The sequence below is a fragment of the Muscardinus avellanarius genome (genome assembly GCF_963383645.1).
Source record: "Muscardinus avellanarius genome assembly, chromosome: 3".
NCBI lineage: Eukaryota > Metazoa > Chordata > Mammalia > Rodentia > Gliridae > Muscardinus > Muscardinus avellanarius.
The window spans coordinates 110,431,748-110,573,769 of NC_137788.1; the positions used below are offsets into that span (position 1 = coordinate 110,431,748).

The 142,022-nt window shown below is 50.1% G+C and overlaps 3 protein-coding genes across 3 annotated transcripts; all 3 read left to right on the forward strand.

Moving 5' to 3' along the window:
• Positions 1 to 1,242: 1,242 nt before the first annotated feature.
• CD244 (CD244 molecule) lies at positions 1,243 to 14,214 on the forward strand (the record flags this gene model as incomplete). Its single annotated transcript, XM_080691534.1, has 9 exons — positions 1,243 to 1,321; positions 5,379 to 5,714; positions 5,787 to 6,071; positions 7,652 to 7,756; positions 8,211 to 8,278; positions 10,263 to 10,316; positions 11,352 to 11,417; positions 13,200 to 13,256; positions 14,134 to 14,214. The coding sequence occupies 9 exons, from the start codon at positions 1,243 to 1,245 to the stop codon at positions 14,212 to 14,214; spliced, it is 1,131 nt and encodes a 376-aa protein (XP_080547660.1).
• A 37,836-nt stretch (positions 14,215 to 52,050) lies between these two features.
• CD48 (CD48 molecule) lies at positions 52,051 to 87,714 on the forward strand (the record flags this gene model as incomplete). Its single annotated transcript, XM_080691535.1, has 5 exons — positions 52,051 to 52,117; positions 63,771 to 64,082; positions 66,368 to 66,640; positions 74,650 to 74,767; positions 87,558 to 87,714. The coding sequence occupies 5 exons, from the start codon at positions 52,051 to 52,053 to the stop codon at positions 87,712 to 87,714; spliced, it is 927 nt and encodes a 308-aa protein (XP_080547661.1).
• Positions 87,715 to 90,559: 2,845 nt separating this feature from the next.
• SLAMF1 (signaling lymphocytic activation molecule family member 1) lies at positions 90,560 to 119,762 on the forward strand (the record flags this gene model as incomplete). The annotated part of the gene is made up of 7 exons (XM_080691536.1): positions 90,560 to 90,635; positions 100,370 to 100,693; positions 101,273 to 101,557; positions 114,458 to 114,565; positions 116,505 to 116,683; positions 117,820 to 117,903; positions 119,712 to 119,762. 7 exons carry the CDS (start codon positions 90,560 to 90,562, stop codon positions 119,760 to 119,762), a joined length of 1,107 nt encoding a protein of 368 aa, XP_080547662.1.
• Between the last annotated feature and the right edge of the window lie 22,260 nt (positions 119,763 to 142,022).

The window sequence follows — 142,022 nt, forward strand, 5'->3', positions numbered from 1 at the left end:
TAATTCTTTATTTGGAAACAAGGTCTCACTGAGTTGCAGAGGACCTCACTAAGTAGTAACTGAGGCTGTCTGCGAACCATGATCCTCCTGTCTCAGCCTCCAAAATGCTGGAATTACAAGCATACACCACTATGCCCAGCTTCTTTTTAAAAATTTTAGACACATTATTATTATTATTATTATTATTATTATTAATTATTTTGGTGGTAGTGGGGGTGGAACCCAGGGGCTTTTCTACCTCCGGGCTATATTTCCAGACCTACTTTATACTTTATTTGGAAACAGGGTCGCACTAAGTTGCTGAGAGCCTCACTAAGTAGCTGAGGCTGGCTTTGAACCTGTGCGATCCTCCTGTCTCAGCCTCCCAAGAGCTGGGATAACAAGCGTGTGCCACCACGCCCGGCTTAAATTCTTGTTGCAAACAACATAATTGGCTGGTGCTCGGGCAGAGAGGTGAACCGCGGTGCATCCTCCTGCAGTGCGGCCGGGGGCCCTGCTGCCGTGGGACGTTTCCTGGCCTCAGTCCTCGCGGCTGGACCCGGCCCCGCGGCCACGCCTCCGCAGCCCGGAGGAAACTGTGGTGCGACAGCCCGGCAGGGCAGCCGGGGCTGCTGGAGCCAGTGAGCGCAGAGAGAGGGGCCTCTGACCCTGGGGGATGCTGGGCTGCGCCATCCTCTGGCTCCTCCTGCTCTGGAGCCCAAGCCGGGGCCAAGGTAAGGATCCCCGTCTTGCTGGGTGGAGGCTGTGCCTCTCGGGAGGTCAGAGCCAGAGCGCTAACAATCTCGCCCTGCCCTGGGGTTACAGGTGTGCAGAAATGCGCCCAGGACTTGGGAGGCAGAGACAGGAGGACTGAAGGTTCGAGGCCAGCCTCAGACGCTTGGTGAGCCTCTCAGCAACTTAGCGAGAGCCAGTATAAAAATAAATAAATAAAAAGAAAAAGAAATAAAGGCAGGCGTGGTGGTGCACGCTTGTAATCCCAGCATTCGGGAGGCTGAGACTGGAGGCACAGCCAGCCTCAACTACTTAGTGAGGCCCCTTGCAACTCAGTGAGACTTTGTTTCAAAATAAAAAAATAAACAAATAAACAGGGCTGGGGTGTAGCCAGAGTTTTCCAGGCCACTTCTCTGGGGAGCCGACTCTGCTGGCCACGCGCTGGGGACCCGGCCGGGCTCTCCATGGGGTGGGGTCGTCCACACTTGCCTCTTCCTCTCTTCCTCCTGCGTCTTCTGTCAAACAGTAGAGATGGCGAGGCCTGGAGAGAGATGGAACCCGGAGCGAATCAGCCCCAGAAATCCCTGCTACACGTACTCTTTTCACGAAAGTGGGGCAGGGAGAGAAAAGTGCACAGAACTATAGATGTGTCTTTCAGTGAGTTATTTATTATTTTTTTGTGGGTCTGGGGATGGAACCCAGGGGCAATCTAACTCTGAGCTACACCCCTGCCCTATTTTTTCTTCTTTATTTTGAAACCGGGTCTCACTGAGTTGCAAAGGGCTTCACTAAGTAGCTGAGGATGTCCACAAACCGCAATCCTCCAGTCTCAGCCTCTCAAATGCTGGGATTCAAGCATGTGTACCATGCCGGCTTTGCTTTTTATTTTGAAACAAAGTCTCACTAAATTGCTGAGGCTGGCCTTGAACCTGGGATCCTCCTGTGTCAGCCTGTCAGGTACTGGGATGAAAGTCATGTGCCACCGCGCCTGGCTCAGTGACTTATTTAAATGAACACACCCTCCTTGGAAGTACCACAAGTTTTCTCCCTTTTTTTTTTTTTGCCACTTCCTCTTTTTTAAATATAACCACTATTCCGACTTTTACCATCACAGGTTAGTTTGGCCTGGACCCAAATGGCGTCATAGGGTATGTTCTGTGTCTGACTCCTGACTCTCAGTAATTGAGGATTATCTAGGTTTTACTTGTAGCTGATCATCTTCAAGGCTGTGTAGTATTTTGTCGTGTGACCATCCCATAATTTACTCACTTCATTACTGTTGAACATTTGGGTTCGAGCCTTTTTTTTTTTTTACAGGCATCTGTTGGACGTCTTCCTGGGGTAGGACCATGGGCTCTGAGCATATGTGAGCCTGTAGCCAATGCTGTCAAACTATATTCTAAGAAATCAGGCGTGGTGGCGCACGCTTGTAATCCCAGCATTTGGGAGGCTGAGACGGGAGGATCGTGGTTCGAGGACAGCCTCAGCTATTTAGTGAGGCCCTTTGCAACTCAGTGAGACCCGGTTTCAAAAAAAAGAGTAAAATATCGGGCTGGGGGTGGAGCTCGAAGGTGGAAGGCCTCTGGGTTCCATCCCCAGACCCGCAACAAAAGCAACAAAACAAAACAAAATAAAACAACAAACAAACAAACTATATTCTAAGAGGTTGAGTCAGGCGGTACGTGGGAGTTCCGAGTTACTTGAGGGCCCCTGGCTTTTTGGTCTGAGAACCTGGAAATGGGAAATGATATCGCAAGGTGCAGAGCCTGTAAGGGAAGAAGCCAAAAGCAAGACGACCTCTTCTTTGGAGTTCCTCTGGTATTTTACATTAGAGTCAATTTTTGGAACTTAAACGAGAGACATTGTGTGTTGATTAGCTAAACAGACTTGTTAAGCCCCTCAAACATTCCCAGGGCTGTGCAAGGGTTTGTGGGGGCCTGGAAATAAGACAGAGGCTGATTCTATCATAAAAATCCTTTAGAGCTGGGTGCAGTGGCTCACGCCCTGGGAGTTGGGAGACTGAGACGGGAAGATCGCAGATTTGAGGCCAGCCTCAGAAACTTGATAAGAGTCACTGCAACTTAGCGAGACCGTATTTCAAAATAAAAAAATAAAAAGGGTTGGGGTGCAGCTCAGAGGCAGAATGCCCCTTGGGTCCATCCCCAGAACCAAAATAAACAGAGACAGGAATCTTTTAGTTAGAGCTAATTAGGCATGTAGAATAGGCACAGGGAAATTGCTGTGTTACCTACAGGCAAGAACATTGAGAGTGAAAAGGGAACCACGAGGGGCCGACTCCTCCCGGGCCTGGAGTAGAGGCCAGGAAAACCGTGGCTCTAAAGCACGGAGGCCAGGCGCTGTGGCCAGGCCTCCGGAGGCCGGGGCAGAAGGCCCGCGGGTTCCACCAGCCTCAGCAACTTAGTGAGACCCTGTTTCAAGATAAAGAATAAAAAATTGGGTTGGGGGTGGAGCTCAGAGGTAGAATGCTCCTGGGTTCTATTCCCAGTACTGCAAAAAGTAAAATAAAATACTAAATAAAAACTTGGGCTGGGGGTGAAGTTTGGAGGCAGAATGCCCCTGGGTTCCATCCCTGGTACCGCAAAAAAAAAAAAAAAAAAAAAAAAAAAAAAAAAAAAAAAGGTGTAGCTTGAAAGTAGAATACCTTTGGGTTCAATCCCTGGGTACCAAAACAACAACAACAAAAAAACAACCCACAACAAAACCACCGCCACCACCAACAGCAAGGGCAGCTCAGGGTTTGAGTTGGAAGCCTGCTATGAAATGTGATCGCCATCTTGGCACCTGAGAAGGTCATTTCTTAAGGGACCCTAGGGGGCACCTGTAGAGGGAAGGGGGTCCTGTGTAAAAAGGCGAGCGTGAGGAGTTGACAGTCAGAAGCAGTGGGGGGCGCCCTTTCTCACTGTGAGTTTGCTGGGATTTGGGCTGCTCTGCCTGGGTGGACCGTGCTGCTTGGTGGCTCCGGCCAGTGGGCTCCCGACACCTAGGGATGGCAGCATCTTCTCTACCTCTTCCTGTCCTAACCACCGGAAAAGGCCCCTAAGGCTGCAGAGCGGCAGCTCAGAGGCCGCCGTGACCACCGGAACCCGCGCAGGACTCTCCCTCCTGACAGCGGACACCCGCGCAGCCCGCTCAGTTTTTAGGCGGCCAATTCTCTTCTCACTGAAGTTTTCTGTCTCCTCCTGTATTCTGGACGCCCTGAGGAAGGAGGAACTGTTTGGTGTGTGTGTGTGTGTGTGTGTGTGTGTGTGTGTGTGTGTGTGTGTTACTGGAAATGGAACCCAGGGGCATTCTACCTCTAAGCGACACCCCCAGCATGATTAAAAAAAATTTTTTTTGGTGTTACTGGGGTTCCTGGAAGCTCTTCTACCTCCGGGTTACACTCCCAGACCTATTTTTATACTTTTTTATTTGGAAACAGGGTCTCTTAAGCCAGTGAGGCTGGCTTCGAACCTGCGCGATCCTCCTGTCTCCGCCTCCCAAGCGCGGGGATTACAAGCGTGCTCCACCGCGCCTGGCCCCAGCCTGATTTTTTATTCTTTATTTTGAAACAGAATCCCACTGGGTTGCAGGGGGCCTCACTAAGTGGCTGAGGCTGACCCTCCTGTCTCAGCCTCCCGAATGCTGGGATGACAAGCGCGCGCCGCCACGCCCAGCTCTGGACTGGGGTCGCAAAGGAGTCGTAGCACCCGCCTCCTGCAGGATCTGCCCTGTAACCAGGCCCTGCACCCTGTCAGCCCATCCTGAAGCTGGCTTCAGCCAACCTTCACCTTCCTACACTGCACAGTTGAAAAATACAACAAAGAAAACAGATGCAGATTCACAGCCTCCAGCCCCAGCGGGGTCCCAAGGCCCTGGGGTCCTTCTTTTGGTACTGAGGATCAGGGACACTGTACCACTGAACTACATTCCTGGCCCTTTTATTTTTCCAAAAAAATATTTTGGTACTGAGAATTAAACCCAGAGGTGTCCTGCCCTTGAGGTACACCCCCAGCCAGGGCCTCCGTTGCTGAGGACCTCGCTGAGTTGCTGAGTTTGGCGGGGTACCAGCGAGCTTCCTGTCTCTGCGCGCATGCCTAGCAGGGTCCTGGAATTCTTGTTTCTGGTCTGTGGCTTCTTCCGTCCCTCAGGGGTGACTCCAAAGCTGTTCCATCTGCTCAGAGCCCTGTTTGGCCATCACAGCCCAGTGCAGTCAGCAGCCCGCTTCTGGCTTCTGAGTATAGCCCAGAGATAGAAAGCCCCCTGGGTTCCACTCCCAGTACCACCAATAAATAAGTAAACAAATAAAAAAAAATAAGGAAGGAAAAAGGGCTGGGTTTGTAGCTCAGAGGTAAAATGCGCCTGGGTTCAATCCCCAGTACCAAACTAAACCCCAAACAATACAAGGCGTCCTTACGCTAGGACAGTTAAGATGTGCAGAGTACCCAAAGCTTCCCCGGCCTACAGCAGGCACTGGGGAGATTGCAGTGGTTATGATTGGTCCGTGGGCTCCGCAAACCAGAGAACAGGGGCTGGGGAGGCCAGGCAAGAGGGTGGTCCAGTGGTGGCTCTCCCTGCGGGGATCCTCATGCTCGCCCTCCCGTAGTTTCGGGGAGCCACAGCCGTCTGCCCACACGCCCAGGCATCTTGCTCCTCCCGTCTCCTCCTAGGCTGCCTGGATTCCATGGACTCCATGTTGGTCCTCTCGGGAGAGCCTGTCTCTCTGCGGCCGCCTAACACACACACGGAGGTCTTCGGCGCCGAGTGGAAGATGCGGCTGTCCTCACGGTCAGAAACATTCGTGATTCTGACTTGGAAGAAGACTTCCGGTCTGAAATACACTCCTTTGGCACGGAAACATTTCAACCACACTCTTGATTTCAAGGGTGCGGACTTGACCCTGGTCATCAAGGTAGCGAAGCCACAGGACAGCGGTCTCTACTGGCTGGAGGTGACCAAGGAATCTGGGGAGGTGTGCAAAGCCGAATTCAACGTCTCCATACTTGGTGAGTGTCCGTGCCGCCCATCCTGCCACCTGGTCCCCGTGGGGCGGGTGCTCCCGGCGTCTTTCTGACCAGAGCCTCTGCTCCCAGGCCATGTCGGGAAGCCGCATCTGCAGGGGCAGGGGCAGGCCCTGGACGGAGGGCTATGCCAAGTGGCCCTGTCCTGCTCGGTCTCTGGGGACGGCCACGTGAGCTACGCTTGGTACAGAGGGCGTGCGCTGATCCAGACAGCAAGGAACCACACCTACCAGGAGGTGCAGGCTGGCGGCCCGCACGTGTACACCTGTCAAGTCAGCAACCCGGTCAGCGGGGCGAACCACACCCTCAACCTCACTGACGAATGTCGACCTGCCACCTTGAGTAAGTGTGGCCCTTGGGCGGCCACAGGCTGAGGGTGCTGGCCCTGCACCAGGCTCGGGTGTGGGACAGACCTGACAGCCCCAGGCTTCCTTCTCCAGGGCCTCAAAGGCTCTCCGTAGCAGGGACCGGCCCAGAGGCACATGGTTCTTTATTTTTTATTTATTTTATTTATTTATTTTTGTGGTACTGGAGGTGGAACCCAGGGGCTTTCTACCTCCGGGCTATACTCCCAGACCTATTTTATACTTTATTTGGAAACAGGGTCTCACTATTGCTGAGAGCCTCACTCAGTAGCTGAGGCTGGCTTTGAACCTGTGCAATCCTCCTGTCTCAGCCTCCCAAGCACTGGGAGTACAAGCATGTGCCACCACGCCCGGCTGGCACATGGTTCTTGTAGAGAATGGCCTGTGTTATTCTGGGAAGGCTAGTCTGCCGGTCTCCTGGGTGTGCTGGGTTGCCCTGCAAGGAGGGATCACAGGTTTCTGTGCTGGGCCCTGCGCTGGCTCCTGACCCTCTGACCCTCTGACCATGATTTTCTTCCTCTGGGAGGCTGATGGAGACCTGCTTCTGCTCCCGAGTGATGATGTCCCCAAGTCCTCAGGTCCTCAGGAGGCATTATTCAATATTCTATATGTTTCAACATTGAATATTCAGGCCAGCCAGGCGTGGTGGTGCACTCTTGTAATCCCAGCATTTGGGAGGCTGAGACAGGAGGTCTGCAGGTTCAAGGCCAGCCTCAGCAACTGAGCAAGAGATTGTCTCCAAATACAAAATTAAAAGATGCTATTTGTAAAGAGTTCATGGGCCACCACCTGGCACACTGAATTCCTTTGCTTTCTCTTTTTGTGGGCTGAATGTATCAGACAGGAAGAGTGACACAGGCAGGAGCAGCAGGAAGGGAGCCAGGGTGTGTGTGCCTTGCATATAGTGGGTGTGAACTGACCCCAACATAACAGGTGGAGGGACCATGTGCTGCCATCTGCCGGCCCATCCATCCATCCATCCACCCACCCACCCATCCACCCATCCACTCACCCATCTATCCACACATCCATCCATCCATCATCCATCCATCCATCCATCCATCATCTATTCATCCATCCATCCACCCATCATCCATCCATCCATCCATCCATCATCCATCCATCCATTCATCCATCATCTATTCATCCATCCATTCACCCATCATTCGTCTATCCATCTATCCATCCATCCATCCTCCATCCATCCATCCATCCATCCATCCATCATCTATTCATCCATCCATCCATCCATCCACCCATCATCCATCCATCCATCGGTTCATGAGTTGACTCTTTAGGTACACTGTGTTGGATCCTTTTAGGGAGGAGGAGGCGGGCTCAGGATCTGCAAGGTAGCACAGAGCTTGCTGGGTCAGAATCTGGGCCAGTCTGCCAGATGGGAAAGTCCACGCCTTGACCTGGCTCAGGGGACGTCTTCGAGCGGAAGGCGAGGCGATCTGGGCATGTGCTCATTGCCGCTCCAGAGAGAAGCGTGGGCTTTTCAGTGGTCCCTTCAGCGACAGGCAGAAACTCAGTCCGGGTGCCCCTGCTCTGCAGGCTCCAGGTCCCTGCCCTTTCTGGTGGCCATCACCATCCTAGTCCTGCTGTTCTTCAGCACCCTCACTTTCTTCTGTGTGTGGAAGAGGAAGAGGCTGCAGATTGGTAAGTAGAGGGTTACCGGGGGCAGGTCCTGCAGCCATCAGGCAGTGGCTTTGTCTGTGTTCAGGGGATGTTCCTGGGTGCACAGCAGCTCCTGGTCCTCCCAGAGTGTCCGCACATGTGTGTGTATGGGGGCAGCAGTTCACACCTTTCCCCACTTCACCTCTTGTGGAAGCTGCCAGTTATTTACAGTCTGGACTGTATTTACAGTGTGGACTGCCCCGTTTGATATAGGAGGCATATCAGGTGGTACAGCTGGGAAGAGCCCCTCTGAGCTACACCCCCAGCCCTATTTTTTATTCTTTATTTGGGAGCAGGGTCTCACTGAGTTGCAGAGGGCCTCGCTAAGTAGCTGAGGCTGGCCGTGAACCACAATCCTCCCGTCTCAGCCTCCCGAATGCTGGGATGACAAGCGTGTTTTTGAAGTTCTCTGATCTTGGCTTCCTTCCTCCCGCAGAGACCAGCCCTAAGGATTTTCTGACAATTTATGAAGACATCAAAGACCTACGCAGCAGGAGGGATGAGGTACGGGCTTCTCTGGGCTGGGTCTCTCTCCACCAGCCTGGAGATTCTCTTTAGAGGACGGCCATCCAGACAGAAAGACCGGAGAAACTGGAGGATCATCCTTTCCAAGTGACCCTCAGCCCTCCTCATCTCCCCTGCCCACTTGTTTCTTAGCCCTGGCCATAGAGGAGAAGAGGAAATTTAAGGAGCAGAGAAAATAAAAGTGTGGCTTCATGCGCAGCGGTCCCCAGCAGAGGGCGGAGGCCCCTCTCAGGACAGCCGGCTGAGCATCACCTTCCAGCATCGATGCATCTAACCACAAACCCTCGTTTCCCTAGCAATTAAGTGCGTTCTTTTGTGGGTACCTTCATCGTTCCCCAGCAGAGAGACCACTGCCAGTTTTGTGGCTGGTATTCACAGCCCTTGGGGAAGAAGGGGCCCAAGTCTGGCTGAGGTCCTAGAGAGCAGCCAGCTGGGTGCAGAGGCCAGGTGTCTCCCCGGGAGCCCTGCTCACCTGCTCTCCGCCTAAACCCCAAATTTCATGTAGTCTCACTTTCTGGAGACAATTTCCATGGATCTGCGCAAAAGAGAAAAGTGGTGAATTCCATTGTCATGGCGAGGGCGCGCTTTTCAAAACAATTTCTCAGACAAAGAGTAGAGTCATAGACAGGCTTATTTAGGGGATCAAGAAGGGTGTATTAAACCCAGCTGGGCGTGGGTTGGACCTGTGATCCTCTTGTCTCAGCCTCCCGAGGACTGAGATCACAAGCGTATGCCACATGCCCAGCTCCTATTTTAAAAAAAAATTTTCCTATCCTACTTCTTCCCCATCCTCCTTCCTTCCTTCCTTCCCTCCCTCCTCTCTCTTTCTCTGTCTTTGTCTCTCTCTGTCTTTCTTTCTTTGCAATAGCTATTGAACCCAGGGATATTCTGCCTCTGAGCTATATCACAAGTCCTACTTTATTTATTTATTTATTGATTGATTGATTGATACTGGGGATGGAACCCAGGGGCCTTCTACCTCTGGGCTACACTCTAAAACCTATTTTGTATTTTTTATTTGGAAACAGGGTCTCTTAAGCCAGTGGAGGCTGCCTTTGAACCTGCGCGATCCTCCTGTCTCCGCCTCCCAAGTGCGGGGATTACAAGTGTGCACCACCACGCCTGGCTTATTTTTTATTTTGGAACAAATTCTCTTTATTGCTGAATGACAGAGGCTGGCCTTTAACCTACATTTTTCTCCCCTCTGGACACGTGGTGCTGGGGATGGAACCCAGGGGCATTCTACCTCCGAGCTATACCTCCAGCCCTATTTTTTATTCTTTTTTTGGTGGTACTGGGGTTCCTGGGAACCCTTCTACCTCCGGGCTACACTCTCAGACCTATTTTTTTACATTTTTATTTGGAAACAGGGTCTCTTAAGCCAGCGAGGCTGGCTTTGAACCTATGCGATCCTCCTGTCTTCACCTCCCAAGCGCGGGGATTACATGCGTGCGCCGCCACGTCCGGCCTTATTCTTTATTTTGAAACAGGGTCTCGCTAAGTTGTGGAGGGCCTCACTAAGCAGCTGAGGCTAACTGCAAAGCTGTGGTCTTCCGGTCTCGGCTTCTCCAATGCTGGGATTACAAGCGTGCGCCGCCATACCAGGTTCTGTCTTTAAAAGGCGTAAACCCTCTGAATTGCAGAGACCTGAGGCAAGGCCCAGATCCAGCCCTGCTTAGGGCTCTGCCCATCACCAGATACGCGGCACAAAGCTAAGGAGTGATTCCCAAGGAATCGGCATGGGGAAGGGCAGGCCCCACCGGGTGGACTGTTTGAATCCCGCACACCTGGGGGCTCCTTGCCCCTCTGCCAACCGCTCTTCCCGTCTTGGAAGACGAGGCTCCTCACGGTCCTGCTACTGCACCCCAGGATCCGGGGACCCTGTCCTTGTGGTCATCCAGGCCTGGACAGACCCAGACCCGCCGCCTTGTGTTACCCAACGTCTGCTTCTTCTCTTGTGCAGGATCAGAAACTCACTGGACAAGAAAGGACCGTCTACTCCATGATCCCGCTTCAGGTACCGTGCTGGTTTTTCTGGACACTTCATTCCTACCACGGGCTTCCTGAAGCCCGGCCCCAGCTCCGAGTCTGGAAGGGCTGAGCCAGAGCTATGAACTCCTGGGTCCAGCAACCAGGGTGGCTTCAAGTACATTGTGCTGTTTGAAAAGATCGGTGTGGTTTTGTTTTGGAGGCTTTTTTTTTTTTTTTACCCCCCTCTGGTATTGGGGATTGAGCCCAGGATGTTCTACCTCCAAGCTATACCACCAGCCCTTAGTTTTTATTTTAAAACAGGATCTGGCTAAGTTGCTGAGGCTGGCCTCAAACCGGCAGTCCTCCTGCCTCAGCCTCTCAAGTAGTGGGATTGTGGAGTGTCTTTGCATTGGAAAGACCAATGCAAACATACCTCCTTTTTTTTTTTTTTTGTGGTACGGGGGATAGAGCCCAGGGGCATTCTCCTTCTAAGCTCCGCCCCCAGTCTGATATTTTTTTCTTTATTTTGAAACAGGGTCTCACTAAGTTGCGGAGGGCCTCACAAGTTGCTGAGGCTGGCTGTGAACCTGCGACCCTCCTGTCCCAAGTACTAGGATTAAAAGCGTGCGCCATCGTGCCCGGCAGGAGAACACATTTATAAGAAAGTGCTCAGCAAGCAGCAGCGGCCATTAATTACAGAGCAGGACCAGCAGTCAGGTTGACTGCACTCCCAGCAAGCCCGGGGCTCTTTCTACAAACCCTGAAAGCTTCTGTCTAGACAGGGTGCAGACCTTGAACTAGGCTGAGTCTTTGATTCTTTTTTTTTTTTTTTTTTTTTTTGTAGTACCAGGGATGGAACCAGGGGCATTCTACCTTCAAGCTACAACTCCAGTCCTCTTTTTTATTTTTTATTTTGAAATAGGGTCTCACTGAGTTGCAAAGGGCCTCACTAAGTAGCTGAGGCTGTCCGTGAACCCTGATCCTCCTGTCTCAGCCTCCCAGATGCTGGGATGACAAGCGTGCCCACCACGGCCGGCTAGGGTGTGAGCTTCTGAAATGCTTTTCTTTCTCTTCTCCTCAGTCTCCTGATTCCGCATCACGAGAAGTTGCAAATACCTTATACTCTTCCATACAGCCATCCCGGAAGGTGAGCCTTGCAGGCTGTGGGTGCTGATGGGGCACATGTGTATTCCGCACGCGGGTACACAGGCCTGTGGGCGGGCACGTGTTTGCGGAGTGGCATGTGCATCCTTTGAAGTGTGTGCCTGAGTAGATTTGGTGAAATGAATGTATTTTAAATGGTGTGTGTAGCCAGGTGTGGTGGCGCACGCTTGTAATCCCAGTGTTTAGGAGGCTGAGACAGGAGGATCGAGGTTTGCGGACAGCCTCAGCACTTAGTGAGGCCCTTTGCAACTCAGTGAGACCCTGTTTCAAAATAGAGAATAAAAATCAGGGATGGGGGTGTAACTCAGAGGTAGAATACCCCTGGGTTCAATCCCCAGTACCGCAAAAAAGAAAAAAAAAATGGTGTGTGTGTGTGTGTGTGTTGGGAAATGAACCCAGGGGCATTTTACCTCTGAGATACACAACCAGCCATTTATTATTTATTTATTTATTTATATTTATTTATTTATTTATTTATTTACGGGTCTGGAGATGGAACCCAGAGGCATTTTACCTTCGAGCTACACCCCCTGCCCTATTTTTTATTCTTTATTTTGAAACAGGGTCTCACTGAGTTGCAGAGGGCCTCACTGAGTAGCTGAGGCTGTCCACGAACTGCGATCCTCCAGTCTCAGCCTCCCGAGTGCTGGGATGACAAGTGTGCCCACCACGCCTGGCTTATTTATTTATTTTGAAACAGGATCTTGCTTCATTGCTGAGGGTCATGCTCAGTTGCTGAGGCTGGCCTCGAACCTGCGATCCTCCTGTGTCAGTCTCCTAATGATGGTATTACAGGTGTACCACCACGCCCAGCTTTCCATTTGACTATGAAAGAACCGATAAGGAGAAATACCTTTCGGGTTTTGTCTGGAGAAAAAGAGCAGGTCTGAGATGCAAAGCTCAGTGGATAATGGGGTCACCTAAGCTTTCTAAGGGGAGGGTGGAGGGGAGGTGCTTGTGCAGAGGACTGCAGGGTCTCCAGCCAGCCAGGCTGCAGAGAGACGCCACCATGCAGGCTGCAGAGCCCCGGAGAGAGGCTTGCAAGGTGGCGCTATTGCCTGGAGCTGGGCTGGAGGAGACACCAGGCTGACTTGGGGACCAGACAAGGCTGTGGCTGGTCACTTGCTATGGGCCCCCCACGTGGAGGCCTCCATAACGAGCCACTCAGTCCTGCCCCACTCAGCCCCTCGCTCTCCTGCGTACCAGACGCTTACTGCTGTGTCCATTTCAGCTGGTGAGGGAGGTGGGCAGTATTTGTGTTTGCATGGCCTGGGAGATACGTGTGCAGCAATGTGTGCTGGTGTGGATTTTAGACTACGTCGGTGTGGGGCACAGAACCCTGACTTTGGTTCAGAAATGTCAATCAAGCCAGAGGTGTTGGCGCACGCCTATAATCTCAGTACTTGGGAGGCTGAGACGGAGGATCGCAGGTTCAAGGTCAGCTGCAGCAGCTTGGCCAAACCCTCAGCAACTTAGCAAGACTATGCTTCAAAATAAAAAATAAATAGGGCTGAGAGTATCGCTCAGAGCCCAGAACAGAAGGAAAAAGAGATACCATTTAGAAATGTCACATCCTAGGCAACTGTGTAACGTGCTTTCCGGGACCACAAACCCTGTTGTTTGCACCTGTGGAAGGCTGTTTCCACTTTCTGGCTGAGGACACCTGTGGGGTCTTGTGAGGCCGAGTCTCTCCTGAGGCCTCTCGGTGAGGACCAGGACTTCTCTGGGCTTGACTTTCAGCCTTTTTTACCCTCTGCGCTTCTAGTCTGGCTCCAAGAAGAGGAACCACAACTCTCCTCTTGTGTGCACCATCTACAAAGAGGTAAGGCCCTGGAACTCCTTCCCACAGCCTACTCTGAGCCCACCCTAAACAGGTGAGCCAAGTAATCTCAGAGTTGTTGGGCCTTCAAACCCCCGTCTTCCTGTTAGAGAAGACATCGCGGCCCGAGGAGAGGGAGGGCTCCATCCGTGTCCCATCGGGCGTTCAGTTTGGCTTTACTGAGCAGCCTGGACTCAAGGGCCGTCCTCGGCATTTGCGACTATGGATTACAAAGTGGGCATCTCCCTTTAAAGTGTGTGTGTGCCGGGCGTGGTGGCGCACATTTGTAATCCCAGCGCTTGGGAGGCTGAGACGGGAGGATCGCAGGTTCAAAGCCAGCCTCAGCTACTTAGTGAAGCCCTTTACAACTCAGGGAGACCCTGTTTTAAAATAAAGAATAAGCCGGGCGTGGTGGCGCACGCTTGTAATCCCTGCACTTGGGAGGCTGAGATAGGAGGATTGCATGGGTTCAAAGCCAGCCTCAGCTACTGAGTGAGGCTTTCAGTAACTTAGTGAGACCTGTTTCCAAATAAAATATAAAATAGGTCTGGGAGTATAGCCTGAAGGTAGAAATCCCCTGGATTCCACCCCCAGTACCATCAAAACAAACAAACAAACAAATAAATATAAAAATAAAAAAATAAAACAGGGTCTCACTGAGTTGCAAAGAGCCCCACTAAGTAGCTGAGGCTGTCTGCGAACTGTGATCCTCCTGTCTCAGCTTCCTGAATGCTGGGATTACAAGCGTGCACCACCACGTCCAGTTTCCCCAAGCTTCATTTTCTTAATTTATAAAATGGGGATAATAATCCCTGCCCCCTAGGACCACAATACAGATGTTCCAGTGGGAACTTCTGAGGTTTCTCTTTTTCTTTGGCAGGTTGGAAAGAAGCAATATAAAGCCCATAACCCAGCCCGACTGAGCCACAGGGAGCTGGAGACATTTGATGTTTATTCGTAGCTGTCGTACCGTCCTCATCTCTGGACCCCATCAGCATCTGCCTTGGGAACTGGCACCATGGATGATGTCACCTGAGTCTTTCTGGAACAGCTCCTGGTCTGGGAAGGAGACAGATGTTTATTCATGGCCTGTATTTTTTTTTCCCAGTACTGGGGATGGAACCCAGGAGCATTCAACCTCCGAGTGACATCCCCAGCCCTATTTTTTATTCTTTATTTTGAAACAGGGCCTCACTGAGTTGCAAAGGGCCTCACTAAGTAGTGAGGCTACCCGTGAACTGCGATCCTCCTGTCTCAGCCTCCCAGTTGCTGGGATGACAAGTGTGCCCACTGCGCCTGGCTCCTCTGTATTTTCTTGAAAACGGCTTCTCACCACCCTGATAAGAGCAGGATTGTTGAATAATATTTCCCAAGCACGAATGGTTGGGGCCGTTGGGCCGCCCACATTCCGAGTGTACACAATCTGTAAAGGGCAATGCGCCCAGCGGGCAGAGATCGCCTTTCCCCTCCTCACTGCTCAGGGCTGCTCTCCTCGACCAGCTGCGGTTCTAGACCCTCGGCTCTGCCAGGTCCACCGTCCAGAGCAAGAGTGAGAGGCGCAGAGGGAGAGGGGCTACCTGAGCCCAGGCGCCCACCTGGCGGCGAGTGTCTGCAGGATGGTGCGAGGCCAGCCCGGCTCCGAATAGAAAAACGCTCAGACCGCCTGCTGTCCTGCTGACCGGGCGGGGAGGCCCGCTCTGTCCATGGTACACAGCTTGATTTGTAAAGACATATCATTAGAAATTGATTTTGACTCTCAGAAGAGGTCTGCCTCTCAGAAGCCGCCTTCTATTTAAGTTCTGAATCCGTCTGAGGGTGCTGCCTACCCTGGACAGTGGGCCGAGACCCTTGGGTGTGCAAAGCCAGGCACCCGGGACCAGGCGCTGCTTTGGGCTGGCCCTCAGCAGGTGCTGGGGGGCTGAGACCCTCGCGGAGCCCAGGAAAGGCAGAGGGTGCCCTGGGAGGGGACTTAGACGCCCTAACAGGAGGCACGGCTCGGAGCCTGGCTCTTCTATGTGCTTGGTGTGTATACATTTTTTGTTGTGGTGGTGGTACTGGGGATGAAACCCAGGGGCGTTCTACCTTGGAGCTACATCCTCAGCCCTATTTTTTTTTCTTTATTTTGAAACAGGGCCTCACTGAGTTGCAAAGGGCCTCACTAAGTAGCTGAGGCTGGCTGCAAACTGTGATCCTCCTGTCTCAGACTCTCAAATGCTGGGATTACGAGCGTGTGCCCGGCTTAGTGTATTAATTTAATTAAAGGCTCTGGTGTTACACAAAGGCAGTGTAAATTCTTTGCCTGAATAAGCTTCATGTATCTCCTCCATACTCTCAATAGCAAAGGGCACGTGTGGGCCATCTATAAACACATGTCTAGCCAGGGTGCAGTGGCACATGTCTATAATCCCAGTATTTGAGAGTCTGAGATAGAAGGATCGCAGGTTTGAGGACAGCCTCCACAAGTAGTGAGACTCTCATTAACTTTGCAAAACCTCGTTTTGAAATTTAAAAAAAAGAAATAAAATAGGGCTGGGCGTGTAGCTCTGAACGTAATGCCCCCTAGGTTTCACACCCAGCACTGCAAAAAAAAAAAAGGAAAAAAAAAAGTTGGTGGTTGGGTGTATAGCTCAGAAATAAAATGCCTTTGGGTTCAATAGCCAGAAGGGGGCAGGAGTGAGCTAAGGCAGGCTCAGTGCGTTAGCTCACTCCTGCCCCCTTCTGGCCTTGTGTCGTTTTGGCTTTATTTTTTCATTCTCAGATGTAAGCAATCCTTACCCGGAGGGTTGATCCCCCCCCCCCCCGGGGGGGGCATTCTATCTCGCAGCTACACCCCAGCCCTTTTTGTTTATTTATTTATTTTTGAAGCAGAGTCTCGCTGGGTCGCTGGAACTGGCCTCAAGCCTGCCATCCTCCCGTCTTAGCCTCCCAAGTACTGGGATCACCTGCAGAGCTGTACTGGAGACTTTGTTTCCTTATCGAAACTTGGGAGTCTCCGTCTTTCTTAGAGAATAGCCAATCACGCAGAGTTGTGAGCCTGAGGCCTCACCAACCAGGGCAAAGGGCAGGGCTGCCCACTGGGAGGCGTGCCTGCTCCCCAGACGTTTTGTCTGGTGCACACCCTTCTGCAGAAATAAATTGCCTTGCCAAGTTACTTCCAATTGCATGAGTTTTTATTTACAGCTTTCCTGGAATTCATTTCCTTCCTTCCTTCCTTCCTTCTTCCCTCCCTCCCTCCCTCCTTTCTTTCTTTCTTTCTTTCTTTCTTTCTTTCTTTCTTTCTTTCTTTCTTTCTTTCTTTACTTTCTTTCCGTACTGGGGATGGAACCTGGGGGCATTCTACCTCTGAGCTCCACCCCCAGCCCTATTTTTTATTCTTTATTTTGGAACAGGGTCTCCCTGAGTTGCAGAGGGCCTCACTTAGTAGCTGAGGCTGCCGCGAACCGCGATCCTCCTGCCTCAGCCTCCCGAGTGCTGGGGTGACAAGCGTGTGCCACCGCACCTGGCTTTTAATCCACTTCTAACATATAGATAAGGGTGGTGAGGATGAAATCTGCAGGGAGGCAGGCCGGCGCTGACCCTGAGGCAATGGAGACGTCCAGCGACCAGGTGAAGCAGAAGCCAGGTGGGAGTCTCCGGGATGGAGATGCCTCCCTTTTCAGACGAGTCCAAATACATAGGTAGTAGCACCCTGAACACGAAGTAGCTTTCGCTGACTAAGACTGGCCAACACTGTTGAGGCCTTCATGTGTGAGATTACCTTCAGCACCTAATCTCCTGAGAGCCTTAAGGGGTAGAAACCATTTCCCACCCTTTTATTGGAGAGGAAATTGAGGTTCAGAGGAGCAAGCACTGGGGTAGTGATGTGGCTTAGTGGGACAGCCCTTGATTAGCATGCACAAAGCCCTGGGTTTGATTCCCAGCACATAAAAAACCAGTCTGTCTGTCTGTCTATCTATCTATCCATCTATCTATCTATCATCTATCTATCATCTATTTATCTATCTCTATCTATCTCTATCTATCTTTCTATATCTTTCTATCATCTTTTTATCTATCTATATCTATCTATCATCTATATCTATCTATCTATCTAGTCTATCTATCTATCTCTATCGCATTAGGAGGAGATAGTTGCTACCCAGAGTTGGCTCTCTCTCTCTCTCTCTTTCTCTTTCTCTCTCTCTCTCTCTCTCTCTCTCTCTCTCTCTCTCTCTCTCTCTCTCTCTCAAAAAAAAAATTAAATTGTGAGCCGGGCGTCGTGGAGCAGCTTGTAATCCCAGCATTTGGGAGGCTGAGACCTGGAGGATCGCGGTTTGCGGACAGCCTCAGCTACTTAGTGATGAGGCCTCTGCAACTCAGTGAGCCCCTGTTTCAAAATAAAGAATAAAAAATAGGGCAGGGGGTGTAGCTCGGAGGTTGAATGCCCCTGGGTTTCATCCCCAGACCGGTAAATAAATAAACAAACAAATAAGATTACCCATCACCAGGGAGAGTGGGAGGCGTTGAATCTGTTGAGGGACAAATAAATGAAAAGGACAGGGAGGAGGAAGTCTGTCTCTGCTTAGCTGGGACGTCGATCCTCTGCTGCCCCAGACACTGGCACACCTGGCTCTCGGGCTTTTGGACTCAGACCGTGGCTGACACCACTGGCCCCATTTCTGAGGCTTTCAGACCTAGACAATTATACCACCGCCTTTCCTGGTTCTCCAGGGTGCTGAAAGAAGAAAAGGAACTTCTTGGCTTCTTTAACGACAGGATCCAATCCCTAAAATAAATCTCTTACAGCTTTCTCAACATAGATCTTTATTAAGTATCACATAAAGGACTCAAGAGCTTCTAGGGGCCTGGGGGAGAGTCTTATCTCCTGTAAGCACAGGGTGAAATTGCCAAAAATCAAACAGAACCTCATCCTGAAATAACTGAATCCAACTCCCACCTCGCAGAATGAGTCGGGGTGGGAGGTGTGAGCAGAGCCCGTGAGGCTTGGACATGAGCCCGCAAGCCCATACCTTCCTTCTTTCCTTCTTTCTCTCTTTCTCTCTTTCTTTCTTTCTTTCCCTCCCTTCCTTCTTTTCTTCCTTCCTTCCTTATCTCCATATCTTTCTCTTTATGTTCTTTTTATTTTCCCTTCCTCCCTCCCTCCCTCCCTCCGTCCCTCCCTCCCTCCCTTCTTTCCTCTGACTTCTCTGTATGGAGGGCTAAAGTCAGGTACATCATTATTGGGCTACGTCTTTGACCTTCTCTTTTCTTTTTACCGCTGAGCTACACACTCAGCCCGCTTTTTTATTCTTTATATTTTTTTGGTGGTACTGGATTTCTGGAAACCCTCTATCTCCAGGCTACACTCCCAGACCTTTTTTTTTTTTTTTTTTTTTTTAAACAGGGTCTCTTAAGTCAGCGAGGCCTGCTTCGAACCTGTGTGATCCTCCTGTCTCCACCTCCCAAGTGCGGGGATTACAAGTGTGCACCACCACGCCCGGCTTTATTCTTTATTTTGAAACAGGGTCTCACTGGGTTGCAAAGGGCCTCACTAAGTAGCTGAGGCTTTCTGTGAACCACCATCCTCCAGTCTCAGCTTCTCCAATGCTGGGATTACAAGCATGTGCCACCATGCCCAGCTCCTTTTTATTTTATTTTATTTTATTTTATTTTATTTTATTTTATTTTGAGACAGAGGCTCATTAAGCTGCCAGGTTGGCCTCAAACCTGCAATCCTCCTGCCTCAGCCTCCTGAGTCCCTGGGATTGATTACAGTCATGTGCCACTGTGCCAGGCTGAGCTCCTAATTCTAATGGGTCTCTGTTGCAGTGGAAGAGGACTGCCCACCCAAGATGAGCAGCTCTGCCACCTCTGGTGGCACTGGTTGTCCCGACCTCAGGAGAGGCGGCCCCGTACCCCGTGACGACCCCCAGACCCTCCCTCCCACAGCGGTGTAGGTCTCTTCTGCTGGAGGTGTTTTACACCACGTCACCAAAGGAGACAGGACTGCTTCTCCTGAAGCTGTGGCCCTGCAGGACGTGCCGATGGGCCTTAGGACCGGAGCTGGTCGCGAGTCCCGGGAGAAGAGCCCCAGGACCCGGCCCACTCTCCCAAGAGCTGCGGGGTAGGGTGGCTGTCCCTCTCTGCGGCTTCCTCTGGCGCCTGCTCAGCCTGACAACTCAGTGCCATCTTAGTGCTTTGGAGATTCCCACCCTCCCGACCCTAGACACACCGGTGCAGGGCCTGGCAGCCCCAGCCTCCCCAGAGCGGCCTCCCTCCCGCTGCAAGGCCGCTGCAGGGTGGTCTGCCCGCCTTGGGCGCCGAGCGTCCTGGGGCACAGAGCTCTCTTGGGGGAGAGAAACACTTTGTGTCTCTGATGTCCTTCATAGTTCTGGGATTTACTGGCGGTGATTCATCGGACCCACTTAGTACTACGGAAAGAATGAATGAATGAAGGAAGGAGGGAGGGAATGCATGAGCAAGCCCCTCCTAAACACTCCTCACCTCTCCCCACCCGGGTTCTCACACCTCAGAAGCCGCTGCTCCCTCCAGGCCGAGCCCACGCTCTGAGGGCGGCTGTGGTGAGCGGTGGGCTGGGTGGCAGGTGGGCTGCGACTTCTCACCCGCCAGTGGCTTCCTCTGCCTGCCTCTGCTTGCCGAGCAGACTCCAGGGAGTCCTTTCTACAGCAGAGCTGGGAGAGCTCACGTGAAGTTTCTGGATTCCAGCTCCATGGGGCTCCTCTGCCCCCACCCCATTTACTCGCTGGGGTAAAATAGGGGTGGGGGAATGATTAGTCATTATTATTATTATTATTGTTTGTATGGTGCTGGGGATTGAACTCAGGGGACATTTTGCCTTTGAGCAGCACAGCTACACCCCTAGCCCTATTTTTTATTATATTATATTATATTATTATTATTGTTGTTGTTGTTGTTGTTGTTATTTTACAGTACTGGAGATTGAACCCAGGGACATTCTACCTCCAAGCTATACCTACAACCCTATTTTTTATTCCTTATTTTATTATTATTATTATTATTTTTGGTGGTACTGGGGTTCCTGGAAGCCCTTCTACCTCTGGGCTACACTCCCAGACCTATTTTATATTTTTGAAACAGGGTCTCCTAAGCCAGCGCGCGCAGCTGGCTTCGAACCTGCGCGATCCTCCTGTCTCTGCCTCCCAAGCGCGGGGATTACCGGCTTTATTCTTTATTTTGAAACAAGGTCTCTTCCTTCCTCCCTCCCTCCCTCCCTCCCTTCTTTCTTCCTTTCTTTCTTTCTTTCTTTCTTTCTTTCTTTCTTTCTTTCTTTCTTTCTTTCTTTCTTTCTTTCTTACTTTCCTTCTTTCTTGCAGTACTGGGGATGGAGCCTAGGGCATTCTACCTCTGAGCTACAACCCCAGGCCTATTTTTTATTCTTTATTTTGTTTCTTTATCTGTGTGTGTGTGTGTGTGTGTGTGTGTGTGATACTGGGGGTGGAAGCCAGGGGCCTTTCTACCTCCGGGCTATACTCCCAGACCTATTTTATACTTTATTTGGAAACAGGGTCTCACTGAGTTGCTGAGAGCCTCACTAAGTAGCTGAGGCTGGCTTCGAACCTGTGCGATCCTCCTGTCTCAGCCTCCCAAGCGCTGGGATTGCATGTGCCACCAAGCCCTGCTTTATTTTGAAACAGGGTCTCACTGAGTTGCAAAGGGCCTCACTAAGTAGCTGAGGCTGGCCGCAAACCACGATCCTCCTGTGTCAGCCTCCCAAAGGTCAGCCTCCGGGGCGCCACCACGCCCAGTCTTATTGGTTTTATTATTTTGAAACAGGTTCTCAGGAGGTTGCTGAGAGTCTTGCTAATTGCTGAGGCTGGCCTCAAACCTGCGGTCCTCCTGTCACAGCCTCTCAAGTACTGGAATTAGAGGCATGTGCTACCACGCCCTGTGTAATCTTAATTATTTACCATTTGAGTTGGCTCCCAGGAGGCAGAGGATGTGGGCAGCAGGCTTCTGGGGCTCAGCATCCCGGCTCTCCCTCCCCACCTCAGACACCGAGGGGCCCGCAGCCTCAGCGGCCTCCGGACTGTCAGCCTTCCCTCTCTGGTCCCCCATCCTCGCTGGGGGACGCTTTCCACCGTCTGTCTTTAGCACACTTTCAGCTCGACAGTTTCAGACTTTCCCCTCAGCCCCTCACATGAGTAACAGTCTCCTTTTTATCACTGAACATCTATTTCAAACATTGTGTGTAAAACGTACTTTTTCATTAAAGAGTATTTGGAAAATACACACTAACAGAGAAGCCAAGTTCCTAAGCTTTCCCCGCCTCGACCGCCAGTCTGAATATTTGGGTGTGTTTTCTTCTAGATTTTTTCCACGCTTCGGTGTTTTTACCCCGAAGCACAGTGTATTTTCTTTCTGCTTCTATTTTTACTTGGGATGGCTGAACACTTTCTCGCTTTATAACTTGTAATTTTTTCCCCTGGTGCTGAGGATTGAACTCAGGGGACATTTTACCACCACCTACACCACCAGCTTGCCTATCCATCCATCTATCATCCATCTTCTTTCTATCTATCTATCTATCTATCTATCTATCTATCTATCATCTACTGGAGATTGAACCCAGGGGCATTCTACCTCTGAGATCCACCCCCAGTCGATTATTTATATCTTTTATTTTGTAACAGGGTCTCACTGAGTTGCAGAGGGCCTCACTAAGTAGCTGAGGCTGGCCGCGAACCGCAACCCTCCTGTCTCAGCCTCCCAAATTCTGGGATTACAAGTGTGCGTTACCACGCCTGGTCCCTTTTTATTTTTATTTTTTTTTATATTGAAATAGGGTCTCACTAAATTGCTGAGGCTGTTTCAAAACTAAAAAAATAGCCGGGCGTGGTGGCACACGCTTGTAATCCCCGCGCTTGGGAGGCAGAGACAGGAGGATCGCGCAGGTTCGAAGCCAGCCGTGCGTGCTGGCTTAGGAGACCCTGTTTCCAAATAAAAAAAATGTAAAAATAGGTCTGGGAGTGTAGCCCGGAGGTAGAAGGGCTTCCAGGAACCCCAGTACCACCAAAAAAAAAAAAAAAAAAAAAAAACTAAAAAATAAAATAAAATAGGGCCAGAGGTATAGCTTGGAGGGAGAATGCCCCTGAATTCAATCCTCAGTACTACACACACACACACACACACACACACACACACACACACACACACACAAGCACAAGCACATACACACACACAGAGGAAATAATAAAAGAAGACACTTTGTTTTCTAAAAATCAAAGTAATAAATATGGGTATTTATAACATCTGTTGTGCTGTACTGTGGGCAGGGCACACCTGCCTGATTCAGAGTAGGGACCAGCCCAGCCCTTCTAGGAGGTACAGGTGGGAATACCCGGGGGGTAGGAGCTGCATCCTATTTTTATTTTTTGCGATGCTGGGGATTGAACCCAGGGGCATACACTCTCTGAGCTACACTCCCAGACCTATTTTAAAATCATTTTTATTTTGAAACAAGATCTCTCTAGGTCAGTGAGAATCTTACTACTTGTTGAGGCTGGTCTTGAATCTGCAATCCTCCTGTCTCAGCCTCCTAAGTACTGGAATTACAGGCGTGCACCACCTCCCCTGGCTAGCAACTTATTATTATTATTAATTTACAGTACTGGGGATAGAACCCAGGAGCATTCTACCTCTGAGCTATACCCCAGCCCTATTTTGAAGCAGGGTCTCACTGAGTTGCAGAGGGCCTCACTAAGTAGCTGAGGCTGTCCTCAACCGCGATTTTCCTGTCTCAGCCTCCCGAATGCTGGGATGACAAGTGCCCACCACACCAGCTTGCAGCCTATTTTTAACTTTCAGTTCCTGTCAAATCAGCCTCAGACTGTTCTCTTGGTTTCCTTTCCTTGGTTGCCTTTTGCACGTTTATTTTCTTTTATCTTGCTAATCTGTTATGTGAAGGCTATTTCCTAGTAGACGTGCTCTTTTATTATTTATTTATTTATTTATTGGTGATACTGGGGGTGGAAACTAGGGGCTTTCTACCTCCGGGATATACTCCCACTCCTATTTTATACTTTATTTGGAAACAGGGTCTCACTAAGTTGCTGAGAGCCTCACTCAGTAGCTGAGGCTGGCTTCGAACCCGTGCGATCCTCCTGTCTGTCTCCCAAGCACGGGGATTACAAGCGTGCGCCGCCACGCCTGACTCTTCTTTCCACCAATTTAAACACACCTGAGTTTATACCTCCAGCCCTGGGACTCCAGCTCCCTTCCCAGTTAATCTCCCTTCCCATACCCTTCTGCATTCAAGGTACGCCCCAGGGAACACAGCAGTGCGCCCTCCCTCTACCCTACCTCAGGTCTCTTTCACGCCACCAAAAAGGGGAGGCTAACTCTGTAGGGGTGGACATCGCGTCTGGTTTATTTGCTAGACTGAACTAGCAGAGGTTCTCAATAAATAGATACAGAGTTAGTTTAATGCTTTTAAAGATTTCCAAGTAGCCGGGCGTGGTGGCGCACGCTTGTAATCCCCGCGCTTGGGAGGCGGAGACAGGAGGATCGCGCAGGTTCGAAGCCAGCCGTGCTGGCGTAAGAGACCCTGTTTCAAAAATATAAAATAGGTCTGGGAGTGTAGCCCGGAGGAAGGAGGGCTTCCAGGAACCCCAGTACCACCAAAAAAAAAAAAAAAAAAAAAGATTTCCAAGTAGAGCTGGGCGTGGTGGCGCGCACCTGTAAGCCCAGTACTTGGGGAGGCGGAGACAGGAGGAGCGCAGGTTCAAAGCCAGCCTCAGCAACTGAGACTTTCAGCAACTTAGCAAGACCCTGCTTCCAAAGGAAAACTAAAATAGGTCTGGGGGTGTAGCTCAGAGGTAAGATACCCCTGGATTCAACCCCCAATACATAAAAAAATTTCCAAGGATTCAACACATAGGACTTCATCTAATTCTCTATCTTTTTTTTTCCTTCTCCTCCTTCCTCCTCTTCTCTCTCTTCTTTTCTTCCCTTCCTACTCAGGGTTGATTGAACCCAGGGGCATTCTATCTCTGAGCTACACTTTATTTCTTTTAACTTTTGAAGCAGGGGCTCATTAAGTTGCCAGGGCTGCCTAAATCCTGTGATCCTCCTGTCTCACCTTCTCAAGCTCTGGGGTTACAGGTCTCTTAGACTAGACCCACCTCGTTTCTGCAGGCCCCGGGCTCCTGGGCAGAGCTTATGGCCTAGATGTTAGCGGGCAGCAGAGGGTGTGATTGAAGGCAGGGCGGGGTGGGCATGGAGGGCTGGTCCTCAGCCGTGCGCACTGCGGGCACTGTAGGGACGTCCGGCCCAGGCACACAGGCGTCTGCCTGGTTTTTCTGTCCTTGTCCGCCTTGGCCCTCAAGAATTGTGTAGCCACACTGGGCTTCTGGAGTCTGCTGCCATGTCAGCTCTACCGGCCAGCAAATGTTCACGCAGGGGTGAGATTGGGGTAGTCAGCGGGCTCAGGGCGGTGGGTGTAGCAGGACTTGGGTTTTGGAAGCCATACCTGCTTCTGCCGACCCATCTCCCTGTTCTGGCTTTCTTGGCCTGCTGATAAGAGCACACTGGGCATATCCAGTTCACCAAACCCAGGAGGGAATAGGACTCCAGCCCATCGGGGCAGCAGACGATGGAATTGATGTGCATCTACCCATCATGGAGACACTTCTTAGCCTCATCTTGGGACTGGTTGTCAGAGTCCCAGTCCCAGTTCTGGGAAGGGATACAGATTCCGGGCTTGAGGGGAGCCCTCATCTGTGTGTAGCATAATGGACGCTCAAAGAAGTATCCGGATGGGTTGTTCTGGAATGAGGTCGACGTTCCTTAGTCCTGGATGATGCTTCCGGTTAAAGCACCATATTATTATTATTATTATTATTATTATTATTATTATTATTATTATTTTTTGAGTTCTGCTGGGGAGACAGTTGAGGTCGCAGGCTGCTGTCTAAATGTTCTTGTAGGTGAGCTGCCTGGGAGTGCCTGGCGTCCTGGGAGGTGAGCAGGGATTCTCCACCTGCCCAGGTGAGGAAGCAGAAGGTCACGGGTGAGCAGAGCTTGGGCTCCTCCACGGCTGCCTGCAGCCCGGACTCCTCATTTCTCAGACTACCCAGCCCATGCCCCCAGTACACTCACTCCCAGTGCCTTCCAGTTTAGAGAAACAATTCTCTAAGCCAATAAACCCATCTTTATCTGGCCAAATGCTTAATGAACGGAACACTCCACTTGGCAGTTCATCAGAAGCAGCTGCTGTCACTAAGCAAGGTGCTTTCAAGATCCCATCTTTTGGGGGAGGAGGGGTGGGAGGCAGGAAGGTACCATAAGCTTAGCGCTTAGCTCATTCAAGGTTCGACTAGGGGAGGGTGCAAACCAGGTGCCGCGCAGCTAAGCATGATGGCTATAGTCCCCTGCTCAACCTCAGGGAATCGTCTTCCTCCCAGGCATAGGCTAAGCCATGATCCTTCTCTTAATCCATGTCTGCAGACACAAATCTCTGGTTTTCTCTATCTCTCCCCTACTAATTTGCTCCAGATTGCCCTACTTGAACTCTTAAACCCGTTCTCTTCTATCCCTCAGAGTCTTGGGTCAGCCTAAGTAAACAGAACAAAGGACCACCGTGGGCGCCTTCTAATGCCAGAGAGTGCGCGATTCCTGGGGACGGGACGCAGGTATGAGTCAGGGGAAAGGGTGGACAGTCAAGACGAAGATCACCACAGAAGCTTCTTACCTTTCTTGGCAGCTGCACAGTGGAATAAAGTGTCCCCGACAGATCGTTCTCTGACTTAGTTCTCTATTAAGAAATAAATGAGAAACAAAAGAAATCACCGCCTACTCCCTGAGTCACACAGAAAGACCAGAGAGATGCTCGGAATCCAGCCCAGGAATGGAAGAGCAGAAGAGAGGGGCGGGGAGCAAGTTCTGGGCCAGGCTTGGGGCCGTAAAGAGTGTGCTCCTTGGTGACTGCTAGTATACTAACGATGAACAACCTTTTATTTTATTTTTATTTATTTTATTGGTCCTGGGAATTGAACCCAGGGGCATTCTACTTATGAGCTACACCCTTTGATTTATTTCATTTTTTTATTTTGAAATAGGGTCTTGTTAAGTTTCTGAGGCTGGCATCAAACTTGCAGTCCTCCTGCCTCAGCCTCCCAATCACTGGCATTACAGGCATGTGCCTGGCACCAAAGTGCTTTTTTATTGCTTCATGAAATGGGCCAGTTGTAAAAGAGTTCTGTATCCTCAAAAGAGCTGGCCCATCATAGGCTGCGGTGATTGGTCCTGGGAGCTTTTTTTTTTTTTTTTTTCTTTTTCTAATATTTGTTTCTTTTGTGGTAGTAGGAATTCAACCTATGAACATCTTACTCCTGAGCCCCTCAAGTACTAGGATTACAGGTGTGCACCAGGACACTCAGCCCTGGGAGAGCTTCCTGAAGTTGTCTACTTATTTTATGTTTCCAAATTGTCTCTTGTAACTTAGATTTCTTTAAATGTTATTCATGTGAGCCGGGCGTGGCGGCGCACACTTGTAATCCCATCATTCGGGAGGTTGAGACAGGAGGGTTGCGGTTCACGGACAGCCTCAGCTACTTAGTGAGGCCCTCTGCAACTCAGTGAGACCCTGTTTCATAATAAAGAATAAAAAAAATAGGGCTGGGGGTGTAGCTTGAAGGTAGAATGCCACTGGGTTTCATCCCCAGTACCGCAAAAAAGAAAAAATGTTATTCTTGGGATTTATTTTTGGTTTTCTTTGTATTGTACTGTGTTACTGGAGGGGTGAGAAACAGGGGCTTCCAAGGCCACCAACATCGGCACAAAAGTGAATCCACGGAGATTTGGGGAGACCTAGGTGCGCTGGGTTTTGTTGTGGCTCGAGTTAGGAATATCTGCTCCCAGAACCTCATGTGTTAGAAGCAGTCCCCGGCACAGCCATATTCAGAGTGAAATAATGAAGGGGCTCTGATCTCATCCGTGATAAGGCCACTGGGGGGTTAACGATTTGAGTAGATTTACTGGGTAGTAACTGAAGCGGGTGGGCGTGGCTGAGGGAGGGATGGCGGTCACTGGGGCGTGGCCTTGGGGACGCTGTGTGCCTGGTCGTCTCCTGTCTCTGTCCCAGGCTGTGCCTCCATGATGTCTGTCTTGTGGCTGGCTAGCTGTGACTGCACCTCTGAAATCATGAGCCCGCATAAGTCTTTCCTCCCCTACCCCGTTGCCCCACAGGTATTGTGATCACGTTGAGGGAAGAGTGGACTAAAACAAGTGTTCAGGACCACGCGTTCTAATCCCCGCTCCTCATTCCCATGTTATCCCAAGCCCTGGGGTGGGGGAAGCTCAAGTAAAACAAGGTAAGCCCAAAGAAACGCTCAGGTCCCAGAAAGAAGGCGAAGGACGTACGGCAATGCGGGGAACCGAGTCGTACTCCACAGTCTCTCCAGAACGGGCGCAGACATAAGGAATTTCCTGGCGGACGTTCATCTTTTTGCCATCAATGGGCTCTGAAACCAAGTGGAGACACAATCAAAGTCTGCTTCTCCTACCGCGCCGCACTTCTCCTGGCCACCTGCCCCCTCTGTGGCCCACCTCAGGGGACCAGTCATCCAGGAGCCTTTAAAAATCTCAGGCAATCAGGATGGGCCAAATGTGGGGCGCACGCTTGCAATCCCAGCGTTCGGGAGGCTGAGACAGGAGGATCCGTTTAGGCCAGTCTCAGCTACTTAGGCCCTTTGGAACTCAGTGAGACCCTGTTTCAAAATAAAGAATAAGCCGGGCGTGGTGGCGCACGCGAGGATCACAGTTCAAGGACAGACTCAGCTATTGAGTGAGGCCCTTTGTAACACAGTGAGACCCTGTTTCAAAATAAAGAATTAAAAAACAAAATAGGGCTGAGGTGTAGTTGGAGGTAGAATGCCCCTGGGTTTCACCCCCAGTACCTCCAAAAAATAAAAATAAAAAATAAATAAAAAATAAGGCTGGGGGTGGAGCTCCAAGGTAGAATGCCCCTGGGTTCCACCCCCAGATCAAAAAAACAAAACAAAACAAAAAATCAGGATGAATTAGTCATGCACTTAACTTGATAAAAGAAGTCTAGAGAAAGACATTGTCCAAAGCCCAAGCACCATCCATCAACCATCCAGCGTCAGCCTGCAGAGGCTTCTGAGAAGAACCTGAGAGCCATTCCTGCCTTGCCCCATGAGGGGAGGCTGGAGCTCACTGTTCACAAAGCCTCCTAGGAAATGGGCCCAAGCTCCCCAAAGCGCCTCTCTGTCCTCTGTGCGCCGCCTCTCTGCCTTGCCCGGCTCGGTCTCCCCGAGGAGACAGCCGGCATCCTCTCTCTAATGCGAAGTCCTCAGTCCCCTAAATAAACCTGCTGTGGCTCTACTCCTTGGGAGCAGCATGGCGTCACCTGGAGGGAGCCAGAGATGGCTTCTCTGGGAGGACCGTCTGGCAGGTGCAGGGTTGATCCAAGGGGGAAACTGGGGCTGGGTTGGGGGCCCTGATGACGTCGAGCGTAGCTAGGCAGGCAGGCTGCCTGGAGGGTGTCGGCTGGTGGAAGCCAGGTCAGGACTCTAGCCTGGTCTGCTGCAGGACTGACTCTGTACTTCCTGAGTAGGGACGACGGCCTCTTCATCTCTGCATCGTCCACACCAAGCCCCACAGGAGAACGGACAAGGGAGCAGACCCTCGCACGAGGACAAGTCGCGGTGTGCTACCTTTCCCCCTCTCCATCCGCACGAGCCAGAGAACCATCGCCAGGACGAGGAGGCAGAGCAGCACAGGTACCAGCAGCGCACACAGGAAGATTGTGCTGGAGCTTGGGTCACCACCGGCATCTTTAAAGAGACAACAGCAGAGGCGTGAGGAGGAGGACCCAGCTTCCGCCCAGCCTGGAAGCCTGTTCCCATGGAGATGAGAGTTGCTCAGACTGGCGGCTCCTGGGAAGGGGACCATCACCTCGGCAGAGCTTCCAAGCCAGGACGGGGCTTGAGGAGTTGCTGCTGATGGGGTTGCTGGCCGTGCACACGAAGGTGGTGCCTTCGTCGCCCAGTCTCCAGGAGACGGGGAGGGTGGAGCCATGTTGAGACTCATTGCCCGCCTGTCTCAAGACCTGCCAGCTGTAAGTCACCTCCTCTCCTCTCTGCTCCACGGAACATGTCAGATTGGTGATGCAAGTGCCGTTCTGATTGCTCTGCAGGCCCATGGTGACTTTGGGCCTCGAGAGGTGCTCTGTGAAAGAGAAAGCATAATATTAGTGTGGAAATTCCAAGCCAGGCATGGTGGCGCACACTTGTAATCCCAGCATTGGGGAGGCTGAGACAGGAGGATCATGGTTCATGGCCAGCCTCAGCTACTTAGTGAGGCCCTTTGCAACTCAGTGAGACCCTGTTTCAAAATAAAGAATAAAAACTAGGGCTGGGGGTGTAGCTCAGAGGTAGAATGCCCTTGGGTTCCATCCTCAGTAACTGCTTAAAAAAAAAAGTTGCACCTATGGCCAGTGTTTGTCTGAATTCTTCTGGGGTGGCTTGGGCCGTTTTCTCCAGGGGGCTCCAGAAAGAGTGGAGGAAGAAGTCTGGAGCAGAACTGTCCTTGTCATCTGGGAAGGGGCACTGTCGTGTGGGCTGCCTGCCCACATCAATAACAAGGGTCGGAGAAGAAATGATGGGCCTACAGCTTCGAAGGCAGCTCACCGGCAGGCCTGAAGCTTCCTCAAGCTTCCTGAAGAGTCTTTCTTTCTTTCTTTCTTTCTTTCTTTCTTTCTTTCTTTCTTTCTTTCTTTCTTTCTTTCTTTCTTTCTTCTCCTTCCTTCCTTCCTTCCTTCCTTCCTTCTTTCCTTCTTTCTTTTTTCCTTTTTTTTTTTCGAACTAAGGATTGAACCCAGGTGCATTCTACCTGCTATCTACATTCCCAGCCCTATTTTATTTCATTTTTTAAAATTCTGAAACAGGGTCTTGCTAGGTTGTTGAGGACCTCAAGAAGTTGCTGACACTGGCCTGGAACCTGCCATCCTCCTGTCTCAGCCTCCCAGTACTGGGGCGACTTCCGCCTTTCTGCCAGGAGAGGGGTGCTGGCGTGACAGTCCTTCGAGCCTGCTCTCGGAGGAGCAGTGGCTCTACTGGCAAGATGGTGCACGTCTGCTGGCCGGGGTCTCTCCTCTGCCTGTGCCCGAGTCGGCACAGGTTGCTGTTCAGCGCAGCTTGCCCTTTCTTACCCGCCCAGGCTGCTCTCCTGCAGAACGTGCATCAACCATGTCTCTGTGGAAGACACACCTGGGTCTGTACGTGACCCCCGGGAGCCTCCAGGTCCATCTCCTGGTTCCCCGACATCACAGCGCAAGCAGTGAGCCGGCCAGTCATCCTGTAGCTAGCAGAGTAATTTTTTTTTTTTTTTTTTTTTTTTTTTTTGTGGTACTGAGGTTGGAACCCAGGGGCATTCTATCCTTGAGCTGCATCCCCAGCCCTATTTTTTAGTCTTTATTTGGAAACAGGGTCTCACTGAGTTCCAAAGGGCCTCACTAAGTAGCTGAGGCTGGCCACGGACCACGATCCTCCTGTCTCAGCCTCCCAAACGCTGGGATGACAAGCCTGCACCACCATTTTTTTGTTTTTTTAAAACAGGATCTCTCTAGGATGCTGAGAGGCTCACTAAGTTACTGAGTCTGGTCTTGAACCTGTGATCTTCTTGTCTCAGCCTCCTGATGACTGGGAATACAGCATGTACCACTATGTTTGGTGGGACAGGGTTGTGAATGTTGTCCAGGTTGGCCTCTAACCCCTGGACTCAAGAGATCCTCCTGCCTCAGCCTCCGGAGTAACCAGAACTACAGGCTGACAGGGTCACACCCGGGCTGTCTCTTCTTTTTGAGTCTTGAGTCTGTTTCACAATTACTTAGACTCTGGCCAGATGTGGTGGCACACACTTGTAATCCCAGCATTCGGGAGACTGAGACTGGAGGATCGCGGTTCGCAGACAGCCTCAGCTCCTTACCGAGGCCCTTTGCAACTCATGAGACCCTGTTTCAAAAAATAAAAAAGACTAACTAATAGGGCAGGGGGTGTAGCTTGGAGGTAGGATGCCCCTGGGTTCCATCCTCAGTACTGAAAAAAAAAAAAATTACTCAGAATCTAGGGGCAGTGGGGTGGGATTGATGCTTCTACCCAGGAATCTTCCTAAGGCAGGTCCCACATTCTTCCCAGCTCCAGATGTGGAGACCAAGCTGTGAAGAAGAGGGCGGCGTGCCTGGTGAGGAGAGGGCCCAGGACTCGGAGGGTGGGCTTTCCATCCTGCGGCTACCTGCTACAACACATGGCCCCTTCCATCGCTGGGTGAGGAGGGACTGTGGGGCCAGCCACGTCCTGCCAAGTTTATCTGAGCTGCTTGACTATTCCCGCGCCGGGGAGCTCCCACCCACCAGGACAGCGGCCCACAGCGAGGGCCGGCTCGCTCACCGTACACACGCAGCCTGTACTCCCACGTGAGGGGCCGCGGGGAGGACGAGCTGTGTATCTCCACGCGGTAGACCCCCGAGTCGTCCTTCCTCAGCTTGGCGAGCCTCAGGGAGTAGCTGGCATTCAGGAAGCTCACCCTGTCCTTGTTGCGGTGCTGGGTCACGAGGACAGTGGCTGGCTTGCTTTCCGCGGCCGGCTGGATGGAGACAAGGCCGGTCGTGTTGAACGTCCAGACAATGCTGTCCACCTGCTGGACTGTGACGTTCAGAGGGAAGGTCACCGAGCCGCCGATGGCCCCAACCTGTTCCTCCAGGGCTCCCGAGGCTGCTGAGGCTGCAGGTGCAGAAAATCACCAGTTATTCACCACGCACTTTGGGTCCCAAGAAAGTCCTAGCAACCCTCCCCATCTCTCCATCCAACACGGCGGCCCGGGACGCCCTCCTGAACCACTCCACAGCGTCGTGATGGGCCTCAGCCTGCGAGGGTGACCGTGGTGACCCCACCCTGCTTCCAGATCTCGGACTCAAAAGCCCAGCTCTGTCCTCACAGTTCCCTGGGAGGAGATGAGGGGCAGGGTGCTGTCCAAGTGTCCCGGACAACTGTCCCTCTGCCCCAGGGACAGCTGAGCGCTGCTGGCGAAGAGGTTTGCCAGACTGGGGCAGGGGTCGAAAGCATAGCCTGGGATGGCGGGAGGTGAGCTGTCTGTTTCTAATGACAGGGTGGAAGTGGTGTTTTGTGGTGCTGGGGACTGAACCCGGGGACAGTCTACTTTCAAGCTTTTTTAAAAAAAAAATTATTATTTTGAAATACAGTGTGCTAAGTTGCTGAGGTTGGCTCCAAAGCTGAGCTCCTCCCTGTCTCAGTTCATTCTCCCAAATCCTGGGAATGCCCCATGAGACCCTAGGGCTTGTGTGTGTGTGTGTGTGTGTGTGTGTGTGTGTGGTACTAGGGATGGAACCCAGGGACATTCTACCTCTGAGCTACACCCCCGGCCCTACTTCTTATTCTTTATTTTTTGAAACAGGGTCTCACTAAGCTGCAAAGGGCCTAAGTAGCTGAGGCTGTCCGCAAACCACGATCCCCCTGTCTCAGCCTCCGGAATGCTGGGATTACAAACGTGTGCCACCACACCCGGCTTCTTTTTTTGAAACAGGATCTTGCTAGGTTTTTGAGAGTCTTGCTAAGTCTTGCTAAATTCTGAGGCTGGTCTTGAACCTGTAATCCTCCCATCTCAGGATCCTGAGATCTGAGATTACAAGGGTCACTGCGCCCAGTTTCAGAACAGGTAAGACTTCTGAAGACAAAGACTGGGGATCCCTTGTCCTCAGAGGGTGTACTTCCTGGACTCAGGCAACTTTCAAATAACTTTATTCTGCATTAGGTTTCAGGAAGGTCTTAAGGGGCACACGACTCCATCTTCTGTTGGAATAACAAAAGATGTAAGGCTGGACCTTTCATAAAGAAAAGAGGTGTATTTAGCTCAGTGTCAGAGGCTGAAGGTCCGTGATGGAGTAGCCTGCTTGGTCAGGCCTCTGGCAAGGTTGGTTGGCCCGTAACAGGGCGGAGAAATGGCAGAGAAACCAACACTGTGCAAAAGAGCCCAGGGCAGGCTGGCCTGCCTTTGTGACAATCTGCTCCCGAGAGAGCTAACTCCCCTGGGTCTCCTCCCTAGTGCTGCAATTAATTAATTAATCAATTAAATAATAAAATAGGGGAGCTGGGTTTGGTGGCGCACATTTGTAATCCTAGCATTTGGGAGGCTGACACAGGAGGATCGCAGGTTCAGGGCGAGACTCAGCTACTTAGTGAGGTCCTTTGCAACTCAGTGAGACCTTGTTTCAAAATAAAGAATAAAAAATAGGGCTGGGGGTGACGCTCAGAGGTAGAATGCCCCTGAGTTCTATTCCTAGTACTGCAATAAATAAATAAATAAATAACTAAAGAAAGAAAGAAAGAAAGAAAGAAAGAAAGAAAGAAAGAAAGAAAGAAAAATAAAGATGGGACTGTAATTTGAATGTGGAATGCCCCTGGGTTCAATCCCAATACCACGGGAGGGGGGAAGGCACACCTGCCTTAGGCAGTAACCTGGAGGAGACCAAGTGAGACTGTGGATCTGAGAGGCCCCAAGAGCTGACCACAGGTGGGGAAGTAGGGGGACTGTCCTGACGGGGCCTGGGAACACTTCCCAGGTTGTGGTTTCTCTTCTGCACCAGAGGTTTTTTTTTTTTTTTTTTTTTTTTTTTGCGGTACTGGGGATTGAACCCAGGGGCATTCTACCTCCGAGTTACACCCATAGCCCTATTTTTTATTCTTTATTTTGAAACAGTCTCACTGAGTTGCCAAGAGCCTCACTAAGTAGCTGAAGCTGGCCGTGAACTTGATCCTCCTGTCTCAGCCTCCCAAATGCTGGGATTACAAGTGTGTGCTGCCACGCCCGGCTCGCACCAGTGGCCAGGAGTGAGAAAACGGAGATTTTCCACAACATCTTTGCCTGGCGTCTCGGCAAAGTGGGTCCAGAAGATTCGACAGTGGAGACTGCACAGATGACTGTCCCCAGAGGTGGACAGTGCTGGGTGAGGGAGCGCTCGGCTTGATGCCTTTGGCATCAGGCGCCTCTGCTCTGAGATGCCCCCAAGACAGGGAGAGACAGCTCCTTCCTTTTGCCACCTCCCTTTCCTGGGGTGTCATCTCCCCCCTTTCATGTTCCCCCAAAGAGCTGATTGGAGGGGAGAGGCGATTCCCAAAGGAGGCTCCTAGGGGTGGTGGTCCGGAGAAGACTCCAGGGACAGGAGCGTGAAGCCGCCCTGCCTGCCTGCTGGTCTCCAGCACCCCTCCGAGTGCCCTGCCCCTTCAGAATGTTAGGAGTAACCCCACATTCCCGCAGCAGGGAAGTCAAGGGCCAGGAAGAATCTCACAGGCCGCCAGGTCCAACTCAGTTACAGGGGAGTTCAGAGGCTGGTGCTCAGGGTCCCAGTGATGCACCCCAAGTCAACAGAAGGCCAGGAGCCCAGGCCGTGCCCTGCCCCTTGGGGTGTGAGGGCCTCGGGGCTTCTGGGAAGCTTAGGGTCAGAGGGCAGATGGCGGCCTCAACTCGCACCTACGTTCATGTACATGTTTGTTTCTGTCTCAGGTTTTACTTTTTTTTTTTTTTTTTTGGTGGTCCTGGGGGTGGAACCAGGGGCTTTCTACCTCCAGGCTATACTCCCAGACCTATTTTATATTTCATTTGGAAACAGTCTCACTAAGTTGCAGAGAGCCTCACTCAGTAACTGAGGCTGGCTTTGAACTTGTGCGATCCTCCTGTCTCAGCCTCCCAAGTGCTGGGATCTGTCTCAGGTTTTATTTCATAAGGAAAAGCCGCCAGCCCGGCATGGTGGCGCACACCTGTAATCATCCCTACACTTGGGAGACAGGAGGATTGCAGCCTCGAGGCCAGCCTTGAGATTTAGTGAGGTGCCCCGGCAACTTAGAGAGACCCTGCTTCAAAACACAACAAATAAAAATAATGAAAAAGAGCCAGAGAGGTAGAATGTCCCTGGGTTCCATCCGCAGTAACACCCGCCCCACACACATACCCACCCACACATCCACACACACGCCCACAGAAAGAGGAAACTATTGCTTAAAAAGCAAAACAAAATGGTTTGGAATCTACTGCTCTTTCACCAACTTCTCCTTTACTAATGCTCCTGAAAGCCCACGTAACACACACCCAGAACAGAAACCCATGAGTCCCCAGCTGCCCGTGAGCCTTGCGCCCTTCCTCCCGTGATCGCCCCACCTCTTCTGGCTCTTTGAACCCAACCCCAAGAGCCTTCGCTGCCTTTTTTTTTATTTATTAATTATCTCCTAAAAACAAGTACATCACTTAATCATCATAAAATATGCAAGGGAGCCAGGCATGGTGGCGCACGCATGTAATCTCAGCATTTGGGAGGCTGAGACAGGAGGATCGCGGTTCACAGACAGTTTCAGCTACTTAGGCTCTTTGCAACTCAGTGAGATCCTGTTTCAAAATAAAGAATAAAAAATAGGGCTGGGGGTGGAGCTCAGAGATAGAATGCCCCTGGGTTCCACCCCCAATACCGGAAAAAAAAAAAAAAAAGCAAGGAACAGATTCTTGTGTCCATATTTCAGATGGTAATACCGTGCTGCGGGAGCCCCTCTGCGCCCTGAACCTGTTGGCGCAGCCCTTAACACAGGCCTCCTTGTGCTCCTCGGACCCTCCAGTCCCTGCCTCGAGCCTTTGTGCCTGCACAGAGAAGAAATCCCCCCAGCTTTCTCTGCAGGAAGAGTTGGCTCAAACACCCATATATTGAGCACCTCTCAATAAACGTGCCAAGCACAGTGCCAGGCGGCTTGGTAAAGAGACAGAGAGGAGAGTGCCGCCCTTGGAAAACGTCCCTGCTGCCTCTTAACAGCCGCTTGATCTTGCCCACGAAACTTGACCTCTCTGAGCTGTCTTTCATGAACACAGAGGGGAGTCTGGCAGAGCAGAGGCAGGGGCCAGGGGCGGGAGGAGGGGAGGCGAGAGGGGCCCGGTGAGATCACCAGGCGCATTCCGCTTCTGTGTGTAATTACAATGCGGCCACGGGAACGCAAAATCTCTACCTGTCACGCAGACTCCTGAGAGGCAGCCGATGTCACAGAAGATTAAGAGGGCCTGGGGCCCAGGTATTCCGCGTTGCACGCCTCCTTTACAACGTTACTGTAATTCTGCGGTTGAGATTTCCTATCTGCTACGCGCAGGAGAAGAACGAGGCTCAGGGGACGAGCCACTTGGCGACCCCAGGATGCTGCTGTCCCCTGCACTGCCCACTGGAGGGACCTGGACAGCCCGCCATCCTCCGGACCTGCCTGCAGCTCCCTGGGCGGCCAGAGGCCCACAGCAGGCTCTGGCTCCCGCACCCGTGGCGCAGCTCAGGTTTCAGGTGGGCACCTGGGGCTTTAGAAGCCTGGCGAGCTCTCCTCCACCTTGCCCTCTTCGAGTTCCAGTCTGGCAACTCTCTCCATTCAGGGAGTGATATACACTGGGGACCGAGCCCAGCACCAATCTACCTGGGCTTTATGGCCCCAGCCCAATGTTATTTATTGATTTTTAATTTTTTTTTTTGAGGTAGTGGGCGTGGAACCCAGGGGCATTCTACCTCTGAGCTATACCCCGAGTCCTATTTTTTATTATTTTGAAACAGGGTCTCACTAAATTGCAAAGGCCCTACTAAGTTGCTGAGGCTGGCTGTGAATGGTGATCCTCCTGTCTCAGCCTCCTGAATGCTGGGATTACAAGCGTGCACCACCACGCCTGGCTTAACACTGATTTGTGTGTGTGTGTGTGTGTGTGTGTGTGTGTGTGTGCGTGCGAGGTACTGGGTATTGAACCCAAGTGCATTCTATTTTGGAGCTATACTCCACCCCAATTTTATTTTTTAAAAAACTTTGAAATAGTGTCTCACTAAGTTGAAGAGGATGTTTCTAAGTCTTTGAGGCTGGCCTCGAACTTGTGATTTTCCTGTCTCAGCCTCCCAACTACTGTTAATACAGGTATGTGCCACCACTCCCAACAATGAGAAGCATTTAAATAAAATATATTTAGAAACAGGCACACACACACACACACACATACACACAAACACACACACTTGTATAACATTGTTTTCAAATTATACAGAGGAGTTGGGTGTGGTGACAAGCGCTTACAATCCCAGTACTTGGGAGGCTGAGACAGGAGGATCGCAGATTCAAGAATAGCCTCAGGCTGGGCGTGGTGGCGCATGTTTGTAATCCCAGCATCTGGGAGGCTGAGACCGGAGAATTGCAGTTCACCGACAGTCTCAGCTACTAGTGAGGCACTCGTAACTTAGTGAGACCCTGTTTCAATAAATAAGGAATAAAAATAGGGCAGGGGCTGTTGGAGGTCAGATGCTCCTGGATTCCATCCTCAGACCCGCAAGAAGAAAAGAAAAGCTTCAGCAAATAGTGTGATGCTTGTCAACCTAGTGAGACCCTGTTTCAAAAAAAAAAAAAATAGGTCTGGGGGTGAAGCTCATAGGTAGAATGCACCTGGCCCAGTCCTGAGTACCCCTCCCCACATACACATACGATTATACAGAGGGGGAAGGACTGGAAGATGAAGACTTTATGAAGACTGAGTCCCGGGGAGGCCCTGACACCACTGTCTAATTCCTGCAAACCCCGCAGGCTTTCTGGTGCTCCGGGATGTTTCTCTCCAGCATCCTTTACTGGACCAGTTGGAAGCAGTGTCGGTCCCAGGAGCCGTCCCTTCTCACCCTCCAATCTCCTTCTGCCCAGGGACCAGAGGTCGGTGGAACACAATACCAAATGGGGAGGAACCGCCTTCTGTGTTGGCCACAGGTCCAGAGTGGCCCAGGAGCTGCACTTGAGAACGAGGAGGACAGGAGGAGCCAGAGGATCTGAGCACACTCACCTGCGAGCTGGCACAGGCAGACCAGGACGAGGTGCGCGAGGGGACCAGCCATGGTGCTCTCCGGAGTCTGTCACTCAAAGGAAACCACTTCTTTCTAATCTAGGGGGACTTGCATCTTTTTTTAAGTAGGTGGGAGGAGCCATAGAGGAGAAGGCTGCGCGGGGTGAGTCACACGTGGCCCAGGCCCTGCCTGACTTCTCAGTGGTGAGTAAAGACACAGTAACGCTCCAGCAAGACTGTTTCCCAGGAAAGGGGAAAAGAGCGAATTGACCCCCAAAGGTGGTGGGACTCGATTCTCTACTACAGATAAAGACACATCGCAGACTCGGGGATTGATCACGGCCACGTGGTCTGTCTTTTCTGCTATGACACGCCTTCTCAGAGACTCAGAAACAGGGGAAATAGGGGTTAGGTGGGGGCAAGGGTGGCACTAGAGAGAATAATAAATTTTATTTAACCCTCAAAATGACCCTACAAGTGAAATGCTACTGTAGACCCCGTTTCACAGGAGGAAAAGCAAAGGCTAAGAGTCCAGTATAGCAAAATGAAAAAAGTTCTCCCTCTCTTTCTTACTTTCTCCCTCAGGGGTTGAACCCAGCTATACACCCAGCCCTATTTTATTTTTATTTGGAACAGGTGTAGGACCAAAGTGGGGCCTGGCTAAATTTTATTTTATTTTTTGTCCCTGGTTCCTGGTACGGTGTTCTTGAAGCCCTCGTGGTTCCCTGGGGAAGAGGAGCACCTCTTATCCTAATGACATAGCTCTTGGGAGGGTTTCAGGTTGGGGCTGGTAATCAGAAAGACTAGCCCATGATTAGATGCCCCATCTCCCATCCTCTGGGAGGGGTAGAAAGGCTGGAGATTGAATTAATAATTGATCACGCCATGGTGACAGGTCCCCATAAAAATCCATAAAATGTGGGGTTCTGTGAGCGGCTGGATTGGTGAGCATGTGCGTGAGCCAGGAAACTGAGGGGGTGGACTTCAAATCCAGAGATACTGCCATTATGATAGAGCTTCCGCTGTTTGTATCATCCTAGTGCAAAGGGCAAAGCTGGGCATGGCAGACACTGCAGCTTTACCAGGTGATACTGATTACTGAAATTCTTGGCAAGCAAAATAAATTCTGTAGAAGCTGGCCTAGGGGGAACAGTTTGGGGCAGTTGTTTTGTTCTTATTTGAATAATCTCAGGTTTTCAACAAAATATATTTACATCGATGCATTGTGAGATTCAAAATAACCTCACTCTTCTGCCTCATACCAGGGCCTCCTTTCTTTCTGAAAATGACTGAGGTTTCTGGGGAGAGATGGAGAAAAATTGTCAAGAGACGGGAAGGGCCCTAGACGGACTGGAATGAGATCAGTAAAAATCCTGGGGTTATCCCATCCGGGAACGTCTAAGGAGAAACTGAAAAGGAAAGTCTGTGCTGGCCTTTGAAGAAGGAAAACTCACTATCAGCTTTGGTCGTTAATCATCTCAGCCCTCTGGAGATGCTTTGGTCCCCGAGACACAGTCTCCTCTCCTCTGTTTCTCATTCTCTTCTGCTTGCTGCTGCAAATCTCTGGAGCCCCAAATACTGAAGTGTCTCTGGGGTTGCTTACACATAAGGGTGTCTTTATCCCAGTTCCTTTTTTTTTTTTTTTGCCCTTGGCCACATCAAAATGGTGGCCAAGGACCATCAGTAGGGTCTTGGAGACCTTGGGAAGAGAGGGACAGGAGGGAACATAAAGATGGTGGCCAAGGACCATCAGGTAGGGTCTTGGAGATCCTGGGAAGAGGATTTGACCTCTGAGCTATACCCCCTGCCCTATTTTTTATTCTTTATTTTGAAACAGGGTCTCACTAAGTTGCTGAGAGCCTCACTAAATAGCTGAGGCTGTCCGCAAACCGTGATCTTCCAGTCTCAGCCTCCCGAATGCTGGGATTACAAGCGTGCGCCAACACGCCCGGCTTCGGTCTCTTAGGCATCTCGTGCAGTCTCTTGGCTTGGCACGTTCCATTTTATTTTCCACTCTGATGGCCTCTTTCCTGAATTCAAGGCTGCCCATCCATCCACCTACTGGGCGTCTCTATTTGGATAAATGTTCCTCCCTCCTCTCCACCGCCTCTCCTCTCCCGTCTTCTTTGTCTCAGTTTCCTGAAGTCCTAATCGATCGGTTTTTCAGGCCAGAAAATTGTACCTATTCGTGACTCCCTCTCTCATGCCCCAGATCCACTTGGCAGCAAATTCTGTTTGCCCTGCGCTATGTTGTGAATGTGGAGAGTGTCCCCCAGAGATCCACGTGTTAGAGGCGCGGTCCCCAGATTGGCACAGCTGGGAGGTGCTGGTGAGCCTTCAGGAGGCTAGGTCTTATGGCAGAACCTTAAGTCGTTGGGTCTGCGTCCTCGATGGGGATTGTGGGACCCTGGTGTTCCCAGCTCTCTCTTCTTCCTGGCTCACGACGTGAGCAGTTTGGTCCAGCAGACACCCCTTGCCATTGCTACCTTGCCCACCAGAGGCCTGAAGCAATGGCGCCACCCAACCTTGGAGCGGACTCTCAAGAACCACATGAAACCTTTTGTCTTTATATTGCTTGGATGTTTCGTTATAGTAACACAAAGCTGACGTATACACTCTGCCTTGGCAAAACTGCCCAGGACCCAATCACTTCTCATCATTAATGTCACTCCCGCCCCTCATCTGCACCACTGTAGCAGTTACCTACCGCCTACCCTTGCTTCATCTGTCATTTGTCCTTCACAGGCTACTGCCATGATGGCTTTGAACATATCAAATCATGTTCCCATCCCCCCTTTTGGCCACTTGTTTCCTTTATCATTTAGAATAAAATGCAAAGTCCTTCCCAGGGTCTCCAAGACCCTACATAATGGTCCTTGGCCACCATTTTGATGTTCACTCCTGTCCCTTTCTTCCCAGGGTCTCCAAGACCCTACATGATGGTCCTTGACCACCATTTTGATGTTACTTTCTCTTCCCAGGATCTCCAAGAACCTACAAGATGGTCCTTGGCCACTGTTTTGATGTTTCTCTCCTGTCCCTCTCTTCCCAGGGTCTCCAAGATCCTTCACGATGGTCCTTGGCCACCATTTTTATGTTCCCTCCTGTCCCTCTCTTCCCAGGATCTCCAAGACCCTACCTGATGGTCCTTGGCCACCATTTCGATGTTCCCTCCTGTCCTCTCCACCAAGGTCTGTCTCACGCCTGTCAGCAGCCACCCCAAGCATCCTTTGGCTCAGGGCTTTTGTACTTGAGTAGAGCCCTCCCCAGATACCCACGTGGCTCTCTTCCTAAAGATCTACCCAGCATCCCCTATCTGATGGCACTTCTTCACCCCTTCTATGAAGCATTGCTCCCTGATTTTTTGCTGTCTCCTTCCCCTGCTTTAATTATTTTCCCCCATACGATTTACTATAACAAAACCTAAGAGGCACCAGGAGGGGCTTTTCCTGCTTTGCTGATTGCCTGGTACCCAGTGGCGCTCACGTCAAATACATCAGTGGCTGAATGAACGAATGAGTGCCCCGAGCAACAAAAACCAAGCCATGAATGAATGGCGCCCTGCGTTATTTTCTTCTTCCTATTTGGAGAAGAAACCTGGGCGTATACAAGGGTGGGTTTTTTTTTTTTTTCAGTACTGGGGATTGAACCCAGGGGCATTCTACCTCCAAGCTACACCCTCCAGCCCTACTTTTAATTATTTTTATTTTATTTTATTTTTATTTTTATTTTTTTATTTTTGTGGTACCGGGGTTCCTGGAAGCCCTTCTACCTCTGGGCTACACTCCCAGACCTATTTTATATTTTTTTAATTTGGAAACAGGGTCTCTTAAGCCAGCGAGGCTGGCTCCGAACCAGCGTGATCCTCCTGTCTCCGCCTCCCAAGCGCGGGGATTACAAGCGTGTGCCACCAAGCCCGGCTAATTCTTTTTATTTTGAAACAAGGTCTCACTAAGTTGTGGAGAGCCTCACTAAGTAGCCGAGCCTGGCCATGAACCTGCGATCCTCCTGCCTCAGCCTCCCAAGTACTGGGATTACACACGTGCGCCACCACGCCTGGCTACAAGGGTGGGGTTTCTTAGGACCTCTATCTTCTGTGAGATTGGGATGTTGGTGGGGGTATTTAGAAACTCCAAAGGCATGAGAGAAATGTAGACTAGAATACTTGTACATCCCAGGTGTGTGTGGAGGGGGTGGGACCCAATTAGTATCACTTCAACACGAGAAAATGTTGTTGCTTATTTTAAACCAGGACAGTATCGTTTCAACTGATTTAAGTTTAAAAATATCACGTCAAGGGTCAGTTGTTTTCCAGAACATTTAAAATGAGAGTATAATTGTAGTCCACTTTTTGTGTGGCTGGAACAGAAGACATGAAACAGAGTTATTTATAAATAACAGGCGCTTGTTTCTTACAGGTCTAGAAGCTGGAAAGTCCAGGGTTGTGGGACTGTGTCTGGGGAGAGAAAATTTCTTGTTGTGTCACCCCATGGGGAAATGAGAGAGAGGAGAGAAATAAACTCATTCTTTGATTAGGAATTTACATTCATGAAACTGCCTTAATCCATTCACAGACCGTCCCTTTTGGGGGAGCGGAGGGGGGCATTCTACCTCTGAGCCACACCCCCAGCCCTTTTTATTTATTTTGAAACAGGGTCTCAATAAGTTGCCGAGGGTCTTGCTAAGTTGCTCAAGGTCACCTCGAACTCACAAGCCTCCTGTCTCGCCTCCTAAGTGCTAAGATCGTAGATGTGGCCTCCAGGCTGGCTCACCACCCAAAGGTCCCATCTCTCAACACAGTTGCAGGAAGGGTTTAATTTCCAACACAGACCTCGGGAGACATGTCCAAGCCACAGCAGTAAGTTATCAGAGAGCGCCCCTTCTTCTGATGTGGATGTTATTTTCCATTCAGTTATCACGTGGACGCCGGGTACAGTGGTGCACAACTGTGATCCCAGTACTCGGGAGGCTGAGGCAGGAGGATCACAGGTTCAAGACTGCCTCAGCAACTCAGTGAGGCTCTCGACACCCTAGGGCAGATCCTGTTTCAAAACAAGAAATAAAAAGAACTGGGGTGTAGCTCGGAGGTAGTGTTCCTCCAGTGAGACCCGGTTTTATTTATTTATTTATTTATTTATTTTTAGTGGGACTGGGGGTGGAACCCAGAGGCTTTCTACCTCCGGGCTATACTCCCAGACCTATTTTTTTTTTTATATTTTATTAGAAACAGGGTCTCACTAAGTTGCTGAGAGCCTCACTAAGTAGCTGAGGCTGGCTTCGAACCTGTGCGATCCTCCTGTCTCAGCCTCCCAAGTGCGGGGATTACAAGCGTGCGCCACCACGCCTGGCTGAGACCCTGTTTCAAAATAAAGAATAAATCCAGGCGTGGTGGCGCACGCTAGTAATGCCAGTACTTGGGAGGCTGAGACAGGAGGATCGGGCAGGTTGGAAGCCAGCCTCAGCTACTGAGTGAGGCTCTCAGCAATGTTGTGAGACCTTGTTTCCAAATAAAATATAAAATAGGTCTGAGGGTATAGCCCGGAGGTAGAAAGCCTCTGGGTTCCACCCCCAGTACCACACACACACACACACACACACACACACACACGAATAAAAAATAGTGTAGCTTGGAGGCTGAATGCCCCTGGGTTCTATCCCCAGACCTGCAAAACCAACCAACCAACCAAACAAACAAGCAAACAAATAAATAAAAATAAGCAAGCATGACATTAAAGCCCAAAATGGAGAACTTTACATTTCAAGCTAAAAAAAATTTACAGGAATATCTGAATATCATACTAATCTATTTTAATATATATTTAGCCACTAATCCAATTTTTGGACATCTTGGATAGAATGCTGCCGCTTCTTCTAACGCACTCTGAAACGTGTCTATATCAAGTGTGGAAACACCCCGGGGAACGCAGGTAACTTTAACACTTGGCTCCTGGGGTCATGACAGGCGCCGGCTGCAGATCCATGCAGCTATTTTCTGGTGGCTGTGGCTTCCTGTCCCACTGCTCTGCAGCCCAGGCTCCTGCAAGGGCCAGTGGCCCCAGCCTGCAGCGCAGGCAGGTGCAGGAGCATCCCTCCCACGGTGGGCCTCCGTCCCCGCCTCAAACCTGCAGGCTGGCCCACTGGCCGCGGAGACCTGTCCGGCTGGTGGCTGTGCCTTCCTGAACCGGCCCCCAGGTTCTGCAAGTTGCTCCTGAGTGGGCAGAGGTGAGATTTGCTGTAGTTCTCACCTCTGGGCGCCTTTTGGCCGCCACGCCCCCTCGCGCTCCCATACCTTGGGAGAAGAAAGTTACCCAGGACAGCACCCCGTGTGCAGACCTCAAGCACTCAAAGGGCTGAAACTCGACCTCAAAATTTAAAGGGTTGTTGGTTGAATTCACAGGCGTCTGAAATGTCAAACACGTTTCCCTTCCCTCTCCCCATCTTTGATAGACTGGAGCTCTGATGGCAAAGAGCTGAAGGGCTTTCTCCCTGGGGTTACAGATGCATATCAGCATCAGGACTCAGGAGGTAGAGACTGGAGGGCCACTGCATCAAGACCAGCCTCAGAAATTTAGCGAGGCCCCCAGCAACTCAGTGAGACCTTGTTTCAAAATAAAAAATAAAATAGGGCTGGGGGTGGAGCTTGGAGGTGCCCCTGGGTTCAGTTCTTAGTACCACAAACAAGTTCCTGATTATGATCTGTGAAATTCAACAGGACAGAGAGGAACTCTGCTGCAGAAATGGACCTGGCTTTGAAGCGGGCGATTTCTTCTTGTTAAATACATTTCTCAGCTTCATATGGCAGTGGCCTTTTTTCTTTCTGGGAGAGACTTTTTCAGTTTCTCCCCAGATGTTCCTGGATGGGGCAACCCCAGGATTTTCGCTGACCTCATTCCACCCCTCCTGGGCCCCTTCTGGTCTCATGGCAGTTTCTCTCTGTATCTTCCCAGAAATCTCGGCTGTTTTCAAGAAGGAAGGCCCTGGCGTGAAGGCAGCCTGGGGTCTAGGTGAGGGTCCAGTGTCTGCCCCAGGCTGCTTCTAGACCAGCTCTACAGAAGAGCTCTCCTCCATCCGCATTCTACAGCCAAGAATGACAGGAATGAAAGCTATAGAGCCCACCTTGCAGGGCCAGGAGGGCCCGCCTGAGCCCTGGTACATCCCTTGGCATTGAGGAGGTAGAAAGGAAATAGGCAGATAGGGAAAAGGCCTTGGTAGAAAAAAGTTAATTTCCTGAGTTTCCTGAGGGGCGACAAATGCCTGAAATTCCAAAGGCTCAGGAGATAAGAAGGCCAGAGCTTCACAAAGCCATCCTGAGTTTCCTAATCAACAAACCCACCGAACAAGTCTGGCATTCCTGAAAGGAGACCCTTCAAAGAACTTGGCCCTGAGAAAAGGCAGAGTGCATCTGAGGGAACGTGGCTCGGGCAACTAGTGACCTGAAGGCCTCTGCTGGACATCATGGCTGACCAGGCCCCTAGGGGTGACCTGTACCTCTTTTCTGGCAGATCGCGTGGCTCGGGCGACACTCGGGTAGTGACCCTGACTCGGGTAGTGACCCTGAAGGCAGCTACTGGACCCCGGAGTTCTGACCGCCCCTATGGGGTGTTCGGCCACTCTTCTCTATTCCCTTCTGGCAGATCGTGCGGACTCCGGAAGAAAGCAGCCTGCACCTGAAGGCAATTGGCTTGGGCTACTCTCAAGTATTGTCCTGAAGGCAGCTGCTGGACCCAGAGTTCCAGCCCCTTTGGGGGTGTTCAGTCACCCTTGCCCCATTCCCTGCTGCTTCCAATAAACCTTTTACTCCCCTTCCTGAGGTCTGCGGGTGTCATTCTTCGCTCTCCGTCATTCTTCGCTCTCCGTAGACAAGAACTCGCCGGGGTTCAGCATCAGCAACCCCGGCTCCTCCAACTCCCTGCTCCTGCGTGTGTGTGTGTGTGTGTGTGTGTGTGTGTGTGTGTGTGTGTGTTACTGGGGATAGAACCCAGGGGCATTCTACCTCCGAGCTACATCCCAGCCTTATTTTTTATTCTTTATTTTGAAACAGGGTCTCACTGAGTTGCAAAGGGTCTCACTAAGCAGCTGAGGCTGGTCACAAACCGCGATCTTCCTGTCTCAGCCTCCCAAATGCTGGGATGACAAGCGTGCACCACCACGGGTGGCTTACCCCCAATTTTGAAAGACATGTGTCTGCCCGCCCAAACCCCACTCTCTGCATGGGAGACCCAAGCACCGCGCCATGCAGGATGCAGAGGGCGGCAAGGTCACGGAGAACTTCCAACGCTGTCTGCGGCCACAAGTCAACTTTTTTCATCCATGAAATTGGAAGCAAAGTATCTCCTCTCCCTCCTCCCACTCCTCCTCCTCCCCCTCCTCTTCCCCACCCCTCCCCGTCCTCCTCTTCTTCCTCCTCTGCCTTCTTCCCCCTCCTCCTTCCCCTCCTCCTCTTCTCACCTCATAGGGTGCTGTGGGTGCAGAACCACAGTAGAAGTGAAAGCACTTTGCAACTCCGGGTACAGGGGCCACCTAGAGGGGGACAGTCCCTGCTGGGCCCCCAATGACTCTGCAGCTTTGGGATCAACCTAGAAGACTAGATAGAGGTCAGAGCTGGTCCACCACTTTTTTTTTTTTCGATACTGGGGATTGAACTAGGAGCGTTCTACCTCTGAGTTACACTCCCAGCCCTGTGTTTTATTCTTTATTTGAAAATAGGGTCTCACTAAGTTGCAGAGGACCTCACTAAGTAGCTGAGGCTGTCCTCGAACCTGCGATCTCCTGTCTCAGCCTCCCAAGTACCAGGATCACAAGTGTGTGCCATCATGCCTGGGTTAGGAGGGCCCGCCTGAGCCCTGGGTCCGTTCCTTGGCATCAGCAACCCCGGCTTCTCTAACTCCCTCCTCCCACTTTTTTTTTTTTTCAACTCCCGAATCGCAGAGCATAGTTCTTCTCTGGGTCTACCCCTCATCTCTCCTGCTCTGACATATGACCATGTCTCACTTGATAGGAGGAAAACACACTTGCAAGCTTCCTCTGAAGTCTCTTCAATGGAGTTCCCCAACAGGCCTAAGTCAGGTGCAGTGGATGGACTGTCCAGGGTGCTGGTCATCAGCCTCTATGACTGGGACTCTCTGTTCTCTCCCTCCGTACTCAGCACAGCCAGCCGTGCCCCCTCGGCCCTCCGGCCCTGACCTGGAGGCGGCCTCCCTACCCTCTGCCTCCCTCTGACTTCCTCCTGGGTTCTGTCCCTTGCTTCCTGCTCGGCCTGGGGCAAGTTGACTTTGTTGTTCTGTGGGGATAACTGTAGTTCCTAATTCCCAAGGTCTTAAGTAATAAGTGGGATAATCCATCTGTTAGAAATGAATTCCAAGGAAGCCACAAATAAAAACTCATGAAACTGGAAAGCCGGGCGTGGTGGCGCACGCTTGTAATCCCAGCATTTGGGAGGCTGAGACAGGAGGGCCACGTGTCTTCAGTTGAAAGCTGCTTTCTCCCAAAGTCCACGCGATCTGCCAGAAAAGAAGTGCAGGTCACCCCTAGGGGCCCTGGTCGGCCTTGATGTCCAGCAGAGGCCTTCAGGTCACTACCCGAGTGTAACCCGGGTCAAGTGCCTTCAATTGCACTCCACCTTCTCTCAAGGCTAACGCGACCTGCGAGAGAGAGAAGCTCCCCAACGGGGAGGGGTTCCCAGAGTGGGTAACCATCCTGGTGACTGCGCTAGGGGTTTATATATGTCTGCATGTCCTCTGTTGGTTGGAGTTTGGGATTCTGGGAGCAGCTCTCAGAATTTGCATAGGGTATTTGCATGTCCTTTGAGGGGTCTCCTTTCAGTAGGAGTGTCAGACTTGCTCCAGTGATGTCTCCTGGGTGTTGATTAGTAAACAGATGGTTTTATGAAGCTTTGGTGGTTCTTATCTCTGAGCCTTGGAAGAGCTGATATTTGTCGCTCCTTCCTTCCTTCCTTCCTTCCTTCCTTCCTTCCTTCCTTCCTTCCTTCCTTCCTGTGGTACTGGGGATTTAACCCAGAGGAATTCTATCTCTGAGCTACACTTCCAGCCCTAATTTATTTTTATTTTGAAACAGGGTCTCACTAGGTTGAAAGTCTCACTACTTGCTGAGGCCATCCTCGAAACCTACGATCCTCCTGTCTCAGCCTCCCAAGTACGGGGATGACGGGTGTACCAGTATTGGGAACATCCTAGGAAGATTTGAGAAAGCTCTGATTATTAATAAATATATTTCAAAAATTGGCTGAGGGGCAGATCTGTGAAAGGACTTGGTTTCTGCCAAGAAGCAGGCAACTATTCCAATGTAAATTAACCTAGCTAAAGGTAATTAGCAAGTGGATAGGAGAGGGGAGCTAGGACTTCCTCATCCTCATTCTAAAGGCAGGTTTACAGGATAAGTGATTTGAGGTAAGAGGATGGGAGGAGGGGGGACCTTTGGGAAAGGAGAAACCTGGCCGTAAACTAAGAGTTCGGCGGGAAAAGTAGGGGGAGGAGCTTTACAAAGACTTTACCTATGTCATAGTTATGTAGAAAAAAGCAAGATGGAGGATGTCTATAAAAAGCTATTCCGTGTCTTGCATTTCAGCGATTTCATGAGTCTGTAACTATCTTCTGTATTCCTATCTTTTTAATAAACTCCTTTACATCTTCAGCAAGAGTCCGGGCTATTGTATATCCATCCTTAGCTCAGGGCAAGATCCTGTGGTTTTTGTTGGGGGGAAATTGCTTCCATGGGGCTATGGAGGTCCCTGGGAACATTCATCTCTCACACACCTCCATCTTTTTACTGTAACATCTTATTTTAACTGTAACAACAGGCGTGCACCACCACGCCAGGCTTTCTTCCTTTTCAAACCCGTCTTTGCCAGCCTATTTGCATGTGCCTCTTGCTTGACCAGCACGTCAACGTGCGGGTCATCAGGAGTTCCCCCATTACTCCTTCCTCTTCCCCTGTGCAGAGTGAGGCCCTTCACGCCCATACACAAGACATTAGTGGCCATTTGTGTGCTGACCAGTCATACAGCTGGGGTATAGCTCAGACCTCTCTCTTGAGCCCCAGATACACACTTCCACCTGAATCTTAGACGTGTGTGTGTGTGTGTGTGTGTGTGTGTGTGTGTAAGATGGAGAGAGAGATGGAGAGAGAGATGAAGTGTGTGTGTGTGTGTAAGAGAGAAAAAGAGAGAAAGAGAGATGTTGGTGATTGAACCCAAGGATATTCTACGTCCAAGCTTCACCCTATTTTGCTTTTTATTTTAACATAGGGTCTTGATAGCTGGGCGTGGTGGTGCACGCTGTCATGCCAGTACTTGGGAGGCTGAGACAGGAGGATCGCAGGTTTGCAGGCAGCTTCAGCTACTTAGTGAGGCCTCTGCAACTTAGTGAGACACTGTTTCAAAATAAAGAATGAAAAATAGGGCTGGGGGTGTAACACACACACACACACACACACACACACACACACACACACACGGCCTCACTAAGTAGCTGAGGCTGGCTTTCAACCTGAGATCCTCCTGTCTCAGCCTCCCAAATGCTGGGATTACAAGCGTGTCCACCACGCCCGGCTGTTTCTGTATCTTGCAGCTGCCTCGAGGTCTCATACAGTTGGCACCGGGAGCCCTTTCTGGGTGGCCCCAGCCGTCCCCAACCCCATTTCCCAATCGCAACCCCGTTTCTGTCATGAGACTGAGAGTTGCTGACGAGCAGCAGGGGCTGACTGTGGCTTTTATTTCTACAGCCCCAAATGTAGCTCAGTATCTTGTAGTGTGAGAGCAGAGAAACTGGGCGGGGGTGGGGGGAAAGAGGGAAGAAGAACAGAGAATTTCCTTTCTGCCTCTGTGGGAACGGCTCTCAGGTTCAGTGACCAATGACCACACAGTTGGACATACTTCTGCTAATCTGGGTTCAGTTTTGAAATCCTCTCCCTTTTTTTTTTTTTGCCCTGCTGGGGATGGAACCCAGGGGCATCCTGCCTCCGAGAGACACCCCAGCCCTATTTTTATTCTTTATTTTGATACAGTGTCTCACTGAGTTGCAAAGGGCCTCCCTAAGTAGCTGAGGCTGACCACAAACCTGAGATCCTCCTGTCTCAGCCTCCCAAGTACTGGGATTACAAGCGTGCGCCGCCACGCCTAACTCCAATTTTTTATTCTTTATTTTATAACAGAATCTCACTGAATTGCAAGGGGCCTCACTAAGTAGCTGAGGCTGTCCACAAACCACGATCCTCTTGCCTCAGCCTCCCAAGTACTGGGATTACAAGTGTGTGCCACCACACCTGGCTTCTCTGCCTTGTTTTTTTTGAGACACTGATTTCTCTCAGACCCCTTTCTGTCTACCCAATGGATCTTTCTCATTTTTCTTCCTTGGGATTTCTTTCTTATAATCTCATAAACATGAGGCTTACCCCAGGACACCATCCAGGGTTCCCCTGTCCTCCAAACTGGCACAGACTCAGGAACCCACAGTGTTGTACTGCCCCCCACTGGACAAAGAGAAGCTTTAGTGGTCCTGGACTGAACCAGGTTGGAGGTCAATTTTGTTATTTGCTTACTAAAGCCTCAAATACTTCAGCAAGACACTGCGTGGCAGCCCTTGGGAAGACTCCACACAGAAAGCTGCCTTCTTCTTCCTGGGTTCTTTTCCTTTTCTTCTTGTGGTACCAGGAATTCAACCCAGGCGGGGGCAATCTATCGCCGAGCTATACTCCCAGGCCTTTTTTATCTTGTGTTTAGAAACAGGGTCTCACTAGGTTGCTAATGCTGCCCTCGAACCTGCAATCCTCCCATCTCAGCCTCCCAAGTGCTGGGATCACGGGCTTCCGCCTCCAGGGCTCTTCACCCTCCAGTTTTCTTTTCTTTCTTTCTTTTTTTTTTTTTTTTTTTTTTGGTACTGGGGATGGAACCCAGGGGCATTCTACCTCCGAGCTACACCCCGAGTCCTATTTTTTATTCTTTATTTTAAAATAGGGTCTCACTGAGCTTCAAAGAGCCTCACTAAATAGCCGAGGCTGTCTGTGCACCACGATCTGGCTATTGTTTTTTTTTTTTTTTTTTTTTTTGAAACAAAGTCTTCATAGGTTGCTGAGGGTCCCACTGAGTTGCCCAGACTTGGCCATGAGCTGGTGTGCGCCACCATGCCCAGCTTGTGTACTTTTTAAAACCAGAAACCTTTTTACAATGTCCTCACCTTGTCTAGCAGCTGACAGCATCCCTAAGAACTGCGATAAGAACCATAAGTGATAAGAGGGACCAGGAGCCAGGGAGCAAGGGGGGAGATCCTAGAAGGATCTCTAGAGGAGATAAAGCCGAGCTCCTGAAGAAGGCAGGCTGGCCAGCAGAGAAGACAAGAAGCCCTGCAGGCAAGGACAAGAGCAAGCAGAGTGAGGAGATAAGAGCCAGAGGGCGCTGGGGGCGCATTGTGCACACCTGTCATCTCAGGACTCCGGAGGCTGAGACAGGAGGATCGCAGTTCACAGCCAGCCTCAACTACTTAGTGAGGCCCTTCGCAATTCAGTGAGACCCTGTTTTAAACTAAAGAGTAAAAACTAGGGCTGGGGGTTTAGCTGGAAGGTAGAATGCCCCTGGGTTCCATCCCCAGCACCACCAATAAATAAATAAAAATAAAAATAATTAAAAAAAAGAACAGGTCTTCCTAAGTTGCTGGGGATGGTCTTGAACCTGCGTCTCAGTCTCCTAAGTACTAGGACTCCAGGCCTGGGCCACCAGGCTCTGCTCCAACTACATCCACTGAGGAGGAAGGAGACGACCTTAACCCTTGCTTTCTGCTTCACGCTTAGCTCAGATTCGTGGATTGGCCAAGCTGGGGGGCAGGGGTAGGTGTGGGAGCTGAAGATAGGCCGTGGTTGGGGGAACTTCCTGCCCAGATGGTCGGGGCAGGAAGTCAGAGGACAGCCGGGGGCCATGGCGAAGGCCGGCCTGGACATGGACCTGTCCCACCCTGCAGGCCCTCGCTCAGACAGGCTGGCCTGTGGGTGGCTCTGGGTGATTACTCAGTTGATGGCCGTCCTCTTCCTGTCTGCTTTTGAGAGGGGAGGGAGGCTGCACTCTGGGCCTCGCTGGGCAGGGGGAGGCCGGAGGGAGGGAGGCCCCGGCTCATTTCCTCCACCTGCTCCCTTTTATGGTCTGCTTTGAAATCCTCCAGATTCAACCTCGCTGGCTCCTCCCATCACTTCTAGTCAGAACATCCTCCATCACCCACACCGGGGGAAAGGCGGAAGGAAGCCCTTCCCCACGTGCAGGTGGGGAGGCCCGGCCTGCCCCTCGCGGGCTCAGGGAGCCAGGGCGGGGGCGCCCCAGCTTCCCCCTGCGGACCTTTTGAGGGTCGGTTGCTCCCCCACAGACTAAAGAGAGCAGCCATTTTCTTGGTCACCACCATGTTGGAAATCAGAATGCCCCTGCTTCTGAAATCATTTCTAATACGCCCTGTCAAGGACTGTGGCTTGCCTGACAGGTCCCTTGAAGTAGCCTAGGTGGGCAAATTATTAATTTAGCATCAGTGGAGCCGGAGGTAGTGGCATAGGCCTGTAATGCCAGAACTTTGGAAGCTAAGACAGGAGGAGGGCAAGTTCGAGGCCAGTCTCAGCAACTTAGTGAGGCCTTGTTTCAAAATACAAAAGTTAAAAGGGCTGGGCATGTACCTAAGAGGTAGAATGCTCCTGGGTTCAATCCCCAAGACCACCACACCACACACACACACACACACACACACACACACACACAGCCAACAGGTTGAAATGAGGAATGGGATTAAAATTTCATAGACTATAAGCGTGGGGACACATTCTTCTTTATCAAGTAATATTCTTCTGGTGCTAAGCACATACCCTGATGCAGAGGCTCTTGCAGTGAATTTATCCTCAGGGATGAAAGTCGGAATGGACAATACAGAACCAGGCCCTATGGACCTGATTCCCTGGACTTTCCAGTCTCCATGAGGCCTAGCTGTGCTTAGAAGGGCCCCTGCTTTAGCCGGGCGTGGTGGCGCACGCTTGTCATCCCAGCACTTGGAAAGCTGAGACAGGAGGATCGCACAGGTTGGAAGCCAGCCTCAGCTACTGAGTGAGGCTCTCAGCAACTTACTGAGATCCTGTTTCCAAATAAAATATAAAATAGGTCTGGGTGTTGCGGGAGATGTTGGGTGGGGGGGATGTGCGTGTTGTGTGTGTGGAGAAGTAATCCCCCCTACCACCACCACCACACTGACAAACAGAAAACTGTGGATTCTTGTCCTAAGCTAAGAATAAGTATTCATCGCTTGGACAGCTGCTGAAGATTTAAAGGAGTTTATTAAAAAGATAGAAATATAGAGATAGTTACAGCCCTGTGCCGCAGAGGGGCACAGGGGGGCAATTCGAATGAAAATGCCAAAGAACTCCAGTTTACTGAGTTTTTATCCTGTCTAAGTCCAGCAGGTCCCTCTGATTTTTGGAGATCATGTTACTCCTTATCTCCAACCCCGGCTCTGCTTCTGTTATCTCTCCAGCGAATTTATGGCCTAAAGGGGGAGACATCTCTGTCTCCAGACACAGGCTTTTACCTTTCGTCTTCTCCCCCAAAATGTGTTAAATTGTTCTTAGGAATGCAAGGACATGTTAGCTAACCCTGGCTTTCTTAGTAAAGAAGATATATTTTAAAATTGGACATCTTTCCCAGTATTGACACATTAATACATTTTAAACCCTCTTCCCAATACCAGTACATGGGGGTATAACCCGGAGGTAGAAAATCCCCTGGCTTCCACCCCCAGTACTGAAAAAAAGAAAAAAAAGGGCCCTGCTTTGCCTTGGCCCTGAAGTAGCCATGGAGATTCCTTCCCCAGAAACCTCCATCTTCCCTGGGAATTCGTGGAAGCTATGACTCTTCCTCACCCCCCACCAAAGAGTGTGTGTGTGTGTGTGTGTGTGTGTGTGTGTGTGTGTGTGTTTTGGAGATTGAACCCAGCCCTATTTTATTTTTTATTTTGAAAACTTTCTCATTCAGTTGCAGAGTTTCACTAAGTTACCGCAGTGGCTGGCCTTGAACCTGAGCTCCTCCCGCCCCAGCCTCTGGAGTACTGGGATTACAGGCATGCTCCACTTTGGCGGCTCCCATAGGTATATCTTTTTAAATTTGTTCTGTTGCAGTAGTGACCTCAGATGGAAACCCCAGAGACTTCCTGTTTCTCGATTCTGCCCCCGCGGGCCTGGGTGCGGGGTCAGGTTCTAGTGTGCTGGCCTCCATCCTGGCTCTCTGAGCGCCTTCCTCCCTGCGGTCCCTCCTTCCAGAGACGCTCTCGACCTCTCCAGAGCTCCAGCCTTCCCTGTGTGCAGAGCGGCATGCGCCCCCCAAGACTAGGACAGGAGTGGGACCGGGTTCTGGGGCTGCTCCTCCTGCCGTTCCTGGTGGCCAGCATGCAAGGTACTTCCTCCAGCCAAGGGTCGGTGGGGGGGGGGCAGGCTCAACGCTGTCTCTGGGCGGTAGGGCGCCCATCCTGTTGAAGTGCAGGAAGCTTCCTTGGCCTGGGGAACAATGGCTCCATCTCTTTTCCCAAGGCGGTAGGCAAAAAATGTGCTTTGGGCAGGGCGTGGTGGTACATGCTTGTAATCTGAGCATTCGGGAGGCCCAGACAGGAGGATCACGGTCGTGGCCAGCCTCAGCTGCTTAGTGAGGCCCTTTGCAACTCAGTGAGACCCTGTTTCAAAATAAAGAATAAAAAATAGGGCTGGGTGTGTCGCTCAGAGGTAAAATGCCCCTGGGTTTCATCTCTAGTACTTAAAAAGTGCCCTGGGGAGAAGGGGAGGTGGCGCTATGCCCGTCCTGTGGCCGTGGACCCGTGGTGCTGGAGGGCACGCTTGTGTTTTAACTAGGAGGGAGCGCCACACTCATCCGTGTGTTGTTGGGGTTTTGTTTTTGTTTGTTTGGTCCTTGGAATTAAACCCAAGGCATTCTATCTTCAACCTACACCCCCTATTTTTATTCCTTATTTTGAAACAGGGTCTCACTGAGTTGCAAAGGGCCTCACTAAGCAGCTGAGGCTGGCTGCGAACCACAATCCTCCTGTCTCAGCCTCCCAAATGCTGGGATTACAAGAGTGCACCACCACGCCTGGCTTAAATTTTTAAAAATTTGAAACAGGATCTTGCTGAGTTGCTGAGGGTCTTGCTATGTGGCCGAGGCTAGCCTCGAACCTACTCTTCTCCTGTTTCAGCCTCCCAGGCACTGGGATGGCAGGCCTGCGCCACTGTGCCAGGCTCGGGAGTCACCAGCCGGTATACTGTCGCTTTAAACAGTCTTTGAGACCTTGACAGCCGCCATGAGCCCCAGCGTCAAGTTCCACGACACGGTCATTGTCTAGAGACAGGTCAAAAGAGTAGGAAAGAAAAGTTAAACAGGATCGCTCTATGGAGAACAAGGGAGGCGGGTGCCTCGGTATCAGCGAAACCCCAACCCGTGATGTTCGGCAGAAGTTGTGCCCATGGCAGGGGCACTGTCCCCCGCTGAGCCCGGCTTCTCCAGCTCGGCTCCGTTTCCTGGCTCCGGCTCCATTTCCTGGCTCCGTTTCCTTTTCCTGTTCCAGCAGGGGGACCGTCGTGCTTCGAAAGCTCGAGGAGCCTGCCCCATCACTTGGGGCTTCTCAGGGGCATCCTCCGGGCCCTCTCTGGTTGGTGACCGCGTCAGTCACGAAACCTGGAGTGTTCCAGGGCCCTCTGGTGCCAGGCTCGGTCCCAGCAGTGCTCAGGACGGTGATGCGATGGGAGAATGCTCTTGAGACTTTATTTCTGGTTTGGGAGAGGGGAGAAGGCATGAGAGCCAGCCTCAGCTACTTAGTGAGGCCCTCACAACTTAGTGAGACCCTGTTTCCAAATAAAGAATAAAAAATAGGGCTGGGGGTGGAGCTTGGAGGTCAAATGCCCCTGGGTTCAATACCAGCATGACAAAAAATAAATTAAAAAGCCTGTGGGACAATGATCCTTAGCTCCAGAGATTAAGAAATTCTTCCCAGGGATACGCAGACCTGACTTCCAAACTGTGTGCGTATGATTGTGCCGTCCTGCTAAGCACAGGGGATCTTGAGAAAGGTCACCATGTCCAAATCCTTCTGTGCACCGATCACATCTACAGATGGTGATCTAATCCCTCATCTGTGGCTGCCGGGTCAGCCGCATCTTGTTGACCTGATCCCTGCTGCTGGACGTCACGGGCATCCCTTCCCCTAGGCCTGTGTCTATGTGCCTCCTTCATTCTACCCATAATTCCCTGCTCCCTCCGCCCTCCCTACCTCTCCTTTGGCTATTTATTTATTTATTATTTATTTTGGTACTGGAGATTGAACCCAGAGGAACTCTATCTCCAAGTCATAACCCAAGCTTGGTTTTATTTCTTATTTGGAAAAGGATCTCGCTAAGTTGAGTGTGTGGGGGGGGTGCTCGCTAAGTTGCCGAGGCTGGCTTTGAACCTGCGGTCCTCCTGTCTCAGCCTCCCAAGTCCTGGGATTGCAACTGTGCACCACCACACTTTCTGATTTCAATGGAGGATTCAGGGTGCCCACACTCCTAGGTATTTCTCTGTCTCCCCATAGTACTGAGTTGGGTACAGTGGAAATGGTTTTGTCCCAGGAACCAGAAGAGCTATGTTCTAGCTGCGTCTCACGCCCTGAGGTTTTTCTATAAATCACAAAAGCTTCTGAGGCTTAGGTTCCTCAACACTAATTTGGGTATAATAACATGCCTTCCATTTGTTTGAAGATTGAGGTCTACGGATTGCAACTCACTGAGATCCTGTTTCGAAATACAGAACAAAAAACAGGGCCAGGGGGTGTAGCTCGGAGGTAGACTGCCCCTGAGTTCCAGCCCCAGACCTGCCAAAAAAAAATTATTTATTTATTTGGTGGTACTGAGGTTTATTTACTTATTTGGTGGTACTACCTCCAGGCTACACTCCCAGACCTATTTTTATATTTTTATTTGGAAATAGGGTCTCTTAAACCAGTGTGGCTGGCTTCAAACCTGCGCGATCCTCCTGTCTCCGCCTCCCAAGCAGGGATTTTATTTATTTATTTATTTTTTTATTTTTTGGTGGTACTGGGGTTCTTGGAAGCCCTTCTACCTCCGGGCTACACTCCCAGACCTATTTTATACTTTTTTATTTTTGGAAACAGGGTCTCTTAAGCCAGCACGGCTGGCTTTGAACCTGCGCGATCCTCCTGTCTCCGCCTCCCAAGCGCGGGGATTACAAGCGTGCGCCACCATGCCTGGCTTTATTCTTTATTTTGAAACAAGGTCTCCCTAAGTTGTGGAGGGCTTCACTAAGTAGCTGAAGCTGGCTGCGAACCTGTGATTTGCCTTCTCTGCCTCCCAAGGATTGGGATTATGTGTGCCTCCATGCCCAACTATTCATTTTTATATGGCACTGGAAATTGAACCCAGGGGCATTCTACCTCTGAGCCACATCCTCAACCCAATTTTATTTTATTTTATTTTTATTTTTTTTGTTTTTGTTTTTAAACAGGATCTCGCTAGGTTGCTGAGAATCTCACTGCAACGCAGAGGGTTTTCCTTGAACCTGCGATCCTCCTCTCAGCCTCCCAAGTACTGGGATTACAGGTGTGCACCTTCATGCCCTGCTTACATAAGACCTTTTTAAATGTTTGGTCTCAACAGAGAGCGCCTGGTAAGTCCACAACAGTAGCTCTAAGATTCACCTCCTTTACTCTGTGTGTGTGCATGTGTGTGTACACGCGTGTGTGTGCATGTGTGTGTGTACACGCGTGTGTGTGTACACGTGCGTTTTAGTCGCATATCATAACGTCACTCAGAGTGATAGCTTTACTGGACACAGGTGGCTTGTTCCTAGAAGAATAAAAAGTTCCCTAGTGCCTTTCTCTTTCCCAACTGTGTGGTTCTGGCTTCCTCTGATGTGAAGTTTTCCTCTTACAGTTCTGCTTTTTCATCAGAAACATGGCCGGGCTGGGCCGGGTCTTCTTCTGTTCTTTCTCTAAGTTCCAGGAAGACTCTGTTACGTTAGCCTTGGCATTCAGACCCCTTGCCACCTGCCTGTCAGAATTACATGGAAACAGTCGGATCTTTCCCTTTTAAGGTGTTTTCTTTTACTTTCTAAAAGATGCCTTTGGGTAGCCAGGAGTGGTGGTGCACACCTGGAAACCCAGTCCTTGGGAGGCTGAGACAGGAGAACGGCAGGTTTGAGACCAGCCTCACAACCTAGTGAGACCTTGTTTCTAAATAAAAAATAAAAATAGGGCTGGGGAAGCCACTTGCTTGTAATCCCAGCGCAGGGAGGCTGAGACAGGAGGATCGCACAGGTTCAGCTACTTAGTAAGGCTCTCAGCAGCTTGGTGAGACCCTGTTTCCAAAAGTAAAGTTCCTGGGTTCCATCCCCAGTAACACACACACACACACTCACACACACACATACACACACACACACACACACACACACACAGTTTTTTAAAAAAGCAAGAAAATATTTTATCAGTAATTACCACTTCCTTTTTTATCAGTAAGAAGTCACAGCTAACCACCAGGCCAGCCTTGTTAGACCGGCCACACCCAGAAGGGTAGGCGGAGGGAGCAGACCTGCCCTGGGCTCTGCACTGCCCAGAGCCGCTGAACATCTTTGTGCCTCCTGTTAGACCACGAATGGTCCCGTCTCCTACGTGTGAATCTGAGACTCTGAGACTGAGCCAAAGATAAGCTGGGCCAGCAGTTCCTAGTCAGGGTGGGGCAGGGAATTTCATCTACCACCTGTTGTCACCCTGGAATAGAAAACGCTCCTGGCATCTAGTGGGCAGAGGCCTGGGATGCTGCTAAATAAAGACCCTTTGACACAAAGGACGGACCTGCTTCCTCCAAAGGAAATTATTGTTCCCAAATATTTCAGTCATTTCTTTCAAAACTTTTCTGAAAAGCAGATCTAGGTGCCCGTCTTTACCACGTCTATGGAGTCACACGGAGAATAATAACAACAAGAAAGAAAGAGAGTCTGGAATTTATCTAGCTGCTTTAAAACCCTCAAGAGGATGTCCTGCTGGACTCCGGGAGGCTGGGCGCCTGGTGCATGTCATGGGCCTGAATTAGCTGTTGCTTGGACGGCACTGATTCCATCAGGGGATTATAAAGTACGGACCGGACCACTCGGGAGCACCCAGGGTCTGTGCAGGCGCCAGGCAGGGCAGAGCAGATGCTCAGTAAAGTTTGCTGGAGGATGAGTGAATCTGGAGAGCCCGGGCCATTTGGCATCGTTAGGGGTGAAAGAGGATGCTCTGGGACATGGTAGACACTTGCCATCTTGAATAACGTGACTAAGGACTGGAGGGACAGACGCCAAGGAGGATGTTCCTCTCTTTCCTCTCCCTTTACCTTTCTCTTGTTCTTTCTCAGCCTCCGCACAGACATTCCTCATTCTTCTCCTTCCACAGAAAGAACAGACCTCTGTCCACTATGCACTTTCTAGCCAGACAAGCTGGCACACACCTGTAATCCCGGTACCTGGGAGGCTGAGACGGGAGGATCGTGGTTCGCAGACAGCCTCAGCTACTTAGTGAGGCCCTCTGCAACTCAGTGAGACCCGGTTTCAAAATAAAGAATAAAAAATAGGGCTGGGGGTGTAGCTTGGAGGTCAAATGCCCCTGGGTTCCATCCCCAGACCTGCAAAAAAAAAAAAGGTCTGGGAGTATAGCCCAGACGCAGAAAACCTCTGGGTTCCACCCCCGGTACCACACACACACACACACACACACACACACACACACACACACTAAAAAATATAGGGGGGAGGTAGCTTGGAGGTCGAATGCCCCTGAGTTCCATCCCCAGACCTGAAAGAAAAAAAAAAAAAAAAGGACTGAGGGTATAGCTTGGAGGTAGAATGACCCTCAGTTCCATCCCCAGTACCGCAAATAAATAAATAAAGAATAAAAAAATAGGGATGTAACTCAGAGGTCGAATGTCCCTGGATTCCATCCCCAGACCACCCCCCACACAAAAATATGCCTTGATCCACCTGTGTGGTCATCTGCTCCAGAGAGATGACCTACTGCCCTCTCCACCCCTGTATTTCACAGCGGGATCTGTTCCTACAGCACCCTGGGCTCATCTTCATCATAGTATCCAAAATATTAGATCAGGATGATTTGGGATGGGGGAGGGCACTAGGGATTGGATCCGGGCATTCGACCTCTGAGCCCTACCCCAGTCCAATTTTATTTTCTATTTTGAGTCTACTAAGTTGCTAAGGGTCTCGCTGAATTGTCTAGGCTGGCCTCGGACCTGTGATCCTCTAGTCTCAGGTTCCAGTTACTGGGATGACAAGCGTGCGCCATCGCGCTCGGCTGCATGATCGGTGTGTCTGTCTGGCCCACACGAGTGGATTACACTTTTTAGGGTAGAATCATGTGCTGTTTGTGTCTATCCTCACCACAGATTTCCAAACTATTGGCTTACCGCCTCCTTTTCAGGAAAAAGAAATTACTCAGCGTCCGCCTCGTCTCTTCTGCCGACTCCATATTTATATTTTTATTCGTGTCCCCAGTGGCGCCTGAGACTAGTACCGCCCCCTTGGGATCACTGACTCTGAGAATCCTTGCAGAGACCCACTGAAGGCTTAGTGAGCTAAATTACAGACAGGTGAAACAGCCCAGAGAGGAGAGATGGCTTGCCACCAGTGTATCTGAAAATGCACCAGTACTGAAGCAAGGGAGACAGGCTGTGTAATGGACCAGCTCGGCCGGAGCACTGGGACCGTTGGGACAGGGGTCTTGGAAGGTGGGCAAGGATTCAGCCGAGGGTGACAAACAGACACAGACAACTCAAGGATGTTGTATCTGGGGGTAATTTGTAAGGTAGTGGGCAAGGAATATATACAGTAAAAAGAAATTGATTATATTATTGAATAACTTTGGTTTATATATAAGGTTTTTTTTAGATTAATGGTTTTTTTGTGTGTGTGGTACTGGAGTTCCTGGAAGCCCTTCTACCTCCGGGCTACACTCCCAGACCTATTTTTACATTTTTTTTTAATTTGGAAACAGGGTCTCCTAAGCCAGGGCGCGCGGCTGGCTTCGAACCTGCGCGATCCTCCTGTCTCTGCCTCCCAAGTGCGAGGATTACAAGCGTGCGCCACCACGCCCGGCTAGATTAATGGTTTTATATATAATTTAATTAGGATACTTATTATTGTATATGTTTTTGAAACGGGGGGGGGTTTCTTGCGAGAAAACCCCGGCGAGTTCTTGTCTACGGAGAGCGAAGAATGACACCCGCAGACCTCAGGAAGGGGAGTAAAAGGTTTATTGGAAGCAGCAGGGAATGGGGCAAGGGTGGCTGAACACCATCAAAGGGGCTGGAACTCTGGGTCCAGCAGCTAGATTAATGGTTTTATATATAATTTAATTAGGATACTTATTATTGTATATGTTTTTGAAACGGGGGGGGGGTTTCTTGCGAGAAAACCCCGGCGAGTTCTTGTCTACGGAGAGCGAAGAATGACACCCACAGACCTCAGGAAGGGGAGTAAAAGGTTTATTGGCTGAACACCATCAAAGGGGCTGGAACTCTGGGTCCAGCAGCTGCCTTCAGGACAATACTTGAGAGTAGCCCAAGCCGAATTGCCTTCAGGTGCAGGCTGGTCGGAACTCCGGGGTCCAGCATCTGCCTTCAGGGTCACTACCGAGTGTCGCCCGAGCCAAGTGCCCATCAGTTGCAAACTACTTTCTCCCAGAGTCCACGCGATCTGCCAGAAAAGAGGTGCAGGTCACCCCTAGGGGCCTGGTTAGCCATGATGTCCAGCAGAGGCCTTCAGGTCACTACTTGAGAGTTGCCCAAGCCACGTGCCCTCAGATGCACTCTGCCTTCTCTCAGGGCCAACACAACCTGAGGGGGTCCCGAGTGGGAAAGTGACCTGCTTTTGCCATCTGACTGGCTGATGCCTGACCGCTTGCAAGTCCGTTTGTGGTTGTGGTGACTCCAAGGAGAATTTGCATAGGACATTTGCAAGTTCTTTGAAGGGTCTCCTTTCAGGAATGCCAGACTTGCTGGGTGGGTTTGTTGATTAGGAAACTCAGGATGGCTTTGTGAAGCTCTGGCCTTCTTATCTCTGAGCCTTTGGAGTTTCAGGAATTTGTCGCCCCTCAGGAAACTCAGGAAATTAACTTTTTCTACCAAAGCCTTTTCCCTATCTGCCTATTTCCTTTCTATCTCCTCATTTTGATTTGGTAGTACATGTTGACCAGTTACTAGACTTCTGGTATAATATTTTTTTTGTATGAAGAGATTAAAACTATAATTAGAAATTATCATTAAGATTTTTTATATATTGTAAGAAGCTCTTTTTATTATATATATATAGAATACTTTTATCTATTTTATTTTTAAACATTATAAAAAACTAAGTCTAATTTAACCAGGGAGCTTTGTACGGCCTCCTTTTCCAGTAAGTAAATACCTCTTTTTAAAATTGTTTTGTTATGGGTTTTTTTTGGGCATATGTTAATAAACACTAAACCAGTCTTGTTTTAGTTAATTTAAAATAGGATATCTTTTATCATTAATATTAACCCATCTATTTTTTTTATCTTTGTAAACTCTAGTAAATGGTACCGATTAGCTTTTTTTTTTCTCTAGGGGGTTGTCACAGCCTATTTTCAATAATGTAAGCAGAATTAAACTTAGTCATAATAGTGAGAGGCATGTGGTTTTTTTTTAGCCTTTTTTTTTTTAACTGTTTAAGCCTTTTGTATGACTAAGTTTTTTTTGGCTTTTTTGAAATATATCTTGTTGTAATATATCTACTAATGTGTTAAAAATCCCCTTTTTCTTCTCTAGCCAATTTTATTATAGCTTGGAGCAAGGCAGGGGGCGTTTGAGGGCTCAGACATATTACCTGAAAATTTATCTTTTACGGAATCACTTTTACCTGTTTTTATAGTCAAAACTCAGTGGGGTTTTTCCCTTCCTTATCGCTTGGGGCAGAACCAGATGGATCCTCCTACCACCCATGCCTGCTTCTCAAGGTCCAACTTCCTCTGAAATTCTGAATTCCTGATCATGAAATAATCATCTCCCCTTCCCCTTCCCCTCCTCTTCTTCCTCCTCCTTTTCTTCTTCCTTGTCTTCCTCTTCCTCCTCCTCCTCCTCTTCTTCCTCTTCATTTTTTATGTTGAAACAGGACCTCCTTAACTCGCCAAGGGTCTCACTAAGTTTCTGAGGCTGTCCTTGAACCTGCAATCCTTCTGACTCAGCCTCCCAAGTCCTACAGTGACAGGTGTGCACCACCACACCCAGCTTGGATAAAGCACTTTTAAATTTATTTTATTTTATTTTATTTTTGCGGTACTGGAGATTTGAACCCAGAGGCTTTCTACCTCCATGCTACACTCCCAGCCCTATTTTATATTTTATTTGGAAACAGGGTCTCACTAAGTTGTGAGAGCCTCACTAAGTAGCTGAGGCTGGCCACGAACCTGCGCGATCCTCCTGTCTCAGCCTCCCAATGAAGACTATACCCACTCTCCCAAGAAGAAATGCCCACCTTGTCCTCTTTGCCAGCCTCTCAAGCTGAAGCCTGGGTCCCCGGGGCCACGCTGCCTTCTCTCAAATGAGCCCCGGTCTTTCATCTTTCTCTGACAGGTCCCTCAGAGGTGATCGTCACCTCGGGCAGCAACGTGAATCTGTCGATCCCCAGGCACCTGCTGGGAAGCTACACTCAACTGGCCTGGTTTTTCGGTTCCCAACAGAAGATTGTGGAATGTGAGTTGAGCTCACCTGAGCCCTGTACGTGCTATAACTCTTCACTCAAGGACAGGGTGCAGCTCGATGCTCAGGACCCTGCAGAGCTGCGTATCTACAGGGTCCAGAAAAACGACAGCAATACGTACGTCTTGAAAGTGTTGCAGAAGAGTGGGAAAGAGAAGGACTGGAAGATACGCCTGCGGGTGTTTGGTAAGTGAGCGGAGCCAGGGCAGCCCCGCCAGGGCTCCGGGGTCGAGGGAGCCTCCGGGAGAAAGGGAACTCTCAGGGCAGACTAGCCGAATTCATTTCCTGTAAAGCCTGCTCCAGTGCGAGCCCGAGCCCCAACAGGTAGACATAGGCCACCTAAAACTTTTCCTAGTTGGGTGTGGTGGCGCACCCTTGTAATCCCAGCATTTGGGAGGCTGAGACAGGAGGATCATGGTTCGAGGAAAGCCTCAGTTACTTAGTGAGGCCCTTCACAGCTCAGTAGCCGAGGCTGGCTTTGAACCTGTGCGATCCTCCTGTCTCAGCCTCGTAAGCGCGGGGATTACAAGCGTGCGCCACCACGCCCGGCTCTCAGAGAAGTTTGATGAGAGAGAAACCGATTTATGTAACCTGATTCAAGTCTGTGTATCTGACCTAAATATTTATGGCCCAAAGGGTAGGGTACTAATGCAGAGGCATGGTCCCTAAGGGAGGCCCCCGGGGAGGGGAGCTGATTGCAGAAGAGGTCTGGACCCACATCCGAGGGGCAGCCACCAGGGCCTGGGGTCCTCATCCGACAGGGAGGATCACTATAGCCACCTTGTAGGTTGTTATGAGGGTCAAAGCAGATAATAAAAGTTTAAGCAATTTTACTTCTAACGCAATGCAAATGAACAGCGTTACATATACATGTATACCCAGGTCCTACCAGCCAGGTGGTTTCTGGCCCAAGAGGCCAGAGTTCCCTTCTCCTACTTCCTCCCTGTCATGTGGCCTGAAAATTTAGGAATCCCTCAGGACAGAAAAGTTCTTGCCATGGTATTCTTATAAACCAGCTTTCTACAAACCAAGAGTAAATAAAGCTAAAGAGCCCCGATCTGTGCTACTTACCAACGCCTGTCATTTCTGTGGCATAAACACCCTGAGCTTAGCTCATTGCGAGTTATGACACATTTTCAGAAATTTTGAGTAAATTGCAACATTTCAGAGTATCTAGCACTCGGCACGCTGGCCTGGCTCCAGCACACCCTGACCAGGGCGTCTAGATCCCTACAATACGATTAACAGAAGACTCATCTTTCAGTCCAGGCTGGGCGCTGTGTGCACGCCTGTAATCTCAGTACTTGGGAGACTGAGACAGGAGGATTGACAGTTCAAGGCCAGCCTTGGGAACCTTGTTAGACCCTTAGCAACTTAGCGAGACCCTGTTCCAAAATAAAAAATAAATAAATAAAAAGAGCCGGGAGGATAGGTTGGAGGTAAACACCCTGGGTTCAATCCCTAGTACCCAAAGCAAACAACAGACAAACTCTCCAGTCCTGTCTTGGCATTGAGATTACTCAAAGGCCACCCCAGCTGTCTTGGGAAGTCCTATCCACAAAGCACTCAGTGCTGTGCTGGCTACTGGGAAACGAGCCTCCAGTTGTGCCATAAACTTCGCCACAGTTTAACCCCACACCGCCTGAGCTGCACCAGCGCAGGTGTTTTCCCCTTGACTAGCATGGGAAGACCCACAGCCCTTGAGGTGCATCAGCCCTCGCCCCGAAGGACTAGAGGCTGGGAGGCCTCATGTTGCATCCGGAGCAGGACAGCAACATGTTGCATCCGGAGCAGGACAGCAACAGCGACACTAATGCAGCCCAGCTGGACTCAGAATGCTCCTCCAAAGCTAGTGTTTCGTTCTTTCTGCTCACAGCTACTCCACCCATCCACCCATCCAGCCTATCACCAGAATGCCCAGACACTGAGGTGCCGACAGGAGCAGGCAGGCCATGGGTAACAGGCAGGGAGTCACAGGAGGCTCCACTCTGCAGCCCTTCCTCTGCGTGGTGGTGCAAAGGGTCTTGCCCAGAGGAGACCAGGACTCTTACCCCACGGCCGTCCTGAATTTGAGCTGGAGTTTGGCTCCAAGGTGCAGCTGTGGGCCATTGTTAGATAAGGGGCCCTGGGCATCGCAGACAGCTGGTATACCAAGCTTGAGCCCAGCTGATCTCTGGCTCACAGATGGCCGGCACCCCATGGTGTTCCTGGGTGCATGTAGAGGGCTCTGTCGCCCCCTACTGGACTTGGTTAGGCATTGCCTGCAGGCTGCCGCTTTTGTAGGCTGTAGACTACCAGAGTGGACAGCGCTCACTAGCGCCCTCTGGAGGAGCCTCTGCCCCCACCCCCCCCCCGGGTGGTCCTCGTGGCCCCTCCTGGTTCCTTTTATAAGTTTTGAGCTAAATCCTTGTAGCACAAGTGCCTCTTACATACACTAATACATAGTCTCATAACATCCTCCTCATTTTTAGACCCTGTGCCCGAGCCGGTCATAGATATTGAGAAGACAGAAGAAATAGAAGGCAACTGTTACCTGAACCTGTCCTGTGTGATACCAGAGGACCACCAGCCTGTCAGCTACATCTGGTACAGCGATGCGGGGCCCTTTCCAGAGGAGCTCCAGAGGAGCGTGCTGGAGGTCACCGTGACTCCACAGAACTGTTCCGCGTTGTACACCTGCCAAGCCAGCAATCCTGTGAGCAGCAAGAACAGTACCGTCTACTTCACACCACCCTGCACCCTGGGTAGGCTATACGCCCCAGAGAGCCCGGGGCACGGAGGGGCTGGGCTTCCTTTAAGGGAGGAAAGGTTTAGGGACCCCACTTAGCCCTCAGCATGGAATGTGCAGAGAATTGCAAAGCACAGGGAAGGCAGAAAAACAGATGAGCAGGAGGTAGAAGAGGGGACGGAGCCGGAGCCTTGTCCCTGGGCGGGTGCCACCGGGGTTAAGTTTGGTGAAGGTACCACCCCTGGCTTCCTGTTTCAGATTCCTCTCTGTCCCTGGGTGTGGTCCACTCGCCGGGGCATCCTGGCTCCAGCCCAAGCCTCCACCAGCGGGGGGCTAAGCTAGCTCCGGAGTGGGGCAGCTAAGGGCCTGGGCTTTAGCACCAGTCCCCCTTGGATCCAGTCTTGAATCTCTCATTTCCTTGCTAAGCACGTTACTTCGTTCCCCCAATTCATGCCCTTCTTACATAAAAGACAGAATAAGAGTTTTGATCTATTGACCCTACACTTAAAGGGTCAAGCTTGGGGCCGGGCGTGGTGGCGCACGCTTGTAATTCCAGCGCTTGGGAGGCGGATACAGGAGGATCACGCAGATTCGAAGCCAGCCTCTGTGGCTTAAGAGACCCTGTTTCCAAATAAAAACATAAAAATATAGGTGTATGGGAGTATAGCCCGGAGGTAGAAGGGTTTCCAGGAACCCCAGTACCACCAAAAAAAAAAAGGGTCAAGCTCGGTGTCCCAGCTGTCTGTGATGTCTGGGCCCTTCTCTAACGATGGTCTATAGCTGGTACCTTGGGGCCAGTCTTCAGCTCGAGTTCAGGGAGGGTCCAGTGTTCCCACTCTGTGATCTAAGCCCCTAAGAAGCAAACTTAGAGGGTGAAGAATTGTCTTTGCTTATGACTCTGGAGATGTTTAGTCCACATTAGACGGGCTTCCCAGTTGGAGCCCGGCTGCAGGTCTTCAGGGCATCATGATGGGAACGGAGGGAAGGTGAGAGCTGGCATCACATCATGGCCACAGGGAGAGAGAGGAAGGCCAGAAGAGCTCAGAGACGCTGGCCCTGGCCATGCCTCCGGGGACCCCTGCTGGCAACCTGTCCTGCCTCTAACATGGCGGCCAAAAGAGGTCTGCGAGACATCAGACCTAAATCCCAAACCCTAACAATATGTGAGCTACCTGACACCATGCCTGACGGGTCCGCAGGGCAGGACAGCTACGTTAGGCTCAGCCCCTTCAACTCTGGAGACACCTGGACTAGGGACACCCGTGAATAAATCTGGGTCACCTCTCTAGTGCGCCAGGCTCCATATCCCCCCTGCCTCTGAGGGACGCCCCTGGCCCCTGGTCCACGTGTCCCCCCACAGTTCCAGGGGCCCTGGCTCCTGGGAACATTGCTCTTTCTTAGCCGCCCTGGGCTCAGTCTTTCCTCTTCTCTGTGCTGATTTCTTTAACTTTTGTTTCTATAGTCAGAGACCATGGACTTCTGTGTTCTTCTTCCTTCTTCCCAACTAACTGGCCCTGTCTTCTCTAGCTCCTCCTAATACGACCTGCTCTGCCTGACCGCAGACCCAGCGCCACAGGTCGGTGTCTGGCCACAGACCACAGTTTGGCCGGGCAATTCCAACATCACTTTCAGGCCAATACTACCTCCTGAAGAAGGGGAATCAGGGGCAATTCTGCCCCTCATAAAAGGAGGCTGACTGCTCACCTGCAGAGAGGAGAATAATACTGCGCCCATCTTGGGGGAAGAGATAAGCTAGTCTTGTCTCGTTTTAGCTATTTTTCCTATTTTTTCAGTACTGGGGATGGAACCCAGGGGCATTCTACCTCTGAGCTACAACCTCAGCCCTCTCTCTCTCTCTCTCTCTCTCTCTCTCTCTCTCTCTCTTTCTCTCTCTCTCTCTCTCTTATTTATTTTTTGGTGGTACTGGGGTTCCTGGAAGCCCTTGTACCTCTGGGCTACGCTCCCAGACCTATTTTTTTTTTTTTTTTTGGAAACAGGGTCTCTTAAGCCAGCATGGCTGGCTTCGAACCTGTGTGATCCTCCTGTCTCTGCCTCCCAAGTGTGCCACCACACCCGGCTTATTCTTTATTTTGAAACAGGGCCTCTCTGAGTCACAAAGGGCCTCACTAAGAAACTGAGGCTGGCCTCGAACCACGATCTTCCCATCTCAGCCTCCCGAATGCTGGGTATACAAGCGTGTGTCACCACGCCCAGCTTTTGCTACTTAAATTATCCTAGAAAACACCTACTCTCCTGTTCTTTCAGCCCGATCCTCTTCAGTCGTCTGGATTGCACGTTGGCTGGCGGTCATGGTCCCTACTGTTCTCGGCCTCCTACTTACGTGATGGGCCTTTCCGACTACAGAGTGAAGCTTCAGGACCAGCCCAGAGGATCCTGCCGTCACGTTCTTAACCGGGACGAAGCTCTGGCTGTATGGAATGTAGGAAAGTGTGTTGTTGAAGCATCTACGAAGATTTCCAATTGACTTTTATATTTTTAATTATTCTTTTTGTGTGTGGTACTTGGGGTGAAACCCAGGGGCTTTTCTACCTCCGGGCTACACTCACAGACCTATTTTGTACTTTATTTGGAAACAGGGTCTCATAAGGTGCTGAGAGCCTCACTAAGTAGCCGAGGCTGGCTTCAAACTTGCGCGATCCTCCTGTCTCTGCCTCCCAAGCACGGGGATTACAAGCGTGGGCCACCACGCCCGGCTCAATTGACTTTTTAAAAATGATGGTTAAGCCGGGCATGGTGGCGCATGCCTGTAGTACTTAGGAGGCTGAGATAGGATGATTGCAGGTTCGAGACCAGCCTCAACAACTTAGCAAGACTCTGTTTCAAACTGAAAAATAAAACAGGTCTGGGGGGTGTAGCTCAGAGGTAGAATGTTCCTGGGTTCCATCCCCAGTACCAAAACCACAGCACACACAAAAATATGGTTAACATTTCATGTTACGTATCCTTGTTGTTTTGTGACGCACACTTAAAAACACAAGCATCTTTCCCTCAGAAACAACTTTGATCACAATGAGAATGTTTTGTCTTATTTATTTACTTATTTTTTCATGGTGCTGGTGACCTAGTACAGGCCCTTGAATGTGTGTGCACCTAAGCAAGCGCTCTACCTCTCAACTACATTCCTAGCCCTTCAAATATTTTCTTACCTGTTTAAATAAACATTCAGTGTGATCATCCGAGTGGAATCTTTCTTTTTTTTTCTGCGGGGGGTCTGGGGATGGAACCCAGGGGCATTCGACGTCCAAGCTACATCCCCAGCCCTATTTTTTATTCTTTATTTTGAAACAGGGTCTCACTGAGTTGCAGAGGGCCTCACTAAGTAGCTGAGGCTGTCCGCCAACCGCGATCCTCCTGTCTCAGCCTCCCGAATGCTGGGATTACAAGCGTGCCCACCACGCCCAGCTCAAGTGGATTCTTGACGTGGTTTCAAACCTGTCCATGTCCATGGGTTTGGACAGATGGGAGCTTGGCCACAAGGGGAAGAGGAGCCCAGGATCGCAGGCTCCCGGTGTGGACACAGCGGGGAGGTAACCGTGCGCCTCTGCCTTTGTCCCCACACCCATGCCCAGCTGCCCGGGGCTGGCTTGTCAAGACCCAGGCCCATGCTCTGGCCTCTCTCCCAGGAGTTTTTAAGACTTAGGACATGAGTCAGATAGCTTCCTGAGGCCTGAGCCTGCAGCTGCAGTGCACAAGCAGGGTCCCTGCCTCTGTGCACCTGCGGGGACCCGAGTTCTCCCTTCACGTCCCCATTGCTGCGGTGTGAGCGCTTCTCCAAGTCCTCTCAGCTCATGGGGTCCAGAGACACCGTCAAATGGACACCACGTTCTTGCCAGGATCTAGCACACACAGGCAGGAGTCCCGGGCCCACTCCCTGTCACTTCTGGGTTTTTAAAAATTTATGTCCCTAACTTTAGTGTGTGTGTGTGTGTGTGTGTGTGTGTGTGTGTGTGTGTGTGTGTACACACATGAGAGAGAGAGAGAGAGAGAGAGAGAGAGAGAGAGAGAGAGAGAGAGAGAGATATGATTTGGAGATTGAACCCAGGGGCATTCTATCTACAAGCTACACTCCCAGCCCTTTTAATTTATTGATTGGTTGATCTTTTCTGATACTGGGGATGGAACCCAGGGGCATTCTACCTTTGTGCTATACCTCTAGCCCTGTTTTTTTTTTTTTTCCTTTATTTTGAAACAGGGTCTTATTGAGTTGCAAAGGGCCTCACTAAGTAGTAGCTGAGGCTGTCCTCGAACTGCGATCCTCCCATCTCAGCCTCCCAAATGCTGAGATTATAAGCGTGCACCACCACGCCCGGCTCCCCCAGCCCTATATTTTATTCTTTATTTTGAAACAGAGTCTCACGGAGCTGCAAAGGACCTCACTAAGTAGTTGAGGATGGCCGTGAACCACCATCCTCCTGTCTTTTATTATTTTTCTTTTGAAACAGGGTCTCGCAAGTTGCTGAGGGCCTCACTAAGTCGCTGAGGCTGGCATCGAACCTGCGATCCTCCTGTCTCAGCCTCCCAAGTACTGGGATGACAGGTGTCTACTAACACACCTGCTATGTTTTTTCCTTTAAGTTTCATCCTGGGACTGGAGTCGCAAGGTCACCAAAGGAGGCACTCTCTCTTCAAGGAACTGCCCACCACGGACCGCTCCCCCCCCCAAACCAGCCTCCCCATTTACCTGCCATGAAGAGGGCCTCGCTGACTTCCTCTGCGACAGAGACTGTGCTTCGTGTTCTCCAGACAGTTCCCCCTGGCCAACAGAGAATCTCCTTTCCCAGCTCCCTTGGCAGCTGGCTGGAGCCACGTGGCTGGTTTTGACCAAGAGGAAGTGGGTTATAGAATGGATTTGGAGGGGGCTTTCTACCTCCTTGGGATGGGAGGGAGCGGGGAGCACGCCACTGTTGCCGGCTCTGCTTGGCAAACAATGGTTTTGTCTGATACCAGAAGATAGCCTGAGCTCCCAAGACCTGCTCTCTCCACAGCGGCTCCAGCTCCTCCCGCCCCGTCCCGGCTGCGCCTTCCCCTTCCATGGTCTCTGTCTCCTTTCTGGAAGGAGCATCCTTCCTGTTCCCCTCCGACTTGTTGATGGAAGGGGAGGATTTCTCTGGGACACACACGCACACACACATGCACACGCTCACACACGCACAGATTAAAAGAGTACTTCTGAGTGGAGCCTGCAGGTGCACACCTGGAATCCTAGTACTTGGGAGGCTAAGACAGGAGAATCACAGGTTTGAGGACAAGAAGTGAGATTCTCAGCAACCTAAAGAGACTCTATTTCAAAATAAGAATAAAATGGAGCCGTGTGTGGTGGTGCACGCTTGTAATCCCAGTGCTTGGGAGGCTGAGACAAGAGGATTATGTAGGTTCAAAGCCAGCCTCTACTACCTAGTGAAGCTCTCAGCAACTTAGTGAGACCCTGTTGTTTCCAAATAAAATATAAAATGGGTCTGGTAGGAGGTAAAAAGTCCCTCGGTTCCATCCCCAGCACCAAACAAAAATAACAATAATAATAAGCCGGGCATGGAGGCACACATCTGTAATCCCAGCATTTGGGAGGCTGAGACAGGAGGATCGCAGTCTACGGACAGCCTCAGCTACTAAGTGAGGCCCTTTGCAACTCAGTGAGACCCTGTTTCAAAATAATTAAAAAAGAGTAGGGCTGGGGCTGGAGCTCAGAGGTAGAATGCCCCTGGGTCCTACCCCCAGTACTACAAATAAATAAATAAGTAAATAAACACAATGAAAACAAAATAGGGCTGGGGGTGTCGTTTGGAGGTAGAACGCCTCTGAGTTCAATCCCCACGCACAAAGAGCACTTCTGGGAAGGTAGAAAGAAGGAAAACAGTCTATCACAAATATAGAGGCATTACTGCAGTTACTTGTTCTCTGGACCTGGAGATGGAGGCCAGTCCGCTGTGGCTGGCCCAGGGGACAGGCCCGTCTAAGGCATCTTCCCTGCCAAGGCCACACCAGAGACAGAATTTCCAAGGCTCACTGTGAAGTGAAGATGTAAGTCCTTTGTTCACAAAGCAAGGGGAAAGTACCTTTACAAATTAATAAAAGAGCCCAGCACGGTGGCTCCCTGCCGGCAATTCCAGTACTTGGGAGGCGGAGACAGGAGGATCGCAGGTTAGAGCCCAGCCTCAGCAATTTAGTGAGACCCTGTTTCAAAATAAAAAATAAAATTAGGGAGCGTGGCTCAGGTAGTTCGCTCCTGGGTTCGATCCCCAGTGCCACAATAAATCCACCTGCAATTGAAAGAGAAAAGTACTTAGAGCTTCCAGCAGGTGGCAGCAAAGCGCTCCCTCAGAGCTGGCTCTGCAACCCGGAGCCTGGATTTGCCTGCTGCAAAGACTCAAGGACCCCTAGCACCTAGGGCCAGGACATCCTCCTTCCTCATAGAGAACAGCGGGGGTCCAAGCCTGTGCGCCCCCATCCCTCAGGCTCCCACACATAAAAGCTTAGCGGTGAGGCTGGGGTGATGCCTATACTGAGTCCCTGCCTGGCTCAATCTCCCACACTGCAAAGAACACACCAACCAGCCAGCAGGAACTCCAAAGCCAGCCGGCCGTGGTGGCGCACGCTTGTAATCCGGGTACTTGGGAGGCTAAGACAGGAGGATCACAGGTTCGAAGCCAGCCTCGGCAACTTAGTGAGGCTGTCAGCAACTTAGTGAGACCCTGTTTCCAAATAAAAAATAAAATAGGGGTAGAATACTCCTGGGTTTGATCTCCAGCACATTCTCTCTCCACCACCACCCCCCCCCCCCGCGCGCTCTCTCGCGCTCTCTCTCTCTCTCTCACACACACACACACACACACACACACACACACACTATGCCAGGCCAGTGCTGTCCTCTGCTGGCTCCCCTGCAGAACGTTTGTGTAAATTCAAAGCCTTGAATCAATGCTTCTCAAGAAGCTGAGAAGTTACCTGCAGATCTTGAAAGGAAGACTCTGGATCCATAGGCCCAGGGAGGGATATGAGGTTCTGAATTCCTAAAAAGATTCCAGGAGATCCATGGAGCACTTTTAACATGTATATATGTGTGTGTGTGTGTGTGCACGTGTGCGCACGCTTAGCAATTGAACCCAGGGTGTTTTATCTCTAAGCTACACCCCCAGTCCTATTTTACTTTATTTTCGTTTTGAAACAGGGTCTCTCTAGGTTGGAGGACCTTGCTAAATTGCTGAGGCTGGCTTCAAACTTATGATCCTTTTGTCTCAGTCTCCCAAGTACTGGATATTATAAGCGTGAGCCACCATGCCTGGCTTCTGTTGACCATGTTTTAGGCAGCAAAGCACATGATATCTCAAAGCATCCCCACTATCTGGTATGATGGCGCACGCTAGTTATCCCAGCATTTGGGAGCCTGAGACCAGAGGATCATGGTTCACAGACAGCCTCAGATACTTAGTGAGGCCCTCTGCAACTTAGTGAGACCTTGTTTCAAAATAAAGAATAGAGCTGGGCGTGGTGGTGCACACTTGTAATCCCCGCGCTTGGGAGGCAGAGACAGGAGGATCGCGCAGATTCGAAGCCAGCCGCGCACGCTGGCTTAGGAGACCCTGTTTCCAAACATAAAAAAAATGTAAAAATAGGTCTGGGAGTGTATCCCGGAGGTAGAAAGGCTTCCAGGAACCCCAGGACCACCTAAATAAATAAAGAATAAAAAATAGGGTTGGGGGTGTAGCTCGGAGGTAGAATGACCCTGGGTTCCATCCAGTATTGCAAACAGTAAAAATAAAAATTTAAACTTCACACACACCCCAGCTCCTGGAGTGCATCCTCTCCCCTCCCCATCTCCAACTCCAAAACACTGCAGGGTGGGGAGGGTCTAGCCCAGAGCCACCTGCTCCGGCTGGCAAACAGCAGCCCCCTTCTCCTGGTCACCAGCTGCTCTGCCCAGCCCTGAGCCCATGGCCAGCCCGCACCCAGCCTCTTTGCCTGGCGCCCTCCCTCGTTCCCCCCCCCACCCCGTCTTTTTCCCTCCAGCTTTCTACCGCCTCACCGTCTTACTCCTACCGTCTTCTCATTTCTTACTGCCCACTCCCGGCAGCATCAACACCTTCTTGAGACACATCTCCTGGCCGCTTCTGCCTCTGTGGAATAGGTGCTGCCCAGCCCAGTGACCTTTGGGTCCTGGAACCCAGAGAGGGCAGCAGCTCCCTTGGCAGCTACAGAAGAACATACTGGCTGGTTCTCTCTACTGATGTGAGTCAGAAGATTCCTGGAGGGACTTTTCCTAGGGGCTCAGAATCAGAGCAGGGACAAAGCGTTCCCACCCACAAAGGGAGCAAATTAATTGGGGCCCCGTCACCTCCAGGGTGCAGGAGAGGTGTCTGGGCTGGCTCTGCTACCCCAGCACCCTCAAGGATGTGGGAGAGGGAAGAGGAGGGAATCAGGTCCAAGCCGATCGTGGGGCCGGGAGAGCTCTGTGGCTTCTCCTCCCCCATGCGGAGGCGCCCCTCCTGAAGGCCACTGGAGAGAGACCCCAGAGAGTCCAAGGATGCCAGGGCAGGGGAGGCTGAGGCCTCGCTCCTGGGGGGCCTTGGGGGCCTCCCCCGCAGTAGAAACACGGATGGGGAGCAAGCGGAAGCGGCCTGCACACAACTCTTGGCAGGGGCAGGGTGGCTTGTCCCTGTTGAAATGGGTTCTAGGAAAACCGCAAAGAAAAGCTCGTGACATCGGAAGTAACTTGGCACGGCAATTTACTTCTGCAGACGGGCGTGCAAGGGACAAAAAAGTCTGGTGAGCAAGCACACCTTGCACGCGGCCAGTCTGCTGGGGTTTTATTCAGGTTCCTGTCTCTGCATGATTGGCTATTCTGCTATTGGCTATTCTGCTATTGGCTATTCTGTGATTGGGTATTCTGCGATTGGCTATTCTGTGATGGGCTATTCTCCAAGACAAACAAATGAAGCTTGGACAAGGAAAACAAAGTTTAAATTACAGCTCTGCAGTGATTCTCTAAGGCGACAGAAATTCTGAAATAAAGTTTTGAAAAGGAAACAAAGTTTAAAGTACAGCTCTATAGCTATTTGCTTACTTCTGGGACAGGCAGGGTGTTTTTTTTTTTTTTTTTTTTTTTTTTTGTTTGTTTGGTGGGGGATGGAAGCCCTTCTACCTCCAGGCTACACTCCCAGACCTATTTTATATATATTTTTTATTTGGAAACATGGTCTCTTAAGCCAAGGAGGCTGGGTTCCTCCTGTCTCTGCCTCCCAAGCGCAGGGATTACAAGCGGGCGCCACCAGCCGTTGGACTCAGGCAGGGGTTCTGAAACAACGTTTAAGGCTCGGAAGAATTTGGTCAATCTGAAGTTTTATGAATTTAGATGGCTGACTTTTGGGAAGTGTCTACAAGTGGCTTCCAAACAAGTTACAGAGTAGACGCCCTGGCTACAGTTACAAGTGGATGTTTAAGCCTCAGTTGCAAAGTAGAAAGGCACAGGCTTCTAAGTAATTCACTACTTCTACGGAGAGGATTATTCCTTATACCACCTTGCCCATCAGGTGGGCACGTCTCAGCAGAAAGAGTTGGCAGGGTCAGACATCTGCAGAAGCCAAACAGGAGGAGCCTGGAAGGAGCTGGACTAGAGACCTTCCACATCGGGACCTTTTACCCCACAAACGAGCTTGAACCGGCATCACCGTGGACCAGGAAGCCAGAGAAACAGACACCCCGACCCCACCACCAGCCATGCCCTCGCATCCCTGCCTGATGTAATCTTTTATTTTATTTTGTGGGTCTGGGGATGGAGCCCAGAGGCATTAGACCTCTGGGCTACACCCCCCAGCCCTATTTTTAATTCTTTATTTTGAAACAGGGTCTCACTGAGTTGCAAAGGGCCTCACTAGGTCGCTGAGGCTGGCCACAAACTGCGATCCTCCTGTCTCAGCCTCCCGAATGCTGGGGTTACAAGCGTGGGCCACCACGACGGGCTTGGTGATGTAATCTTTTAGAAGCCAGAACGAGATGAGGTAGAATAGGAAGAGAGGAGGCAGCCGCACCCACTTCCCTGTCAGAGCTCAGCCGACCACGCGGCAAGTTTGAGCCCAGTGACAGGAAGAGACTCTGGGGAGTTTTACATTGAACTGAACCCTGAAGTTACTGGAGATGAGCAAAAGGAAACTGAGGGATTTGCCCCAAACATCCTGAAGCAACACGAGGAGACTGCACACTGTCCTCCAGTGGGCACGGCGAGCGGGGGGAGCGTTCTTATGTTAGCTCCCGAACAACCGAGTTCAGACTGCTGAAAGACAGATGTATTTACTGAGTGGCTGCTATGGGTCAAGCCAGTGTCTAGATTTAACACCCCAGAGACAGGCCAGCTCCTACTTGTATGTGGATGAGTCTAGGCTGGAACACAGCAGTAAACAAACAAACAGACAAACAAACAAACAAACAAAAACAAGGGTCTTGTGCGTGTTAGACAAGTACTCTACCACGGAGCCCCAGCCCCAGCCCTCCAATCTCTCTTATGAACAGAAACCCTAAATTAAGCCAGGCGTGGTGGCACACGCTTGTAATCCCCGCGCTTGGCTGAGACAGGAGGATCGCACAGGTTCGAAGCCAGCCTCAGCTACTCAGTGAGGCTTTCAGCAACTTAGTGAGACCCTGTTTCCAAATAAAAAATATAAAAAAGGTCTGGGAGCATAGCCCAAAGGTAGAAAGACTCTGGGTTCCACCACCAGTACCACCAAAAAAAAAAAAAAAAAAAAAAAAAAAGAAAAGAAAAAAAAAAGAAAAAAGAAACCCTAAATTAAATATCACCAAGTTGGATTCATTAACATTATAAAAAAAAATCATAAAATTCGTCCTAGAAGTACAAAGATGGTTTAACACTTAAAAGTTCCTATTACTATAAAGTATTATTTTAGCCGGGCGTGGTGGTGCACGCTTGTAATCCCAGTCCTTGGGAGACTGAGACAGGGGGATCGCAGGTTCACGGTCAGCTTCAGCTACTTAGTGAGGCTCTTTGCAACTTAATGAGAACCTGTTTCAAAATGAAGGATAAAAAAAATCAGGCTGGGGGTGTAGCTCAGAGGCAGAAGGTCCCTGGGTTCTATCCCCAGCACCACAAAAAAATAAAATAAAAATAAAAAGTAAACAGTGCATGCTGAAACATAGAAAATAGAGTTTGGGGAAATTACAAAGGAGGTAAAACACCAGCCAGGTTATTAACAACAGCTTTAATCAAGAACCTGGCACCTTTGGGGAGTCAGCCAGCCGTGGGGGAAGGGACCGACAAGCCATGAGTCTGGAGAGTCGTGCGTAGTCCCAATCAGCCAGCTGAGTCACGTGGCGGAGCGGAAGCACCAAGGTTTGGAGTCGCAAGGCACCTGGGGTCTTGTGATATCTCTGCTTCTGGCTTCCAGGGTTCCACCTCCTGTCCCCGCTGCGGGGTCACGTGGGAGAGGAGAGAGGGGACCCCAGCTATCACACACATGTAATCCTAATACTTGGGAGGCTGAGACAGAAGGATTGCAGGTTCAAGGTCAGCCTCAGCAACCTTGTGAGACCCTGTTTCAAAATAGACACAAGGAACATTCCATGGAATAGACTAGAAATTAGGCTGTAAAACAAGTCCCAATAAGTTTATAGAATTAAAAGTCATAGAAACATTAAAAGTACAGTTCAACCTTGAACCCCCATGAATCCTCTACCAGAGGAGGATCGATCATTTTTCTGTTGGTCCAGTTGAGAGGAGGAGAAACTCCCTGAACAGGTAACAGGTTGGCTGCTCCCTGCTGGGCTCTGCCTCCTCTCTCTCCCTGTCTGGTTTGGCAGCCCCATTTCCACACTTAGAACCTTGAATTGAATTGAATAGACAGTTCACAAAAGAAGAGATGCAAATGGCCAATAGATACATGAAAAAATGTTCAACATCATTAGCCATCAAGGAGATGCCAGTCAAAACTACGCTGAGATTCCATCTAACCCCAATCAGAGTGGCAAGCATCAAGAAGTCAAATACAAATAAATAAATAATAATAAATGCTGGCAAGGCTGTGGGGGAACAGGAACTCTTCTACACTGTTTGTGGGAGTGCAAACTAGTCCAGCCATCATGGAGATCAGTGTGTAGATTCCTTAGAAAATGGGAATGGAGCCAGGCGTGGTGGACATGCTTGTAATCCCAGCATTCGGGAGGCTGAGACAGGAGAATCCAGGTTCACAGCCAGCCTCAGCCACTTAGTGAGGCCCTTTGTAACTTAGTGAGACTCTGTTTCAAAATAAAGAATTAAAAATAGGACTGGGGGTGTCATTTGGAGGTAGAATGCCCCCCAGGTTTCATCCCCAGTACCACAAAAAAACAAAAAAAGAAGAAAGAAAAAGAAAACTGGGAATGGATCCATCATATGATCCAGTTATACCACTAATAGGTATCTTTCCAAAGGGGTTGAAACCAGAGAACTACGGTAACATATGCATACCCATGTTCATAGCAGTACAATTTGCAATAGCCAAAATATGGAACCAACCTAGGTCTCCATCAACAGATGAATGGATTGCAAAATTATGGGAAATACACATGATGGGATTCTACTCAGCAACCAAGAATGTCTCATTCATAAGAAATGTCTCATTCATAAGAAAACAGAAAGACCTGGAGAACATTATGTTAAGTGAGAAAGTAAGTTTTCTCTAATATGCTCAAGCCAGGGAGGGTTGTGGAGACCAGAGGTACTCAGATGATGGAGGTGCTCCTGAGTGGAACCAGGGAGGAAGAAGGCTGAGGTTCATTAATGGAAAAGCTACCTGTGACCATGTGTACACATGTGAATATACCACTGTTAAGCTGGACACTCGGGATTGGGATGGAGGGAAATGGGGAGGGCGGGTGGGGGCACCAAGTACTGTGAGAATGTACGCCATTGCTGACATGATCTACAGTATCGATAGGTTGGGTCCCTCCCCTCCCCCATATGATCTCGCAGCGGGAACAGGAGGCGGAACCCCGGAAGCCAGAAGCGGAGATATCGTGAGACTACAGGTGCCGCGAGACATACTTGAGATCACGAGACTACAATTCGCGCGGCATGCCTGTAAAACAACGGTGCCTCCGATCCACCACATGACCCAGCCGGCCCATCAGGACTATGAGCAACTCTCCAGACACGTGGCCTGTTGGTCCCCGGAGGGTGCCGGGTCAGGTCCGAATAAAGCAGCGGTCTCTGATAACCCGGTTGGTGTTTTTACCTCCCTCCTAAACTCCCAACTCTATTTTCAACCTTTCAATTCTGATGTGAGACCATAGTGCCCCAATAAAATAAATAAATAAAAATGACAGAACAGTAAAAAAAACACACATACACACACACAAAAAAAAACCCCAACCCTGAATGACAAGTGTTTTAGACAAAGTGAGGCTCTTCCAGATCCTTACATGACTGTCATTCCTAGCCTGCCTCTCCCTTTTCAGCAAAGGCTTCAGCCTTCTGGCATTTGCAATTCCCCCACTTCACCCAGAGCCTCTGTAGGAGTTTCTTCACACTTTCTGGAATGCCCCTCCCCTCTTTACTGACCTAACAAACTGGCTTACTCATTAGCTAAGGCTGAGGTCAGGGTCTGCTTCTCCAGAGCTCCAGAAATGCTCCTTAGGAGTGGCACACCTTCTGTCCCCTTTACACCATCTCTCTCCACCCACTTTGTGATAAAAATAATTATAACCTTGAAGACTTGGAACCTTTGCATTTCTCTGCATTTTCAATCAGTGAAGCCCCAGAGGGGGAAGTGGTTTGCTTGCCCAAGGCCATTTGGCTGGCTACCAGCAAAGCCAAGGCTGGAGGTCAAGGACAAGTGGGCCTGGCTTTGCTGGGGTCCTCCAGACACTCCCTGGGGCTTGACCCATGTGTGTCTAGTGTTCATGAGGGGTCTCCCAAATTCTCTACACCCTAGACCAGTGAGTTTTGCAGGATCCCACTGGAAGAGCTTGTTGGCTCCTGGAGAGTGTGCTACAGTGAGCCTTTGGGACTCCAGACTCAAACCTGCTGTTGAAGCGAAAGGAGCAGGCCCTTGGAGTCAGGTCTGCGCTGGACTTCCAAACCTACCACGCTTCAGCCCCAAAATTCCAGGAAAGGTGGCCTTTCTAAGCTTCAGTATCTTTTTTTTTTTTTTTTTTTTTCAGTACCTGAGATGGAACCCCGGGGCATTCTACATCAAAGCTACACCTCCCGCCCTGTTTTTATTCTTTACTTTGAAACAGGGTCTCACTGAGTTGCAAAGGCCCTCCTCACTAAGTAGCTGAGGCTGTCCGCGAACCACGATCCTCCTGTCTCAGCCTCCCAAATGCTGGGATTACAAGCGTGTGTCACCGCGCCCAGCCTGCCCTCCTTTTTTAGAAAAAATGTTTTGCTGAGGTTTCCCCTCCATTATCTGGAGTCCTAATACTCCTTGGTTTGGGCATATTAGAGAAAACATCTGTCCCTTCTCTTTCTGTGCTCGGCTGATCTCACTTAACATAATGCTCTCCAGGTCTTTCCATCTTCTTGCAAATGACATGTGCAACGTAGCAAATAGAGTTTGGGGATATTACAGAGGAGGCAAGCACCCGCTGAGGTATCAGAAATCTGCTTTAATCAGAACGCGGCACCTTTGGGGAGTCAGCCGGTCGTGGGGGGAAGGGACCGGTGGGGAGTTGCGCATAGTCCCAGGAGGCGGGCTGAGTCACATGGCGGATTGGAAGTAGCGATGTTTTATAGGCATGCCGATTCTCTCGCGACATCTGTAGTTTTGCGACCTCTGGAGTCTGTCTCGCGAAGCCTGAAGTCTCAGGGCACCGAGATTCTTGTGATATCTCCGCTTCTGGCTTCTGGGGTTCTGCCTCCTGTTCCTGCTGGTGGGCCACGTGGAGGGAAAGGAGGGGGACCCGACCTATCACCATGAATTTGTTCTCCGGGTATGAGAGGAAGAAGGCTGAGGTTGTTTAATGGAGGAGTACATTCAAATACGTGTAAAGCCGGGCGTGGTGGTGCACGCTTGTAATCCCAGCATTCGGGAGGCTGAGACAGTGAGGCCCTCTGCAACTCAGTGAGACTATTTTCAAAATAAAGAATAAAGCTGGGCATGATGGCGCATGCTTGTAATCCCAGCATTTGGGAGGCTGAGTCCTGGAGGATCGCGGTTTACGGACAGCCTCAGCTACTCAGTGAAGCCCTCTGCAACTCAGTGAGACCCAGTTTCAAAATAAAGAATAAAAAAATAGGGCAGGGGGTGTAGCTCAGAGGTCTGGGTCCATCCCCAGATCCACAAAAAAATAAAAAAATAAAATAAAATAATGAAATAAAGAATAAAAATAGGGCTGTGCCAGGCGTGGTGGAGCACACTTGTAATTCCCGCACTTGGGAGGTGGAGACAGGAGGATCGCACAGGTTCAGAGCCAGCCTTGCTGGCTTAAGAGACCCTGTTTCCAAAAACATAAAATAGGTCTGGGAGTGTAGCCTGGAGGTAGAAGGGTTTCCAGGAACCCCAGTACCACCAAAAAAAAAAAAAATAGGGCTGGGGGTATAGCTCAGAGGTAGAATGCCCCTGAGTTCCATCTCCAGTACTGCAAAAAAAAAAAAAAAAAAAAAAAGTATGATTGTAGCATGGTCAACCTGGACACTCACTGTTGGGAGTGGAGGGGGGAGTGGGGGAGGAGAGGGCACCAAGCCCAGTCTGAATGTGTGCCATTTTCAATATGGTCCACATAAAAAATAAATAATTTTGAAACAGGGTCTCACTAAGTTGCTGAGGGTGGCCTCAAACCTGAGATCCTCCTGTCTCAGTCTCCCAAGTACTGGGATGACTGGTGAGTACCATTGTGCCTGGATCTGCTTTACATGATTTCTGTGTCCCCAATCATACCTACTTTCTACTTTGGTTATCAGTCTTCCCAGCCAGTCTGTGGTCTTGACACAGGTCTGCTCATGTGTGTGTGACTGAGAGCTTTTGGCTCAGAGGGAGGGGAGAAGGCTGGAGGCACCTGGGGAAATGCAAACTTGGTGGCTAAGTAGGACTTCCCTGGTCTGATGACTTCCAGGACGCCTCTGAGATACCGCACCAGCAATGACAGACAGAGAAGGGGCCAGTCCTGCCTGGAAGAACTGCAAGCACGCTCATCCCACTTTCTGTGGGCTGGGCATTGCTCAACAGGGGAACTGCGAAGACCAGAGGAAACTCCATCAGGAGATGGGGACGTGGACGCAGGCCCAAGGTCTGCAAACACTGGGCGTCCAGTTCCCCAGATGCCCTCACCTCTCAGCTGCAGCCTTCCGGGGGTCAGCTAAGAGGGCTAGAATGAATTCTAACTGTGCTGTTTGAGGCTTTATTTATTTTTATTTTTTTCTGCCTCCAAATTATTCCTCTACTCTGAAATTCTGCGCTCTAGAATCAAATACCCCCTGGAAATCTCCAATTAGTTAAGGGATCAGCACTTCAACTGAACATACCCCAAGCCAACAAATTAATTGTAATGTGGACATTGAGCTACGCAGTCGCGCAGGAGGCAAACACCCACCAGGTTATTAAAAGCGGCTTTAATTAGCCTAATAAACCGGCACCTTTGGGTGGATCTGTTCACCGTGGGAGAAGGGACTGATGAGCCACGGGTCAGCAGAGTTGGCTAGTACTCCCGGTTGGTTGGCAGTCACGCAGCAGAGAGGAAGTACCGATGTTTAAAGCGGGTGGGGAGCTGGGCGTGGTGGCACATGCTTGTCATCCCAGAGCTTGGAAGGCTGAGACAGGAGGATTGCACAGGTTCGAAGCCAGCCTCAGCTACTGAGTGAGGCTCTCAGCAACTTAGTGAGACCCTGTTTCCAAATAAAGTATAAAATAGGTCTGGGAGTGTAGCCTGAAGGTAGAAAGCCTCTGGGTTCCACCCCCCAGTACCACAAAAAAATAAAATAAAATAAAATAAAGCAGTTGTGGGGGGTTTGGGGTCAGCAGTGTGAGAATGCCAATTCTCTCGTGGCATCTGGAGTCTCACAATGCCTGGAGTCTGTCTCACGATGTTTGGAGTCTCGAGGCACCTGGAGTCTCACGGCATCTGCGCTCTGGCTTCCAGGCTTCTGCCTCCTGTCCCTGCTGTGGAGTTCCATGGGGAAGGGAGGGACCCAACCTATCACTAATCATACACCACTCACTCCCCGTTTTACCCCAAAGTTTTCTCTAACTCCCACACTAACTTTTTTTTGGGGGGGTACTGAGGGTGGAACCCAGGGGCATTCTACCTCTGAGTTACACTCCCAGTCCTATATTTTTTATCCTTTATTTTGAAATAGGGTGTCACTGAGCTACAAAGGGCCTCACTAAGTAGTGGCTGAGGTTGACGTGAACCGCGATCCTCCTGTCTCAGCCTCACGAATACTGGGATTATAAGCGTGCTCACCTCACCACAGTGATTTTCTAAACAAGGGTAGCACTGTCTGCCAGGAGACTGAGCCAGAAAGCCAAAGGCCACAGCAGAGAGGCTACATACTCCCTTCATGTCCACACCAGTTAGCTCTCCAGGAGTCCTCTTTCTCTGATACCCGACTGCCATTTCTTTAGCTGAGACTATTATCCCCCCACATCAGCTCCATTTCTATGTAAATCTTTTCTGAAAAAATAGGATTGGGCCACAAACATCCTGTGTTCTCACCAAAGGCTGAGAGACTGGGACAGAGAGAGGGAGTTAAAGACAAAGCCTAAAGTTGTGACCACAGCAGCTGTCCTGGAGAAGACAGGAAGTGCTAAAGGGAGTCAGTGGGCTGGGGCTGTAGCTCAGTGGTGGAGTACTCTCCCTCTCTCTCTCTCTCTCTCTCTCTCTCTCTCTCTCTCTCTCTCTCTCTCTCTCACACACACACACACACACACACACACACTTAGTGCTACATTATATATTTGCAGTTTTAAAAGGAAGGAGGGTTCTCCAGAGACAAGGAATCTACATGAATGTATGCACAAACATATATAAAGAGATTTAACTTGAGGAACTGTCTCATGTGATCGTCGAGACTAGAAGTCCCATGGTTTGCCAAAGTGGCTATCCACAAAGGCCAGTGGTATTGTTCTAGAACAGGTCTGCAGGCAGGAGAGCCAGAGGAGCTAGGGACCCCTGTCCAGGGCAGGAGCAGATGAGCTGAGCTGAACTCAAGCAGGCAGAAGCAGGAGGGGAGAAGCCCCTTCCTGCCTCTGGCTCCCCTCCGGCCCTCGAGGGATTGGATCCTGCCTGGCCACTTTGGGGAAGGCAGCCTACTCAGCCTCCTGATCCCCATGTGAATCTTATCCAAGAAATAGCTGCACAGACACAGCAGAAAGGGTTCCATCTGAGCACTGAGATGCATGAAGTCAACAGAAAATTAGATGTCATAGCTGGGCATGGTGCTGCACACTTGTAATCCCAGCATTTGGGAGGCTGAGGCAGGAGGATGGAGGTTCTCAGACAGCATCAGCTACTTAGGGAGGCCCTCTGCAACTCAGAGAGACCCTGTTTCAAAATAAAGAATTAAGAAAATGGGGCTGGGGATGTAGCTCAGAGGTAGAATGCCCCTGGGTTCAATCCCCAGTACCACAAAAAGAAAAAAATTAGACATCATAAAGTGAAACTTTATTATTATTATCATTATTATTATTATTATTTTGGAACTGGGGATTGAGCCCAGGGACATTCTACCTCTGAGCTACGCTCCTCACACTTTTTACTTTTTATTTAGAAACAGGGTCTCACTAAGTTGCCGAGTGGCTTCCCTTAGTTGCTGAAGCTGGCCTTGAACCTGTGGCCCTTCTGTCTCAGCCTCCGAAGTACTGGGATTCTAGTCAAGCGGGGTAGTGGAAACGCTTCTATCTACATCCCACATTCCTGCCTCTCTCTCTCTCTCTCTGCAGAGAGGCAGAGCCTGATCAAGTCATTCGGTAGCTGGTGATCAGACGTGTCCCACCTTCCAAGAATGATTCTGTCATTAAAGGGACCCAGAGCCACCATGCTGTGGACCAGTTAGACCCTAGCAACCCACCATGTCCTCAAGCAGGCTGAGACCACGTTTTCTTTGTTCTCGGGGTTAGTGCCGACCTCGCAGAGCCCTCTCTGCCTCCCAGGGAAGGACTTGCACGGTAAAGGCCCAGCATTTCTTTTTCTTTCTTTCTTTCTTTTTTTTTTTTTTTTCTTGGTGGTGGTACTGAGGTTCCTGGAAACCCTTCTACCTCCAGGCTACACTCCCGACCTATTTTTATATTTTTATTGGAAACAGGGTCTCTTAAGTCAGCGCGGCTGGCTTCGAACCTGCGTGATCCTCCTGTCTCCTCCTCCCAAGCGCAGGGATTACAAGTGTGCCCACCACGCCGGGCCTGAGCTACACCTTTTAAAATTATTTATTTATTTATTTTGGTATTAGGGGTAGAACCCAGGGGCCTTCTACCTCTGGGCTACACTCCCAGACCTATTTTATATTTATTTGGAAACAGGGTCTCACTAAGTTGCTGAGAGCCTCACTAAGTAGCCGAGGCTGGCTTCCAACCTGCGCGATCCTCCTGTCTCCGCCTCCCAAGCGCGGGGATTACAAGCGTGCCCACTGCGCCCTGCCTAAGGACCAGCATCTCTCATAAAGAAAAGAAGAAGTTCTGTTCTCGTCAGCCTTTGCTGGGAAAGTGCTCAGTGGACCCGCTGAAGAGAAGTCTCACGCTGCCAGAGCAGAGGGGGCCTGGGTCTGAGCTCTGCGTGGAGGGAAAGTCAAGGCTGACGATGGTAATCCAAGTTCCCCGGGGTACTTCACAAAACACCGTCATATCGTCCACTCTGTCCAGGAAGGTGGACGGGGGTGATGGAGGCGTTTTTTGGTGCACAGAAAAGGTCTGAGGCTGGTGACTCAGCAGCCACTTGTCCCAGTTCCTGAAATCCGCTCCTTCCTAGAAGGAGGACGACTCGGGTATTTTCCTGTCTCTGGCATCCCGTGCCAGCAAGCTCACAGACTCCATGCCTGGGGGTGCCAGGATGCACCCTGCACTACTAAGGATGCTTTTGAAAGTGCCAGGGAGGGTCTCTGGGAGCTACCCCTTCAGAAACACAGAGAGCTCAGAGTCAGTCCACGCTGCCTCCCTGGGGTGGGGGCAGGGTCCCCCACCGTGGCCCTGGAAGGATGGTGGGAGGTGTTTGGAGAGAAAGAGAGTCTTATTTTTTTGTGTGTGTGGTACTAGGGATGGAACCCAGGGCATTCTACTTCTGAGCTCCACCCCCAGCCCTATTTTTTATTCTTTCTTTTGAAACAGGGTCTCACTGAGTTGCAGAGGACCTCACTAAGTAGCTGAGACTGTCCTTGAACCATGATCCTCCTGCCTCAGCCTCCCGAATGCCGGGATTACATGTGTGTGCCACCATGCCCAGCTTGGAGAGAAAGTCTTCTTCTGGGGACCGATGTCCACGGTGTCTCAGCCCCAGACTGCAGTGCTCTGAGCGGAGGCCAAGGGCCCGGGAGAGGCTTCGAGGGCTCTTGGACTAGTAAGTTCCGTCCCATAGATATGATATGGGCCACCGCCCCCAGCCTTCCTGGCCCACATTCATCAACTGGAAGGTAGCTGGTTGGCATGGTAACCAGGGTGCATATGCTAGGTCAGCCGCTGCCCAGCCTGGCTTCCTCCCCGCCCCCACGGCCGCAGAGTGGGGCCGCTGGCCCAGCGATGCGCTCAGTCCCGTGTCCTCCACCTGCCCACGGGCTTCCTCATCTCGCCAACTCGGCAGACCCCGGGGTGTTTTTCCCTGTGCTTTCCCAGGCTGGGTTTAGACTCTGAGACTAGGTCTCCTAAGAGATGTTTCAAGTTTGGGGGAACTTTACGTTTTCTTTTTCATTGTGTTTCAGATAAATGTGCTTGTCGCAAGCCCCATGCATGCAGGTGGGCTGGCCTACGGCTCAGTGACTACACCCTTTGGGGCCGCCCTTGTCCTAGGGGACACGGAGAGGAAGGCAGCAGCAGCTGCAAAGGCAAGATGTTCGAGGAGCAGGCTGGCCCCAAACACTGGCAGACAGGCCACTTTGCCAGCCTTGGCCACCAAGAGCCAGGGGAGAGACACAAGCCTTACAGACACATCATGCCTTCTCACTGAAGAATGGGATATGGCCTCTTTGCAAACCCCAAAATCTAGTTTGCATGGGGAAGGTTGTTACAATTATTTTTTTGGTGCTAGGGATGGAACCCAGGGGCATTCTACCTCTGGGCTACACCCCCAGCCATATTTAGTTTTTCATTTCAAAACAGGGTCTTTCAAAGTTGCAGAGGGTCTTGCTAAATTGCTGGGGCTGGCTGCTGCGAACCTGTGATCCTCCCAGGTACTGGGATTCAAGGCCTGCCCCCTGATGGGGAAGGCGGGTTTTCCATAGAATATGGCTGTGTCTCTGGGTGTCAGTATACAGCAGCTCTTGGAAGGCCCCATCAGCTGCGAGGATTGGTCCCCACTGATTTGTTTTTTGCGGGTCTGGGGATGGAACTCAGGGGCATTTAACCTTCGAGCAACACCCCTTGCCCTATATTTTATTCTTTATTTTGAAACAGGGTCTCACTAAGTTATGGAGGGCCTCCCTAAGTAGCTGAGGCTGTTTGAGAACCAGGATCCTCCCATCTCAGCCTCCCCAATGCTGGGATTACAAGCGTGTGCCACCACTCCCGGCTTGGTCCCCACTTAAAACATGGGGTTAATAGTAAGACCTCCCCTTTACTATGGTTCTTTACTATGAAATAATATTGCCTTAAAAGAGCACAGCCTGGCCGGGCATGGTGGCGCACGCTTGTAATCCCCGCGCTTGGGTGGCAGAGACAGGAGGATCGCGCAGGTTCGAAGCCAGCCACGCGCTGGCTTAGGAGACCCTGTTTCCAAATAAAAAAATATGTAAAAATAGGTCTGGGAGTGTAGCCCGGTGGTAGAAGGGCTTCCAAAAGCCCCAGTACCACCAAAAAAAAAAAAAAAAAAAAGCACAGCCTGTCTTGTTTCATCAAAGGTTATTTGGTTAGTTGGTTGTACTGGAGATTGAACCCAGGGCATTCTTCCTCCGAGCTACACCCCCAGCCCTGCTTTTAATTTTTATTTTGAAACAGGGACTCACTAAATTGCAGAGAGTCTCAGTACTTGCTGAGACTGTCCTCAAACCTGCAATCCTCCTGTCTCAGCCTCCCAAGGACTGGGATTACAGAACTGTGCCACCATGCCTGACAGTTCATTTGTTAGAAATGATAGCGTCCCTGTGTATTAGCATGTCAGGGCCTGCTCTGTCCTGGTCATTTCTCAATTAAATGGTTGTATAGTCTCTACCAAAGTCTTATGGAATGAGCTGTAGGAGACTATGAGATCCCAATATCCTCATATCTGTTATATGCCTGTGTGTGTGTGTGTGTGTGTGTGTGTGTGTGTGTGCGTGCGCATGCGTGCGTGTGTGCGGCGCTGGGGATTGAACCCAGAGCCCAGCCCATACTAAGCAAGCACTCTCCCACTATGCTACACCCCCAGCCCATCTTTTGAAGCTTGACTTAAATAAATAAATGCATATAATTTAATGATGGCCATGCTTATCAACAAATACACAAGATTCTTGGAAATTTAACAATTGGCTCATCTTTTTTTTTTTTTTTTTTTTCGGGATTAACCCCAAGGGCATTCTACTCTAAACTACACCTTCCCGCCCTTTTTAGTTTTTATTTTGAAACGGGATCTTTTTAAGCTGCTGAAGGTCTTGCTAATCTGCGGAGGCTGGTTTCAAACCTGCAATTCTCCTGTCTCAGCCTCCCAAAGTGCAGAGATGACAGATGTGCCATGGCTCCTGGCAACCACTGGCTCTTAAGAGTCGGCATGCACCAGGTGTGGAGTTGGGTCTTAGGGGGAAGGAAGGAAGGAAGGAAGGAAGGAAGGAAATACTAGGGAGAAGAGCCAGTTCACCTCTGTGACCAGCTTCACACCCTGGTGCCTCAGAGAGACCAGGAGGAGAGAGTCTGTTGGGATAGACTCTGCAAATAGCAGCCTGGCCTTCCAAAGTCTCCTTCTGTGCTCCCGCAGAGGAATTCTCCATTGCTTCCAGGAGACTTTGTTAGCCAGTTCTAGCACCTTCTCAACAGAAAGCTCTGAACTAAAGGCAGCTCTGCAAAGCACACCACAGGCTGGGCATGGCGGCGCAGGTCTGGAATCTCCATGCTTGGGAGGCTGAAACAGGAGGATCGCAGGTTTGAGGCCAGCCTCAGCAACTTAGAGAGACGCTCCGCAACCAAGCAAGACCCCGTGTCAGCATAAGATAAAATAAAAAGGGCCAGAGATGCCGCTCAGTGACAGAGAGCCCCTGGGTTCAATCCTCAGTACCACCACAAGAAAACAAACAATAAAAATGGCACAGCCTGGGACTTGGCCACCTGGTCTGGCCACGTTCTCTGCAGCAGGGGAGTCGGGTTTCTGCCAATGACCGGCTCCTGCCCACCCATCTCTCCACGACTGTGGCACCAGGACCCACACAGAAGAGGCCGCCACCTTGCTGGGGTCTAGGTTCAACTTGGAATTCCAAACGTGTGGCTTGGTCTAAGCCAGATGCCGGGGCCAGGGCGCTGTAAGAAGAGTGGCCGAGCAGTGAACAGCTCCAGGCACTGCTCACGCGGCTTCCTGGAAACAGCTAAAGAAAGAAGGGGGAAGCCGCTCCTGCCCCACACCAGAGCCTGTCCCCGGTGACTTCACACCCTGCGCGCCCCAGCGCCTGACTCCTCTGTGTTTCTTGAGAACAGCAGAGGGCTTGAAAGCTCGAAGGGGATGAGCAAGCCTTGAGGCTCACAGAAAAAGCCCCAGCGAGACAGGAAGCTGTCGGTTCCTGAGGCGTAAAGGAGACAGCCGCAGCCTCCTCCAGCAGCCTCCTCCTGTGGCCGCGAGCAGCGCCGCCCTCCTTCCTCCCTGCCGGCTCCCACCTTGGCCTGGCCTCTGCCTGATGGATCCCAGGGGTCCCCTCTCCTGGAGCTTCCTGCTGTTCCTGTCCCTGGCCTTTGGGCGAGGCTGCGGAGCGGGTGAGTTGGAGGGTTCGGGTCCTGTGAGAGCTGCCAGGAAGGAGCGCAGCCTCTCGGGCAGCGCAGATGGGGACTGGGGACCGCTGTCCGGCCACCTCTTTGGCGGGGACCACTTTGAGTTTCGACTGCCTCTTTCAAAGGGGAAGGAGCATCAGAGTTCCTTCACTGCCCAGGCTCAGCCCCAAGGATCCTTCCCCACCTCCCACCCCCAGGAACCTAGGTGCTCTAAGCAAAGGACCTGGCTACTTCTGGTTGGGCGCCTTCTAGCAAAGACCCAGGCTAGCAGGACTGAGCGGGGGACACGGCGCTCCAGGAGAGGGTCTGTCTTCCCCAGGGGAGAGGTCGGGATTTCTGGAACCCAGGCAGTGAGACGATGTGGGGAATGTAAGTCAGGAGTGCTTGGGAGGTGGACTCTGCTCTTTCTGGCTCTCTCGCTCCCAAGGCCAGCCATTTTTCTGTACTAGGATCGGGGCTCCAAGAGCAGGTATTTGAGAAAGAGCCCAGGAAGAAGTGGACTCTGGGGCCAGCTTGTGGTGGACAGGACCGGCACCTGCGATGGGGTGGCCCTCGGGAAGGGGGAAAGTCTTGAGACCCAGGGTGTTTCAGGCGTGGGGTTTTTAAGACCGCAAATCCATTATGGAATTTTCCAGCAAAAGTCCCACAATGTGCCAGGGATGTGGGGGGCCGCGCGTGGCATCTGTGTCCTGCCAGGGGAAGAGGCCACGTCCGCCCACTCTCCCTCCCCCTCAGCTGGCCGGGCTCTGACCTCCTGCAGACCAGGGGAGGAAGCCGTGGCCACCCTGGGCTGTCTGAGCCATGGCAAGCGGCCATAGGGGAGGCACCCACTGGGAGCTCCACACTGGGGCTACTTCCTGGGGACCCCGCGCCCAGGGCCTCAGCTTGGTGCATCTTTCTGTGTCTGCATGGTCTCCCCTCCTGGCCCGCCTTGCCAGGGGTGGCTCGGGCGCTGCTGTTGCAAGTCTGGGAGTCACAGGTTAGTGAGATACAGCCCAACCTCAGAAGATGCATCCATGGCCTCCTCTGCTTTCTTTTTTCTTTTTTTAAATTTTTTTCTTCACTTTTTTTTCTTTTTTTACTGGGGATGGAACCCAGAGGCATTCTACTTCCAGCTACACCCCCAGCCCTATGTTTTAGTCCTTTTATTTTTGAAACAGGGTCTCACTGAGTTGCAAAGGGCCTCGCTAAGTAGCTGAGGCTGTCTGCAAACCGTGATTCTCCTGTCTCAGCCTCCCCAAGTGCCGGGATTACAAGTGTGCGCCACCATGCCTAGCTTTCTTCACTTTTGTAGAGATTGAATGAGGGGTTGAACCTTGGGGCATTCTACCTCTGAAACACACCCCCAGCCCTATTTTATTTTTATTTAGAAACATGGACTCACTAAGTTGCTGAGGGCCTCACTAAAGTTGCTGAGGCTAGCGCCGAACCTGTGATCCTCCTGTCTCAGCCTCTCAAGTACGGGGATGACAGGTGTGTGAGCCACTGCACCCGGCTTTTACATTCCATTTTCTAAATATGTTTGAAATGTGTTCCGTGTTTTTATTATAAAATATGCATCCCTTTGTGAAACCTCAGTTTAAAAAACCACACAGAAACACTTTGCAGGGCTGGGGGCCAGGTCAGCCATGACAGATTTGTTCAGCCAAGCTCCATTCTTGTAAAATCAGCACGCGCTTATAGTCTGGTTTCCACCCAGCCCAATTCCCAATTCCTTGTCAGAACCGTCAAAAATAAAAAAATCAGGAGCCTGGCGTGGTGGCGCACGCTTGTAATCCCAGCATTCGGGAGGCTGAGACCTGGAGGATCGCGGTTCGCGGACAGCCTCAGCTACTTAGTGAGGCCCTCTGCAACTCAGTGAGACCCGGTTTCAAAATAAAGAATAAAAAATAGGGTAGGGGGTGTAGCCCGGAGGTCAAATGCCCCTGGGTTCCATCCCCAGACCCGCAAAAAAAAAAAAAAAAAAAAAAAAAAATCCACGTGTCTCCCCATTTTCCACCCCCCCATTAGATTTTTTTTTGTGTGTGTGTGTGTGTGTGTGTGTATGTTACTGGGGATGGAACCCAGGGACATTCAGCTCCACCCCCAGCCCTATTTTTTAGTCTTTATTTTGAAACAGGGTCTCACTGAGTTGCAAAGGGCCTCACTAAGTAGCTGAGGCTGGCCGAAAACCATGATCCTCTGGTCTCAGTCTCCCAAACGCTGGGATTACAAGTGTGCGCCACCATGCCCGGCTCCCAGAGATTCTTGCCGTGGTAGTCTTTGTCTTTCTAGAACAGCTTTCGGTTCATGGAGAGCTGAGTGGAAGGTGCGGAGTCCGATGCCCCCTCCCTGCTGCCATAGCGGGCGCTGGGCCTCTGCAGCCCCTGGTCCCTGGGCACACCCTCCCCTCCTTCTCACGCCTGAGGGGAGCGGTGGGGCTCAGACTTGGGGAAGGTCCAGACTTGCCTGACCTCTCGTGTCCCCGGCCCGCCGCACCCAAGGTCTCAATGCGGGCATTTTTATTTCTCAAAGTCTCCTGCAGTGTGGACGGTGCCTTCTCTGGCCCTGGACTAGAAATCAGAACACCAGAGCCGCTTGGTTTAATCTGTCATTTGACTGTGGACGATTCCGTTCAGCAACAACCTTTAAGCACATGGTGTCGCTAGGCAAATACCATTCCACCGATGTGAGTCGACTGAGTAACAGTAGTATAGACTGCATTCCTGTTGAATACTACAGGCTGTTCTGAGTGCTTAAGTGCTCACGACCACCTATGAGATTTGTATATTTTTTTGGGGGGTGTGGTACTGGGGTTGGAACCCAGGGGCTTTCTGCCTCTGATGGACATCCTCAGCTCTACTTTTTTATTCTTTTATTTTGAGACAGGGTCTCACTGAGTTGCAAAGGGCCTCACTAAGTAGCTGTCTGCGAACTGCGATCCTCCTGTCTTAGCCTCCCGAATGCTGGGATTACAAGTGTGCGCCGCCACGCCCAGCCTGAGATTTATATTTTTTGTGGAACTGGGGATTGAACCCAGTAGCATTTTACCTCTGAGCAACACTCCCAGTCCTTTTTTTAATTTTTTTTTTTTTAAACAGGAGCTGGCTAAGTTGTGCAGAGTGGCCTTGAACCTGCAATTCCGTCTTAGTCTCCCAAGTACTGAGATGAGAGAGCTGTGTACCACCATGCCCAACTAAATTTTTTTTTTTTTTTTTATGCTGGGGATCAAACCCAGGGGCTTTTGCACGCTAAGCAAGTGCTCTGCCATTGAGCTACTGAATTAGCTCACTGAAGCACATGAGTTGAACGGAATCAAATCAAGAGATGAGAGGCCTGGGTAGAACCAGGCAGGTGCATAATAAGCGTTTGGCCTGGGTCTGGACCTGGGTCTGCATTGTGCATGGTTTCAGTGAACTTTTATGTGGACCTGTTTGTTTGCTGGAAGCATATCACGCGTGCAGTCACAACCTCAAAAAGGAGCTGGGTGTGCTGGTGCACACCTATAATCCCAGTACTTGAGAAGCTGAGACAGGATCGCAGGTTCGAGGCCAGCCTCAGCAACTTAGTGAGGCCCTTTGCAACTCAGTGAGACCCTATTTCAAAATAAAGAATAAAAAATAGGGCTGAGGGTATAGCTGGGAGGTAGAATGTCCCTTGTTCCATAGCCAGTACCGAAAAAAAAAAAATAGCAACTTTAGACTAATTATCTTCTCTTTCTGTACCTAAATTTGCCATAAGAACTTGGGGGCCAAATAATAATAATAATAATGGGAGGAAAAACAGTGCTGTGGCAAGATGCTAAAAGCCCACGTGAAATACCAGAGCCAAAAAGGAAAATACTTATCATCAGGGAGAATCCCGGCTGGAGTCCTACTGCCTTTGAAGTGAATTGGTGTTCACAGCTGGCAGTGTCTCCCCCACAGGCCCTGGGTGGACGGGCTGAGTCACAGGCTGCTGGAAACCGCTCGGCTCGTCAGGACGTCCCAGGAGCAGGGACTTCACTGAACACGTTAGGCACCAGGGTAGAGCCCCACTTCTTTTTCCACTGTGCACTGTGCAGGGCGGGGGTGGCCGCGCACAGCGGAGGGGCGTCGTTCCTTCTCAAGTGGCTTCCCCCTGGAGGTCTGGATCCACTCCCCGTGCGTGCGCGTAAGCAGCTCGGCCTGCCCCTCTACCTCCCCTACCCTTCTCTTCTCCTTCATCTCCTCTCCTTTTTCTCTTCTCTTTTCTTTCTTGGCTTCTGTTTTTCTCATTCCATCACTCCTCCTTTCTTTTTCCCCGACCCATTCCATATTCCGAAAACAACCGCGGCGCAAAGGGTGTCCCGGGTTGGGTGACAGGAGGGAGCGCGGAGACATCTGGAAGGGTGAAGGGTTATTGTCTTAGAAATGAGCATTTTCCATATTAATATTGGTCTTAAGTCAACAGTATAAGCCGGGTGTGGGGGCGCACGCTCGTCATCCCAAGAGTTGGGAGGCTGAGACAGGAGGATCCGGGTTCAAGGACAGCCTTAGCTACTTAGTGAAGCCCTCTGCATCTCAGTGAGACCTGTTTCAAAATAAAAATCAGGCTGGGGGAGTAGCTCAGAGGTAGACTGCCCCTGGGTTCAATCCCCAGCACCACATACAAAAATAAATAAACCAACAGTAATGCCAGGTCCGGTGGTGTACGCCTATCATCCCAGGCACTGGGAGGCAGAGGCAGGAGGATCAAATTTTAGAGGCCAGCCCGGGCAAATTAGCAAGACCCTGTCTTAAAAAAAAAAAAAAAAAAATCAAAAGCAACTAGGGGTGTAGCTTGGAGGAGGAACACTGCTGGGTTTAATCCCAAATATTGGGGGGAAATCAATAGTCCGATAGTGATTCTTACTTATTATTTTTAAGTCTTAGATTCCTCTGAAAGACATTAGGTTTGGAAGTGGTCCAAGAAAAATGTACAGATGCTCATCTACACAGCTTTTTGTACACAAGCTTAGGGCATCTATACTTTTTTTTTTTTTGTGGTACTGGGGATGGAACCCAGGTGCATTCTACTTCTGAACAACACCCCCAGCCCTATTTTTTATTCTTTATTTTGAAACAGGATCTCACTGAGTTGCAGAGGGCCTCACTGAGTAGCTGAGGCTGTCTGGGAACCACGGTCCTCCTGTCTCAGCCTCCCAATGCTGGGATGACAGGCGTGCACCACCACGCCCGGCAGGGCATCTATACTTTCATGTGTGACTCTCAATTTTCTCTCATTCCTTTAGCTGCAGAGCTTTAGGCTTGGAACTCAAGAGGAGACCCTTTGTGTGTAACCACCAAAGAAGACAGACATATTATCTAGAGAGTCAGGCATTCCTAAGTGTGGCCTTGGGCTTCCCAATGCCTCCATGTAAAAAACAACAGCCAAACAACCACGAGAACGTCCTCCATCTAAGCAATCACAGTGTACACTCCACTTTAAGGGCTAATACACTAGAGCAAAAGGGTTAATATTTAAAAGAGCAAAAGCCTAATAAGTCTGTCTCACGTAACAGTTACGTGTGGAAGCCATGCTAATCCTGGTTTGAGCTCAGGCAGACTGCCTGTTCTTTTTTTGATAACCACTGATCTCTAGTTAATATTAGACAGGCCCATTCCAGACAGCGTGGAGATTCTGAGACCTTTTGATATCGGGAACATTTTGACCAATCTGCTCTATTTTCCAACAGCTCATTGTAACCACAGACAAACATGGAGGGGTCTCTTCTAGGTAGACACATCACCGAAACAGGTGGTTCTATTTTATTCTTCTGACGTTCTTATCAACTAGAACAATCTCTGCCCTGTCTGAGTCACGGGCTCCTTTTATGAACACCCAGGATGGTTAAACCCAGTTATAGACGTGTCAGGTAAGGCTAAACAAGAGATCTGGCAGGCGATATGGTTTTCAGCGTGGGTAAAATGAACAGGTATTTATTAAAAGTCTCCGATGTGCCAGGCCCCGTCACAGGTCTGAGAACCGAAGCAACGTCAGGATGGAGTTCTCCCTCTGTGGGGGCTTGCATGCAAGCGGGGGAGAACAAAAAATAAAAGAAACAAGCGTACACTCCACCATCAGGCCCCTGTGGCCAGAGTGCAGCCCAGAACAGTGAGCAGGAGTCGGGCATGGAGCCACACCGGGCGGCAACGTGCAGAGGCTCTGAGGACGGTTCAGTCAAGGGCTGTGAACTTTAGGAGCGTTAGAAAGCTCTGGAAGCTTGAAATAAGAGAGACAGCCGGGTGTGCTGACGCACGCTTGTAATCCCCGCGCTTGGGAGGCGGAGACAGGAGGATCGCGCAGGTTCGAAGCCAGTCGCGCTGGCGTAAGAGACCCTGTTTCAAAAATATAAAATAGGTCTGGGAGTGTAGAAGGGCTTTTATATTCAAAAATATAAAATAGGTTTTATATTCAAAAATATAAAATAGGTCTGGGAGGTAGAAGGGCTTCCAGGAACCCCAGTACCACCAACAAACAAACAAACAAACAAACAAACAAACAAACAAAAGAAAGCTCTGGAAGCTTAAAATAAGAGAGACAGCCGGGCATGGTGGCGCACGCTTGTAACCCTAGTACTTGGGAGGCTGAGACAGGAGGATCGCAGGTTCGAAGCCAGCCTCCACAACACAGTGAGACCTTGTTTCCAACAAATAAATAAAATTGGGCTGAGAGGTAGAATAGCTCAGAGGTAGAATGCCCCTGGGTTCAGTCCCTGGTACCACAAAAAAATAAAGAGAGAGGCAAAATGGAATGTTCTACCCATTGTGCAGATGCCAAAGAGCATCAGCAAGATAACAGGGTGCCCAGGCCCATGGTGGCAGGAGGTATGAAGTCTTCTGATGCCTCTGAAGCCGGGCGTGGTGGCGCACACTTGTAATCCCAGCATTCGGGAGGCCGAGACTGGAGGATCGCGGTTTGAGGACAGCCTCAGCTACTTAGTGAGGCCCTCTGCAACTTAGTGAGACCTTGTTTCAAAATAAAGAATAAAAAAATAGGGCAGGGGAAGTGTAGCTTGGAGGCCAAATACCTCTGGGTTCCATCCCCAAACCCGCAAAAATAAATAAATAAATAAATAAATAAATAAATAAATAAATAAAAGTCAAAAGGATTTCCTGTTAGACTGAACGTGCCGTACGGGAGGAAAAAAATTCAAGGGTGATTCCAACACCTTGTCCTGAAACTCTGAGTGAACTGTAATGTTTGCCAAAGGGCCACGGAATCGAGAGCTCATGTCCCAAGTTTGAGATGCCTTTGGGCCTCCAAGTGCTAATCTGTGTAGGCAGCAATGAGTACAAAGAGCTGTGCCTGTAATCCCAGTACTTAGGAGGCGGAGACAGGAGAATCACAGGTTCAAGGTCAGCCTCAGCAACATTGCGAGACCCTCAGAAATTTAGTGAGACCTTGTTTCAAAAGAAAAAAGAAAATAGGGCTAGGCTGTCGCTCAGAGGTAGAATGCCCCTGGGTTCAGTCCCTACTACCAAAAACATAAAAAGCACAGAGAAGGATTTGGTGGAGAGATGTCAACAGTAGGGCAGCAATTTTTTTTGTTTGACATTGCATAAATATGCCAAGCTCTGTTTGGGGAATGAGAAAGTGGTTGGGAGTATGGAAGCCATGCTAATCTCGGTTTGAGCTCAGGCAGACTGCCTGTTCTTTTTTCATAATCACTGATCTCTAGTCAGTATTAGCAAGGCCCATTAGAGGCTTCTCTAAGCACTAAGGCCTGGGATACATTGATGTTTGGTGGTCTGGAAGAGCGGAAGGTCCCACCAAGAAGACTGAGAAGGCTGGGCCCGTGACCCGGAAGGGAAGCCAGGAACGCGTGGTGTGCCAGCCAGAGGAGGGACGCCCTGTGTCCAGTGCTCCCAAGATGCAAGGGCCTTAAGGCCCGGAATAAAGCTGACCTTGGCAAAGGTGCTTCTCTTGAACAGGAGGGAGGAACACCTGTTTAGAGCTCATACAGGGAAAAATGGGTCAGGAAATGGGGACAGAAGTCTAAACACACTCTAAAGATCCTTCAACCAAGGACAGGACAGAGGTGGGGAGAGTTGGGGATGGACCCGGGGTTCAGGCCGAGGATTTTTATTGTGGTACTGGGGATTGAAGCCAGGGGCATTCTACCTCCGAGCTCCACCCCCAGCCCTATTTTATTTTTAGTTTGAAACAGGATCTTGCTAGGTTGATGAGGGTTTCCCCGCTGGTTCTCAAACCCGTAGTCCTCCTGCCTCATCACCCAAGTACTGGGATTATAGGCGTGGACCACCACGCCGGGCTCGGGGAGGGGGTTGAAAAATGAGGGAAATTGCGTGTTCGTATGTTGTGTGCGGAAGCGAATGCTCCAGGCAGCGGGCAGGTCTCTTGAGAGGCACTATCCCGCTGCAGGAGGCAGGTGGGCTTGAGTGGAGACAAATGGAAGTTCTCTGTCTCTTCCACCCCCTCCCTGCCCCCAGCGAAACAAAAAGCAAGGTCATGGGCTGGGAGAGGAGGACAGAGGCACTGCGTGGGTTCCTCAGAGAGGAGGTGTTAAGTAATCAGCAGTCCGATCCCTTCTAGTGGTTTGAAAGATTTTCTTTCGGTGTCTTTTTTTTTTTCTTTCTTTCTTATTGCTGCCAATTCAGCTTTTTTTTTTTTTTTTTTTTGATAAAGAATATCTCACCCTCAGCCTGACTAGTGAGCTCGGGGATCTTTGGAGAGCTGGGACCCCAGGTGAACATGGAGCCTACCCACCCAGTCACTCCCGCCCTTCCTCCTGCACCCAGTGGTAGAGGGGCCGACCCGGAGCCTAGTCCTGACTCTGTCCTGCACTCCTGTGACTTTGGGGAAGTCATTCCCTTTCCTGCATTTAAAGTATCTCGTCCAGCCAGGCGTGGTGGTGCACGCTTGTAATCCCAGCATTTGGGAGGCTGAGACCTGGATGATCGCGGTTTGCGACAGCCTCAGCTACTTAGTGAGGCCTCTGCAACTCAGTGAGACCCGGTTTCAAAATAAAGAATAAAAAATAGAGCAGGAGGTGTAGCTCGGAGGTCGAATGCCCCTGGGTTCCATCCCCAGACCCACACACACAAAAAAACACAAAACAATAAAGTATCTCGTCCGTATACCTGAGTCAATCAATCTAAAACACTTGGGTCGGGCATGGTGGCGCACGCTTGTCATCCCAGCATGCGGGAGGCCGAGACAGGAGAATTGCGGGTTTGTGGACAGCCTCAGCTACTTAGTGAGGCCCTCTGCAACTCAATGAAACCCTGTTTCAAAATAAGAAGTAAAAAATAGGGTTGGGGTGTAGCTCAGAGGTAGAATGCCTCTGGGTTCCATCCCCAGTACCGCAAAAAAAGAAAAAAAAAATTGGGACCATGAATTGAACCCAGGGGCACCCTCCTACGGAACTACACCCCCCAGCCCTTATTGTTTTATTTTGAGACAGGGGACTCACTAAGTTGAGGAAGCCCAGGCTGGCCTTGAACTTGTGATACTCCTGTCTCAGCCTCCTAAGTCTCTGGGATGAGAGGTCTGGGCTTGTACATCGCAGTGGATGAAAACCTAGCGTTTTGTTCACCTGCCCAGCTCTATCCTGATTGGCATTAAGAGCGTCACTGAGATATTCAAATATCAAGAACGTGGGCAACTTCAGGGAGAGCCCGAGGGGAGCCAAGCCCTTGGCCCGCGGCGCTGACCCTCCACACTCCCTGGCTCCCGTGTGCCCGCCTCCTGAGGGACCCTTCTCCTCCATCCCACAGGCTGCCCGAAGGTCGTCAGGCAGCTGGGAGGTGAAGTGCTGCTGCCCTTGACCAGCGAGCAGATTCTCAAGAGCTCCAACAACAGCCTCCACATCCTGGTCACCATGGCGAAGTCGCGGGAGAGCAGCCTCAAGAGGAAAGTGGTGTCTCTCAACCCCTCGGAAGGGGGCTCCCCGAGCTACCTGGAGGAGGGCTATCACTTCCACCTGGAAGACCTGAGCCTGGGCATCCCGCGGAGCAGGAGGGAGAACGAGGGGTGGTACTTCATGAGCCTGGAGGAGAACGTCTCGGTCCAGCAGTCCTGCGTTCAGCTGGTTCTCTATGGTAATGACGGCAGCCCCCCCGCGCCACGCTGGGGGGTCGCAACTGTCCCCTGGCCGCAAAGTTAGGCCCCCCGTGCCAAGCAGAGGGCTTCAGAATCAGCAGCTGGAGAGAGACATTGGTCCAGGGGACATCGAAACTGTGTGCAAGGGGTGCTTCTAGGGTTGCTCTTCCCACTCACCCCGAAATTGCACGTTGATGGTAGCTGGTCAGCTTTAGCTACCTTTATCCACGTCCAGAGGAAGGGCTAGCTGCCTGCGTACCCTGAGAGCTTGGCTTGCAAATAAGATCTTATTTGGAAAAAAAAAATAGGGCTGGGTATGTAGCTCAGGGTCAGAGCACTTGCCTAGATGATTTGATCCCACTACTGCAAAAGGAAAGAAGAAAGGGAAGAAGGAAGGAAGGAAGGAAGAAAGGAAGGGAGGGAGGGAGGGAGAGAGAGATCACTCTGGGACCCCTGCCTAGCAAGGGAAAAACTGACATTAGGCTATACTTTGTTTTAACAAAAAAGGCCAAGCAAGAATCCCGAGGGTTTCGTTTCAATGATGACCATCTTCCTCCTCTTCCTCCTCCTCCTGACAGAGCAGGTCTCCACGCCAGAGATTAAAGTGCTGGAGAAAACCCAGGAAAACGAGACCTGCAGGCTGCTCCTGGCCTGTGCAGCGGAGAAGGGGGACCAGGTGGCTTACAGCTGGAGTGAGGAGCCAGGTGGCCCCCTGCAGAGCCCACCCAATGGCTCCCACCTCCTGCACCTTCGCCTCGGCCCCCAGCACGCCAACAGCACCTTCATCTGCACGGCGAGCAACCCCGTGGGCAACCGCTCCCGGGCCTTCAGTCCCTGGCCCCGGTGCACAGCCAGGTCCTCCGGTGAGTTCTCCGGTGGTGCCGTAGCTCGGCTGCTCTGCCTCCAGCACCCAGGTCTTCTTGTTGGCACCAAACGTTCTGTAGTTCCTCTAGAGTTGCAGAAGCCTCCACAGTAATGGGTCCGTGCTCTCTCTTGGCGTTCTTAGGCTGAGTTCACAGCCGAGAGGGGGCGTGGGACCAGAACTCCGTCTCCAAGGTGTGATCCTTCCTCTCTGCCACCTGCCAGCTCCGTGAGGGAGGGCGGGTCCTGGCTCCCGTCCATGCTCTGCTAGTGACAGGACATTCTTCCCCATCCATAAGTATCTGTCGATCACCTGGGCTGTCAGAAATGTAGCCCAGGTGCTACCTGGGCTCTGCTTTTTAGCAGTGCGTCGCAAAGATTCGACATAAAATATGTGCTCAAAAAGTAAGACCCATGACGGAATGAAGGATCCGTCTTATGCAATGACCGGTGCAGCTCTTAGAGGGGCAGGGGACTGGGGAGTCAGGGAGAACAAGGTCTGGATTGGGGAATTCAGAGAATAGTAACAAGTTGTACAGAATTTCTTTTTTTGTTGTCTTTTTTTGTGTGTGGTACTGGGGATGGAACCCAGGGGCATTCTACCTCCGAGCTATACCCCCAGCCAATTTTATTTTTTATGTAAATGATCCATTTTATTATTATTATTATTATTATTATTATTATTATTATTATTATTACTTTGGTGGTACTGGGGATGGAACCCAGGGGCATTTTACCTCCTAGCTATACCCCTAGGAAATTTTATTTTTTATGTAAATGATCCATTTATTTATTTATTTATTTATTTATATTTTGGTGGTACTGGGGATGGAACCCAGGGGCATTCTACCTCCAAACTACACCCCAGCCCTGTTTTTTATTCTTTATTTTGAAACAGGGTTTCACGGAGTTGCAAAGGGCCTCACTAAGTAGCTAAGGCTGGCTGTGAACAGCAGTCCTCCTGTCTCAGCCTCTCAAATGCTGGGATTACAAGTGTGTGCCACCACACCCGGCTGTATAGAATTTCTTATTGGCAAGACACTTTCAAAAAAATTTTTTTTGGGTGGTACTGGGGTGGAACCCAGGGGCTTTTCTACCTCCTGGCTATACTTTCAGACCTATTTTTAAAAGAGTTTTTGGAAACAGGGTCTTACTAAGTAGCTGAGCGCCTCACTAAGTGGCTGAGGTTGGCTTCGAACCTGTGCGATCCTCCTGTCTCAGCCTCCCAAGCGCGGGGATTAGAAGCGTGCGCCACCACCACGCCCGGCTCGACACTTTTCAATTGTACAATCTCTCTTTTCTCCCATAGTAACCTCTTCAGGTGGGTGTTACTTAAAGTGGGGAGCGTTTGAACACCTGCCTCACGTTTCTTCAACTTGTGAACAGTGACGTTAGCACCTAAACCTCGATCCTTGGACTACTTTTTTTTGTACTGGTGTGCACCGTGTTCTGTATCACCCATGTCAGTATCATCTCTGTTTTCTGTTTGGAGGCCTTTTCCCGATGACTGATGCGGGGAAGGAGAGCCGCATAGCACAGCTTGTAGAGTGTTTTCCCAGATGGATCACTGGGGAAATGCTTCAGGCTGCCTGGAAGAGAAGTTTGCAGCAAGCCCCAGGCACTGCTTGTGCCTCTACCAGCCATTTCGCAGAGAGAAGCATCTATCCACCCTCAAGAGGTGCCTGGCCGCAGTTTGCCTGCAGGCCAACCTCTTCAGAGGCGATCTCCCTGCCCGCGGTCATTCAGAGCAGGCTGGCGGGACGGGCGCTGCAGAGGGGACGTTACAGATGGTGGTCCCTGAGGGCTGGGGCCCAGGGCCGCCCTCGCCCTTTACAAGGGTGAAGCATGCAAGGTCACTGAGACTGGGCCCCTTATCTGTAGATAATAACCAGCAGGCTCCATCGTGGCGTAGTCCCACGGCCTGTATACAAGTCTCATGTTAACCAAATATCAGTAATGTTAATGCCATCACCATTTGATGGGGGAATAAAAACTACAGAAATGTTCGTCAAAGAAGAGATGGGATGGGAGTGGGGGCGCACGCTTGTAGTCCCAGCATTCAGGAGGCTGAGACGGGAGGATCGTGGTTCGAGGACAGCCTCAGCTACTTAGTGAGGCCCTCTGAAACTCAGTGAGACCCTGTTTCAAAATTAAAAAATAAAAGGGTTGGGGGTGTAGCTCGGAGGTAGAATACTTGCTCCTGGGTTCCATTCCCAGTACTGCAAAGAAGAAGGAGAAGGAGAAGGAGAAGGAGAGGAGGAGGAGGAGGAGGAGGAGGAGGAGGAGGAGGAGGAGCTGGGCTGTCTGTTCTGGGAGTCCTCAAAGGTATTAGTGGAAGAGAGAATATATTTCAGTGCTTTATATAACATGATGCATCGGGCACAGGGTTTTGCCCTTGTAATCCCAATACTTGGGAGGCTGAGATAGGATCACAGGTTAAAGGACAGCCTCAACCATCTAGCGAGACCCTGCTTCAAAAACATCTCTTGAGCCGGGCGTGGTGGCGCACGCTTGTAATCTCCGCGCTTGGGAGGCAGAGACAGGAGGATCGCGCAGGTTTGAAGCCAGCCGCGCGTACTGGCTTAGGAGACCCTGTTTCCAAATATTTAAAAAAATGTAAAAATAGGTCTGGGAGTGTAGCCCGGAGGTAGAAGGGCTTCCAGGAACCCCAGTACCACCAAAAAGAAAAAAAAATCTCTTGAGGTTGTTCTATATTATAACATTGTGCTAGGGGCTGAGCACACAAAGATTAAATAAACAGAGAAATAGATAGATGATAGAGATAGATAGATAGTAGATAGATACAGATAGATGAAAGAGATAGATGACAGACAGATGATAGAGATGTGCTCCTTGTCCTCGAGGAAGAGGGTGGTTCTGTAAGCATACAATTATCCTCTGTTGCATCGTGATAGGTGCAAACACAGTGTGGGTGGGAGACAGAGGAGCGAGTGAGTGTCTGTCTCAAGGGGCCCGAGAGCATCGCCCCCGAGGGCAAGTGACATGAATGGTGTTGAAGGGTGAATAGAAAGCAGAGCCAGCCGAAGACATGGCGGGCAGAGAGGCAGGTGTTGTTCTGTTGACCTAAAGGAGTTTTAGAGCTTGTGCCCCACCAGTTTTGCATTTCCAAGTGCAGGTTCAAGCCGGGTGTGGTGGCGCACGGTTGTAATCCCAGCACTTGGGAGGCTGAGACAGGAGGATCGGGCAGGTTTGAGGCCAGCCTCAGCTACTGAGTGAGGCTCTCAGCAACTTAGTGAGACCCTGTTTTAAAATAAAAAATAAAAATATGTCTGGGAGCATAGCTCAAAGATAGAGGACTCCTGGGATCCATCCTTAGTACCACAAAAAATAAAATAATAACGTAGGTTTGGGGATGTAGCTCAGAGGAAGAGTGCCCCTAGGTTCAATCCCTAGAACCACCAGAGAGAAAGAGAAGAGAGAGAGAGAGAGAGAGAGGGAGAGGGAGAGAGAGAGAGAGAGAGAGGGAGAGCAAGAGAGGGAGAGGGAGAGGGGGAGAGGGAGAGAGGGAGAGGGAAAGAGAGAGGGAGAGGGAGAGGGGGAGAGGGAGAGAGAGAGGGAGAGGGGGAGAGAGAGAGAAAGGGGAGAGAGAGAGAGAGAAGGAGGTTCAGGTTCAGTGGTATAGAGAATTGACTAGGGCAGGAAGAAGTAGAAGAAAGGATTAATTAAGTTGAATTATTGAATAATTAAGGGTTTTGAGGAGTTGTTGCAGTCCCCCATTTAGAGATGATAGTGCTGGGCCTGAGCAGACACTATGGGGTCACAAAGGCTTCTTTCAGGGTTTGTGCAAAGAGAAATCCCAGCGGGGGTTAGAGCGGAGGGTCTGCGGCCTTGCTGGAGGTTGCCCGCCAATAGAGCAGGACCATGATTGGAAGACATTTATTCTCTCCCGCTAATGAAAAGCCTGTCCCTCCATTCTAATCAGTTGCTGCTGGTTAACTTACTCCCGGAGTCATGAATGAAAGAGTTGTTCAGGGGTCATGGGTGACGAGACCAAATGTGAGGCGGGGTCGGCTCTGTCCTTTGACCGGACTTTGAGCACTAAACTGTGCAAAGCATGTCTGAAAAAGCATGTCTTGAAAAAGACTGGCGGGAACCTTGCCCGGGCTCTCAGCCGTCTGGCCATCCAGGCTTGCTCCAGCCAACACTGCAGGGTTTTGTAGCAGAAAGCACTCTAATATCTATCAGATGAAGCCTCTTCGGGGTGTGTGTGTGTGTGTGTGTGTGTGTGTGTGTGTGTGTGTGCGTGCGCGCGCGTACACATATGCGTGTATGAGGGAGGGCCTGGGATTGAACCCAGGGGAATTCTACCACTGAGCCACACCTCAGCCCTTTCTATTTTTAATTAATTAATTAATTAATTAATTTAGTGGTACTGGGGATGGAACCCAGGGGCATTCTACCTCCGAGCGACACCCCCAGCCCTAATTTTTTACTCTTTATTTGGAAACAGGGTCTCAGTGAGTTGCAGAGGGCCTCACTAAGTAGCTGAGGCTGGCTGCAAACCACGATTCTCCTGTCTCAGCCTCCCGAATGCTGGGATGACAAGTGTGCCCAACGCGCCTGGCTTCTATTTTTTTTTTTTTTTATTTTGAAAGAGGATCTTGCTAAGTTGCTGAGGCTGACCTCAAACTTGTAATCCTCCTGTCTCAGCCTCCCCCGTACTGGGATTCCAGGTGTGCACCACTGTGCCTGGCTAAAATGAAACATATTCATTGCAAAAATCTAAATTCTCGAGCACTACAAACTCCCCTGCCCGGGTTCCGTGACGCACGGGGATGCGGCTCAACAGGGGACAGTCAACAACTTCCTGCCATCCTTAGTCACCATTTTCTTTTTTTGGTACTGGGGATGGAACCCAGGAGCCTCTACTGCCAAGCTACACCCCTAGCCCTGTTTTTTTTTTTATTATTATCTTTATTTTGAAACAGGGTCTCACTGAGTTGCAGAGGGTCTCACTAAGTGGCTGAGGCTGGTCATGAACTGCGATCCTCCTGTCTCAGCCTTCTGAGTGCTGGGATTAAAGCGTGCACCACCACGGCCGGCTTCAGTCACTGTGTTTTTAAATAGTTATGTCTGGCCCTGGGATGTTGGTACACAACCTTAAATAATCCAACTAAAAGGAAACGCCCCTGGAGCCACCTCTAGAGATTAGCTGAGTAGAAGGAGAGCTGATGCTATCTGGATGGGATCCATGGTGTGAGGGATTTTTCCAGAAGCTGCAGATGTGGAAACGTTTCCTCGGGTGGTCTCAGACCTCAAATTAGTGCATGGTTCCTCAGGGTCCTTCCCCCATCCCCAGTTGTGAGTACAAATGGCCACCTTCAAGAAGGCACCGTTTGGCCGGGCGTAATGGTGCACAGCTGTAATCCCAGTACTTGGGAGGCTGAGACAGGAGGATCGCAGGTTTGAGGACAGTCTTGGCAATTTAGCGAGACTCTCAACCACTTAATGAGATCTTGTTTCAAAATAAAAGAAGAAAAAGGGCTGGCGATGTAGCTCTGTGGTAGAACACCCCTGGATTCAATCCTCAGTACCCCCCCACACACACACACACACAAACACCTCTTGAAGATGGCTGGCGTGTTTAAGGAGATGGGCTCCACCAGGCAGCCTTCCTGGCCGACCACATGAAAGGCAGGAAGGAGATCCGGGGCTCTCAGACCGTTACCGGCGTCTCAGTATCTCCCTGGGCGAGCTGTATTTCTTTCTCGGATTCTTTGATTTGTTTGTGTGTTTTCTTATGGCCCTTTCACAATATGGTTTAGGAAGCCGGGAGTGGTGGCGCACGCTTGTCATCCCAGCATTCGGGAGGCTGAGACAGGAGGATTGTGATTCACTGCCAGCCTCAGCAACTTAGTGAGGCCCTTTGCAACTCAGTGACACCCTGTTTCAAAATAAAGGAAAAAAAATAGGGCTGGGGGTGGAGCTCAGAGGTAGAATGCCCCTGGGTTCCATCCCCAGTACTGCAAAAACAAAACAAAACAAACAATATATACACTATATATATATATATATATATATATATATATATATATATATATATATATATATACTTTTTTATAGTTTGGGGACTTGAGAGAACAGATCTTGTGTTTCTGTGACAATAGACTTTTAGAAACAGGTTTAAAAAAAAATCAAGGTGTGAGCTGTGTCCCCCGTATGTACCAATGTACCTCATTTAAACACAGTCGACAGAGAAGAACATCACCAGGCAGAGCCTCAGCAAAACACTCTTCACAAGGCCGGTGGGCTCAGCCTCCTTTAGGGGGTTCCCAGGGAAGGAGCCCAGGCCTCTGTGAGTGGAGGGCCTGTGGACCCCAGGAGAGCCTTGGCCTGGCTCCGAGACGCTCCACGCTGAGCGGCCTCCCTAGATAACTCAGTGAAAGGAGGAGCCGGGTGCCACACAGGGCACACTGAACACACACCTGCGCCTTCCTCCTGGCTCCGTCCTGTGTTTATTATTTATTGATTTTCTACCAGGGACGGAACCCCAGGCATTCCACCTCTTGAGCTACACCCCTCCAGCCCCGTTTTATTTTATTTTTTAATTTTTAATATTTACTTATTTATTTATTTATTCATTTTATGGTACTGGAGATGGAACCCAGGGGCATTCTACCTCCGAGCTACACCCCCAGCCCTATTTTTTTATTCTTTATTTTGAAACAGGTTCACTGAGTAGTTGAGGCTGTCCATGAATCACGATCCTCCTGTCTCAGCCCTCCAAATGCTGGAATTACAAGCGTGCGCCACCATGCCCTGCTCTAGTCTTTTTATTTTTGTTTGTTTGGGGTTTTTTTTTTTTTTTTGGTGGTACTGGGGTTCCTGGAAACCCTTCTACCTCTGGGCTACACTCCCAGACCTATTTTTATATATATATTTTTTATTTGGAAACAGGGTCTCTTAAGCCAGCACGGCTGTCTTCGAACCTGCGTGATCCTCCTGTCTCCGCCTCCCAAGCATGGGGATTACAAGCGTGCGCCACCACGCCCGGCTAGTCTTTTTATTTTTGAAACAGGGTCTCACTGAGTTACGAAGATCTTCACTAATTAACTGAGGCTGTTCATGAACCATGATCCTCCTGTCTCAGCCTCCCGAATGCTGGGATTACACACCACGCCCGGCTTGTTTTTTTGTTTGTTTTTGTTTTGTTTTGTTGTTTTGTTTTTGCTTTTTTTTTTTTTTTTTAAATAGGATCTCAATAAATTGCAAGGCTGGCCTCAAACCTCTTCCCATCTCAGCCTCCCAAGTACCGGATTATTAAACATGTGCCTAGTGGGCCATGCGCTTCTGCCTTGGGGCCTCAGAAATTGACTCCGCCTTCCTTCTGAGACCTTATATTTAGCACTTTGATGATGGCTGTTGTTGCTGTTGTTACTGGTGGTGGTATTTTTATTGGACCCGGGGCACTCCATCACTGAACTATACCCCCAGCTCTTTTATTTATTTATCTTTTTATTTATTTTGAGACACGGTCTCACCAAGTTGTTGAGGCTAGCCTCGAACTTACGATGCTCCTGCCTTAGTCTCCCAAGTACTGGAAATACAGGCATGCACCACCACGCCCAGCTCACATGCTGATAATTCTTCACAAAAAGGTATCTTACAGCCACCTCTCAGACCCATTCACCTGGCCTCTGACTTAAGTATAAGTATATATGGGGTGTCCCTTGGACTATACTGTCCTATATTGTATCAGATTGAATCTGGGTACAAAGAAAGAATAAAATAGAGGAGCAGCTCTTAAGAAAGTTTAAACTAGGCTGGATTTAGTGTGTGTGTGTGTGTGTGTGTGTGTGTGTGTGTGTGTGTGTGTGTGTTACTGAGAATTGAATCTGGGCATTCAATCTTTGAGCTATACCCCCAACTCTGTTATTTTAATTATATTTTCTTTTGAGGCAGGGTCTAGCTAGGTTGCTGAGGGCCTCGCTAACTTGCTGAGGATAGCCTCAAATTTGATATCCTCTTGTCTCTGCTTTCTAAGTACTGGGATTGCAAGCTTGCAACAAGCATACCTGGCTTATTTTTAATTTTGAAACAGGGTCTCACCAAGTTGCTGAGAGCCTCGCTAAGTTTCGGAGGCTAGCTTGGGGCCCGTGATCCTCCTGTCCCAGCCTCACTAAGTTTCGGAGGCTAGCTTGGGGCCCGTGATCCTCCTGTCTCAGCCTCCATGTACCTCTTCCTGAGTGGGATTTCCATACTGTGCTAAGTGAAAAAAATATCACATTAAAGAACTTGATACTAGAATTTCTCTTGAAAAGGGAACAAACAGTATTATTTAGGGTGGTACTTCAATAAATGCTAGAAGGCAGACAATGAGTCCCGGGGAGAGGGGGAAGCGGTGCTCGTACAAACTAGGAAGAGAAAGCAAAGGCCTGAGCCCGCCAGTGAAGACAGCAGCCCGCTCCCTTTAGAACACACCTCTGAGCCTCGCAGCTCCATGTGGAGAACCCAAACCCGTGAGTCTTGGCACGGGGTCTGCTATGTTCACTGGCTGAGGAAGCAGAGGGCAGAGGGAGCATTTCTGGCTGCACGGAGATCAACTAGAAGCACAGAGGCAATGATTGGAGGACCGGGAGGGAACAATTCCCAGAGAACACAGAACGCCAGGAAAACTAAGGGCGGAACCCCAGGGCCTTGGGCACCGACGAGGAGGCGCCGCTGCACCGGAGCTTAAACCCATCTCCTGTCCTTCCCATCAACCAGCAAGAGTTTACTGAGGAGCAGCTGTGTGCCCACTACTGAGAGAACACGGGAGACGTCTTGGATGCCAAGAACCCAGCAAGCCAGGCATGGTGGTGCTCGGGAGGCTGAGACAGGAGGATCGCGGTTCGAGGACAGCCTCGGCTACTTAGTGAGACCCTTTGCAACTCAGTGAGACCCTATTTCAAAAGAAAGAATTAAAAATAGGGCTGGGGGTATAGTTTGGTGGTAGAATAGCCCTGGGTTCCATCCTCAGTACTGCCAAAAAAAAAAAAATGTAATTAATTAAAAAAAAGAGCCTAGCAGTTCATGGCGGGACTGCAGCTCGTGCAAGTGGCTTGTATCCGCGGAGGACTCAATGGCTCCCGCGTGCCGCTCTGGGCCCGGCCTGTACCACCCATCCCCACCACACTGTTCACAGCAGGTGTTTCTCACCTGCTTCACAGAGGAGGAAGCCGAGGCCCCAGCGGGTGTGGTAGCTTGTGTGAGGCATGCAGCTGCCAGAACCCGTTTGCCTGGCTCCCAGTATCAGCAGCAAAGATGGCCTCCGTGCCAAAGATGATTTTGCTGAAGCGCAGGTTTGAAGATGCAGGAAGAAGCCCAATGGGTGCTGCTGGAGTCCCAGGAGAGGGAGGAATGAGGGGCAAGGAGCCAGGAGAGGCGACAGAGAGGACTTAGCGTGGTCCGAGTGGTGGCTGGGCGGGTGCAGAACAGCGGAGGGTGCCTCAGGTACCAGGGCATGCGGCGTGGCACCTGCCAGACGGAGCACCCGGCTCCAGCAGCCAGCGCACCCTGCACAATCCGCTCCTTGAATCCCACCCGCTCCGCTGCCTGCCTGCCAGTGTGCTGAGTCTGTTTCTGCAACATATAATTAATGGCTTGGGTAAAATAAGTACAGGCGTTACTGTAAGGTTTTTTCTTTTTTAAGCCTATAGTTATGTTACTTAAGCCCCCCCCCATAGATTCATATTTATATCCAAAGACAAGGAGAGAAATAGTTTATGAAATACCTTTCAACATTAAAGTCAAAGTCAGGCATGGTGGCACATGCTTGTAATCCCAGCGTTTGGGAGGCTGAGACTGGAGGATCATGGTTCACGGACAGCCTCAGCTACTCAGTGAGACCCTTTGCAACTCAGTGAGACCCTGTTTCAAAATAAAAAAGAAAAAATAGGGCTGAGGGTATAGCTCGGAGGTTGAATGCCCCTGGGTTCTATCCCCAGACTTGCAAAAAATAAAAAAGCTGTACTGAAGCCGGGCATGGTGCAAGCCTATAATCCCAGCATTTGGGAGGCTGAGACTGGAGGATCATGGTTCATGGACAGCCTCAGCTACTTAGTGAGGCCCTTTGCAACTCAGTGAGACCCTGTTTCAAAATAAAGAATAAGGGTGTATTCATTTCGAGTCACCCCTCCATGCCGGTCTGGTATGGAGTTGTATTTCTATTTTCTGTATTTCTATCTTTCTAATAAACTTCTTTGAATCTTCAAAAAAAAAAAAAAAGAAAGAATAAAAAATAGGGCTGGGGATGTAGCTCGGAGGTCGAATACCCCTGGGTTCCATCCCCCGTACCGGAAAAAAAAAAAAAAAAAGATTAAAGTCGGGTTGTCTCTCAGAGGTGACGGGCCTCCAGAGGTTGTCAGTTTTGCGCCAGGACACAGCGATGGATAGTGAGGCGAGGCGCACCCTCAGAGCCTCAGCAGGTGCGCCCAGCAGGTGCGCCCAGCAGGTGCGCCCAGCAGGTGGGGGCGGGGCAGGGAGGCCAGAAAGACCCAGCGGACAGCCTCACCGTCTCTTACTTTCTGGTTTTAGAAGCACCACCTTGTTCATTCATCTTATTTCTTTTCATCTCACATGAAATCTGAGAGAATCATTGTCTTCTAAAGTGGGAGAGTCTAAAGTCTCTTCTAAATCGGAGAGAATCATGCTCTCTCAAATTGCTGTTGCTGCAGAAGTTCCTAAAATACATCTGAGAGAAAAAGAAAGAGGAAATAGCTTCAAAATAGTAAGCACCGCACTCACGATCGGCCGGGTCAGTCGCAGGGGCCGCTCGGAGGAGCCTAGGTTGCTGGCTCTGCTTCCTGGTACTGGGGAGGTTTCTCCCTGGGACCCTGGAGCTGAGCCTGAACCAAGGACACACACACACACACACACACACACACACACACACACACACACTCACCCCTGCACAGGGTGCACGGGGCCACTTTACACCTTTTTTTTAGTGTGTGTATGTGTGGTACTGGGGATGTTCCAGGGGCATTCTACCTCCAAGTTATACCCCAAGCCATATTATTCATTTATTTATTTACTTATTTATTTTACAGTTCTGGGGATGGAACCCAGGGGCATTCTACCTCCGAGCTACACCTCCAGCCCTATTTTTTATTCTTTATTTTGAGTTGCAAAGGGCCTCACTTTAGTAGCTGAGGCTGTCTGCGATCTGCGATCCTCCAGTCTCAGCCTCCCGAATGCTGGCCTTACAAGCGTGCGCCACCACGCCCGGCTCCTTGGTAGAATTTAAGTTGCCTGCCTCTTGGAAAGTCAGAATTCTTCCCAGAGCTTCCTGTTCACGCCGACCTTTGGAATCGAGGTCACAGTTTGTACCTGGCAGGGTCCAGCCATGTTTAATTTGGGGACAGGAATCTATAATCAGTGTGTTCTGAGTCAGTTGGCTGAGTTTCCTTGGGAGGACTAGATGTGTGCAAACCCTAAGACTCAGAAAGACCTTTGCACACCCGCAAGGACACTTCTGGGCTCTAGCTGCAGCCCCGCGTGGACCTTGGTGGGCAGCCTCTTGCTGAGCCCAGGAGATTTCTGTCAGTATTTTGGTCAGTTCCATAAACATCTGAATCGTGCCTGCAACCACCCAGCTCCTCTGTAACATCCACCTATTCCATTAAAAAAAATTTTTTTTTGCACTAGAGATTGAACCCACGAGTAAATTCTACTTCTGAGCTACACTCCTAGCCCTACTCTAATTTTCATTTTGAAACAGGATCTCACTCAGTTGCCGAGGGTCTCACTGGGTTGCCAAAGCTGGCTTCGAACCTGCCATCCGCCTGTCTCAGCCTCCCAAGCATTAAAATCACCGGTGTGCGCCACCGCGCCCCGCGGCCTATAATTATACCGCTGAGCTACGTGCTTTTAATTATACCGCTGAGCTACGTGCTTTGTGTGTTTACTGAGTCAACAGATCCACTCATGCTTTTCCCCAAGTGCTGTTCCTGATCAGAAGGATCTGTAAGGTGGTTAAAGGAGAGACAGCTCTACACGTCGGCTCTCTGATTCGGAGCCTGGGCGAGCCTCATTTTAAACAGGGCAATGATCGGGAGGGAAAACAGAATGTTTTACTTTCAGCTAAGGTCGGGTGGGTTCAAAATAGTTATTTGCATGAAAGGACAATAATAGCACTCTTTTTTATTTTCTTTTTAAAAGAAAAGCAAATTTTCTTCCTCCCCGTGTCTCTTGAGAACAGTGTGGGGGCTGGAGACAGCACGTGGAACTCCTGAGCTCTTTTTACCCCAAATGGAGATGGGACACATTAGAAATGTAAAAACCCAGCCAGGCGCAATGAATGGCACGTGCCTGGAATCCCAGTATTTGGGAGGCTGAGACAAGAGGATCGCAGGTCCGAGGTCAGGCTCAACAACTTAGTGAGAACTTCAGCCACCTAGCGGGACCCTGTTTCAAAATTAAAAAAAAAAAAAAAGGTTGGCAGTGTGCAGCTCAGAAGTAGAATGGCTTTGAGTTTACCCCCAGTACCCAAAAAAAATTTTTTTTAAATTAAGAAATGGGGCAGAGGTATTAACTTAGTAGAAAAAAAGATGCATTTAATTTTAGACATTCGGGAGTCAAAGAGAAAATGAAGCATTTTAATAGAATAATCTTTACAAACATTAGAAATACGAAAGTCAAATATAAGTGAGCAAAATTAGGTACAAAAAAGAAGTGGAACGCTGCTCTGTCTGAAGCGAATCTCTAAACCCCGTGATGGCTGGGCGTGGTGGCTCACACTTGTAATCCCCGTGCTTGGAGGCTGAGGGGGTTCCACCCCAGTACCACCAAAAATAAATAAAATATATAAACTCCACAATGGAGTGTCTTTCTGGGAAAGGAGGCGCGGGCTGTCTTTGAACGTGCGGGCTTTTAAGGCTGCCTTGTGACTTCTCTTTCAGGATCAAAACAGTGGGGACTGTACACCGGGCTCTTCCTAGGGGGCATCATGGGTGTCATCATGATCCTCCAAGTGGTCATTCTACTGCTGAGAAGAGGTAGGTGTCTGAGTGCGCGGTGAGCAGACCAAGGGCCACCTTTGAAAAATATCCTCAGCCTGGCGCGGTGGCGCACGCTCGTGATCCCAGTACTCGGGATGCTGAGAGCGGAGGACCGCAGCTTCGTGGCCAGCCTCAGCTACTTCTGAGGCCCTCTGCAACTCAGGGAGACCCTGTTTCTAAATAAAGAATGAAAAATCGGGCTGGGGGTGTAGCTTGAAGGTAGAATCTCCCTGGGTCCTGGGTTCCATCCTCAGTACGAGAGAGAGAGAGAGAGAGAGAGAGAGAGAGAGAGAGAGAGAGAGAGAGAGATCTCAATCAGGGCCCCTACTCTCTCCTCTCATTTCCTGCATCTGCGAGGTGTTTAGAAGGAGAAGGCGGAGGACAGGCGATTCCATTCGGAGAGAAATTCTGCTGAGAGCCCGGGGCGTGGGTGTGCGGCCCCCACATGTATTAACTCCCCCACACTAACCTAGTTAGCGATCCTGACTCAGACTCTCCTGGGCTCATGCCCACAGGGCACAGTTGAACCCTGGGGGTAGCAGTGCTCAGCCCCCCCCCCAACGGGGAGTCCCTGCCCTCTCCCCCGCCATCCGTGGCCCCAGGCACCTTGCGAGCCAGTGACACCCAAGATTCCCGCCTTGGACCTGTGCAAACAAACCCTGCATCTGGTTGCTGGTCCCCTGCCCCAGACGCTGGCAGCTGCTAACTATGGTTCCCAGAGTGCAGCCGGGCAGCGAAGGGCTCCAAGTTAACTGGAGAGTTCATCTCTAGGAGCCCCTGGCTAAGCGCACGGGCTTTGGCTTTAGAGAGCTGACCCCCAGAGGGAGACGTGGCCCCTGATGAGCTGGGGAGCCCTCTGCAAAGCGGGGGTCTTCTGCCCTCCGTGGGATGGCTGTGGGGACTGGACAGGCGATTCGCAGAAAGCGCTGAGCACAGCGACTTCCATGGATGACTGATACGCACGTACACACCCGCAAGTCTAGACAGACACGCAGAGACACACGTACACTACTGATATGCCTGTACACACACAGAGACAAATATCTTCACATAAATGAGTTGAAAACGCCAGTGTTTAAACCGGGCGTGGTGGTGCAGGCTCGTCATCCCAGCGCTCGGGAGGCTGAGGCAGGAGGATCACGCAGGTTCGAAGCCAGCCTTAGCTACTGAGCGAGGCTCTCAGCAACTTAGTGAGACCATTTCCAAATGAAATATAAAATAGGTCTAGGAGTGTAGCCTGGAGGTAGAAGGCCCCTGGGTTCCATCTCCAGTACCACAAAATAAATACATAAATAAAATTTTAAAAGTTGAGTAACACATAAATACAAACAACACCCAACACCTACTGAGTATCTTGCTAAATGCTGGGTATCATTCATTTTATTTCATTAGTAACATTTCCCTTAACCAGTAACATTTGACTTAATTATCACAATAGCCCCATGCTATCTCATGGGGGAAATAGAATGGAATTTTTATTTTTATTTCATTTCTTGTGTTACTCGGGATGGATCGGCGCCGGGGATGGAACCCAGGGGCATTGTACCTCCAAGCTATGCTCTAGCCCTATTTTTTATTCTTTATTTTGAAACAGGGTCTCACTGAGTTGCAGAGGGCCTAAGTAGTAGCTGAGGCTGTCGGCGAACCGCGATCCTCAGTCTCAGCCTCTTGAATGCTGGGATGACAAGCGTGCGCCACCACGCCCGGCTGGAATGGAATTTCAAATTCCATTTCACAGGCCTAGAGAAATCAGAGTCACAGGGCAAATGGGCAGGGGCTTGGGACCCGTGCCTCGTCCCCACGGGTGCCTTGGGGAAGGTGCACGGGTGCCTTGGGGAAGGTGCACGGGTGCCTTGGGGAAGGTGCATACCATGGGGAAGGAAGGGACAGACCCGCGGGCTTGTGGTGGGGGCGAGGGGGAAGTAACAACCATGGCCTCTGTTCCCAGGCAAAACAAGCCGTGATGAGCCAGCAGTGGAACAAAAGAGCCTCACTGTGTACGCCCAGGTCCAGCAGTCGGGAGTAAGTACTGTCCGTGGCTTGACAAAGATCCGCCCCATTGACCAGGGCCCCTGGCCAGTCTATGGGGCAAACCCACCGCCAGAGGCCTGCCTGCTTTCAGAGCAGGTGAACTGAGGGGGCGAAGTCCAAAGCAAAGTGCTCCGAAAGCACGAACCCTGTGCTGTCTGTCCGGGGCTGTTTTGAAATAGTGGGAAGACCGGGCGCGGTGGTGCGCGTGGTAATCCCAGCACTCGGGAGGCTGAGACAGGAGGATCAAGGTTCCAGGACAGCCTCAGCTACTTAGTGAGGCCCTTTGCAACTCAGTGAGACCCTGTTTCAAAACAAAGAAGAAAATATAGGGATGAGGTGTAGTTTGGAGGTAGGATGCCCCTGGGTTCTATCCTCAGTACCGAAAAAAAAAAAAAAAAAAAGAATAGAAAAAGAAAGAAAGAAAGAAAGAGAGAGAGAAAGAAAACCCCAGTGGTGCATGCCTGAAACCCCAGGACTTGGGAGAGACAGGAATATTACAGATTAAAGGCCAGCCTCAGCAATTTACTGAGGCCTTGTTTCAAATAAAATATAAAAGCTGGGCATGGTGGTGCATGCTTGTAATCTCAGCATTCAGGAGGCTGAGACAGGAGGATCTCAGTGTGGACAACCTCAGCTACTTAGTGAGGCCCTTTGCAACTCAATGAGACCCTTTTTCAAAATAAGGAATAAAAAATAGGGCAGGGGCTCAGAGGTAGAATGCCCCTGGGTTCCATCCCCAATACCTAAAAAAAAAAAAAAAAAAAAAAAAAAAAAATAGGGCTGGGGATGTAGTTTGGAGGTAGAATGCCCTGGGTTCGATTCCCAGTACCACAAAATAAAATAAATAAAAATAAATAAATAATAAAACAGGACTAGAGATGTGTCTTAGAGGTTGAATGCCCAGGGATTCACTCCCAGAGATGGGAAGGGAGGGAGGGAGGGAGGGAGGGAAGGAGGACAATTATGGGGAGAGAGGCCCTGGGAGGCTGTGAGCTCCACGGGGGGTGGGGGGTGGGGGGTGGGGGGTGGGGGGTGGGGGGTGGGGGGTGGGGGGTGTTGTTGGGGAAAGACCTGGAGGGCTGGGGAGGCGGAGGGGCATCCCACTGGGAGGAGGCTGGGGCCTGCGCTCTAAGGAACCTGAACCTGGCGCATCTGCGCTTTGTGCATCTGGGCCAGCCGCGTGGAACTGGGTCCCAACTCAGCTAATCTCTCTTTGCTTCTCCTGCGGCCAGCAGCGACCTGACCCTCTGCCAGCTGGGGACCCCTGCTCCACCGTTTATGTGACCGCGGCAGAGCCTGTCCCAGGGCCCGCCCAGGTAAGGCTCTCTGCACCTTCTGGGGGAGGAGGAGAAAGGAATAGTTTTCTTTATTGTAAGGGGGTGGGGGTGGGGGTTGTACCCAGGGGCATTCTCCCTCTGAGCTTTACCCCAGCCCCCTTTTCATTTTTAATTAATTAATTTATTTATTTTGTGGTACTGGGGGTGGTACCTCCAAGCTACACCTCCAGCTCTATTTCTTATTTATTTATTTATTCATTCATTCATTCATTTTTTTTGCAGTACTGGGGATGGAACCAGGGGCATTGTACCTCTGAGCTACACCCCCAGTCCTATTTTTTAGTTAGTTAGTTTATTTATTTATTTGTTTATTTATTGTAGTACTGGGGGTGGAACCCAGGGGCATTTTACCTCCAAGCTACACCCCCAGGCCTATTTTTTTTTAATCTTTTTTATTTTTTGAAACAGGGTCTCACTGAGTCGAGAAGGGTAGCTGAGGCTGTCCATGAACTACGATCCTCAAGTGTCCACCTTCCAAATTCTGGGATTACAAGCGAGTGCCACCATGCCTGGCCTATTCTTTTATTTTTGAATCAGGGTCTCACTGAGTTGCAAAGGGCTTCACTAAGTAGCTGAGGCTGTCCTTGAACCGCGTCCTCCTGTCTCAGCCTCCCAGATGCTGGGATTACAGATGTGCACCTCCACGCACAGTTGTTGGGTGGAGTTTTTTGTTTGTTGTTTTGTTTGATTGATGAGTCCTGGATCACTGGGAGGGTCCATTGCAGGAGCAGGCAGGTGTCTATGGCCTTGGCTTCTGTGAGACCCCACTTGCCTGCTCAGATGAGTAGATGGTGGCTCGTTCCCTAGGGAGTCTTTGAGAGCCACCAGATGATTCCTGCTGGGTGCTGTGGTCCTTGTAATCCTCCCAGCACTTGGGAGGCTGAGGATGCAGGATCTCAGATTTGAGGCCACTCAGCAACTTAGCAAGACCCCCAGCAACTTAAGGGGACCTGGTTTCAACATTAAAATAAATAAATAAATAAATAAATAAAAATAGCTGGGGATGCAGCTCAGAGCTAGAGCATCCCTGGATTCGATCTCCATAAATAGAAAATATAAAATAAATATTCCAGCCAGGCATGGTGGCACACGCTTGTAATCCTAGTATTCAGGAGGCTGAGACAAGGAGGACCGCAGTTCATGGCCAGCCTCAGCTACTTAGTGAGGCCCTCTGCAACTCAGTGAGACCCTGTTTCAGAAATAAAGAATAAAAAATAGGGCAGGGGGTGTAGCTCGGAGCATTCCATCCCCTGTACCAAAAAATAAAAAATAAAAAAGTAAAAATAGAATAAAAATAGGGCTGGGGGTGTAGCTCGGAGGTAGACTGCACCTGGGGTCCATCCTCAGTACTGCAATAAATAAATAAATACATACATACATACATACATACATACATACATACATAAATATTCCTGGGTCCCATCTAGGGCTGTTAAGTCAGCCCACATATGGAGAATGCCCCAGGGCTCTGCACACGGGCAGTAACACACCCAGACGGTTCTCATATGCACTTGAGGATGGGAATTCTCAACTTCATCTGCAAAACAGAAGGGGACCCTACACGCCAGTCCTCAGACGGCTGTGACCGCTGTCTGGGCTCCCTAGGGGCATGCTGGGGCGCTGTCTGCAGGTGCCACCATGGTTGGTGACCCAAGTGCGGCTGCCAGCAACGCCCCTGAGCTGCTGGCTGTGCCTGTGATCTGCGGGCCCCTTTCCTTGCCCTAAGCCACGATACAGTGTGCACCAGTAGGCCAGCCTCCCTCACCACGCCTCTGCTTCCCCTGCAGGAGCCAAATCCCATCACAGTGTACGCCAGCGTGACACTCCCAGAAAGCTGACCCCCAGAGCCAGGGCGGCAGGCTTCAGAAGGGAGAGCCAGAGGAAGAAGTCAGTGAATGCCGAGCCGGCCCGGGCCGCGTCCTCGGAGACAGACTGCACACCCGTGCCCCTTCAGCTCTGCACTCCTGTGAGCAGACAAGCAGGTGAGGCGCCCTGGCATCTCGCCCGCTGTGCCCCTGCGCCGCTGGCACGGACGCACAGGGAGCTGCTTGGTGCGGCACACCTTCTGTGTGGTTAATACGTGAAATGGATAACGCAAGCCCAGAATTCCAGCCTTCTCCCTCTTTGCCGGGGGCCTGAGACAGAAAACCAGGACCTCCACTCTCTGAGACTGCCAGGCACCAGGTCTGGAAGAACAGCCACTGTGACTGGACTTTGTTCTGGGGGCCGATCCTGGTTGCTCGCCCACCCTTCCCAAGCCCTGAGCCTCTGTTTTCTTCTTGTGAAGAGTGAGCGAGGGGGGATTCCTTGTTATCTAGAAAACACTCTGAGATTATTCTATAAAGAAGCTAAGAGAAGCTGGGTGTGGTGACGCACACTTGTGATCCCAACATTAGGGAGGCCGAGACAGGAGGATCGTGGTTCATGGCCAGCCTCAGCTGCTTAGTGAGGCCCTCTGCAACTCAGGGAGACCTGGTTTCAAAATAAAGAATAAAAAATAGGGCTGGGGGTGTCGCTCGGAAGTAGAGTGCCCCTGGGTTCCCTCCCCAGTATCGCCAAAAAAGAAAAGAAAGAAAGGAGCTAAAGGATGGAGCCTTTATTTGCAAAACCTAGAAGCTAAGAAGTCACTAAAAGGAGAGGATGACATCCAGGTCTTGAGCTTTGAACAACTGACCGGAAACCATCTAAGATCCTTACAGGTACTGGCCTGCACACACGGCGTTCAGTTTTGTTTTGTTTTGAAAGCGCAAGTGTTTGGCGATGCTTTTATGAGCTACCTTGGATACCCAGAGGCATTCGTCTGGGGAGGACACTCACTTCCCCAAATGGCTTCTTAGTTCCCCGTTTACTCCCCTGGGTGACGAGCCCGGGTCCTCAGCGAAGCCTGACTCCACCCTAGCTCTGGACCCATTCCACACCCCAAACCTCGCGTGGCACGGCGGGCCAGCACCCTCCAGCCAGCGCTTGCCCTGCACACCTCTTCCTAGACAAATGTACTTCAATAGAAAATTAAATTATTATTATTTTTCTTGCAGTACTGGGGATGAAACGCAGGAGCATCTACCTCTAAGCTACACCCCCAGCTCTTTTCTTTCTTTCTTTCTTTCTTTCTTTCTTTCTTTCTTTCTTTCTTTCTTTCTTTCTTTCTTAATTTCCTTCCTTCTTTCCTTCCTTCTTCCTTCCTTCCTTTCTTCCTTTCCTTCTTTCTTTCTTTCTTTCTTTCTTTCTTTCTTTCTTTCTTTCTTTCTTTCTTTCTTTCTTTTTCTTTTTGGTGGTACTGGGGGTAGAACCCAGGGGCTTTACTACCTCTGGGCAATACTCCCAGCCCTATTTTATTCTTTATTTGGAAACAGGGTTTCACTGAGTTGCAAAGGGCCTCACTAAGTAGCTGAGGCTGGCCGCGGACCGCGATCCTCTGGTCTCAGTCTCCCAAATGCTGGGATTATAAGGTGTGCCACCATGCTGGGCTGAAAATTAAGTTATTTTGACCCAACAGTTACAAGTGAGCGAACGCTCAGTCGCTAGATGACGGGCTACAGGCCCAAAGAGCGTCTTTCAGCAAGTTCTGTATTCTTCCTACTCTCTGCTGTTCGGCCATCTTTCAACTTAAGCTCTTCTTTTTCTTACTGGCTCTTATAAAACCTTGGCAACTACTTGAAGAAATAACAAACTCTCGGCAGGGTGTGATGGTGCACGCCTGTCATTCCAGGACTTGGGAGGCTGAGACAGGAGGATTGTGGGTTCAAGGCTAGCCTCAGCCACTTAGCAAGTCCCTCAGCAACTTATTGGGACCCTGTTTCAAAATAAAAAAATAAATTGGGCTGGGGCTATAGTTTGGAGATAGAATGCCCTGGGTCCGATTCCCAGAACCACAAAAAGGGAAAAAAGCAGCAACCGGCTATCGTACCATTGTCTAAGCAGCCTTGGGCCCCACCTTCTCTGCTCAGCCAACTCACGCCTGGGTTCCGTTGTCCAGTTTCCAGGTTCTGTGATAAGCTTCTTACTGCAGCCAAAAAGCGCTGGCTTGGGGTTTCTGAGGCCGAAAGGGGGCCTATTGCAAAGAGACTGGGTGGTTGTAATAAGCGGGCAGGCAGAGCCTCTGCAAAACCATGCCTTGAAAGAGAGCGGGGAGAAAGGCAAGATGGCTGTGGCCAGGACCATGGCCAAAATGACCAAACAGGACTGGGGCCACGGTCCCCAGCACTGGACACGCGCTCCCCGTGCCACGGCCGGGCCGTGTCCCTGGGACTCAGAGACTCCTTATTCCTGTAGCTGCCTCCGGAACGGGTCTCCTTCGGCCCTTCATCTCTAGCTGCTAACCCGAAGTCGGAGACATGGGACCGTAAGTCTGCATCCTCCCTCCCAGGGAGGCCAAGCGTTGGTAGGCTGCTTTGGTTGGTTCTCGTGTGACTGCTGGGCTCTGCCTCTTACGAGCTGGGGAATTTCCAAAGAGAAAAAGTGAGATTCCACCAAGTGGTGTGGTGGAGCACATCTGTCATCCCAGTACTGTGGAGGGTGAGACAGGAGGGTGGCAGGTTCAAGGCCAGCCTCAGCAACTTAGCCAGACTCTCGGCAACCTAACGGGACCCTGTGGTGGCACATGCTTGTAAAACCAGCATTCGGGAGGCTGAGACAGGAGGACCACAGGTTCGTTACTTAGTGAGGACCTCTGCAACTTAGTGAGACCCTGTTTCAAAATAAAGAATAAAAAGTAGGTCTGGGGTGTCGCTCAGAGGTAGAATGCCCCTGGGTTCCATCCCCAGTACTGCAAATAATAATAATAATTAATAATGATGATGATGATGATGATGATGATGATGATGATGATGATGCCAGGCGTGGTGGCGCACGCTTGTAATCCCCGCACTTGGGAGGCGGAGACAGGAGGATCGCGCAGGTTTGAAGCCAGCCGTGCACGCTGGCTTAGGAGACCCTGTTTCTAAATAAAAATATAAAATAGGTCTGGGAGTGTAGCCCGGAGGTAGAAGGGCTTCCAGGAACCCCAGTACCACCAAAAAAATAATAATAATAAATAATAGGGTGGGGGTGCCGCTCGGAGGTAGAATGCCCCTGGATTCTATCCCCAGTACTTAAAAAAAAAAAAAAAGAATAAAAAATAGGGCTGAGGATGTAGCTCAGAGGTAGAACGCCCCTGGGTTCAAACCCCACCACCACCACCCATACACACAGACAAGAAGGTCCAGGTGTCAGGCAGACAGAACGTCCACTACACACCTTTGTGTAATCTTAGCTCATTAGCCGTCTACTTTTTAAGAGGTTTTATCAGGGCTGTGTTCGCCCTGCGAGTCTGAGCACTGGTTCCTTTCCTAGAACTCGGAGAGCCCTGGAAGCTTGGCCCCCAAAGCGTGGGTTTTTCCAGGGCAGAGTGAGGAGGAGGAGAGCCTGTCCCCCCAACGTCCCGGCTCCCTAGGCTCCGCACCCCACCGGGGAGGGAGGCCAGGTCTGAGATGGAGAGACCTGGTGTCTCAGGCCACACCGCCTGCTGACTACAGGCGGCAGGAATCACAGGCCCTGGATGGGGAGAGCCAGGCGCCCCCCCAGCCACCCTCTTGCTACACGCATGCAGAACCGCGGCCAGCCCCCAGGCTTGCGGGAACAAAGCGCGGCTTCGGAGCCAGGCTGCCGGTGGTTCCCCTCCAGAGCTGTTTTCTTTTGACCAAGCACATCTGAATTCTGCAGAACTCGGGCAGAACGGTCTCCCGCCTCACTCCCCTTTCTCGGGACTGCTGTTCTGAAACGCAGCTGGGTGGAGCCCAGTGTCAGGGAGCACAGGCGCTGGGAGCTCTTCTCCTGACCTTTATGTTACTACTTTGGGCAAACAAAATGGGCAAATCTACCAAGGAAGCTGGACCTGCATTTGGTGCTGGGGATGGAGCCCAGGGACACTCTGCCTCCAAGCCGCACAGCCAGCCCTGTTTTATTTTTTTTTATTTTGGAGAGAGGTCTAAGTTGCTGAGCTGGCCTTGAACCTATGCCCCTCCTGTCTCAGCCTCCCAAGGACTGGCATTTCAGGCCTGGCTAGGGAGTTGAACTTGGGTCTTGAGTTCCCAAAAGGATCCCCACCATGGTGGTGTGGCTGTAAGAGCGGCCTGATCTCCGCAGCTGCAGAGATGGGCGGGAAAGATGGTGAGGCCTCCCTGGGGGCTCTCAGGCTGGCTTACTGCCCCTCCAGCAAAATCTGGGGCCCTCCCTCTCTGCAGAACAGAGGACAGCATTAAACGGTGATTCATTTTCCGCACTGCCAGAGTAATTCCCTCTTCAGGACTTCCCCAAACTCCCCGACAACGTAGAAATCCAGAGCCAGGTTTCCCAGCCAGTGGGGGCCGGATCATCTGTGTCAGGAGTTTTGTGCACCCGAGGAGGCCGTGTGGTAGCATCTTTGGCCTTTGCCTGCTAGATACCAGTAGCACATCCCTGGTCCTTGGTTATGCCAGGCAAAATTCTCTCCATGGGCTGGCAGTGTTGCTAAGTGGTTAGCGCTTGCCTAGAATATTCAGGGCCCTGGGTTCCATTCCCAGCAACACACACGCACACGCACGCATGCACACGCACGCACACACGCACAAGCATGCACATATGCACATGCACAGTCTCCAGACATTGTCAAATATTCCTTGATGGGTAAATTATTTCCCAGGTGAGAAGCACTTATCTAGAGGCATGCTGGTGTCCCAGTTAGCTTAGAGTCAGTGAAATACATGCCACTATACTTAGAGAGGTAGAGCTAACAAAAATCATATATATATATATATATACATACATATTTATATATATATACATATTTATGTATATTATATATATGGGGGGGTTCTGGGAATAGAACCCAGGAGCATTCTACCTTCGAGCTATGCCCTAGCCCTATATTTTATTCTTTATTTTTAAATAGGGTCTCACTAAGTTCCAGAGGACCTCACTAAGTAGCTGAGACTGGCTACAAAGCTGGATCCTCCTGTCTCAGCCTCCCAAGTGCTGGTTTTACAAGCATGTGGCGCCATGCCAGGTACAAAAATTATATTTTGAAAGTGGCTCCAGAGGGTGGTGGCACGTGCCTAGAGTCCCAGTCCTTGGGAGGCTGAGACAGGAGGATTGCAGATTCAAGGGCAGCTTCAGCAACTTACTGAGGCCTTTGGCACTACTTAGCGAGACCTTGTTTCAAAAATAAAATAGGATAGGGCTGGGGGGTGTAGGTCAGAGGTAGAATGCCCCTGGGTTCATTCCTAGCACACACACACACACACACACACAAACAAAAAAATAAAAGAAGAAAAAAGTGACCATCTGGCTACTTAAGCATGAACAAAACCTGCCAACAGTCTCCAGGTTACCTAACTAGAATGACTTAGGCAGCTTTTTAAAAATACGATTGCCCCCGCCACATGGGATGGTAATCCCAGCATTCGGGAGGCCGAGACTGGAGGATCGCGGTTCGTGGACAGCCTCAGCTCCTCAGTGAGGGAGGCCCTTTGCAACTCAGGAGACCCTGTTTCAAAATAAAGAATAAAAAATAGCTAGGGAGTATTAGGGGTGCCAGGGGGACTCCAGAAAATGGAGGGGAAGCCTCAGCAAAGCCAGAAAGGAGGGGTAGGGGAAGAAGAAGGCTGAGGTTGATTAATGGAGGAGCTACATGCGACTATGTGAATATAACATAGTTTACCTGGACACTCAGTATTGGGAGGGAGGGAAAAGGGGAAGGGGGGAGGGGGCACCAAGTACTGTGTGAATGTATGCCATTATTAATAGCATCCACATTATAACATGAGAGTATAATGCACCAATAAAATAAAAAATAAAATAGGGCTGGGGGTGTAGCTCAGAGGTAGAATGGCCCTGGGTTCCATCCCCAGTACCGCAAAAAAAAAAGATTGCCCCAGATGAATTCCACCCAGTAGCCACAAGAGGGCGGTATGGTGATGTGGTTCACCCCACCTAACCTCCACCACTCGACCTTTGCGTAGAAAGGATGTGGACTAGTCACCCACTCATGGGAGCCGGGACTAGATTCTCATCGGCTTGTGACGTTTAAAGGCTGGAGAGCAAGTGGCGGTCTTCCCTGAGAGCAGGAGGTCCAACGTGCACCCACAGCCAGGTCTAGTCATGATTAAACACAGTGTGTTTTCACAATAAGGCCCCTGGTTCTGCTCAAAGCTTTATCCTGTCCACAAAAAGAGCTCGTCGACTGGAAGATGTTTAAACTTCCAGTCCTTGGTCACGACAATCACAATTCTCTCATAGTGCAATGTCCAGCATGTGCGAAGCCCTGGGTTCAATCCCCAGCAAAAAGAACCCATCTCCACACATGGTCAAACATTCTTTGGGTGGGGTGGTGCAGGCCTGTACTTGGGAGGCTGAGACAGGAGGATCGAAGGTTCAAAGTCCAAGGACAACGTCGTAGCCAGGGCTTGGTGGTGGACTCTTGTAATCCCTGTATTTGGGAGGCTGAAACAGGAGGATCATAGGTTCAAAGACAACCTCAGAAACTTGGAGACCCAGGCGTGGTGGCGCACGCTTGCAATCCCAGCGCTTGGGAGGCTGAGACAGGAGGATCGTGCAGGTTCGAAGCCAGCCTCAGCTATTTAGTGAGGATCTCAGCAACTTAGTGAGACCCTGTTTCCAAATAAAGTATAAAATAGGTCTGGGAGTGTAGCCCAGAGGTAGAAAGCGCCTGGGTTCCACTCCCAGTAACACAGACACACACACACACACACACACACACACACACACACACCCTCAAGTAGAAGGCCCACACGTTAAAACAGTTATCAAAAGCAGAATTTAGTAAATATGCCAGCCAGCAACATAATTGTTCATTACCAAGTGTTAGGTCCTGCGCGCAGCTGGGGGAGGCGGTAGGTGTACGTGCCCCCAGCTGCCCCACAAACACGTGTCTCAGGACACCACCTATGGCTGCCACAACCTCATCAGGTGACAGGAATAATTCAGTTCCATTATGAACTCACGGGGCCACTGTGATGCATGCTGTCTGCTCCTGGCTGAAAACTCACCGTGCAGAACCTGAGTATACAAAGTGATCTACCAGGATCCACTGGAGATCAAAGGAGAGGCGATTTAGTTTAATTAATTAGTTGCAGTACTGGGAATGGAACCAGGGCCATTCTATCTCCGAGTGATGCCCCCAGCCCTATTTGTTATTCTTTATTTTGAAACAGGGTCTCACTGAGTTGCAGAGGGCCTCACTAAGTAGCTGAGGCTGGCCGTGAACCGCGATCCTCCTGTCTCGGCCTCCCAAGTGCTGGGATTACCACACCGGCTAGGGAGAGGCTGTTATTACCCACACCAGGCTGGGCGCAGACCTCATCACCTGACTCCCAGGCCCTTATCTGTGTTTCTGACCACATAGCTATTAACCATAATTCTCATAACCCCTTCTTTGGGTTCAATTAATTTGTTGGAGCTGATCGAAGAGCTGAGATACACACTGACCAGTTTATTATCTCAAAGATACCAGGAAGGATAAGCAAGACCAGAGGGACAGATTGGGTATGGGGGAAGGGGTGTGGCGCTTCCTTCTGAGAACCCACATGGGTTCAGTTACCTGTCGGGCTTTCACAGAGCCCTTACTTCACAGGCATGCCGGAAGCATGGACAACCGTGTAGAAACCGCCTTGAAGCCCATACATGGGAGGCTGACACAGAAGGATCACAAGTTCAAGGCCAGTCTCAGCAGCTTAGTGAGACCCTTTAAAAATAAAATAAAAAGGGCTGGAGAATTCAGCTCATAGGTAAAATGCCCCTGGGTTCAACATTCAGGGCATTAAAAATAAAGAGGAAGAAAAGAAAAGAAGCTGGGTGTGGACTGGCTCATGCTGCTTATAATCCCAGCATTTGGGAGGCGGAGACGGGAAGGATCGCAGCTCTCAGACAGCCTTAGCTACTTAGTGAGGCCCTCTGCAACTCAGTGAGACCCTGTTTCAAAAATAAAAAGACTAAAAAAATAGGGCTGGGAGTGGAGCTTGGGGGGTACAATGCACCTGGGTTCCATCCCCATCCCTGGTACTGCCAAAAAAAAAAAAAAAATTGTGATTGGACAAGAAGGGTCAGATCTAACTCTGAGCGACTGTGGACAGCCAGCAAGACGTCCACTTGGATTCCTCCCTCCCATCTGTGCAGAGCTCCTTCGCCTCGGGTGCGAGGCAGGACTCCTTCTGAAATGGGCCTGTGGTCCTCCATCAGACAAGGTAGGTCAGCACGTTCCTTAATGGCCAGCAGCTGCAGGGTATATTTTTAGTGTCTGTGACCTGCTTTGGGGAAGAGAAATTCTAGTTTCTCTGGCCTGCCTTGGAGGGGAAAAAAAGAGTTCAGGAAGAACAGGAGAAGGTCAGAGAGAGACATTTTGCTCTGTGAAGCCTGCTGCTGCCAAGCACTAGGGCGCCCACAGGACCCTGGCTCCTCGGAGATACCAATGGCAGCGATGGACAGGACCCTGCGTGAGAACAATCAACATAAGTGTCACATCACAAACTCTCGCCTGCGCCCGTCCCTCTGGAGCTGAGGGAAGAAGCCAAATCTAATCCTCGCCCCATATTGAACTGTTTGAACATTTAGAGACACCGGCTGCACACGGCGCTGCACACCAGCAATCCCGGTGACCTGGGGGCCGAGGCAAGAGGCTCACAAGTCCCAGGCCAGACTGGGCAACTTTGTGAGACCCGGTCTCAAAAAATAAAAAAGGGCTGGGACTGTGGCTCAGTGGTAGAGAGCCCCGGGTTCAATTCCCAGTGCCTAAATAAAAGAGAGATTGATTCCATAATCCACACTCCCAACATTTGTAATGATCTCATTTTCTTTATAATAAATAAACGTTTCCTCTTGTCTTTACCCTTTTTTTTTTCTTCCTGATATCTGTGTGGGAGTCAGGCTGAGAGGAGGGGCAATGGCTTCACAGAGTGAGGTTTATTTGTGTTTGTGTGTGTGTGTGTGGTGCTGGGGGTGGAACCCAGGGGCTTTTCCACCTCCGGGCATATTCCCAGACCTATTTTATACTTTATTTGGAAACAGGGTCTCACTAAGTAGCTGAGGCTGGCTTTGAACCTGTGCAGTAGATCCTCCTGTCTCCGCCTCCCAAGTGCGGGGATTACAAGTGTGCGCCACCACGCCTGGTTTAGAGTGAGGTTTAAAATCCAGGGGTTTGGCCAGGCGTGGTGGCGCACGCTTGTAATCCCCACACTTGGGAGGCGGAGACAGGAGGATCGTGCTGGTTCGGAGCCAGCCTCGCTGGCTTAAGAGACCCTGTTTCCACATAAAAAGGTAAAAAATAGGTCTGGGAGTGTAGCCCGTGGGAGTGTATCCCAGAGGTAGAAGGGCTTCCAGGAACCCCAGTACCACCAAAAAAAAAAAAAAAAAAAAAAATCCTGGGGTTTGTCGGTGTCTCTGCATAGCGGTTTTTATAATTCTACATTCTACATAATAGTGGGGTTCCTGGGGACAACACCTAATTAGGGTCACATTCCTTCTCCTTCCTCCCCTCTACATCCCCCTTCTAGTTCCATGCAGTTTTTTATTCTTTATTTTGAAACAGGGTCTCACTGAGTTGCAGAGGGCCTCACTAAGTACCTGAGGCTGTCTGCGAACCACAATCCTTCTGTCTCAGCTTCCCGAATGCTGGGATGACAAGCGTGCGCCACCACGCCTGGCAAGGAAAGGGGTTTTGATTAGCATAGCTATACCAGAAAGACAAATGGACCCACATTTGGGTCATCTTTTGGGACTAAGCTCCAAAGACATTAGACTCCAATAGACCGGACTAAAAACAAACAAAAATAAAGTCAATCATTCTCAAGTACCACATCACCCAAAGGGAATTAGCTTTCTAAGAAATCAGAAGAGAGAGAGAGAGAGAGATAATAGCTAAATTTCCCAAACAGGCGCATTTCAATTGGCATAGTTCTCTTTGCTTTAATTCTTTAAAAAAAAAAAAAAGTGACCTAAAGTAGCCTGGTGTTAACCAATCAGTTATCGTTCCATTGTTCTGTCTCCCTGCCCCAGCCTTACAAGGAAAGTAATTTTGAAATCAGAGCTAAAAAAAAAAAAAGAAAGAAACAAGTCTAGTCTTTGTTCTCTGTTTCTGCTCTCCCCGGCGCTCTGTCTATAAGTCCCTCTTCCCCCACTCAGCGCTAGGGAACACTTCAGCCCTGTTAAGGAATGACGCACCACCAATGAAGCCAGCTGGATCTTTAAGTCTGCTGTGAGTGTTGTCTGTGGGCAGCTCACCTCCCATCTCCCTCACTCGCCTCACAAGTCAGCTAGAGCCATGACTCTGGGGTACCGGGCGCCGTTCCCCGGAGCCTGCCTCAGGAACCTGGTGAACAGAGAAACAAATGGTAAGCAAGAAAAGAATTTATTTTCAGTATTGAGATGGTTAGGGACAACAGACCCAGAACTCAGGCCTGAAGCTCCTGACCTGCCATTCTTTTTTTTTTTTTTTCTTTTATCTTTTTTTCTTTTTTCCCGTACTGGAGATGGAACCCAGGGGCATTCGACCTCCGAGCTATACCCCCTGCCCAATTTTTTATTCTTTTTTTGAAACAGGGCCTCACAAAGTTGCAGAGGGCCTCTCTGAATAGCTGACGCTGACCGCAAACCCGCGATCCTCCTGTCTCAGCCTCCCGAATGCTGGGATGACAAGTGTGCACCACCACGCCCACTCCGGACCTGCCGTTCTTTACACTGGGCACACATTTTCTTTTTCTTCCTCCTTTCCTCTGGGCAAGGGCCAAGTTGACCCTACAATCAGGTGTACCATAAAAGCCAGAACATCGGTATTATAACATCTCAAAGAATAAACTAAACAAACAGGGATCCGTATCATCTTTCACAAGGAAGACAGATTCGGAAAAACACCTCTTTCGTGACCAAGGAAAAACCCCGGAGCCTAGTCCACTCCAGGAGCCCTGGTGACACCTGCTCGCCTGCGCATGCGCCCAGTGTTCGGTTCCGACTCCCAAAGATCCCAGCTCTTGCAACAGCAAGGCCGCCTTGGAAAGGCAGCTCGTCTAGGTATCGCCCTTCCTCTCGGTTCTGCGTAACCCTCCTGTTACTGCGTTGTCTTTTTTGGAAGCATAAGTAGTAACATAAATAGAATCCCTGGCCGGGCGTGGTGGTGCGCACCTGTAATCCTAGTACTTGGGAAGCTGAGACAGGAGGATTGTTGGTTCAAGGTCAGCCTTAGCAACTTAGTGAGGCAATGTTTCAAAGTAATAAGAAAGAAAAGAAGAAAAGCTGGGCATGTAGCTTGGAGGTAAAATGCCCCTGGGTTCAACCCCCAGTACAAAAACATCATATATGTATATAAAGTCCATAAGATGCCAGCTATTTCAAATACTGTAAGATGCAAATTTGAAGAAGCTTACAGGCGATTTATAATTAAAATAATAAGACAAAGTTTCATTTTAAAAAAACACCTTCAAGCCAGGCGTGGTGGCGCACATTTGTAATCCCAACATCTGGGAGGCTGAGACAGAAGATCGCGGTTCGTGGCCAGCCTCAGCTACTTGGTGAGGCCCTTTGCAACTCAGTGAGACCCCGTTTCAAAATAAAGAATAAAAAATAGGGCTAGGGGGGTGTAGCTCGGAGGTAGAACGCCCCTGGGTTCCATTCCCAGTACTGCAAAAAATAAAAAATAAAAAATAAATAAATAAAACCTGAATTTTTCCCTATGCACTAATGATCTGAATTAGGTGGTTGTCATTGATTTGGAACAAATAAAGTGTGTTCATGTATTGTGCACGTGTGTGTGCACATGTGTGCGTGTGTGTGCGTGTGTGCACACGTGTGTATGTGTGTGTGTGCGTGCTTGGGTGCTTGTGTGCACACAGGTTGCTGCGCTCAGTTTTCTCTGTATAGCTGCAGAGAAATGCAAGTCAGTCTTAGCTGCTTTTCTAATCTCTCTTACAATCACCAGTTTTTTTTTTTCATGACCCCAAAAAGGTTTCCACGTGTTTATATCAAAAGTGATCCGTTCCTTTGCTTCAGCTTGCATGCTGAGAAGATCAAAACTGTCCCCCCTCCCCCACGCGCTGATATTTATCACGTTAGGCTACCCACATGCTGCAGCTGGGGTGTTTTTGAGCCAGTTAGAAAACCATCTATTAGATCATCAGCCTCTGAGCTCACGGCCCTACCCACAGGTACTTGGGATTTTCTAAGCAGGGAAGCAGAATTTTTTAAATTTTGGGACCTTCGGGATGCGATCACACAAGGAGACATTCTCACAATGGGCCTTGTCTGAGGCCCGCCCGTTCCTGGCCTGGATCGCCCGTCTTCTGTGAGATGATACAGGGCAGGACTGATGTCTTCTTCCAGGAGCAACGCCGGTGGCGGGGCACGTGGGCTGCAGACCACGCTCTGGCCGCCTGGCCGTCGTGGCCGTGCGGTGCCACCTGGAGCCTTCATCTCGGCCCCTCTTGTAGGTTCATTCCCAGTTCCTTCAGCAGCTTCTCCTCTTTACCACAGTGCACGGAATAAATAATTCAATCTCCTTTAGTGTGCAGTGTCTGATTTTTTACCATCAGTTGCTCTATGATAAACAGTTTTTCAGACTGTTAATGTTCAGGGGGTGATATTCGCTGGTCAGTGATAATACCAATAAGAACTTTTTTTTTTTTTTTGCGGGTCTGGGGATGGGACCCAGGGGCGTTCTACCTCCGAGCTACACCCCTAGCCCTATCTTTTATTCTTTATTTTGAAACTGGGTCTCACTGAGTTGCAGAGGGCCTCACTAAGTAGCTGAGGCTGTCCTCGAACCGCGATTCTCCGGTCTCAACCTCCCGAATGCTGGGATGACAAGCGTGCGCCACCACGCCCGGCAAGATCTAGAGCAGGGCATTTGGTCCACACCTGTCATCCCAGGACTTGAGAAGTTGTGACAGGAGGATCACAGGTTTGAGGCCATCCTTGGAGTTAGAGCAGCCCTGGGTTTAATCCCTAGTACCAAAACCAAGACAAAATAACAAAAAAATAAAAAGGCAGCCTGGCATGGTGGCGCATGCTTGTAATCCCAGCATTTGGGAGGATGAGACAGAAGGATCCAGGTTCGAGGCCAGCCTCAGCTACTTAGTGAGGCCCTCTGCAACTCAGTGAGACCCTGTTTCAAAATAAAGAATAAAACATAGGGCAGGGGGTGTAGCTCAGAGGTAGAACGCCCCTGAGCTCCCCTCCCCAGTGCCACAAAAGCAAACAAACAAATAAAATGGCCACACAGGTAGGGTTTCGGAGTCTTTCTGTGCTATCTGGCTTTGGGCTCAGAACCCGCCTTTTGTTGGACGCTATAAAATCCACATGTGGTTTTTTATCCCCCCTTGGTTGTTCACAGGATGTAAACTGCGTTCCTGTGGCTCTTCTCCAAGCCCCTTCTTGTGGGGTCTCACGGTGTCCTCTCTCCTGTTTGCATTCTCCTGCTTTGACAAGTCTTTCTTTGTCTCCTTCCAGTCCTCCTCGTTTCCCACGTGGTTTCACCTGTAGGTTTTTATTTTAATCTACCCTTTCTTAAATGTGGAGAATTCTCTAATACGGAACTGAAGATATTTGGGCATCAAGGATCTGGTGTCAGCTGAGTGTGTCGGTGCGCATTTGTGATCCCCACTTGGGAGGCTGAGACAGGAGATCACAGGTTCAAGGACAGCCTCAACCAGCTTAGCAAGACCCCGTTTCAAAAAATCTTTTTTTGTCAGGCATGGTGGCACTTGCCTGTAATCCCAGTACCTGAGAGGCTGAGACAGGAGGATCACAGGTTTGAGGAGAGCCTCGGCAAGTAGTGAGACTCTCATCAATACAGCGAGTCCCTGTTTCAAAATAAATAAAAAAATAGGGCTGTGGGTATAGATCCAGAATAGAATGCTCCTGGGTTCAATCCCCAGTACCACAAAAACAAAGCAAAAAAAACTTCCTTTTTTTTTGATGGTACTGAGGGTAGAACCCAGGGGCTTTCTATCTCTGGGCTATACTCCAGACCTATTTTATACTTTATTTGGAAACAGGGTCTCACTAAGTTGCTGAGAGCCTCACTAAGTAGCTGAGACTGGCTTTGAACCTGTGTGATCCTCCTGTCTTAGCCTTCTAAGCACGGGGATTACAAGCGTGCGCCACCACGCCCAGCCAAAACAAATTTTTAAAAAATTTTAAAACGGCTGGAATATAACTTGGAGGTAGGGCATCCCTGGGTTCAATCCCTAGTAGCACGAAAAATAATAAAATAATAAATAAATAAATATCAGGTGTGAGCCTGGTGTGGCGGCGCACACCTGTTAATCTCAGTACTCGGGAGCCTGAGACAGGAGGATGGCACGTTCAGGGATAATATCAGCAATGTAAGGAAACCCTGTTTCAAAATAAAAAGAGGAGAGTAGCAGGGGTAAAACTTGGAGGTAGAGCGCCCCTGAGTTCAATCCCCAGCACCACCACCACCAACACAAGGACCAGGGGGGACTTAAAGGGAAGATTTGGAAATGAAAGCACATTACCACAGTGCGAAACCCAAGTGGGGCGCTGAGGAGTCTGGACCCAGGCCCGCAAGCACACGTGCAGAAGGCTGTGCAGAGCCCGCTCAGCCAGGCCAGCTCCTTGAAGGAGCTGTGGGGTCTGCGGAATGAAGGCCGGAGAGAGATGAGCTCCTACAGCAGGGCAGGAGGGATCTCTGCCGGTGATGCCTCCCAGTCTGCTTGTATGCCTTCCACACCGGTGGAACTTATTAACATTTTAGTATCTCTCATTTTTCCCCAGAACAATATGGTTTGCATAAAACATTTTGACCAAAATGTCGATGGAAATCGTGTCCCAGCATGACCCCAGAAGGATGAGGATGTCTGCCGAGAGGCCTGGCCTGATCTGCACACAGATCAAGTCCGGACAGAGGGACAGGCAGAACCTCCTCCAGGACAGATAGGAGCAAATACCTGCTTGGGAGGCACGTCAAGGCACAGTTCTCGAGCTCTGTTTAGTTATTTAGAAATGGAACCAGAAAGTTTGAAGATACCCCAGTCTGAGCTGATTATTTCTTGGCCTGTGTTTCACTGTTTATGTTCCTTGTTCTGTGTAAGAATAGAAGCTACGATGAGACTTGGAGATTTGCTGCAGCCCTCCGCTCATCTTAAGCACATCTTGCCTGCTGCCTCTCCCTCAGCGACCCCGTTCACCCGCAGACCACCAGCACCGAAACATCAGATTTTTTTTTTTTTTTTTTGAAAGACACAATGTGGCGGAGGCGGCGCCATTCCTGCTGTATGACAGGGTCGCAGCTGGGAAGAGAATTCCGCAGGGCTGGAAGACTCTGGCAAAACTGAAGCCGGAGTCTTCATTATTTAGTTATAATAATGATAATATTAATGAAATTTGAATATTGCTTTGATTGGGAATTGATGTTTTATAATAATCTGAAAATTGATGTGAATATGATTGGAAAATGCCCTAAGATTTGTGCTGGGAATAGCATTAAGAAGAATATGACTATGAGAAAACTCAAAAAGCTACATAGAAAAGAACTCTTTGCTCCTCTGCTTACAACACCTAACTCATTAAAGGCTTCAGTTATGAAAGGAAAAGTTTAACTTTAGGCAAATTATATCTACTGTGCAGGGCCCTCCATATGACTGCTTATAAGTTAGGGGGTCGACTGTGGTATCCCCCTCAAGGGGCTAGCGCTAATCAGAATACTTTTCCACCTCCAACAATCCTCCACTTTCCTGTAAGGAGCGATGATCATTGGAAAACACAGAGTTAATGTTACTGGAAAATGGCTTGATGTCAGGACTGTTCCTACAGAGGGCTGGGCAGGCAGGCACCTCCTTGGTGCCTGCTCACTAAAGACAAAAGAGTTCTCTTATAAACAACTTAATAGGTATTATAGGAAATTAGATGTAGGTCTTGTATGGTGCAGAAATAGAATAAGTTTAGTATAAATTTGGTGGTTGGGTCAAAATAAGTTATAGAATACCTAGTAGTCAAAAATAAGAGATAAAATTAGCAGCTAATTTTAGAAGTAGAAATAGTAAGTTTAGCATTTAGTAGTTAAGGATAAGTTTAGTTAAAGTTTATTATGTGTGATGGAGAAATTGGCTAGGCAAAGCCTCCCCTTTCTGGCGTTTTTGATTAAAGATCATAAAAATTTAAGAAAATAAATTGTATATTTAATATTTTAAATTATAAAGTATAAAAGTAAAATGTTTTGTGCCCCTTAAAGATTTTTTAAAATCTTTGTGTTTCTTCTAAGGGAAAAGCCCCTTGTTTTCTGTACTTTCAGTTTAGCTTTAGGTTTGAACGTGCTTTGCAGAGCTCCATTGTTAGTTAGGTTAATAATTAGAATAAAATTGATGTTTGTGGCTAGGTAACCAGAATGATTTGTATGACGTTAATTTGGATAATTTCGGGTTCTGGGATATGAGCTCATCGAGGCAGGTTGAATTGTTTCAGATAAAGCGCAAAATGTACCTAGGTGTACTGAAAACATGTATTGCTAAAAGTTGTTTGTATCCAGGTGTATTAAAATACGTTTTGCCAAAAGTTGTTAATACCAAATATTTCCGTGTAAAAGCATACAAAAACCAGGAAAAACAGGTGACTTCGAGGTGTGCCTGCTACGTGGAATTCAGGTTAATGAAAAACTAAATGAAAAGCAATGTATGTGTAATGTGGTTTTAAAAAACGAAATGAAAAGCAAAATACGTATGATGTGGCTTGCTGTAATTTGTCAGATTCATGTATAAATAAAGTATATTCTAAGGCACAGGCAGAGATGCCTTCCCCCTGCTACTAAGCACGGCGTCTCTCATTCTTCAATTTCGCTGACCCTACATCTCCTTCAAGACCCCTGGACTGGCCGAGGCTGGACCCCGGCAACAATGAGTGTTTATTCTGGAATGCATGAGATTGTCAGCCACCACAGTTTCCTGGGTGAGCTAAGCGTCTGGCTTGAGGACGTGCGCATCCAGGTAGATTGTAATTAAGATGATTGGGGTCCGGGTCGTGGAGAAGCATAGACCGTGGGCTGCTGAGGTGGTGTTAGGTTCAGTAAAGGAGCGCCCAACAGGTAGAGGTTGAAGCGTGTTCTAAGGGGTCTGAGTCCACAGGCAATATCGGGCTGTTGAGATCATACTGAACCCCAGATGTCGGGGACTGGGAGCCCAGCTGGCCTGTGGCCGACGAGTTTCTGAGTTGAGCAGGACCCAACAGGTGTAAGGCCACCGTTAGAAGGCAGTCAAGCAAGGTGCGTGTCCACTGGCTGAAGCTAAAGAGAATCCTGGCCCTGCACGTCCTACAGGTCACCATGAGCTGCTGGAGGACAGCTCTCTGCTCTGGGGGAAGCAGGAGGTCCTGAGGAGCGCGGGCTGGGATGGACCGTAACCTGGAAGGCGTGAGAACTGAGCCGGGGGTGGGGGGGCCAAGCCGGGGCGGCGGGAGGCTCACCTGGAGAGTCTCGCCTGGGAGCGGCTCACCTGGGCTGACCGCGACCCGCGAGTCCAGATTATTCTTTATAAAACATTATAAAACTTTAAACAATCTACCCTTTGCAAGTCGCGTGGTTAAACAGAGACCTCCTGCGTCTTTCTGCTCTGCCGACTCACTGCCTCTTAGTCTATTAGCTACGACTAAGAAATATTAATTTTAGGCCAAGTGCTAGATGCCATGTATACTATTTTGTTAACCAGTAACCTTTCCATTTTCCTTCAACTATTTATTGACTTATTATTTATTAATTTATTTATTTTGCGGGCCTGGGGATGGAACCCAGGGGTATTTGACCTCCAAGCTACACTTCCTGACCTATTTTTTATTCTGTATTTTGAAACAGGGTCTCACTAAGTCACGAAGGGCCTAAGTAGCTGAGGCTGTCCACGAACCGCAATCCTCCTGTCTCAGCCTCCCGAGTGTGGGATTACAAGCCTGCGCCACCATGCCCGGCTTCCTTCAACATTTTACCACGGTTTGCCGACAGCCTCAGCTACTTAGTGAGGCCCTCTGCGACTCAGTAAGACCCTGTTTCAAAATAAAGAATAAAAAATCAGGCTGGGGGTGGAGCTTGGCGGTGGAATGCCCTTGGGTTCCATCCCTAGTACTGCAACAAAAAAAAAAAAAAAAAATGCTTCCTCTTTCTTCCCTGTCCCCCCACACCCCCACTGCTAAGTCAGCGGATCTTGGTGGCGCATGCCTGTAATTTAGTACTTGGGAGGCTGAGACAGAAGATTGTAAGTTGGAGGCCAGTCTCAGCAACTTAACCAAGATCCTGCTTCAAAAAAAAAAAAAAAAAAAAAAAAAGGGCAGAAGTGGTAACTGGGTATGTAGCCCAGAGGTAGAATGGCCCTGGGTTCAAGCCTCAGTTCCCCAAAACTTAAGAAATATAAAAAATACTGCAGGCCGGGCGTGGTGGCGCATGCTTGTGATCCCAGCACTCTGGAGGCTGAGACAGGAGGGTCGCTGTTCACAGACATCCTCAGCTACTTAGTGAGGCCCTCTGCAACTCAATGAGACCCTGTTTCAAAATAAAGAATAAAAAATTGGGCTGGGGGTGTAGCTCGGAGGTAGAATGCCCCTGGGTTCCATCCCCAGTACCGCAAAAAATAAATAAAAATAAATAAAATAAAAAATACTGCTAACTCACCCCGCAGGCCTATCTAGCTTGGTGGTCAGTTCCTGTAGAAAGACTTCACCAAAGCCTCCCGCCTGCTCTCAGAGCTCCCCGAAACTCTCCTCCTGCAACCCTGGTTCCCCTTTACCAGTTCTCCTGTCTAATCCTGGACCACTCCAAGACAGAGTACAAACTCCAAGGGAGGCGGGCAACCTGGACTGTTCCCAAGTGAGCAGCACCTGGCCTCGCACCTGCCGCGTACGAGGGCTCAGTAAACATCTGTTGCTCTGTGTTATCTACTGGGAAAGGACGCAAGGAAGGCAGACTCGAGCCTGCTGAGTCCGCTAGCTCACACTTCCTCTCTTCAACGCAGATATAAAGAGAGGAAGAAGCCAGAAAACTCAAGCCAAGCCGCGCCTGGGGGAAGAGCTGGTCTGCCTGTTGCGGGAGGAGGCCAGATCCCAGAAAATGGCTCCGCGCCGCCCGTGGGTCCTGCTGCTCCTCCTGCGAACCTGTGAGTCCCAGCCCTGGCTGACCACCCCTCCCCGGCTTCTAGTTCAATTTTAGCAGTTGCCCTGAAAGCAGATTCCTGAAAGAAGGCTCCCTTTGGTCTGTTTCCAACAGAGGTGTCCTGTGTCTCCGCAGAGATTGTACCCAAAAGGCATCCAAAGGGCGAGGAGAGACTTTCGCTCCAGACCCTAGTGTCTCTTGGCTTCAGAGTTAGTATTTCTGAGTTTTTAGCTCTGCTGTCTCCAAAGATCTGAGAAAACTTTTTCCGAGAAGCAGCAGGGCTGGGTATAAATTCACCTACCAAGCCCAGCAGAAAGGACGGCCCATCCAAAACCTCAAGAGAGATAAAGGCCATTTCTTGGCATTAGAGCGGGTCCCACGGGCTTGAGAGTGGGACGGTCCTGGTCAGGCTCCAGTGCTCTAGCCGATTAGCTCGTTGCCAACTCCTGCTTACCACTGTTAAAATCTCAACTCTGTAAGCCCTTTTTATTTCAAAGCACATTCAGGGTAGTCACTATGCTTTTGTCTCCAAAAACTATAGTAAGTAGAGGAGAGGTGATTATTTCTACCCCCGTTTCTTTCTTTCTTTGCAGTACTGGGGCTGGAACTCAGGGGCGTTCTACTCCCAACCTACGTGCCCAGACCTATTTTTGATTCTTTAGTTTGAAACAGGGTCTCACTGAGTTGCAAAGGGCCTTGCTAAGTAGCCGAGGCTGTCCGCCAACCTCAATCTTCTGGTCTCAGCCTCCCAAAGGCTAGGATTACAGGTGTGTGCCACCATGCTTGGTTCCACCCCCAATTTTTAAAAAACAAATCTCTTTTTTAAAAAATAAATCCTATTTTTTAAAAATAAATCTCAATTCAAGGCGCAGAACTTGCTCTTGTTTTTTTTTTACACTTATGTCTTAATAGTGAATTATAAAAGGCTGGGTGTGGTGGCACACACCTGTAATCCCAGCAACGGGGAGATTGAGGCAGGATGATCCCCGGATCAAGGCCAGCCTCGCAATTTAGCGAGACCTCCAGCAACTTGGCAAGACTCTGTCTCAAAATAAAACCTAAATAAAAAGGACTGAGATGTAGGTCGGTGGTAGAGCGTCTATGGGTTCAATTCCTAGAGAGGAAAAAACAAAAAGGTAAACTGACAAGAACAAAATGAATATTGGTTGTTATTAGCACAAAGAAATGTTACCTAACATTGACGTAAGGCCTCAGGGTACTATTACCTTATTTCCAATTTTTTCCCTGTGCAAATAATTTCAATCTTATTCTAATTTTATTTCCCTGTGCAACTAAAATTTGGCTGCACTTGGACTTTCTAAATCTTCTTCTCATGCCCCTCGCCAGCTCTGCATATGCGCTGGGCCTTCTTGTGTTAGGTAGAACCTGGGGACCCCGGTGGGTTAGGACTTCCTCAGAGGTCGAGTCCAAGCACTGGGATCTCCCGGGATCCCTGGACCGTTTGAGGCGGTGGCTCCTTTAGTTTGAGTTTCCTGGAGATTGTGGCCACTAGATCGGCAAGTTGTGCGGCCTCTGCGGGTCTCCTTTGTACAGGAGACAGCAAATGCCAGTCAATGGAGGGAAAAGAGGCGGATCTGGGACCATCCCTCGTCTCCCATAGAAGGGACAGTCGTGTATTATTTGAAACCACTTAATCTGCCCCGCATTTTGTAGTTTTTATGCCTATTTCTTATGTTATTCAGACTGAGGCCTTTGAAGAGATATATTATTGATTCTATTGCACAAAGGAAAAAGCAAACCAGAAGAGTCAACCAAAGCTCAGAGGTTACACCATGCACCTGAAGTTCCACTGACCCAAGCTTGATAGAGCTAGAAATGGACATGGATTGTCCTGGCCCCAAGGCTTTCTGCCGCATCTGACCTCCTACGCTTCTGCCAAAGCTTGGAGTCCTTGATGTCCTTCAAAGGGCAAAAACCTGCTAAGATAACAGGCTGGGACACGCTTCTCTCCAACTTCAGAAACTGAAATCAGAGTTGTCAAATCAGAACCCACGGAGTCACGAGCCCATTAGCTTTGTGATTTGGGGAAGTTCTTTAACGTGCCTGTGGTCTGACTTCAAAGAGGGGAAACTATTAGTACAACAGGACTGTGGTTTTATTATTATTACTTGGTAATAATACCGCCCAGCTACATCGTTGACCCTTTTTTATTTTGAAACAGGCTCTCACAAGGCTGCTAGGAGTCTAGCTATGTTGCTGAGGCTGGTCTCAAACCTGCAGTTCTCCTGTCTCAGCCTCCTAAGTACTGATTACAGGTGTGTGTTACTGTGCCTGATTCAATAGAATTTTTTTTCGGTGGTGGTACTGGGGTTCCTGGAAACCCTTTTACTTCCGGGCTACACTCCCAGACCTATTTTATATATTTTTTTAACTTGGAAACAGGGTCTCTTAAGCCAGCGCGGCTGGCTTCGAACCTGCGCGATCCTCCTGTCTCCGCCTCCCAAGCATGGGGATTACAAGCGTGCGCCACCACGCCTGGCCAATAGAATTATTTTTGAGGATCAAAAAGATAATTCTCGCTGGGCATGGCAGCGCACGCTTGTAATCCCAGTTCTCGGGAGGCTGAGACAGAAAGATCATAGGTTTGTGTGGCCAGCCTCAGCTACTTAGTGAGGCCCTCCACAACTTAGTGAGACTCTGTTTCAAATTAAAGAATAGAAAATAGAACTGGAGGTATAACTTGGAGGTAGAATGACCCTGGGTTCCATCCCTGGTACCACAAAAAAATGGAGGGGTGGGGGTGCGGCTTAGAGGTAGAGCAGCCCTAGATTCTATCCCCAGTACCACAAAGGAAAAAAGAGAGAAATATAATAAGGCTGGGGGTATAGCTCAGAGGCAGAACCACCATAGATTCCGTCCTCACTAAGTCTTAGCTTTCTCTCTCTCTCTCTCTCTCTCTCTCTCTCTCTCTCTCTCTCTCTCTCTCTCACACACACACACACACACACACACACCATTTCACAGACATTTCCTG